Raw genomic sequence first — 144,179 nt, 5'->3', positions numbered from 1 at the left:
TAATTAAGAAGTTAACGAGTTAACTCGCCCAGCCCTAGTTTTTTTTACTGATTTGATAAAAGTCGGAGACTTTGCATGCCACATGGTCCGATTGAATATTGAGCGAAATTTGAATTGGAAAAAAAAGAAAAAGAGTTGAGCAGACAGCAACAAAATTTTACAAAATAAAAGCCTGTGAGCAACAGACTTTTACAATAATAAAATAAATAATAAAACAAAGGTGGTCCGTGGCGTAGTGGGTACAGCAGGCGCCCCATGTACTGAGGCTATAGTCCTCGCTGCAGCTGGCCCCAGTTCAAGTCCCGCATCGGACAGCCCTGTGCTGCGTGTCGTTCCCCCTCTTTCAGCCCCCTGCTTCCTGTCTCTCTGAAGTTTCCTATCCATTAATGACATAAAAGCCCTCAAAAAAATTTAAATTTTAAATTTAAAAAAATAAAATAAATAAAGTATGCGTTAATGCGCAATAAAATATTTATCGGTGTTAAATAATTAATGCGTTAACAAGTTAACTCACCCAGCCCTAGTAATAAGTACGCCTGTCCAAAACATAACAGTGACACAATACATCTTTAGAAAATGTGAGGTGTCCCTATGTTGTGTTTCTGTGTAGGGTAGCACCCACGTATAACTTTTCAGATATCAAACAGTGAATAGTAAAATGTGAAACCTTTAACCATGTAAAACGTCTCGTCCACTGAACATCAACTTCCGAACACAGCATCACATTGACACGTTGCAAGAAATAAGCTGTCTCCGTATTTACTGTACAAATCTTCTTTTTTTGAGACTGCAGTTTTGCACTGTGGACCAAAGTAGATAATACACATTGGGCCTGAGATTAGATGATCCAGTCAGTGTCTCGTTGTGAGTGAGGCATGACTCAAGCCCCTGAACAACACACAATAGCTGTGTGAAATGACACACCTTAAAGCAAAGTTTGAAATTCTGCAAGCACAACCAGAATATTTCGTTTGCTGTCGCTCCGAAGGTGCGGCAATCAAAATTCCTCTTTAATCCCAGACATTTTCTCAAGGGCCTCGATCATCTATGATATCTTGCTGTATCAACATCTAACCTTCTCACATCCTAACACGATACAGTACTTTGATGTTTTGCAGTGACAGATTTTGCTCATTATTCAGACATAAGTATTTCATCACAGTGGAAATGCCTCTTGTTAAAATGACAAACCTTTGGATGGGCTTTTTTTTCGTTGATGTCACTGTCGTAGCTTTCAAAAATGTACACGGGTGCTTGAAAGTTTTAACCGTCTGAGAAGTTTTCATATGTCTGCATAATTGTGACCTTAAATCAAATCTTACCCGGTAAAAGAGGATAAACGGAAGGCAGTCGGACAAATGTGACTAAATTATGACATCACAAATAATCCTTTCTCATTTATTTGTCGAGAAAGGTGGTGAAGTATTACTTCTGGGAGAGGCAAAAAGGTGTGACCTCCGGTTTATCAGTGAAGGTGTTTTCAATGAGCAGGATAACAATCAGGTGTGAGTGGCCGCCCTGTTCCGATCTTTAAAGAAGAGGAATAGTCAAAAGTACCATTACTTCACAGCAGACATTTGTTCAAGTGTATCTTGACAGGCCAAAAAAGCTGATTCCTGAGAGCCTGAGCAAAAGAGTTGTTGATGTCTATCACACTGAAAAAGCTAAAGTCTCTGAAGAGTTTGGACCATAAATCAATGTGTGCAAGAGATGAAAATTGTGAGCAGTATGGCCCTCCCCAGGAGAGCTCAACCTACAAAGATTCCATCAAGAGCAAGACGTGTAATTGTCTGTGAGGTCAAAAAAGGAACCCGAAGGTAACTTCTGAACAGCTAATACGCCTGCCTCACTGGTTAATGTTATGAGTCCACCATCTAGTGAAGACTGAAAAATGTGTGTTTCTGCAAAGACAGCACCATTGATCACCAAAAACAACAGATATACTTGTCTCCACTCCTTTACATTATACAGAAATTGATGCTACTTTTAAAATGTTATGTTTGCTCCATGTTTTTCGCTGCATCAAAATATCATTTTACTCGCAGTGAGGAATGCATTAATGTCATTCTGCCTATCGCAAAACGCCTGTCAGAACAAGAATGTGTCTGTCGTGACAAAGACGCTGACACTGTAGTCACACTTAACACATTAAATGACACTTTAAGGAGCATTTACACATGAAAAATGCAATTCAGTACTCAGGTGCAAGAACAATTTCAACAAGCATGCACCATCCTTTTGCTCAAAAGCAGACAACATCTCCAAAATCCTGTCAAAAACATATTTCAAAGCAGCATCAAGAACAGACAAGGGTTCTAACTCTGCCTCTAAAACACATTTTAATGTGTGGTGTCATTGAAAAGCCATATACTGCATGCATGTTATCTAAATCGTTCAGCAGCGAGGATGTCAAACAGAGAGCGCCTTACTGCATGCATTGTCTACTGTTAGCCCTCATGTTTCTCCTGCGACTGCTGATGGTGTCCGTTATCTAAGCGCACTCGGATTGGAGCGACCACGAGGCTTGTGTTCGGGCACAACTCTGGAAAAGAGATGCGATCTGACCTCACGACTTAGGATTGATCTGCGGTAAAAGGATTTTTACGGTGATCTCAAATTTGACTGACTAAGGCCTCAGTTTTGTCAGTATCGTATTTTCAAAATGACTTTGCTGTACTCCCCATTAATACACGTTCTGTTGCTTTTTTATTTCATTATTTCGACACGGCATCGACTGGCTGATATTTAAAGCATGTGAGTGCTCCGGCACTTGCCAAGGGGAGGACTCAATCACAGATTTCAGGAGGATATCGGGTTTACCTTCAATCTTTTTCCTTCTCTGTGCACCAATAATGCTTTCAATCTGTCCGTCTCCAGGTTTAATTTGATACGCAGGTCATAAAAGTCTGATGGAGAGCTCTTGAACTTGTGGAAATATTGCTCAGTCGATTCACATCTGATTTCCTGTGAACCCAAAGCAAGAGGGAATGTTCACATTGTGACGTCGAACCCGACATGCGGTGAAACAACAAAGTGAAAATGTGAAATGTTGATGCTTCTTTGCATCGCACTCAGACAGCTCTTGGGAGTATTTTATAACCAAGCTGGGGGAATGCAGCTCCACAATAAATCACACGTGTTGGCCAGTAATTATTGCCTCTGTCTCTGTTTGGGATCGAGGGATTTCGCTTCTTCTCGTTGGGCTTTGGAACACTGGCCCTTGTGTGTTTTGAAAGACATGTGAGCAGAAAGCTGAATGTCAGTTTAATTGGGGTGTTTGCGGTTCCCGATGCATGCTTCTCGCCAGCTGCAAATTAGTTCCACGATGCAACTCTAGGACAGAGGGCTTGACACGTTGATATGTGCACGCAGTCATGATCAGTTGTTGTGTGAACAGCGTCTGAAGAGTGTAGCTGTGAAAGGGCATGGCTGGTTGATGAGCCGCTGTTAGGATAATACACTTTTAATGATTCTGAGGTGCATGTTTTTGCATTGCACTGCGGCTGCTGTACAATACGCACACTAATGTTCATTATGGAGCTTCCTCTGGCCTGCGGATTGTTAGTAATAATATGCTAATAATTCTGTTTACATCAAAGGTAAATTATGAGAGCAAGGCCAACGGCGTGATGGAATGCCTTTTATTGGTCCAAAGCAAAACTCTGCTTCAGTGCAGTCCGTGCAGTGAGTCTCATACTGTAGTCTCTTTGTTCACTGCAGTGCGATGCGGTGATGAAGGCGCACAAGCTGGAGAACCTGGATCAAACATTTACACCAGTAGGTTTCCAGGAGTCCCTCCATCTTTGTCTATTCTCTTTCTGTTTCCTGGACAAGAAAAACCCAGAGGGGGTCCGAGGGGGCTGCAGGATAAGGAGAGCCTGAGCACACAAGTCCTGCTCTGAATGTGACAGAATCCGTTGTGAATTTATAGCACAGACTTCTATTTTTTTTTTTTTTTAAATGGAATTCCAAGTACTCCATAATTAATACATTAATTGTTCATTTCTCTATCAGTAGGAAGGGGATAGATAGCAGCTGTTTAAGTGTTGATTGGTCCCCTGGAAATGTGAGATGGCGTGTGTGTGTGAATAAGAACACGGAGAGAAAAACAAACTAATATAAGTGAGTTTACTGCTCGAACAGGTTCCATTTCCAAAAAAGTCATTGGGTATGAAAGGCTTCGTCTTTCCAAGCAGGGATGGATCGTGGCTCACCGTTATGTGCCAAACTCCATTAGAGAATCATTAAACAGTGAGAAAAAAAAAGTCTGTGGAAATTTCAGAGTGGGAAGGAGTTAGGGCCAAAAACCATTGTTGGCTGCTTGTGACCTTGAAGCCGTCAGGTGGCACTGCATGAGAAACTGTCATGTACGCCTGATAGTCTTACTTAACAATGGCCCTCCACCTCCCGCATGCTCAGGATGGGGGGGACTGAATCAAACTGACAGTTCTCTGCAATCTGTAGATTTATTTAGCTAGGCTACTGTTGATAAAATGACATTACAACACTGGAAAAAATTAAAGTCTTACCAAGTATATTTGTCTCATTTCTAGTCAAAATATCTCATTACACTTAATATAAGACACACCTGCCTAACAAGTACCATTTCAGCCAGATATATTGTTTGAAGACAATACATCTTGAATATCTTGTTAAATGAAAAAGTATTGAAAACAAATTGTTTTGAGTCACATATCATATGAAACAAGCTTTTTTTGACATTTGAAGAGGTTTTTAAGCTAATTTCAAGATCACTTTTAACTCAAAAGTCCTAAATATCACATCTTATTTCAGGAAATCTTGACAAGCCGATTTTCACTAGTTCCATTGGCAGATTTTTTTGCTTATTTCAAGCAAAAACGTCTCGTATTTGTTGTTTTTTTTAACTTATTTTTGGAGGGGCATTTTTTCCAGTGAAGAACACCATTATGATGAAGTGGAATGTTTTCATTTGGACTTTTATTCAACTTGTTTACATTCTTTGGAAATTGCCTGAGATGCCTGAGTGGGCATGTTTTCTTAGGTCAAATGAGTCAAAGTGTCAGCTGTTTGTGGAAGAAATGAATGTCAGGTTCTAAAGGGGCATAAATGAGAAACACAACTGAGCCTGTTAGCAGCAAAAATTCCACATGCGCACGTGATGTTATGGGCTTGCATCAGGCATCAGGCACGCAAATGAAAATGTAGAGTGCAACACATTGTTCTGTTGCAGTAATTCCATGGATAGTTTCTTTAAAACTCGACAGGAAGGATGCTAAAATTGTCTTTCCCGTCTTTTAAATGCATTTCTCACGTTAAACACTAGGGGGTGTAGTCCTTGTACCAGATTGAACAACACACTGAATTCGCACATGTGGAATGTGACCAAGCCATGCTGGGTTTATGAAAAAAAAACAACAACACAATTTGTGTCTGTCAGTACAGATGCAGTCTTATTATTTTTATTCATTAGTTTTTTTCACTCATTTTTGTTACCATTTTACAGCTGCTCTGTGAAATGTCCATACACAATCGCTGTATAACTTTGGAGATAATAAGTAGTTTTCCTGTGTTAGCTGCCAGTTACACATAATCACCCATTAACCTGTCTGCTTATCATACTAAGAGCCAGTCCAACTGTTTAGATTAATATAAGGTAATGTCAGTGGCGCTTATATCAGCAGACGATCTCACAGTGTTGTATGTGCAAATCATTCATGACAGTGTTGATGACAGTTTCGTGATGATGTGTTTGTAATGTCTAATTATTGCTGATTCTAAACTGTTGAGTCGGTTACAGTACATACAGGTATGATGACTCCTTTTGAGACCAAACACATCAAATGAAAAGAAAAAAAAAGTTAAAAAGGCTAAAAAGTCAATGAAGCTTGGGGAGCAAGTATGGCTAATTATCCCCTGCAGGCTTGTTACTTTAAACAACTCCTATTTCATCAATTGCTGATGTGAAAATACTAACCGGTGCAGCTTTAAAAATATTTGTACGTTGTGAAAATGTGGTTGTAAAGTCCTTTACGTGACTCTTGTGTTCATATCTGCACACACGGGCGAACTTGATAGATATAGAAGTATCCTTTCACCGCTTTACTGTCCTTAATAGTTATTTTATTAACCTTGTTTACATGTTTTTAAGATGAAGACTAATAAATAATTCATTACATAAGATGCAGTGTGCCACGAGATTTATAGTTATGGTCATGCCGTTATGATACCAGGTGGCATTCTTCACCTCCGCAGCATTGTTGAGGCAGTGGAGAGGAGGCTTTGGAGAGCTCTCTGCAGTAACTGCCGCTCTGCCTCTGCATGGTTCCCCGCTCTGATAATTGCATCTTGCATTGCAATCACTTCAGCTCCGGATCTCATCGGCGTGTGACACAGGTAGTTTTTCAGGCAGCTTCTCGGGGCAGAGCAGGGCAGTAAATGCTGTAATGGTTCGTCATATTCAGCGTCGTCATATTCACTCTTGTGATCTGGGAGCAGCATGACACCATCTTCCCCTTGGATGCCTGGCTTTTGTGGTTTTACAGCAACAGGTGACTCAGCGACGACATGTCCCCTCTAAGAGGAAGCTGTGTTCATCTGTGTTGCTGTATTTAAACTGAGGATATTGAGTTGGCATGGCAGACTCCCACCTATCACGTGGAAGCCTGCGATAAATAAGGACCCAGGTGCCGTTTTCATCGCCCCTCCCCCCATATGCTCCTCTGGATTTAGCCTGCTCCCATCGCAACCGTTAAGGGAGGGTGGAATTGCTATTGCTCTGTCAGTTCTATCTGACATTACCTTAGCTGCAGGATGTCAGGGTTGGTGCAGTTTCAACCCAGTTATGTGACACAGGAGCCAGGCCAGTCTGCAGTACAGCTGTGAACAGCGTCTTTCTTCTTTTCCACAATAGCATAAGCTCCCAATAGCCAGCCGTAAGCTGCAGCCTGTAGGCTGTGAGCGGATAATTAATGTCAAAACAGTGCATTCATACAAACAGATTTTGGCTCTGCTCGCGGCCTGACACGGCTACAGCACAACAGCAGGCTTTGCCGCCACTCCAGTGCTCTGGTGGAAGCACATTGCAGCGGACTGCACCGCAACAAGCCGCCTCTGACTGCTGCAGTCCTCTAATGAGGTTGGGGACTATCAACAGGCTTCCCTGGTGCTTCTTCAGCTGGCCTGGGTGCTTACGCCTTTACCCACTGCCCTGCTCCCTCTGGGCCTGCCACACACTTTACACCGGCTGCACCGATTAATCAAATCAGGCCTTCTGCTGCTCTCTTTTGCCCTTTCTTAGATTGTAGCCCATGATAAGTGGGCCTGACTGTGTAAAAATTGGGAACTTTACCTTGTTAGCAAGTTTAAACTAGGGAGATGATCGTGTTCCCATGTTGTTTTCAATTATTTGCAGCAGCAGCACTCCGGCACAATATGGACACGTCACCAGCACGTCAGTTGGTCTTCGCAAGGCAGACAGAGCTGCCTTCTGCAAAAAGTCCACACTCAGCCTACAGCTGTGCAAAGGCTCAGTACTAAAGACGGCTTTACACTACACCTTTATTGAATTCCAATATGTTTGTTCCATGTTAAAGACAGGGCCCCCAGATCTCTTAATCCATGGTAAATGAATCGATTTGAACAGATACTTGGATAGCTTTAATTGCAACGGACTTGTCCATCGATGATCCATGAAAAGCTTTTACACAGTACTTTGTTTATAAGTATGAATATTACGGCAACATTTCCTTCATTTCAGCCCTTGAGCACCAATCTGTTCATTTTTATCTCTTAATTTCAAGAGTGTGGTTACAGCACGACTGCAGTATTCTAGCTGCCAGTCACCACAGATTTCTGCAGGTAACTTTCAAGCCAAACAAGCTGTTCTCTATTAGTCCAAATGAACATATGCTCTAACTCTTACATTACCTCCCAGAAAGTTAAGCGTTAATTACACCCCCGCCTTGTTTTTTTGTTTGTTTGCAATTTATGGCCGTTTTACCGCAGTTCTTTTTTCTGTCCAGCACACAGGAGGCTCTCTTTTCGCCTTCTTTCAAAAGAAGATTCGTTGGATCCATAAAAAAAAAGGCGGATTTTTCTGCATAAATAGTGTGGTTTCTGTTATAGGCACCATCAATATATTGGTGAAGACACTGCACAGCTTTAAACTGCTTATGCAGAGAGAAAAATTCACCTTTGATCCAAAATATTGGCTGGTTTGCATTCCTCCTCAGGAAAGACCCAGATGATACGTTTTCAAAGCTTCATAAATAATTTGACTTCCCAAAACGTATTCCTGCAATCAGCAGCCATGAGCCCCGCTAATCAGCTGCCCAGCATCCTGAATACAAAAATGCCCGTTGCTCACAAAGCTGGAAATGTCCAGAGGAAGGTAAAGCAAAGTGTTCCCTCAGTTTGTTATAGAAAATGGTTGTTAAAGGGATAGTTTGCCTCTTTTGACATGAAGCTGTATGACATCCCATATTAGCAATATCATTTATGAACATCTTCTTACCCCCTGCTGCGTCCTGTGAGCAGAGTTCCAGCCTCGTTTTGGCGTTGACGAAGGTAGTCCGGCTAGTTGGCTAGGGTCCCGAAAATAAAGCGTCTTGCTTCTCAAAACAATATGCGTTCGAAAGAGAAATACATTTGCATCACAAAATTGTCCCTCCAGAAAAAGTCAGACCTCACAATCGCTTGGCGCTATCTATATCTATAATTTAGATATTTCATTCCTATTCTTGTTTTTGCTGAAAAAACAATTGAACAGTCTGAAAGCACTATGGCTGAGCAAACTAATGAGGAGCACTATGGCAGCATCAGCTGGATGCAATAATGCCAGCTACAAAAAGTACCCTTTTTTATGAAGGGTGCTTTATTTTCCTCATGGTCAGCCTGCATAAATTCATTTCTGCCATCATCGACAGTTTACTTTAGAACATATTAAACACAGAATCTCAAGCGTCTTCAGTGCAAGGCCGTGTCATCTGGCTGTGTTCACTGGAAAGGCACTTATCATACTTCCTCAGACTCATTCATACTTCCTAACAGGGCCGGGGGGGGCAAAAAAAAAAAAAAAAAAAAGGAATATGCGCATTAGTCCGCAAAAATGTCAAAATGTTTCAGGCACGCACGCCAGTCAGGCTGAATTGATTTGAGAATCATCCCCGGTCAGCTGAATGACAGCCAGTGTAACGCGGCTCTGGTTTAACCTTATTTTGTTTAAAATAAGCCAGTGTAGACATGGCAACGTGTGAAATTGTCATTTAGATAGAGTTGAATGAAATGTGCAGTTTATGAGCTCTAAATGAATAAAATAGCGTGAGTTTTATTGTGGTAGGATTTTGAAAGCCATAACTCCACTCAGTCCATATCCATATCCAGGCAAAGTGGTAAATAATCCTTTTGGTTTATCCGCAATAAATGACAGACTGGGAAAGTAGAGGTGGGTGTGGGTGGGTTGCGGGGGGGGGGGCGGTATTCAGATAATTTTTTCCCGGCCCCAGCCAAACCTGTCAGCGGCCCTGCTTCCTAACCTGTGAGAGCACTTCGGAGGGCACGAAAGAGAGTTTCTTTTTAATAGAAAAGACGCATAACGGTGGGCTTCGACTTATTGCTCCTCTATGTAGAGTTTTTTTTTTAACATTTTAGTTTCTTTCTAATCGGGCACTTCAACAGAGAACTCTGTTACAATGACAACTCATGGGGCTATGCACTTCTTTTCTCATTATTTAGAATAACAATCTGTATAAAATAACAGTCTGTATAAAAAAGCCTTGGTGAGCGGCACAGTCTGCAGCTGGTTCTGATGGCTGTGTGTTTCTTGATTTATATGAAGCACAGCAACAAATGTGCACAAACAAAAAGATGCATATAATATACTGCTGCCAACCCACACAGGAAAAATGAACACATTCTGTACAGCCTTAATAAGAATAGCCCTAGGCCACTTAATTCTTGCTTGTTACTGCTTAAAATGCTATAGTTTGGTGCTTTTCTTATAAGGAGTGCCTTGCTGGAAAAGCCTGAATGCTCCAGCCAGCATCTGTAAGAGTGGTCAATATGTGCAGAGGTGTGAATTGCATGTTCGGTGTCTCCCCTCAGAGCCACAGATGCCAAATTGGGGGTCTGGCGGCAGATTGTGTGGGGTGTGAGATTAGGCTGGGCACTGACACATGGCAGGAGGCAGTGCTAGTGTGAAGCTGCTGTGGGTGAGAGTGGAGTTCAGAGATTCTCTCCATGGGACTTGGCACCGGCGTGGAGGAGGAGTGGATTTCCATATTGTGTCTGCATCACCAGCTCGACTTCAGTGCTTCTCCGGCACCTCGGGGGAATATGTTAAATGCAACTTTTTTTTTTTTTTTCACTCCCACTCTCTTAAAATAATCCAAACAGTCAGCAGAGAGTACTGTATGCTTTTTATGCTTCCTTTCTCCCTCTGGACTGAGCCGTGTGCCAGAAGTTATATATAATATAACAGGATGAATAACTAAGTAATCACTGACCAGCCCTGCTTTGCATATGGCTGCACCGGGAAAATAGACTTCTTTATGTTAGTGCTGCCATAAAGTGGGATGATACGGCTGCTGGAGTTCATTAATAACAATCCAAGCCCCATAACTCTTTAGGAAAGATGATGTGTTTTATACACACAGGAGCACATAGGAACAACTATATTTTTACTGGTGCAATTGAGGACAAGATCCTTGCCCAAGGGCATAAATACGAGTGGCTCTTTGGATTCATCTCCCATGTGCTACATCACCAGACTATTGACCCTGTGTAATCCCCGCTGCTGACACAGTAGAAAAAGGACTTTAATTATATATTCAAGAGAAAACGGTCGGGGAGTGGGGAATCTCTGTGGTAAGGGGAGCTCAAAGTCAAGAGGAGCTTGAAAAGAATTTTGAATTATAACAATTTTTTTCTTTCTTTTTTTTTTTTATCAAATGCCTTTCTTTCCTCAGCGGGCAGGTATTAATAAATTATGATGTTTGATCATTCTGAGGAACTTGATCACATTTATACAGTGTGTCATTTGGTATCCTGAGAACTGGATGTTTAAAAGAACAGTAAAAACAGCGATTTAAACACAGTAACTCTGTGGGTATGAATGAATTTAAATTTTCAAAGGTTAGGTTTGAAGATGCTGGGTGAAGGAACAAATATAGCCAGAAGAGGGCGATAGAGGCAGCAAATGTAAAAAAAAAAATAAAAAAAATCTGTTTTTCAGAGAAAATGGTAACTTTTAATTGTACCAACAGAGGGTGGCAGAGGACTGTTTTACAAGGAGACTTAAAGGAGGGGGAACAGAGACTTTCATCTGCAATAGTTTCAGTGGATCATAGCCTAGGAATAATTCTGGATCTCAAACCATAAGAAAGGATATCTGAGAATATCTTTTCAAACACACACACATCATCTGTCATTTGAGGATCCAGATTAACAGAGTGGACACTAAATAACCCCAGAACACATCACTGGTCTTTCCACTGTGGTAAGGCCACATTGGGACACAAGTCATTAGCATAGGCCAAATGCAAATGTGCTTATCAAAGCTGCTCGTTAGAGCAGCCAATGAACCCTTTAACACACCAGAGCACATGTCAAAGTAAAGAACTGTCAACTGATTTCCACCCCAGTGCACAGCAATGGAATCTCAATGTTTTTTATTTATTTATTGTAGAAAAATATATAATATATAAAACAGTATATTCCATTAAATGGATCATTAAATGGATAAACTCTGTTGATATGTAACTGAACAATTTTTCAAATGAATTCAAACCCCTCCCCTCTTTTGTCCACAATATGTGTATGTGTAACAATACAATTTGAGCTATCAGTGCAGGAGCTGGGATTGAATCAGCAGCACCTACAGTCTCCATAAGACGACGAATGTTCTTCGTGGAACATTGGAGGAAGTAATCCTGGCAACTTGCTTTTGGCAACTTTCCATCGGCCAGAGTATTTCTCTTATGTTGCAATGAGCACAGTTTATTTTCAGTTTGTTTTTTTACATGATCTGATAAGGCTGTGTACTTTTTTTTATGAAGCTTAGCATCTTACATTGCTACAACTTACCTTGGATTTTCGTTGCACTTCTCGTGCTAATGCGGCTGCTCACTTAGGCATCTTTACAATCCATTTGTGGTCAGGAACAGTGTAGAGGTCTTGTAATTACAGTAATTGTTACAAGACTTGCAACAAATGAAGTACCAGTCATTGTCCTAGATTGAGCCAGCTGCACCACAGTAACGTCTTTTACTGTATTTTTGGAGAAGGTATAATTACAAATTGTCACAAATATTTTGACTTTTTTTTTGGGGGGGGGCTTTTTATGCCTTTAATGGACAGGACAGTTGAAGAGAGACAGGAAGCAGGGGGCAGAGAGAGGGGGAAGACATGCAGCAAAGGGCCATCTGGCGCGGGACTCGAACCGGGGCCAGCTGCAGCAAGGACTGTAGCCTCTGTACATGGGGTGCCTGCTGTACCCACTACGCCACCAACCACCCCAATATTTTTGACATTTCGAGCCCTGTGATACTAACATTACTTTCACGCTACTCCTATTTCTTTTAAGAATTTAGAAATGTATGATTTGTGGACATGCACACATACAGAAATGCTTGTGAACAATCCAAGGAGCTAGCTTGATTTGTTTGCATGGATTATCACTCAGCAGCATAGCCTGGTTTCCATTGTCATGTTTGATTCACATTTAGAAGAGCTAAATAAGAAAAGATAAATGGGAACGGAAATAATTAACTAATTAATTAAAATCTTTATAAGTTAATACAGTAAGCTCACTTGAGGCAGCCTTGACCGGTTTTGAAGAAGATTTTATCTGCATTGGAAGGAATGGAAAGACTTTTGTGAATGGGGTCTGAGCTGGTAAAGATTAAAACTCACGTGACCGACCAGTTCCTTCCCACATATGATATGATATACCCAATATTCCCAGAGATTAAAGTAGTTCCTGAACAAGAGCTCTGTCCATTTTCCTCTTGTGGATGTCCACCGCAGTTGTTATTAGTTTTGTTTTGTTTGTTTGTTAGTTTTTTTTTTTAGTAACAAAGGCAACATCCCGCAGCTCAGTTTAAAACCAGTCAATGGAAACATGCATGATTCACATTTCTTTTGTGCAGCTTTCCAAAAGATCTCCTCAGATTTGCTTTGCTACAGAATGGAAACCATTGGTAACAGGGTTTCCGGGTTAGAATGAAAACAGACAGACTTGTGTATCATTCTGTAGAGCACATTTTCATGAGTAATTCTAGTTCAGTGTGATATTAGAGTTGCTCAAACTAACTGGAATTAGCCAGCTGAATATGGGAACAATCAGCTGAATGTGGACTGAAAGTTGTACAGAATTTATCCTGAATATTAAAACAACAAGCATGCACATTAATAAAATAATGAATCAAATTAACATAGTCTCTGTTGATTATTTGAAATAACTGTGCTTTAACAGGAACATCACTCCTGCCAGCATCTGAATTCTTTTGCTAATACTGATTATGTTCACTGAAGAGAGAAATAAGAAGGCACGAGTATGGTAAGATGGGCGGTATTCTAAACTGAGACAGGGGAAGAGGTGTTGTGGAAGACTGACTTCAGAGCTTCATCTGAACACAAAGAGGCGAGACAGAAACTCGATGACTGGGAAATGGAAGTCTGCTGCCGTGTGACTGCGACAGTGTGGGGGGGCCACGACTCCAAGATGATACCATCAAAGTCCTCCTTTATTTTGCTTGATGAGGAAGAGATGTCGCATCCCCAGAGCCGCCTGAGGGCATGCTGATGTCATCTGCCTGTCAGACACAATGACGGGAAGCCTTGCAGCTGCCGAGAGCCGCAAGTAGATGAGCGACTGAATGGACTCCGCTGGTGGATTCATCAGGTTTTACAATGAGACCGGTCAAAGCGCCTAGAATGGACGGAGAAAGCATTAGCATTTTCCCAGATAAAGTGACCTGATATGTGCTCTGATATATCTTGTGCTGGTGATAAGCTGCGCTCTGTCTTTGATGAATTCATATTGCGTTACATTAGAGCTCGTGTGATACCGCTTGGAATTCACTGCACCATCACGAGATGCTCTTCGGCGCATCTGGGGGTTGGTTCAGCGCTGGTGTTGTTCACCACCCATGCTCCACCCTCTCTATCCTCAGAGACACAATAGAGCTGAAAGACAGAGAAGCAAGCAACTTCTTCAGAGTATTTTTAGAGGCTCATGCAAATCATTGCAGGCTAACTCTTTGTGTGTGTGTGTGTGTGTGTGTGTGTGTGTGTGTGTGTGTGTGTGTGTGTGTGTGTGTGTGTGTGTGTGTGTGTGTCTTTTGGGAACTTTGTTGCACTGGCAGATTTATCAGCAGCCTCTTTTATGACTGTTCCCGGCCTCTAAGCACCTTTGACTCCAGCACAGGGAGCGGATACAAACACATGTGGCCTATCCAGATTATACCCCATTTGAGATTTACAATAGCCACATTAGAAGCATTTAAATAGAGCCCCCGAGTCATCAACCTTCACCCTGGTGACAGGTCACAGATGTACAGATTGTTAACTGACCGCTGTGGCGGGATAAGACACCCATGAATTCTTATAGGAGTAATGCTCTCTGATAAAAATAAATCCCAAACTTGACGACTCACCGCAGCCAGACAACATTTAATGAGATGCAACCAGATTGCAAATTGCCTTCCTGGATTCCACGTTGCCTATATCTCCATGGCAACTAAACCAGCCATCTCTTTTCATACTCAGAGGAAGGGGAGAAAAGTTTTTGTTAAGCCCCCCCATTCACTCTATTCTCTGTTCATCTCTGAATAATACATTAATGATTACATTTCCATTCTGTACTCATTCCAAACTGTTAGCGGCTAATGTTATTAAAGAAATAACGAGGTTTAATCAATGCAAGACATGATTAAATAGATTATATCTGTTAGAGCAATGAGTATTAACGACTAACATGTTCAAGGCGGAAAAGGAGGCACTGTGGGCTGAGGCCATTAAAGGAGACACTGTGAGTTCAAGAAGGAGGAAGAGAGGCTGGCCTTGTCAGAGTGTCTGGCTTCCCGCTGACACCAACATGGCCCTCTCTGTTCCCTGTCAAAGTGACATAAACCAGCCCTAAACTGCTGCTGATGGCGACTCTGTGAATCTCTGTTTCACTGACAGACTCTGCTTCACCCCCCCGCCCCAAGAGATCAGCTCATGTGTCCTCATCAGACGGGTAACAAGATCCAGGATGTCTTATCCTGGTGGAGGGACGCAGGAAGTAAGCTGCTCAGGAACATGCTGTCAATTGCACAGAAACGTGCTGCAGACACAGGCTCCGACAAACAAAGTCTGACTTTGGTTTTGACTTTGCTAAGGTGGACTGTTCATAACTTGTTCCTCATTTCCTCTTTCCAGGTAGGATGTCGACATCGGTGTAAACTTGGACCTGGACAGAACTGTTTCTATTTCAAACGTTCATCCAATGTAGAGTCAGCAGAGGGTCAACAGATAAGCAGCTGGGGTTGTGGGAGACTCAAAAGTCTCGTAAATTTTCAGTGTTTACGTGGAAAAAGCCCCAGTAATTTAGCACTGTAGTCCTACATTATCTAGACAGATTCAATGTTATCCCTGACTTTTAGTGTTTGATATGAGCCAGAACATTTTCTCATTGTGCATAACAAATTGTTGTTACATTCATTCAGTATTTTGTGCAAGAACCCATGTGGACTGGAGAAGCCAGGGATCAAACTGGAAACCTTCTGGTAGATGAGCCCTCCACGACTTTAAATGGTAATGCAATATTCCATTTAGCCCCAAATAGAGAGTTATTTTCTATTTCTATTCTTTATTCGAAGATCCTTCAAAGCAACAGAGGACTGAACTTGATGAAATCCAACACTCAAAAAATCTACTAGAACTGTCATTGGCAAATAATATTCACAACAATACAGTGAGAGAGGAAAATGAAAAACAAAAAACACATTGACAGGTTGTACTCAGCAGCCTGTATGCGTGTGCAGAACCGCACGCAATGAGCACTGGTTAGCAAAAGCCATCCTGCAACAAAAAGATTGTTTGCGTTGTTAGAAACATTGGAAAATGTTACAAAACTTTGTACGTAAAAGTCTAATGACTAACAACTAATGCATGAAGTTCCTCTTCCAAAGAGCAGAGACTGGTGTGTAAAACCAGGAAATTATCAGGGCCAAATTGGCTACATATGCTAACTGTGAAATTCCATGAACCAGAGCAGGATAAGTGTCTGGACAAGTATGTGAATAACTGACACAAAACTGCCTATCAAAGAGAGAAGGAGAGATTCCCAGCACGCCAGATCAGTCTTAATTTCCATAACCAACTTTGAAAAATTATTTTTGTATAGTAAGGGGAGGGAATGAGAAATATTGATACCTAAATATCGAAAGCTGTTATGAGCTAATCGAAATGGTAGTGCATCTGATGGGATCTATTGAGCTGCTATGTTTACCGGAAAGCACTCGCTTTTACTGAAGTTTAATTTATAACCTGAGAATGATCCGAAAGTTGTCAAGACTTGTGAAATATTATCTACACAGCTAACTGGGTCCGTGACATATAGCAACAGGTCATCAGCATAGAGAGATACTCGATGTTCCAGTCCAGTTCTAAAAAAAACAGTAAAACATGAAGAAGATTTGAGAGCAATGGAAAGAGGCTCTATTGCTATGGCAAAAAGCAGGGGAGACATTGGGCAACCTTGGCGGGTTGCTCTTGATAGAGGGAAATATTCAGACCTTTGAAAGTCAGTTGTCACACAAGCAGAAGGGGCAGCATATAAAAGTTGTATGTAGTGGGTATGTATGTAGTGGGATCGTGTAAATATCACCTGAACCACTATAACATTTTTGAGGTTCGAGTTGCTTTCGATGATGTTCTGAGAAGTTCTTAGTTTGCCCCCCTTTCAGAATTCTTCCCTGATTTTCCAAACTCAGAGCGCTCTGACAGATGTCGACTGCAGGTAAGACAATGATTAGTAATAAGTGCCCACAACCCCAATTAGAAATCCAATTTCTAATCTAATCCAATTAGAAATAGAATCTAAAAAATCTATTGCACGTTACCATATAAAAATAAAAAATGAATGTTCTAACATCAGAAGAGGCAGAGACACACACTGATACAGTGTTACCCAACAGCTAGATTCATTTCACCATGAGCTAAAAATGCTAGTGGCTGTTAATGTGACTGTTTTGAGTCATGCAGAGAAAATATAAGACATGTTGTGCATTAAATATGAATTCATGCCAGTTTCTTTTGTTTTTAATTATATTAGCAGATAATAAGTGATCGTGTGAATTTTCATTCAGGCTAATGCCTCAGTTATTAATGAGAAGGCGAGAAGACAATGAAGGCAATGTGATGGATTATTTCTATTGATTTCCACTGTTTCTTTTAAATTAGCCCCAGGGCTTAAGATTTGATTAGATGGGGTTCTGGATCTAAGCGTATTGATTATTCGGTAGGCCCCTTTCAAGCTACTTTGCTGTTTATTAGCTATCCTCCTCCTCCCCTGTGGGCAGCGTTTGCCCTGCTATCAAACATGTAGTCCCCCTTCTGATGGCTCCCCAAGACATTTAATTGAAACAGACAAAATAACACCCCTGTTGTCCCGTGGGCCCAATTCTATTAGCTTCTTTTGCACCTCCCTTGAGGCGTTTGCAGCCCGTGAACCAAGTATAACATCGGGGCATCATTCACACCTTCAAATCTCATCTGGGAATGATCATACCGCCTGCGGGCCTGGTCAGAAGCAGGCCAAGATGTTTTTCCCATTGTACTGAAGCTGCTGTAACACATCCTCCTTATCAGAGTACCGACGATGTTTATCCAAAGCATCCATTCACACAATAATGAAATGATATACAAATGTTGCTGAGGGTAAATGTGAGCTCCCGCTTGTCTTCGAGGAGATGTCAAACCTATCTGCCCGAGTACAAGCTGACAGGCAATTATTTGCATGATCACACAGTCATTGTGTTGCATCCAACCACGGAGAAATTTAATTATCTAATGGTAAATTCTCTCACCAGAGAAGAGTGGAGACTTGGGCCCGTCCGTGTTTGCTGTAGTGCTTCACGTCTTTCGCTGTGCATGTTCAGCTGCATTTTAAAGTGTCGCATTTAAAGCTCCGCGTTTGAAATTAAGGCTGGAAAGACCCTCTTTGCTTGCTGGTATTGCACTACGCTAATACAGTACTTATTCGTTTTAAGTGGCCACCTTCTTACTTTGCTGATCTGTCTTGATTTTCAGCAACAGAGGATAATAGATTTGGAGTATGGACTCTGATCTACAGTGGAATCAATTATCTCACCTCTGTGGTCACTTCAACACTAGGCTGCAGACGTGCTCATGCATGCTTGTTAAAACCACTACACTCACATCCGATGATAGCACTTCATCTTTATCAAGTGGCCCGCCAGCACTTATGCTGTTGCAGGAAGAGAGAGGGGAAGCTCATTCCCCATTTCCTCCTTTGTTAAATGATTGACGGCCGTTTGGCACCACCTGCCCATCTTAGCTCAAATTTCATAGCAGCAATATTTGGATTGCTATGGAAACCGCTTTAAGACTGTGAGACCCTCTACCCCCACCTCCTGCCTTCACCCAGACACCACAGCATCTCCCAGCCTTTATTGAATGAGAGGATGCTCCCAGTCGCTCTCATAAAGAGGAAATGATTCCACGCAGACATATGATGAAGCTCTACTAGCAGAGCAAAGCACGGTCTCTCGGGAGAGCGCCTACGCAAAGAGCAACCTGCCGCAGGAAAACGCCCTCTCGCAACCTGCTGCTGATATTAATTACGAACCGAAAGCTGTGCCTCCAGCGCTTTCATGAGCAGGGCTGGGGGGGGGGGGGGGCTGCAGATGTTGTTCACACATTCTTATGGTAGAGAGTGGGGTACGCTCTTGTTTTTAGTTTCATCTCTTTGCAGCAACTGTATTGGTAAAAGCTGGGAGAAAGCCCTCATGCAGTAAATCACAGCTGCCCCTCATGGTAAAACACAATATGCTCAGTCGGATATACCTCTGGGTCCACTCCCATAATGCAATATAACCAACAGCATACAGTAAACAACAAATGGAAGGAGTACCTTTCTGTGTGTGTTAGTGCTATTTCATTCCAATACTTATAAGGTTAATATTGATGCATTAAAGGGATAGTTCCCCTCTTTTGACATGAAGCTGTATCACATCCCATATTAGCAATATCATTTATGAACATTGACTTACCCCCTGCTGCGTCCTGTGAGCCGAGTTCCAGCCTCGTTTTGGCGTTGTTGAAGGTAGTCCGGCTAGTTGGCTGGGGCTTAAAAAATAAAGCGTTTTGCTTCTCAAAATAATATGCGTTCAAAAGAGTAATACATTTGCATCACAAAATCGACCATCCAGAAAAAGTCAGACCTCACAATCGCTTGGCGCTATTTTCTCTCTACCTTCGTATCACTGCCTGCTGTGTAAACCGTGCAGACCGAGCAGTAAACACCGTAACAGGTGCAGCTATCGACAGGTAGCTGAACGCATTGATATGAAGGGAAAGAAAATAGCGCCAAGCGATGTGAGGTCTGACTTTTTCCTAGACAATGATTTTGTGATGCAAATGTATTACTCTTTTGAACACATATTGTTTTGAGAAGCAAGACGCTTTATTTTTTTAGCCCCAGCCAACTAGCCGGACTACCTTTGTCAACACCAAAACGAGGCTGGAACTCGGCTCACAGGACGCAGCAGGGGGTAAGAAAATGTTCATAAATGATATTGCTAATATGGGATGTCATACAGCTTCATGTCAAAAGAGGCGAACTATCCCTTTAACTTCCAAGTCCGAGTCGAGTCTCAAGTCTTTTGTTTTTGTCAAGTCAAGTCACAAGTCATCAAAACAGCAACTCGAGTCGACTTGAGTCCCCATCTCTGTTTCATTCCAATACTTATAAGGTTAATATTGATGCATTAATAAAAAATGCAAAAGTTTCAAAAGCACAACAGTTTTTTTAAGGACAGAGTTCAACTCTTTAATAATGGCTGAGGGCAAACATGGGGATACTGCTAACGATTACTGGAGCAACAAGGTATTCAGTCTAGCTTAGTATTAAGGCTGGAGGTAAGGGGAGCTTAGCTTGCAAGCTAAAGATAAACCATCATTAACAATGTTTGTTTGTCATACTGCAGCAGAAATTGAGTCGGTTGTGGAAGGATATGATGATGAACCTCGCACTACAAGACTGAGCAAAATGTGAATGTGTCAGCACACATTTCTAAGGACAGCTCCCTTCCGTTGAAGTTGAAAATCACTGCAAACTCAAAAAAGGCAGACCAAAATCAAATCCTCCCCCACACAATGCGCCCTTTGAAATGTCAAAGTCAAAGTCAAATTTATTTGTAGAGCACATTTCATGTACAAAATGCTTCACATAAAATAAAAGCATTGCAGCGGGGAGTGGAAGAAGCATTAAAAATACATAAAAGAAAATGAAAAGAAAGAAAGAAAATAGCAAAAATGAAATTAAAATGATTTAAAAACAAGCGACAGTCGAGATAAGTTAAAAGATATTGTGCAGATTTCATGCATAGACACATGAGAAAAGAAATGTTTTTAACCTGGATTTAAAAAATGTCTACATTTGGTGAAAGTTTAATCTCCACTGGCAGTTTGTTCCACTTGTTTGCAGCATAACAGCTAAATGCTGCTTCTCCGTGTTCTCCACACAGAAAAGACTTGTGCAGTTTGTCTGTGTGCCTGTTTTTATTATCACACAAATAAATTTGCCACGTGTTTCGATCAGTGGACTTCACAGCTTAGTCTGAACAACAACTTATTTTTGCAGTTGAAGCAACTCGTGGTGTGCAAGTCTGACTGAGTGAATACTTCAAGTGTGGGTGGGGTCTTAAGTTACATTTATTCTATTCTTTTCCTCTTTGCAATGCCTTCTTGGGAGTGACTGCTGACTTAAGTTGCCTGTATTACAAATAATGAAGCCACCGACCGAGCATCGAGAGGCTGGGGGAGGAGCAGCTGAAGGAGTCGGTGGCCCACCGCTGCGAGAGGGGGTACGATACTATTCTTCTCCCCACTGTGATGAAAAGCACGTGTGCTGTTTTCTTTGTGCAAGTGTGAAATGATAGTGCAAACGCAGTTTAACACATCATCGCCATCTTATTCACTAAAAATAGATATTAGCAACGAGGATAAAGCATATCGACAAAAAATCTGCCAAATTGGAATGAATGAAAGCACCAGATCCTTTAAAAAAGGCCTTTGAATTCCACTTTAAATAAATAAAACACTGCACACTATTGTTATGAGCTCTTGGCAACACAATCCATCTTAATTTTTGATGAAAGCCTATAGGCTGTCTGGTATAGAGCGGCAAGGCAGCACACAGCCTGCATATTTACTTCCAGCTCATTTATTCTCATTATGCAGCCCTGCAGACGTCAGCGAGGGGATTTCTGCCCCACGGTGATATTCATAGCGATATTCCATGGTACAGAAAGAGAGAGTGGGAGAAAGATGGGGGAAACACGTCAGGAAGAACACGGCGGAAGAGGAGCGATGGGGGGTGCAATCAGTCACGCTCTGCCCGTGAACTTTGACACCTTTGACAGAGGTACCCTCTGTTTTCAGACCCCGTGTTGACGGCACCAGCTCATTCTTTTGCCCTCGCTCAGTCTCCGTTGGAAATTTCACATTCGTTGTCACATAATGAGGCCCTGCCCTGTCTAGCTCGGGCGGTGTCACGATTTCACGTCTTGGTTTCACTTCTGTGCAGTAATTAGGGGTTTTAATGCCAGCGCCACATGAGAAATCCTCCAGAATACAAACATTTATTATTTCCACTCACATGTGAGACAAAGCTGTCTTTAGTGGTTCTCTTATCGCATGAATGTGCAAAACCTGAAATCTGTCCGGTCTGATTTGGCGATAACTCTTGCAGTAAGTGTACATCTGTTTACTCATCAGTGTGAGCTAACACTAAAACTCACCAACAGTTTCAGTGATAGTCAATAAGTCAGATGTCATGTGGCACGTGACAGTCTCACCACTAAATGTGGAAAACACACACAGAAATACGGGTTTAATTTCTGTTTTGATTTTTGTCCATTGCAACAATTAAAAACAACCTGCTGAACCAGAAATTCCTGTAAGGAAATTTTCAGTCAAATAAATGAGCATTTCCAGTGAGTGCGTCCTCCGGTTTTTTAATGAGATGAGTGGGAGTTTTAATGAGGAAAAGTAACCTAGTATACAAAGAGAATTACAGAATTATTGTTTTACAGAATGCATCGATTGGCTGTTGGTGGAAATGCCAACCATAACTAGTATAAATGAATCAGATTTGTTTGACATCAGAAAAGAACCCCTCAACTCTTTTTCTTTTTTTTCCAATTCAAATTTCGCTCAATATTCAATCGGACCATGTGGCATGCAAAGTCTCCAACTTTTATCAAATCTGCAAAAAAAACTAGGGCTGGGCGAGTTAACCTGTTATTATCGCGTTAACTTCTTAATTATTTAACGCGATAAATATTTTATCGCGCATTAACGCAGGTTTTATTATTGTAAAAGTCTGTTGCTCACAGGCTTTTATTTTGTAAAAGTCTGTTGCTGTCTGCTGCGGAACCGGAAAAGAAAGTAATTGGCAGATCCACCAAACGTGGAGAAGGGTACGGAACTTTTACTCGGACATTTTCATTTTAAAGTTGGACATCACCGCTACAGGTGCTCCTCGGTCTCGGTGTGAAGATCACGGAGCTAACCGGGGCTACTTCCTGTTTTACATGTTTCAACATAAAAGCACGTATTTCAAAATAAATTTTAAAAAAAACTCCTGCATTTACAGCCAAGTTGAATTGTCTTCTCACCGTAGTAGTTCCAGTCTAAAATATCACTTAAAGGCAAAACACACAACTGATAGCAGCAAGTCATTCAAGGAAACAGACAGTGGAGCGAGGCTTCTACATAAAAACTACAGAAAGATGCTGATGTTAAAAGTGTGTTTGCACAACAAATGTTATGGCACTTTCATTCATATGGCAGCACATCTAAAATAAAACTAAATGCTAAAAGCTATACACTACTTTTGGATAAATTTTTGGATTTTGCGTACAAATGCGATTAACATGTGCTGCTAGTTTGGAAAATAGGTTTTCAGCGCTGAAAATGGGAACCTGGTTAATCAACTTACATATAATTACAGCTCTTAACCCAGGGCTCTTAAAGGTTAGCTGAGAGCTAGGCCTGAAGCTGCCGTATCACATTTAACACTTTCAGATGAGCTGGGGAAAAAAAGGAAGCAGATGTTCTACCAAATCTAATTAGATTTTATAAGAGCACTCACTGTAACATGGAGCACCTCGCGAAAGGTATTGTGTTACACTACTTATTGCTCAGTCAAACCATTGTGCAATCCACTCAGCGCAATTATAGTACTCTAAATCAGGTTATTTGGATTTGAGTCAATCTGTCCATTTCCCTTCTTTGTGTTACAGAGAGTTCTCAGGCTTTCTTCTTCGGTGCTAATCGGAAGAAGACGAATCAGAGACAGGAAGAAGACCTGGCTCAGAGCCTTGCCGTCTGTGACTTTTCTCCCTTTGCCCCTGCTGTGACCCTCCCTGTGTCAGGTGCTCTGCACGCATGAAGCGGTTAGCCACAGGAAGAGCTAGCATTAATGTTCTGTTGTGGTGGCGACACAGTGTTTTCCAACAGATCTATGAATGCCTTCCAAGAGAAGAAGAATGAGAATGTGTGCAGTTTTCACCCATATCTAAACATTTGTTGAGTCTACCCCCTTTTAGTGAGACACACGGCTCTTCATTCTACCCCTAACCGGCCCATCCTATCAACCATTCCTTGAATCCTGATGTGGACCTGAGACACACATTAGAACAGCTGAGGAGACCTCAATTTTATTTATTAACAGGACAGTTCATATTAATAACAGTACATCTGTAACGTGCCAGAGTTAACCAAAGGCTTGTTTTCATCTGTTGTCCTGGTGGCCACTTGTACAATGGCACCCTAAAAAAACCACACACAAACACAATAAAGTCATCAACAATTAAGAACGACATATTAAAACAGTGTTAGTTCACAATAGAGAGCGCGACAATGATGGTAGAAAATAGTAAGATACAAGTATGAGTAGTTCTGAGGATCAGCATAGCTATTCTTTAAGCACATGTAGCAGCAGCAAAGTGTTTAATAAAAACATACAATCATCACTGAGTATCAAGCATTGATAAAACCGATTAAAACATTTGGTAGATGCATGATAATTTAACAAACAGTGCTGATAAAATCATAAAAACAAGAGGTGTACACTAGGTCAAAGTAGGCAATCATGTAACCAACTGGAGAGGGGGAAAAAAAACAAGGCTGGGCAGGGTTTAGAGGGTTGGTCCATACTGCAACTCATCACACACCACAGCACAAGTGGCAGGTGTGTCCCCACATGGGCAGCCAGTTATAAAAATGGGAGGAGAGGATGGATGAGCACAGGAGGGAGGCACTCCTTTGAGATCGATAAAAAAAAAAAAAAAATATATATATATATATATATATATATATATATATATATATATATATATATATATATATGTATGTATGTATACTGTATGTGTACCTCTTTGCCCCACAATCACATTTTTTTAATTCTTTTATTTTTATTTTTGAGCCCAAATCCAGATACTTCGAGGGTACGTGTTGTCTAATATCACTGACTGACCCAATGACTTTACGGAAAGTGAGCCTCCAAATATTCCTGGAAATGGCAGGAGGCTCGTCCCACTTCGTCATTTCCAGGTTAGAGAGTCTGAGCTTACTAGAGAAATTGATTTCTCGCTGACCTTTCCTGCTCGCTCCGCTGATGCAAAGAGTTCTTAATGATCTCGTGCTGTCAGAGGCGCTGAAATCACAGATCCCCACAGACACCATTAGTCTGCAGCACACGGACTGAGATGATGATGAAAGCCGTGAACACAGTTGAGGTACGGCAGGTTGACACGACAAGATCACCTGTTAATGTGCTGCTATCCGTTAGGAAAGCCACGCGCTTAAAGGGATAGTTTGCCTCTTTTGACATGAAGCTGTATGACATCCCATATTAGCAATATCATTTATGAACATTTTCTTACCCCCTGCTGCGTCCTGTGAGCCGAGTTCCAGCCTCGTTTTGGTGTTGACGAAGGTAGTCCGGCTAGTTTGCTAGGGTCCTGAAAATAAAGCGTCTTGCTTCTCAAAACAATATGCGTTCAAAAGAGTAATACATTTGCATCACAAAATCGTTCATCCAGAAAAAGTCACACCTCACAATCGCTTGGCGCTATTTCTCTCTACCCTCGTATCACTGCTGCTGTGTAAACCGTGCAGACCGAAGTGCAGACTGAGCAGTAAACACCGTCACAGGTGCGGCTATCGCTAGGTGGCTGAACGCACTGATATGAAGGGAGAGAAAATAGCGCCAAGCAATTGTGTGGTCTGACTTTTTCTGGATGAATGATTTTGTGATGCAAATGTATTACTCTTTTGAATGCATATTGTTTCGAGAAGCAAAACGCTTTATTTTTTAAGCCCCAGCCAACTAGCCGAACTACCTTCGTCAACGCCAAAACGAGGCTGGAACTCGGCTCACAGGACGCAGCAGGGGGTAAGTCAATGTTCATAAATGATATTGCTAATGTGGGATGTCATACAGCTTCATGTCAAAAGAGGCGAACTATCCCTTTAATGTTGCATGTGTGAAACGAGACCCCAGAAGTCTGTTGGTTCAAGTTTTAACATTCAGTGTTTTGCTTGTGCGTTGTTCAGAAAGCTTGTTTTATGACACAAAACGGAGATGTGTGTTTGACATAAATGTTCCACTGCAACTAAACTTCCCTGAATTGAACACTCCCGAGTCCATCATAAGGACATGCAGACATTGTTCATTGGTCAAGATTTCAGATGAACACATGAGAAAACTCCTGCCTTTGGATGCTGACTGAAAAAAAACCCACCTGAGGAAACAAACCCATAAAAAAATCCGTTGTTCCAACATAGTATCCCCCTAAAATAACATTAAAATTGGTATTCTTCAGGCTGCAATTAAAAAAAAAAAAAAAAAAGTTGAATTAACAGCCACCACATTATCAGTCTATGAATTTTTAAATGAAATGATCATTATTACTGCATTATTCGGGTACCCTGAAGCAAAATGAGGAACCTCTAACTGGAAACAGGAAGTTGTCGGATTGCTAAAGGGCGTCTTCCAGCAGCCGCTGGAGAAACAGCAGGTGCCACAACCGCATTACTAAGAAATTATAAAAATGAAATGAAGTAGAATTAAACTAAACGAGGGGCCGGATTTCCTTATCAGGGACACGTCAAACATATGTACAAACACTGAGTTTAAATGTGTTTTTTTTTTTTTACTCTTAATTAATGTTTGACCATCATCATCATCATCATCCTCACCAGCAGAGTTTCGTGCCGCTACCTCCCCTCTGCCCCCTTCCATTCGAACCTGCTCACTCTGAAGCCTGGGAATAATGTCTGTCACTGCTTTTGGGGGTCTGGAGGGGGAGTTTTAACCCGGTCACAACGTAGGGAAGTTGCGCACGGTTTTTCTGCGTTGCCATGGGGTTTTGTGAAACCTATTGACTGCGATAGGGTCCCTTCTTTGAGTCTGTCTTTGTGGAGGAGGAGGAGGAGGAGGAGGAGGAAGAAACCGCAATTACTTTTTTTTTTTTCCCCTTCTTACAGAGGCGCGCGAGGAGGAGGGGGGGGGGGGGGGGGTACCAGCAGCATCCGCGGGAGGAGGAGGCGGAGGAGGAGGAGTGGGAGCGGGGGTGCTCCGGCTCAGACCAACAGCGAGGCGGAGCGCAGCTACGTTCACAGCCAAACCTCCCTCCGCCTTCTTCCACCAGCAGTGGAGAAAATTCAACTTTGACAACGGCCGCAGCGACATGAGTTGCACCTGAGGGTGAGTTTCTAGCAGTTTCTACGTTTACTTTATTTCCAAATGGAAAAAAAAGAAAGAAAGCACGTTTTCTTCCTGTTAGGAGTTGATAATTGCTGCACTTGTTAAAAGAGGTTAGCTAGTACCTTCTTAGCCTCTACCTGCATCAGTGGCAGGTGGTTGGAAATGGAAATAAATAAATAAGTAAAAAAAAAAAAGGGTAAACAGAAAGGGACATTTTTTTTTTATACGAGAAAATGTTGTCATGACTGTTTTTTTTTTTTTTTTTTAATCTTTTAAATGATATTTTCACGAGTGGAATAATAACTAGAGCCAGAGTTTGGTCCCATCCAACTGTGTGTCAGAGGGGAGATAAGCTAGCGGAACACTGTGAGCTACCTTTTATCTTTTCCTCTTTTTTTTTTCTTAAGCAGAAAATATATTAGTGAACCCTTCGTGCCGGTCCCCCCCCTGTGTTGTAGAGGTGAATTGGGGTTGGTGATGCTTGATAAAATGCCCTTCAGAGAGAAAGTTGTTCTCCTCTCATTGACTCGACTGCCGGTAAATCCTGATAATGATCGCTGCCCATAACAGACATGATGTCAGCCTGCTCCTCATGAGCTCTAATGTGAGTCTAATCTGCTGAATACCAAACCGCAGAAGTGAATCCCACTCTGTCCTCCAACGTGGTTAACAACGATGCTGTATCACAGGCACAGTGTCACTGATGTGGAGAAGGAAGAACTGATGTTGAGGAGCCCTGTTGGTGGTTAAACTGCAGTTCTATGTTGGATCGTCTCGTTTCAGCAGCTTTGTGAGAATGGTAAGCTGTGTCACACTGATTGGAAATAGCCTCAAAAGTCTATTAAAGGCTGGAACAATATGTTTAGAGGAAAAAAAAAACCCACGTTTTTAAAGACAAATTACCTAGCTTTCCTTAATCCCTTCCCACACTGAGGGAAATGGCTCCTCATTACGATAAGGTCTAAAAGCATGCGCGTCACAAGATTACAGTGATTAATGAGAGCTGAATATGAGTGATTAAAATCACATTAGGGTGGCACTTAAATCGGAGGACTGGCCGCTGTTTATTTGTGTTCTTTAATTGACGGGGTGGGGATGGAGCAGTTGTTGCTGAGATGCGTTTGTTGCATTCATAAACCAGCCGCGCGCGTCTCAGGTGGTTGACACGGAGATTCCCTCGCTTTGAATATTTACAAGGTATGCAGATTTATCTCAAGTCTGCGCGGAACTGTTGCGAGTTCACTCCTTGTTCTCCCCTCGGATCGCTTTTTCCCGGAGTCTCCGTGCAGACGACGCCTTTGAGGGGAATCCCAGGAAACCGAAATGTTCTGCAGTTCGCCCATAATTTGGTGTTTGTATTCCGTTTGATGCTGTTTTTATTTTTGTTTTGTTCGTAAAACAGTCAACTTGGCCTATTGTCTGAGATGTGGCGCATTTTCCCCAAACGAAGAAGAAAAGAAATCCCTGTTAGGGTGTTGTGGTGCTGTGTGGCTGCTTAATGTTAAACACAAAGTCCTTGTGAAGGTGAGTCTGCCATCAGTGAGTGTAATCAGATCCATCTAGAGGTCCTGTTTACGCTTGGGCCCGTTCATTTTGCCAGGCTGTGCCAAACGCACACAAGTTGATAGCCGGAACGATTACACATCAGGTAAGAAGCCTAAATTTAATTTCTAGGCCAAAGACAAGAGCCTCTAATGGCTCTTGTCGTCACACGTGGTCCCCTGCCTCTCTGTATTCAGGGCAGTGGCGCTTTGTGTCCAGAAGTAGGTCGAATGCTTCTCACCAAACAATTTGAGCCAGAGCCAGTAATTGGACAAGCGAAGTATCGGCCATCTCCCAGCCGGTCCATGTCAGCCCACCCTCCCACCGCTTAATATGCAGCTCCGACCTGGCGCATTTCATGGACCTTTTTCATCCCTTTAATCATTCAGATTTCCAAACAGAACATCCTTTGTGATTCATTCATAAAAGCGGCTCGCATACTCCGCTGACTGAGTTCACAACTAGTGTCCGCTCACATGGTGAGGAGCACAGAGCTTCTGCCATTCCCCCCCCCCCCCCCCCCCCTCTCACGTCGCTGGGACTTTTCGCAGCGTGGTTTCTGTCTCTCTGTGCCGAGCGGAGATTGAACGAATGGCAGGAGAAGCACCTGAGCTTCCAGCTCAGTGTGTCACGCTCATGCTTTGCTCGGGCAACACAAACTGGCAGGAAGGATGTGCACCACACTGTGGAGGCGGATTCAGTCGTTACCTGCCCGCACTGGTGTGTGTTTGCCTTGGAGCAGGAATGTTTACGCTTATGACATGCGTGCACGCTTTTAACGTTGTCTGGTGCACCGCAGGGAATGCACGTTTTGAGAGCGAAAGGGAGAAAGTAACTTGTGCTTTTCCGGTTTTTTTTGCCAGGCGGCATATACCTGGTCTGTAAGGGAACAGACTGAAACACGCATGTGGGGAGAGGCTGCGTGGGCGAGTGCTCTCTGTTAATTTGTGCGTTCGAACCACTGAAATGTTAGCCGTGTACAGTCTGTGATAGATTCATCTCTTATCAGCCACAGAAACATAAAGTCAGGCTATAATCCACCCTGCTGGATGGAATGTGGAGTATCAGATGGTGTTTGAAGATTAGAGGAATCAGTGAGACAACAGTGAGCAGGAGTCCACTGCTGCATCAGACTTATCATCTATTTATGCCGCCGCGTTATCACCAAAAGTCCACATTGCGGTGATTCCTGGTGGTGTCGAGGTGTTCGAGCGTGATCTTCACGCAGTTCGGCAGGCACGCCGTGAAGGTGTGGCGCCGAGCAAGTGCCCGATCCCTAATTGAGGTTCAGCTCAGGCTCTCGTCACTACAAGCAATTACAGCGAGGAGTCGCGCTGCATGTGCTGCAGGCAGAGTGTGGCGTGCTGCAGCGTAGCCGTACCCGAGCCTCCTCTTTCATGTTTGTCACCGGTGACAGCAGGAAGGGCACATTTCCAGACAGCCTGTGCTGCGAATGTGTTTGGCTGACATGAAATATTCATTCCCTTGCCTGCTCTCTGGTAATATGTGTATTAATTCACCCGATTTATTTTTATATGTATGTATGTTACCTGTGACTGGTTCAGAGAGGAGTGGTGGGAAGCGGTTCCCTCCGTGCTGCGTCTGATGAAGGAGGAAGCAGAGTTGGAAAGATAAGAAGCGCTGATCACCAGAATCAAGCTTCATTTCTCGTTTAACAGGCCGCTGCATCATCAGTTGACATGATCGATGGCTTCCGGTAGTCCATGGACAATTAATCTGTAAAGGTAATACAGAAGGACAAACCAGCGGGGAGGTCAGTGTTATCTCGTATGCTCAGCGCCTCTTTTCCCAGCAAGACGAGGATAAGAGGTCAGAAGCCACGCACACGCATCTCTGTCTGAGGGTGTAGCTGATTCCTCACATGTAAAACATTTTTATTCTCAACATATTGTTTTCTGCCAAAGCTTGCAAGCCCTCCGTGCCTTATATGTATTTGTTTGTGTGTACGCGTCATCATTCGTAGAAATAAGAGCGCTTGTTATCGTTTTTGTCCAAGCGACAACACGCCACTTGTTGTGTTGTCCTCCACGCCTCCGGGCTGTTTGTGAATGTGTTTTCCTGCAGCACTTTCCCTCCTCTGTGGCACTCAATGCAAAGACTGTGACGTGTAGTGTTATTCTGCCTCCTCTGTGGCTTTCCGGTTGTAACATTATGTTTGATTCATCAGCTTGAAATTCGGCTCACATGAACACCATGAGCAGTGATGAGAAACCAACGTGGGGAAAGTGTCACCAGGAGAATGTTAATCCCACTGTGCCGAGCTGTCGGCTTCCAACTCATTTTCCAATCGTACCATCCCGGTCTGCTCAGAGCATCTTCTCTAACGTCTGTGTTTATGTGAAAACCTTTGGTGAAAAGGCCAACACAACCGTAAGATTTCTCAGAGGAACAACAAACATGACAGATATGCCTCAATGAGGGAGAAGTTATTGCCCTTAAGTCACTGGGAAACAGGAATGATTTCCATTTCAATTGTGGGCTCAATTTGGGATAACTCATGCATACAGAGGTAGGATGAACAAAGAGCACAGGAATAAAAGTGACAAATGTAGAGAATGGAAGAGAGGAGCCCGGTATCATTGGCTTTGTGTCCCATGAAGGGTATTGTGTGCATCTGCGTGGATAAGGTTACAAGGGGGGACCCTTGGGAGATGAAAGTGAAGGGCGCCAAGGATGAAGGAGGACATATTTGACAGGCAGGGGACACAGAGGACGTAGCGAGAAAGGAGTAAAAACACACCCAGCAGCACGTATCTGTGATATATCCCGGTAAAGGTGTCAGAACCGCTTCTCACAATTTCCCACTCCTCACGTTAGTGTTTTTGGTCAACAAATGCTCCAGAGAAATAAGTTCACGTTGATGTGAAAGCGCTGCAGCAGATGCAATGTTAGAGAGGCTGAAACCAGCCAATCAGGATGCAGGTTGCACAGCTTTGTTTCTCTTTGACTGATCCTCTGACATCATTTGGAAAAGAGCCGTCCCTGAACATCAGTTTACAGCGACGGCAGTGGTTTTGTGCCAAACAATGACGGTGATATCCTGCCGCTTTACTGCGTTTATGTACCACTTTAGTTTATTTCAAGACTGCACTTCATGGATTATAATGCAGGACAATCTTGCACAATGTATGGGTATTGACATTTAAATGCAAGCGAAGGTCAGACAGGTCGCTCCTCTCTGTTTAATCGGGCCTGATCGTAGTTTCAAATCATTAGCATTCAGAAAAGAAGATCCTTATTCAGAATATAATGAGGAGTTGGCACAAATCAGTACCTGCTAGTGTGCATGAGGTAATGTTTCCCTTAAGTGCTGCGGGAGTCTGTCTGGAAATAGGTGAGTAAAATGTGTCTGGGTAACTATGTCTGCTACGAGGGCAGCAGTGCTTTACATCCAGAGGCTTCCCCCTGGGACTTCATTACATCGTCTCGGGCCCCTTTTGGATTCTGGAAATGGACGACTGGGAGCGCCGAGCCATGTGGGCTGATTTGGTGTGAACATGCGAGCCCGGTGTCTGCTCTGCATGTTAAGAAGCTGTTTACTGGCCCATTGAGGCCTGGAGTCAAGCACAGCAGTATCACTCGAATGGAAGATTAGAGAGCAGATCAAGCATGATTAGAAATGGGAAACAAAGAGGGAGAGCCGAGTGGTCAATTTGCTAAGTGGGCCAAAACACATGAGCAGAGAGTTTAATCTCTGTGGTTTCTGTTGCAGAAGCAGCATCGCTTCTCTTTGTTCCGCATTTGCATTTAGGTTTCATCATCAGTGGAAATCATCCTGTAAGGGTGAAAGATTTAATAGACCTTTGCTCTGTTACACCGGTGCTGTAATATATGAAAACGCTCAGAGCAGCTCTTTATATTTGTTCCAACGTAACTACTTCCCTCATAACGAACATCTCCAGCGGTTTTCCAAAGTCGTCAGCTTCTGAAAGTCTTTACAGTCGTCCTTTAGGCTCTTCCACAGAGAGCCAGGTCTCAGCACGCCCGTTTCTTAATGTACTCACCCCCAGACACAGCAAATGTTGAGCGGGAGAATCTTGCCAAGCTGGTACGGATCCAAATGAATTCATCAGCTTGGGGGAGCGCAGCTTTCCATTTTTACAAGTGTGACCCGCAGACCACCAGCCATGAACCACAGACCTCTTTGACCTCGTTATTTTTTTACAGCTCCAGATTGTTCTGTGTAAAGCAGAGCACGTTTTCATGGCTCACACAACCTAAGCGGGCAGCATTTTTGCCGGTTGTAATGAGTGTGGCTGGATCACCATGCTGACAAAATGAGCAACAGTCTAGTAAGAGAGAGCTGTTGGGACGTTGAAGCTTGAAGAAAATAGCTTGGCGCTGAATTACTAAACATTTTAGTCCCTAATTGACTCATTTAGAGACACAGGAGGTTGCAGTGAGTGTTGCTTAATTACATTAGCTTATCAGTGTCATGAAGACTTTCCATTATTGGAGTGCAGCGCTCACTATTAAATCCCAGCCAGATAAGCATCGGCTGTAGTAATGACGTATGCGGGGGTGCAACACAGATTTATATACAGGTTCAAATTCTACTCTTCATGCAGAGTCTTCAGTATTCTCCTTCAGATAGCATCTGTGCTTTATTCCGTTAGAGAAACACAGCCGCAGGGTCGCTCCATCACCCGCAATCCCACGAGGGGGAAAACCTTGTGTTTATTCCTCGACTGCAGCGTGAACTGTATGAATTTCTCCAGCGGCAAGAAAACGAGCAACACAACAAAGAAAAATGTCCACAATAAACCTGCACAGTAAACTGAAATCTATCCACAACCTGAGAGGGAAAACAGTGATGGCATTTTTTTGCAGAACACGATTAAATTGCCCCGCGCTCGTTTGCTGCGAGCTGGGAGGCTGACAGGTGTTTGTTTCAAATGAATCATGTTGATATCAAGAAGAACAGTTTATAGTAAGAACAGTGCCGCACAGCGCAGTGATTACATATTTCTCCTGTCTGCATTCATCACTGAGGAGCCCCCCCCCCCCCACTTAAACTTATATGACTGATGAGATCCGGGTCAGATCAAAGCAAAATCCCTGTCAGTCATTTTTCACTGCTATCAAAATGTTGAATGTCTCTGTCAGAGCAAACCTGGTGCCATGTCTGTGTGGGCTTGGCCAATTTGAAATGGCTTAGCGCCTCCAAGTAGAGGCTTTGAGAAACAAAAGCAGATCAATGGAGGTGATCCCCGAGAAATCCGGCTTTGATATCCTGGGATACAGACCCGTCAGTCTTCACACGATGTGCGACCCATTTGCTTATTTTTATTTATTTTTTCCCTCCCCTGGTTGGCTGCTTGTTTCTGAGTGACGTGAGCCAGAGGTGCCGAGTCAGCCCGCCCCGTTGAAAACTTCCAGCCGCTCTTCAGCTGTGCGATTTGCCTTCATCACCACAACTCCTCGAGACGAGCAGGTTGTTGTCTTACACGCTGAAATTTGCATTTAAATTGACTTCATGCCACCGTGATTCGTTTTCTTGAGAGAGAGGGAGTTTTGGCGACGGCTTTGCCTTTTTTAATTCTGCCACAAGCGTGATAACCAGAGCGGGATTATTATTCAGCGAAATCGCCGTACTCCGTTTATTTCATGGTCCGCTGTAGCCGCACGCAGAACACTAAAACTTATATGTAGATTATATTCTGCTCAGTCATGCGTGGTCGCCTCTCCCGTGAATTAACTGGAGTATGGAAATATTATTTCTGCACACTGCTCATTGGCTAGTTTTGTGAAAAGCAAAGTGAAGCACGTTGCAGGTCTTGCTCACCTCTTCATTAGTCGGTAATGCAGAACAGCTTTCTTTGTAACTGCTGCTGTGCAGGTTCTGTTATTCCTTTAAATGGACTGAAAGCACGCAAACCGCCTGAGGCGTATGTTTTCAGCCAGAACATTGCGTGCACTTAATGTGCTGCTCCTTCTGTTGATGTTAACGTGACCTCTGTGATTTAATCCACCTGACAAAAATAGTCTGAAACAAGAGGCTGCCGGCTCTGCAGGGGTCATGATAATTCCGGGGGGCCCGGGATGACAGTTTGTCACAGAGGCTGTATAATTGACACTGTTAGTTTTGAGGTGTGACAGTTTTCTGACATTTGATGAGTTCACGTGCGTTTTGCCCTCACCGCAGACGGCGCATTCATGCTTCACATTTTCAAAGCTCATCCCTTTCCTAACAGCCAGTTGCCCCAGCTGAGCCACATTTTGGGTTTGTGATGAGGGTGTGATTCAGAGGCCAGCTCCTTCATAAAAGACAGTACGTTATATCCTTATCCGCCCCAGGGTGTATTCTTCTGCTAGTCTTCTTGTTGAACTTGTGCATTATGGGCCCCTTGGCTCTGCTGTGTGCTGTAACTCACCTGCTGTTTAAACATTTGGATCATATCCTTGAGCAGTGAGCAGCCCCCAGTTCTCCATTTAAAGCCAAACCAAAGTCACAGATGGCTTCGCTCCTTCCTGCGGTTCGCCGGTGGAAGAGGTGTAGAGAGCGTGATGGTTACACACAGGTCTTCCTCTCTTGTTCTGTGTTCAGTGCCGTTATTAACACACCGAGCCCTCTTTAATACTTGAGCCGCTCTCTTTTTTTTCACCACCTGGAGTGTGGAGGGGTTTTTAGCCGGTGCCGAAAGTGTGCCAGAAGCACCGCTATTAACCCTGTATTGTGTTTTTCTATGAAGGGCAGTCTGCTGGCAGGCTCTTACAGATTCCTTCCAGTGAGGACTGACATAGTTTGCTGGCTCTCAAAGAACCCTCATGCAGATTTTTTTTTTTTTTTTTTTTGCAAGAGTGGACATTCTTTTCTCCCCATTTACACAAGCCTCATTCTTCAACACTATTTACACCAAAGCTGCTCCTCCTCTGGACTGCTTCAGCTATCTCAGTCATGAAGTAAACAACATCCTCTCTCTCATTCGCTCCACAAACCAGCGTGTAAAGAACTGTTTAAACAGAGTGCTAAACAATAGCTCCGCTCCAGTGTGCGTAGGAGTGTGTCTTAGCGGCACAAAAAGAGACTGACGCTACGCTTGTAAGTAGACAGAGACATGTTAGCATCACAGTGGAGGGAGGAGGATTTTCTAGCAATCCCAGCAGACTTAGTCTGATCTGCTGTATCAGGAGGATGTAAAGCACGAAAGAGACGCCTTTGTACACTCTGTGGGATACCGTAGTATTAATGACATGCCAGTGGGGATAGCAACACAGAGAATTCTGTACAGATGAGTTAGAATATGCTGCTTGTGTCCCTTCACAAGTGCCACAAATAAAATGCCTTAACTTGAGCTCAGTCAGTGATTTATCTATGATATTTGTTAACCGCACTCACTGATTGTAGCATTGGAGCTCTATCTAAATTCTCCATGTGATACTGTAGCACAGATGGCAGAACAGCTGTGATGTTATTAGTAAGTCGGGGAAAAAAGAAGATAGAACAATCTACCAGACCTGTACCCGACTACATAAGTTTGGCCCTGAGAGATGGAATGGATATTCAATTCAATTCATTTTTATTTATATAGCGCCAAATACAACAAATCTCATCTCAAGGCACTTAAATAATAAAGTCCAATTCAAGCCAATTGGAATTCAATTCATTGTAATCATAATTGTTTATATAATAATACAATTCATTCATATCGAGCCAATTCAAAAACTATTTCCTAGCTAAGGAAACCAACAGATTGCACAGAAACTTGTCTTCAGTCCAATCTCCCGTCCTGAGCGTGCCTGAGGCGACTGTGGAAAGGAACGACTCCCTTTTAACAGGAAGAGACCTCTGGCAGAACCAGACTCAGGAAGGGTGGCCATCCGCTTCCAACAGCTGGGGTTTGAGAAGACAGAAAAGATGGGGTGACGGGGGGGGGAGAACCACTGTAACACCATTCAAAGGATATCTGTTGGAACAGGGAAACACGAGTTAACGACCACAATAATGTCACATATACATAATATCATTTGAGAAATTAAACGGGGGAAAAAGAGAGTAAAGTGAGGAAAGGTGTGACAGATGAGGCCCCCCAGCAGGCTGGGCCTATAGCAGCTTAACTATGGGATGTTTCAGGATCACCTGAGCCATCCCTAACTATAAGCTTTATCAAAAAGGAAAGTTTTAAGCCTGATTTTAAAAGTGGAAAGGGTGTCTGCTTCCCGGACATTTACTGGCAGCTTATTCCACAAGAGAGGGGCCTGATAACTGAAGGCTCTGCCTCCCATTCTATGTGTCGTATGTGGCCGAAAGAGCTTTCTGTTACTGGAAGTGTACGCGCTGTATTACCAGTGGAGGAGCCAGCCGTAAGCATAGCTCTGTGCCGGGCATTCCATTACCGTGCTCAGACCCCACTCTGGCTCCAAAAGGAACCAGAGGGTGTGGGGACTTGTTTTGCTCAGTAAATGGTGAAAATGGTTTAAAATACCCTCCCCCTCCCTCACCGCAACCAACGCACACACAGTGCCTGATTTATAAGACTGCATGTCTCCAGTTTCCTGCCGCTGTGTCAAAGCAGAAGGTGGGGTTATTAAACGGATGGTGTAACGTTGCATTTCTGTCACTGTCAGCGAGGAGCCCCCAGTGTTGAGGGGCCAGGTTGGCCACCAGGGCCCGCCTCTTTGATTCGCTTAATGCCTTTTCTTTGTGCAGATTGCTGACTTTTATAACAAGAGCTTTTAGACCGAAGCGTTTCCCCCGAAAGAGAGACAAACAGAAAAATGCTGGTGTGATGGCTCTATGAGATTCATCAAAGGGGGGGGGTTGTTCTGAACCTTTTGATTCCTGTCTCAGCACCTGTTAATATGTCCACAAGAGCATGTTGGGGAATCCTCTCTTGGCTGACCAGAGTCAGGGGCTCTGGGGCCCAGAATGCAGAGCACAGCAAGTCCAACAGCCATCATCATTAGAGCTGCGGCGCCTTGGACTCTAATGGCAATCCCAGCTCTGCTGCCTCGGCACATTCAGAGGCCTCATGTGAGACTCGAGGGTGTGAACACATGAATTAACTCAGACAGATGAATTCACAGTTCCTGCTCCCGCTTTAAAGCAGGGCGCAAGACGTAGAGACCTCTGCAGCAAAGAGCCACCGCGAGTTCATTCACTGCGATGTCCTCTGACTAACACCCTCCAGTCATTAAAGGAGGGCTAATTAGAGAGTTTCTCCCTCGTTTATCTTCGCTTTGAAGGCTGGGAAAAGATGGTGTTGTTTACATGTTTCAATATTGAGAGGAGGGATAGTGGGGAGGAGAGGCAAACAGTGGTGGCAGTGTTAAGCTGGGGGATGGGGCTTCTGAAATAGATGCGCGGATGTTCTGTCCCCGGACGCCTAATTGTGCTCTTAAGATTTCAAATGGCCACATAAGCGTCCTCAAATGAAGTGCCCGAAAAGTCAGCAGCTCGTGTGGCACATATGCACATACGTCTCAGTGGGAAAAAAAAGGTTCATTACATATATGTTTTCAAGAAAGCGTTAAGTTCGATATTTGAAAATCAATTTGATGTCACAACTCGGCCCATTCATCAAGTTTATTTATTTTTTCAGTCACAGTAAAGAGCTTTCCATGGTCGTCCTCTTCCAATTACATGCAAAGGCGGGCATAGTGGAACCCACTGTCTTGTTTTTGCAGGGGGAGTATAGATTTCCAGCCGTCCAAATGAACTCTTCAGAGCCTGCAGTCATTGTTCTCGGCTCTGTCGCTGGTTTTAGGCACAGTTTCCCCCTCCTGAAAATGTGCACTTTCCGAATCAATAAGCTCTCACAGTAATATAACTCCATGGGCCGCTGAGAGCTTGTGGTAAATTCACTGTGTATTATAGGTGAAATTAAATCATTGTGGTTCCCTGTTGCCCTCGCTACTGTAAAGCTTTGTTCATTGATGTCATGGCATCGAGTGTGTTTTGTTAGAGCTTCACATATTTGTTCCAGTTTGCCAAAGCCAAACAGGATGCAGATAGATTGAACAGAAATGTTTACCATGTTCCCCCCAGACAGAACGTCGCTTCTGTTTTGACTTGTGAATCCCGTGTGGGTTTGGCAAGTAGGACATTACAGATTCTCATTAGCTCAGTGGCTGTGCTCTGATACTACATGATGACAATCAATACTCATAGTGCATGAAATCAATTTTCCTGATGGAATGAAGGCTGGGGTCCCCAGCACTGTTTTATGCGTTGGAATGTGCCCAAAAACTTGTCCTCTGAAGCCACTTCTGATCATAATTCGCAGCAGAAAGATATCCTATGGGGTGGTACATTAGCTCATATATCCGCATTAGATGGCCAGAGTAGCGACAGTCGCATTGCAAAAAGCACAACGTTGCTCTGCTATAGCTCTAATGTGCTTATCTGTGATACGCTGCTCTGTCTGTTTTTGTTGAGACAATTTCCTGACCAATAAGGGGGATCTCATTACTCTTCTCCAGATATATGGGTGGTTGGAAATGGCAAATCAAAATCAAAGAATCTGGGTTTCTTGGCTGTTTCACATGCTTGTCCACAGTTAACGAATGGTAAAACGCCTCTGTTATCACAGTTCTATGGATGTTTTTTTTTTCCTTTTTTTTTTCAAAGACATGCTAACATTGGCTCTAATGGCATACAAATAAAGATAAACATGCTTTGCAAGGACATTTGAACTATCTTCTGATGTACTGAGGAGTTAACGTCCTCTCCCCCTGCTATCAAGTGACCATAATTTAAATTTTCTTATGGCAAAATACCAAAATATAACAAATGACCCCCCCTCCAATATAACAATACAACCTGAAAACTAAACGTGTCAGAATGGTGTCACAGTTGCTAGGCAGACTAGTGCACTGTATCTTGGTCAGCTGCATTCCGATCAATTCTGTTTTTCAATAAGCTCGTTCTGCAGCAGCTGGGCACTCGGTTACCACAGACAGTGGTTATAGACAATTAGAGCTGCCTACGTAAAGGTGTGTGTGCACGCCGAGATGCAGCACACGGGCCCATTGTTCATCATCTGGCACAGCTGAGGAATATGCATTATGGATGAGGTCATTCGGCATGTCGCACATAAACTGTTGAAAGCTTGAGGATGAAAGCTCGGATGCCACGCTGACCGCAGGTCCTGCTGTGACCACAGCATGGGGTGGAATCGCAGATCAATCAGAAGGCTGCGTTAATACAAATGTTCCTCGGGCTGCCGACCAGCTTCATAAATATGACACCGTGGAATGCATAAGGCGCTGGTGTCTTACAACTGTCGGCATGTGAATTAAAGGGATAGTTTGCCTCTTTTGACATGAAGCTGTATTACATCCCATATTAGCAATATCATTTACGAACATTTTCTTACCCCCTGCTGCGTCCTGTGAGCCGAGTTCCAGCCTCGTTTTGGCATTGACGAAGGTAGTCCGGCTAGTTGGCTGGGGCCCCAAAAATAAAGCATTTTGCGTCTCAAAACAATATGCGTTCAAAAGAGTAATACATTTGCGTCACAAAATCGTTCACCAAAAAAAGTCAGACCTCACATCGCTTGGCGCTATTTTTGCCTCCCCCAATGCGTTCAGCCACTTAGCGATAGCCGCACCTGTTACGGTGTTTACTGACTTTTTCTGTTGAACAATTTTGTGATGCAAATGTATTACTCTTTTGAACGCATATTGTTTTCAGAAGCAAAACGCTTTATTTTTTAAGCCCCAGCCAACTAGCCGGACTACCTTCGTCAACGCCAAAACGAGGCTGGAACTCGGTTCACAGGACGCAGCAGGGGGTAAGAAGATGTTCATAAGTGATATTGCTAATATGGGATGTCATACAGCTTCATGTCAAAAGTGGCGAACTATTCCTATAAGGTGGGATACCAGCTGAAGTGTGAACATGGAGCCTTAAAGGGCCAATATGACATGCAGTAAGGATCAGGCTTTGAATCTGCACTCAGGTTCTTATTATTGTTGACAAGCTTTTCTAGCCTACATACTAATAATGGATAAAGAACATGTTGCATATTTGCTGAATGAAAAACAAAAAACGTTTTCTCCGAAAACCTACTGTCAAATGTTCTCTCCCAACTTCACTTTGTCCAAAACAGAGCAATTCCTAAACCTCCCTTTAATAGAGTCTTTCAGGGAGGCACAGGAAGAGGAACAAATGGCTCTATTCACTCGCGTCCAAAATGCTAATGCCTCCAGCTCTTAACACGTTTATAAGGGTTCCCATGTCACGACATGGCATAGTCCAGCCCGAATGGTGGCTGTGGCTGAGGACTGCGTGAAAAAGCCAGACTTGACTACAGAACTTGAGAAATATGACAACAAGGCAGCTGGTTTCCCGGGGAACAGGGCATCTCAGTCCCCCCATTTCCCTCATGAAAGATGCATGCAAACATGCTGTGTCACACTGAACTTTGAGGTTTCTTTTTCTTCTTTTTTTTTTTGTGGTTTCTTTAGTGTTTGAAGCTTCTGTTTGGAGCAGTGCACGGGCCCTGACATTTGAGATTGAGAAACCGTTTGTGTGGGGTTTCTTACTGTAACAGCACAGGGCTTCAGCCACCATGGACTTGGTTAAAAGGGGAAAAAAAGACGCAGCAATGTGACTGATAACCCACCGTTCTGTTGAGTTACGCTGGATTCCACTAACAGTGTGCCGTCACCTGTAAATCGTGGCAACTTCAATTTCTAAATTGGAGAAACTTTCTGCAAGCAAAATAAGCAAAGTGCTGGCAGGGTTTAGTGATTGCTTGGGAAAGTAATTACCGGTACACCTTATCTGTATGCGGGCTGGAAGGCAGCTGGCAGAGCCCGGGCCCAACCTGAAGGCTCTTTCTGAATTGATATTACGTCAGCCGCTCAAAAAGCTGTTTTTTTTTGTGTGACATTCCCGTCAAGCTGTGGAACGGGTCCAATGTCGTATTGATCAGCTAAAAATGATTAGGCTAGAACTTCCTTCTTAACTCCTAATTCTATTTTCAATATGTCACCCCGTGGTCCAAAGCACGCCGCTGTTTCACACACGCCCACTGACAGACAATCATTGGATTGACATTATTGAACTGCTGAGATAGGAAGGTGGAAACATGGAAGACTGCATTGCCTGTAGTTCTATTGATGTTTGGATTGGAACTACATGATGAACAGGGGTGTAAAAGCAACAGATTGACAAACTGCCATCAGTGACACTTTTAACAGGACTGAACTACTCCAGGCTCGGGAGCGTTTTTCTTTTACTTTGTCATTTAAAGAGGTTGTAAGACCTAATCAACACGTATCAGTAAAGAAAGACGCGTCTCGGTGCATCCTGTGTCAAATTGGACGCCCCTTTTTCTTTTTTTGTTGTCTTTAGTTCTGGAAAACTAAGGAAAATGGGTCCCTCTGATTGTTTTGTAAGTCTCGGTATGACGAGTTGCAATATGTGGACGGTTTTATTCCCACCACGATGAAAGACGGCTGTTCAGAGAACCATTGTTCGTTCAAATATTTGTGCGTCCTGCTATGAACAAAGAGCAAACAACAAAAAAAAATGAATCACTTTTACTCAACTACTGCTCCGTCAGTGAGTCATCCTTTCTGCTGAATCCCCTCTGTTGACATTGTTCCACAGTTCTTTTCTCGTGCTGTTTGAGCGTACACTGATTCTTCGCCAATTAGTCATTGACCGCTCTCTTCATCCGCTGACATTATTAAAGGCATCAAAAGGAATATTGAGGCCGAGGTCACTTTGACTTCTCAGTCAACGAGCTCTCTTCACTTTTGTTCTGTTGGCCTGTTGTGGAGCTAAAACACTCAGTCACCGGTTAACCTGATTATCCAGCCACCCCACCGCAGCTCCGTGCCTGCTTGTTCATCGCTCAGCCTGTTACCGGGCGTCCTCCAAACCACAACACAAATCCATATTGCGTGAGTTTTTGTTGCAGCATGCATGGTTGTAATACACGGCTATAGTCTAGATATAGATGACATGCCAACACTATTGATTTTTATCTCCATTTCCTTCCCTCACCCTGCCCTTTTGTAGATTCGATTTTATCATTAAGCAAATTGGATTTGATCCCACTCAGTGCAGACCGCAGGACAGCAGCGAAATGACGACGCTCCATCAGCACTTTAACGTACACTCATAACATGAGGAAGCCGGTCTCCCTTTGCTCTAACCACTCGATGCCTCTTGAGACCTGAATGAACTCCCTCTTTGCTCATTTGAAACGTACAGCTCTTTTACTGCCGCTCAGCCTCCTGCAGATGAAACTTTAATGCCGTGTGTCAGAATGAAATCCGAGCACACGCTCTGCGTGGCTTTAATGGGGCCGTGTAGATGCAATGTTTTTGTATGCTTTAAATTCTCTTAGCCACCTGTGACAGAGTACCTGACCAAAATGAGTGTTAGATTGTAAATGGAACATCCACGTTGGTGTTGCGAGTGCAGGCGAGGTCAGCAGACATGTTACACACACGTTATTGATTGGCCTGCAGAGATTACTACAACACAAAGCTCAGCGTCACTGTGCTCAGTTATACAACGAGGACATGACGTGCAGATATGAGTGTAAAAAGCCAGTCGATGATGTTCACGTGTTCACTTTTTACTCTCACTTCATTCCACTTTATCCTGTTCAGGGTCATGTTTCATCTCTTATGAAACTTGCCTACATGTTTTTTTGCACCGTGGGAGAGAAAAATCCCAATGAGGCACACAGAGAATCCCAAGGCGCCAGTAAAATTTGAAGCCTGAGGTGCTGTGAGGGTGACGCACTGCTGTGCCAGTTGTGAACACCGTGTCCCCAGAAACTCTGGCTGTGTTCGAAACAGCATACTTCTCCTACTTCTCCTACTACTCATACAAACTTTTTGAGTTAGTATGTGAGTTTTAGTAAGCGAGAAGTTCCCGGATGCATACTAGATTCGCCGAAATGTTGGGTATGCATCATGAGGTTACTACTCATACTCAAACTACCCAAGATGCAACTTAACGTGACGTCGCCGATCGTCATTTCCTGTCAAAACGGCAGTTTCAAGCTAGCTACGACGAGTGTAGGTTCACTTCCTGTTTTAAAAAAAAAAGCACCAATTGTATCGTAATGGCTTTCCCTGTGATAAAAGGCAACGGGTATTTTATCTTGTGAAAATAACCGGAAGTGCGTTGCTCCCTGCGGCTAGCTTTAGTAGCGCCGAATTCGTGGGAACAAAATTGTAAATAGCCGGTATTTTGTCAGATTTTCAACATGTTGGGGATCTAAATGACTACTTTCTCGCCTGGAAATGTTTCAAATGTTGCTAAAGTTTACAGAGTTTAGAGCTTAAGCGAAATCAGCTTCAGGCCGGCTGATTTCGGCTCGGGCAGGAGTGAAATGCATTGTGGGTAAATGCTCTGCATACTGTCTGATCGATGAGTATGCCGTATGCAGAATGGAAGTATGCAGTTTGCAAGTATGTGGTATGTGGTTTCAAACACAGCCTTGGCCCAGATTATAGTCGTGTTCCCTCTAAGCTGCGCGCCTGCGCAATCGCGCACTGCTCGCACATTCTCAGCGCACAAGAAAATCTATGCAGCGCATAAAATGAAATTCACCATAAACGTATTAATTAATATCTAATACTAGACCTAATCTAATCTAATTAATTAGACCAATAATGTGTTTTTCTGTACCATTTTTCAATGTAACGCAGTGAGTGACAGGTGTTCAGCCAATGATACGATACGGTTTACTTACGCTAAGCAGCCAATCAGAGCATTGATAGTGCTTGCATGTTAGCTAGCTAACAACAGTGAGACGCAACCCCTTATCATGGTGAAACGAACGGGCAGCGCCAGCGACACATCCTCTCACCAAGCCAAAGCAAAAAAGAAATGCGGTTCTTTTAGGATGGAATGGCTGTCTGAGTGCAAATAGAAGAACAAGCGGTGAAACTGGCTGATATTTTTTTCTTTTTCGAGTGAGAAAGGTCTACTCTGCAAAACATGCAGGCTGCAACATGACTCTCACATATACCATACTATACATCTCATGAACAAGATTTTTTTACTTTTTCATTTTAAGTCGGCCAAATCACTTATATTAAAAGTAAACTAATGAAAATTGCTGCTGTGATTTGATTCTTTTAATAAGCCATTTAACTTGCTATGATCCAAGGTTTTGAACAGGTGTGATACAGGTGTGATACAGGTGTGTGGCCACAGCGTGCACATCTGATGTTGCTCACAGTGGTCCTGTTTGCTCAGGGAGTTTGTGTGTATGCCCAGACACATGAAAAATTAGAGGGAACATTGGTCGTGTGTTCCCAAGTTTTTATTTTTTTATGACGTTTTTTCCCTCAGAACACCGGGATATTCGTGTGTGTGTGTGAATTTTGAATGGCCGCTGTTAAACACCATGTACGCTTGTTTAGTCAGGAAATCAAGACGGAACTCGACCTTAAACTAAGCGGAGGCTGGAAGAGTTGGACTCTCCTCACAGTGTCTAAGTGGTGTACTGGCGTAACGTTAAATGCTTGTGTTGGGAGGAAGAAAACAACAGCTTGTTCTCCTCTGTGCGACTTAAGTGCAGCAAACAGCAGACCTCCGCCCGCTCGCAGGAAACTCAAAGCGATCCTCTGTCTGCGGGCAGAGCTTTTGATGTTAGCCTGACAAAGGCACTGACTCCAAAAGTCCCTTTCACTGGATCTTTTTCTAATGCTCCGTGCATGCTTTCAAGTTGTGAAAAGATAACTTTGTGGGTGTGCCTCGTGTTACAGTTTGAAGCGGGCGTTTTTTTCATTTGTTCTTGCACCCTTTCAAGTTGCAGCAGCTATTGGAGGCATCGAGAGCTTTGAGCTCTTTGGTCCGGGGCAGATCCTCCACATCTGTCGTTCGTGGCTTGATGTCGGGGAGATGTCTGCTTACTTTCATTGTCCTGTGGTTACGTTTCCATTTTCCTACCATACCAGTAGTAACACAAGCTCACAAACCTGCTATTTTTTGTTATAAGGGATTATACATTGTAATTATTCTGGAAAGTTTGTCTGTTTTCCCCGGCTCACCAGGTGCTGCTTTATGCACAGCTATAAATTTCTCAGGTACCCTGTAATTTATTAAGCTCCCCGTGTCGTGCATGGGGTTGGAGGAAAATATCAGGTTCCCGCACTTCCTCAACAAGCCCCTCCAGGCACAGTGAATAATTTATATTGATTTTAAGTTTTAGAAGTCATTACTGCCCTGAGTGTCAAGCACCCTGTGCTATATATTATGGAACATATGTAGCATAAATTATATAAGAAGAAAGGGAGAAATCGAATCCATCAGGGAGAAACCAAAGGGGAATGTGTATAAGCACTTTGTGTACTTGGTAGAATCGAGCCTGTGGGCTGCTACACCTGACGCTGGCTAATTGGCATTCGAGAGCAGCTCTGAGAGGAACTGGGATACAGGTTCAAAACAGCTGAAGAACATGCGACACTGCTATGTGGTGCATGGTCCTAAACTGACGTACTTTAAGGTAAATATTGGGAGGATCGAGGATTTTCCTGCTGTTGCTAAGGCCAAGTAACAATATCGTCAGCCCACACACACAGTCGAGTGTTCTTTTCATGTGCTCAGTGAAAGGCCATGAGGACGAGGCTTGAAAAGTTGCGCAGCCAGCCTATTGACGAGCCTGTCTGGGCAAAATCACACACACACACAGAGGAGGCCTCGCCCTCAAAAGCCCCGAGCCTACACACACACACACACACACACACACACACACACACACACACACACACACACACACACACACACACACACACTCTCACACGTCTTTAATTCCTCTCAAATATTGGTCCTGCCCCCTCATCTCTCGCTGTGCGTCCATGTGAGACGGAGCCCACCGACATTTTCCACCGCGGGATTAACTGTGTAGAGTGAGGGGTTGATCTGCTTCAGTGGTCCTAAAGGGCTGACCCTGAGGTGATGCGGCCAGCGGGACACTCCTCATAAGGCTGTAAGATCTTCGGCGGTTATTATGAGTGGGCGTGTGACTAAATGATCTCTCCTGCTTTCCCTTGTCGAAGCAGAGTAGGTGGAAAAAAGCCTGTTTTCTGGAAATAATTCATCTCACTTGTTGGCATAACAGTATTATGGTGTCGCTCTGCCTCGTGTTTCCTGATGAACCTTCTTCCTGCGTGATGTGGGCTGCTGTTGATGGAGGTGATTCCTCTCATTTAGCTTCCCGCCTGCAGGAGCTTCCCGTTAAATTACAGCTGAGCCACCTTCTCTGAAAAGGAGGATTTGATTCAAGCTTGCTTGTGCACTTACGTGAGCAGGTCTCAGCATATATGTTTGTGTGTGTGTGTGTGTGTGTGTGTATATGTTTGAGCACACTGTGTGCATGCTGATCCCTCCAACCATTTGGAAGCTGTGTCCAGAGTGTATCTCAAAGCGGAGCCAAGCCCGGTTACCATGCCAACGCCTTTCGCTGAGAGACACCGCGTTTATCTTAATGAATTCATTTTCAAGCTTATGTTTGCCTCTGTATTCTCTGTCAGCTGTGTACACACTCTGGATAATAGTGGAGTTAGAGGGCTTCTCCAGTGCTAAAATTGACCCGGGGGAACCAGCTTATTGATTTTGAGGGGTAACATGATTAAATTGTGCTCTTAGTTGACACTTGATGTGAACTTGTCTGCAGGAGAAAAGATAAGAAAGTTTAAAAGCCCAGTCTGCTTTTGTCCTGATTCTGGTTTGCCGTTTCCTCTCTGATGGGGGTTAAATTAAATGCTCCTTTTTTAAAATCGGGATCACATATTTCTATCTATGCTTTTGATTTGACTCAGAGCACCACACAGTGTCACGCACAGAGCAACAGAGATAACATTCAGTGTGTGTTAAACGTGTTTCCTGGCTTACTGGAAGTGTCGTGCAGCCAGAGACGGAGTGGACAGACGGTGTTGTGCACATTGTGTTCAGTAGGTGTGCTAATCAGGAGTAGAGATCCCCTGATTGCTGCCATGATCGCTGAGTGCACCATCTGTGAGGCTCTGATGGCCGGCAGCCTGGCTCAGAGAACAAAATAACAGTCTGCTGGAGCCTCACTAACCCTAACCTACTACCAGCATACTGTTTTACTTAAAAGTCCTTAAACCACTTAACACTTTGTAGCAGGCACTAACCTAAACCATTACAGATTGAGCATAGTCAGGACACCCCCCCCCCCCCCCATTTGTTGTTTGATCTGTGTCTTTGTGTTGAATACTTCGACCACGTACACAGATCTGGAAATAATTGAGCAGACTATTAAATGGTCAAAGATAATTCGGAATTGCACATAAACACGGGTAATTGCATTGTTGGAATTTTGTCTGTTTTTCATTTGCAGTCACCGCTCATAAACGGTACCAGACAGAGTTTGTTTGTGGCGGTGTTCCCGAACCTGAGATAGACGCAGAAACACGCTCATGTTAGCCCGATTCTTTCATTGGAAGCCCAAGAACAAGCTGGAAAAATCTCAAGTCAAACAAAGTATTTATTGGTGGTCACAAGTCAAGTATCAGCGCTGGACTCGGAGGGACAGAGTTCTCGCATGAAATCCGTCCGACCGAGCCCCGATATCCGGAAACATTTCATATTTATGTTCACCTTTATCTCACAGAGGTTGTACCTACACTCGACAACGTATCATTGAACATTTGCTAGTGATGTGAGCAGGCCATCCACCGTCTTCGTCATGTTCTTTGGATGTGATAAACAATGTGTGTGTGTGAGTGTTGTTTCAGGCGTGTATCTACTGCACCAGACCTATCTGTCCTAATAGACGCTTTATCTGACCCAGTTATTTTATCCCGCTACGTCATCTTAAAGTCTTGGATATACATTGCGTTTGTATGAGCAGAGTGTACACGTACAAACTAGGAACATAGATTATTTAGTGAACTACAGAATATGAATGCATAAAGTCTAAGAATAAAGCCAATTTATAACACTCAGGTGGCCTGCTGCTGCAAGCTGCTCCTCCTTGCATCAACTCAGAGAAACTTTCAATGCCTACGAGTGATAAGTATGAAGATAGGGGGGCACCTGTTACCATGGCAACTCATAAGAAAAGCGTACAAAGAAATACAGCGGTTGTCATATTGATTCAGAGTGTACAGAGTAAAGCTGTCGGTATCAGCCAAAGGCAGGTCGGTCTGCTTCTATCTGCGAGTGCCAGGTTTGAGGCTTATTGACCGTTTCTGACAGACTGACTAACAGACGACTTTTTCACAAAATGGGCCTTGAGCCCAAAGTTCAATTAAAAGCTTCACTCTGTGAATCCAGCATATTTGCCAAAATGGATGGAAAGCATAAATCAGTCTCGGTGCTTTCTCAGCAGCCCGGTTGTCCTTCAGGAATATTGATGGCTCCGCCTCGACTCCTTTTTTAAAACCCCCATCAAATCTACCACATTTATCCCGTCCTGACAGGTTGACGGAGATTTTTACGCATCGCATGAGCGCTTTGGAAGCACGCGGCTACATTTGGAGGCTTTAGAGGGGCTGTGAACTTCGGGCGCTGCTACCTGTATGTTTCTTTCTCTGCTTTCAGAGCCGCGGGTTTGGTTTCAGCTCTGCGTGGTGTTTCTTTTTTCTTTTCTGCCTCCTCAGACAACCTTGTCTCGCACAACAGAGTCAGCGGGTCAAGAGAGCATTATTTTAATTCCACGCTGACGACACGGATGCAGACCTTCGTCTTGTAGCAGTGAGATAACGTCTACTGATCGCTGCTTGAGGGAGATAAGAGGTTCGTGATGAATTAAGGCTGCTGTAAACATTTTCAGCGAGAACACAGCGGATTATCTCATTTCATGTTTAATTTCTGAATGAGATGTCCTCAGTGCGAGGCCATCTGGTGCCACTAAAGTGTAAAATAAGCCGGCTGAATTTATGAGAGCTACGTACATCGTCTCCTTTACAGCGTTGAACAGTTGGTTTAGAGTGTGAATCAATGTTTGCCTTCTTGCCTGTGTAAGTCATGTCTAAATCAGTGAATCGACTGGGCTGAAAGTATGAATGAGCCGCAGTGGCGGACAGAAAGAGGAAGAGGCTTTCCCCCGGGGCAGTGCCCAGGACAATGTCAGGTTTGTCTGGCCCGAGTGCATGAACACTAAGCTTTTCGGAACTGGCATCTCGCCTCGGTACCTACCCATCTCGCCCGGCTTCCAGAGCTGTCCGGCCCCGGCGCACTAAGCATTTGTGCAAAGTTCATAAGGCTTCCTTCTGTTTGTGTGGCCATAATGGAGGCTCCATCCTGTTGTAGCTCAAAGAGTGCTTCTGGGCTCAGAGAGCCTGGCGCAGGCTTTGCAGAGGCGTGTGAGTGTTCTCAGTTACTGACTTTGGCTGAGAGCATTCATTCTGAAAAGACGCCGCCCCCTCCCACCCCAACCTCCTTATCCCCTCTACAGATCCGAATCTGAGCCTCCAGTATCAGCATTTTCTTTATTATGTCTGTTGTCTGCCTTTTAAACCCAATTTGCTAAATTAAATCCTCAAGCGAGATGAAATGGAGGGTCAGTTTCAGTCCATTCTCTTCCAGATGAATCTACTCATTCCTTTAAAGGACTACACTTTCAGCAGCAGAAATGGCAGCGGCAGAAGTGTGCTGTGATATATGTAAGTCTGTCCAGCCCTGTAGAGCAGAGATACTCATTGCGCGGCTCGCGAGCCACATGCGGCTCCTCAAGCTTTAATTGGTGGCTCGCACTTCCATAGTAGCTCATAACAATATGGTAACAATAACAATATTTTTTTTCAAATAACACACAGCGAATACTGCACACTATTAAGTATTTTTATTAAGTATTAATTAAGGCTTAATGGTGTTTCCTAAAGGGGGCTCTGTTAAACCTGGCTACTCAGCCCGCTTAAACCACCGTCACACTTGACCGCAGAGCACCCTAGCTCCTTTAGCCAGCGCGAGATGCAGGCACAATGGATCGGTTTTTGATTAAAAAATGGCAAAAACCAGCACAAAAACCATGCTCATCCTGAATGTCTCACTGTGATTACAACAACAAACTACAAATACAACATGAATAAAGTCAAGGACATGCATGCCAGCTTCCACTCATCCCAGTATTAAGGTAAATATGGTCTTAATCGAAAATGTATTGGCTGTGTTATTTCTTTTTTTGTGGGATGTTATATATGTAGAAATGCATATTTGCAAAAGAGGACTTAATATGTTGTCGTAAAAGTGGCTCTTCCCTTGATTTTGCTCTGCCAATGTGGCTCTTGTGAAAAAAATAGTGAGTATCACTTGACTAGACTTTCAGCAGCATAAATGGCAGAGGCAGAAGTGTGCTGTGATATATGTAAGTCTGTCCAGCCCTGTAGAGGTATACAGTCTCATTACAGGTGTCAGCATTTGTGAGACCCGCGTGATAACAACCATGTCATTTTGGCCTGTAAGTTGTGTCCAAGCAGCCGTGGCTTTGGTTGGTTTTTCACCGCCGTTACAGCCCACATCAGCATAATTCAAGCATGACCCTCCTCCCCATTTTATTTTCTGCCATTCTCCCCATTAAAACCCAACCCTCTGTTTAAAGTCCACATCATACATCATCCAGAGACTACTTGGAGGGGGTATTTCCTCCCTCCCCCTCTCATGTGTAGTGGGAGACGGTGCTTTTTTTCTTTTTTTCTTCGATGGGGCTGGCGGAAAGCTACCATCAACAGTCTCAGCACTGTCTGCACATGTCACGCAGCCTCCTCTCGTGCCCATCTGTGTGGTCATGCATTGGCAGGGTGGAACAAGCGGGTCCACTCGAGTCTTTGCACAAACGGAAAGGGGGAAAAAAAAGTTGAAAATCAAAGCTTCTTCAGTCTCACAGAGATGAGACAAAAGCTCCAACAATGCTGGGCTTTTTCTGGGCGACAGTCTTAAGCAGTTTGATGTTACACAGTCCTCAGCAGTATTAGCAATTAAGCAGATTGTCACTGGCTGACAGAAAAAGCTTGCAGCGGGAGCAAAACTCAACAGATTTTCACCCAGTGGGGGGGCTCAGCTCCCACCCAGCACACTGCTCAGATTCTTCAGCTGATCATTGCAAATAAACACTTTTCAAAGCGCCTACAGGTGCATCGAACGATATGATGATGCTGAAGGGGAGGGGTGGGGGCACAAGATAGAACTTGCATTCCTCTACTCTGCTTTTGTGCACAGCCAGTGAAAAGCCTTTAGATCGGGCTTTGTGGGAATGATTGTCAGTAGCTTAATGAGCTTCTTTGCCAAGCGAGAGGCTTTGGCAACATATGTGACCACGCTTCCTCTATTCCTCTCAGTGTCCAGCATGTATGACACAACATAGAGCGAGCTGAGCCCTCTTCATCTGTGCCGCAGTCAGGTGTCTCTTCATTTACGGTTTCCTTCTTATTGTGGATTTTATTCCCTGGAAAGGCATTCTTGCTCCTCTCATGGGGACCAGGAATGGGAGCAGAGTAAAGTCTTGTAAGTACCTGGCAGCGTGTGCGGTTCTCTGGAAGGCTTTTGCTGCAGTTTTGAATCAGCGAATTGGCCTTTTCTTTTTTTTGGCTATTAGCTATTTGTAACGAGTCCTGAGCAAGGCCAGATAATTCTGACAGACCAGTGAATTGTCTTAATCGTCTCAGTATTTCTTTCTGTGATATTCTTTTGTCATTTCTGCTACAGCTCTCAGTAGGACGGTATTTATTATGGGTTATAAACACAGATAAGTCACGGGAGAGATAGTATTCAAAAGATGGTCCTCTCAATCAGTTTCTTTATCATGATTTTATTTTAGATTTTGTATTGACTAAACAAATAAACAGGAGTTTTCACACCTGAAGCCTGAAAGGTCACCGAGTTAAACAGCTGCAACAAAGGTGACTTTCACTGGACAAACACACACTGTAGCCACATTCACCAAATGTCCTTCTGAGCCGAGCTTCCTGCCAAAGCAAATTTACATCAAACTGCCAAGAAACTATTTCCTTGACGACTTGTAAACTGACCTCCCGGAGCATCACTGTGGACTTCTTCATTAGTTTCATTTATCGAGCCGTTCAGCCATTCAGAAACTACTGCGCTGCTCTTTAGGAGCATTTAGCTCCAACAGTTTGTGTAAAAGACGAGTCGTAATGAAACTTGACAAAGTATTACATTAGAGGGAAGATAAAAGGGGAAATTTCATGCAAATTCCTGACTTTTCTGTCATGTTGAAGCTTCTTTTTTTTTTTTTTTGGTTACAGTAAGCGAGAAATAGAATTTGAACTGAACAGGAAGTGATGTCTCACCAAACTGTGTTCCAGAAATTGGTTCTAGTGAGTGAAAAATGAGGTCAAATCACATTTATTTAAGACTCGAGATCACTTTAAACGACTTACTCGGTGGAGGTTTTTTTTTTCTGTCGCGCCGTATTTAAAAATCCTAAATGTCGTTCTGTTCTTGAGCTCGCTCTATTTGATTTGTCTCAGCGCAACCTCAGCTCGACCCTGTGAAACGGCGGTGAGGTAAAGGAGCGGGGCCACATGTCGTACAGCTGTGTCAAACAGCTTACCCAGGGTAACGCTGTCCAGATGTTCCGCCGTCGCACAGAGCAGGATGTTCAGAATGTCACTTTTCAGTGAGCGGGGGAGCCTCTCATTTCACAGGCCGAAATGATCATTTTGACTCCATGTTTATGAGACATCTGAGGGGATTACAGCGCAGACGGATATGATTTTTGTGCCTCGGCAGGGGAAATTCGTAGTTGTTGGCAGAAATAAAATTGCCTCTGGGTCTGATGGAGGTAAGGATTTGGGATATAGGAGCCATCGATCATGTGTTGCTGTGGCACAGTTTGGTCCGGGGGAAATTGCCAGCATCAGTCAGAGGAAGTGAACGAATGTGTAGAGGAGCACACTGTGTTAGTTCCCCAAAAAAAAGTAATACTCCTGTCCCCACAGTCCAACTTATGAATTCATCTCTCTGCCGGCGACTCGGTGGGGATCACGCACTAATGTGATTATTGTCCCGAGCAAGAGGCACTCCTGGGGGACTTCAAAGAGAAGCAGATCAGAGGGAGGATGATAAAAAAAGCTGTGATGTGGACAGGTGCAGGGACTGTCTGAAAGCTTTCCTTTGGCCATAGACATGCTGAGAGTGAGGACGGTGGCAGCATCTATGAGTTGTTTTAGCAGACACGGGATTCTGTTTTAACCCGACTGTTTTATCCCGACTGTTTTAACCCGACTGTTTTATCCCGACTGTTTTCATCCCGACTGTTTTAACCCGACTGTTTTATTCCGACTGTTTTATCCCGACTGTTTTAACCCGACTGTTTTAATCCGACTGTTTTATCCCGACTGTTTTATCCCGACTGTTTTATCCCGACTGTTTTAACCCGACTGTTTTATGCTGACTGTTTTATCCCGACTGTTTTATCCCGACTGTTTTCATCCCGACTGTTTTCATCCCGACTGTTTTAACCCGACTGTTTTATCCCGACTGTTTTAACCCGACTGTTTTATCCCGACTGTTTTAACCCGACTGTTTTAACCCGACTGTTTTATGCTGACTGTTTTAACCCGACTGTTTTATCCCGACTGTTTTAACCCGACTGTTTTAACCCGACTGTTTTAACCCGACTGTTTTATCCCGACTGTTTTCATCCCGACTGTTTTAACCCGACTGTTTTATCCCAACTGTTTTATCCCGACTGTTTTCATCCCGACTGTTTTAACCCGACTGTTTTATCCCGACTGTTTTATCCCGACTGTTTTCATCCCGACTGTTTTCATCCCGACTGTTTTAACCCGACTGTTTTAACCCGACTGTTTTATCCCGACTGTTTTCATCCCGACTGTTTTAACCCGACTGTTTTATCCCGACTGTTTTCATCCCGACTGTTTTCATCCCGACTGTTTTCATCCCGACTGTTTTCATCCCGACTGTTTTAACCCGACTGTTTTATCCCGACTGTTTTAACCTGACTGTTTTCATCCCGACTGTTTTATCCCGACTGTTTTAACCTGACTGTTTTATCCCGACTGTTTTAACCTGACTGTTTTCATCCCGACTGTTTTAACCTGACTGTTTTCATCCCGACTGTTTTAACCTGACTGTTTTCATTCCGACTGTTTTAACCTGACTGTTTTATCCCGACTGTTTTAACCCGACTGTTTTATCCCGACTGTTTTAACCCGACTGTTTTATCCCGACTGTTTTACCCGACTGTTTTATCCCGACTGTTTTAACCCGACTGTTTTATCCGGACTGTTTTAACCCGACTGTTTTATCCCGACTGTTTTATGCTGACTGTTTTATGCTGACTGTTTTATCCCGACTGTTTTATCCCGACTGTTTTAACCCAACTGTTTTATGCTGACTGTTTTATGCTGACTGTTTTAACCCGACTGTTTTATGCTGACTGTTTTAACCCGACTGTTTTAACCCGACTGTTTTCATCCCGACTGTTTTATCCCGACTGTTTTAACCCGACTGTTTTATTCCGACTGTTTTAACCCAACTGTTTTATGCTGACTGTTTTAACCCGACTGTTTTATGCTGACTGTTTTAACCCGACTGTTTTAACCCGACTGTTTTATCCCGACTGTTTTAACCCGACTGTTTTCATCCCGACTGTTTTATCCCGACTGTTTTAACCCGACTGTTTTATTCCGACTGTTTTAACCCAACTGTTTTATGCTGACTGTTTTATGCTGACTGTTTTAACCCGACTGTTTTATCCCGACTGTTTTAACCCGACTGTTTTAACCCAACTGTTTTATGCTGACTGTTTTATGCTGACTGTTTTATCCCGACTGTTTTATTCCGACTGTTTTAACCCAACTGTTTTATGCTGACTGTTTTATGCTGACTGTTTTAACCCGACTGTTTTATCCCGACTGTTTTAACCCGACTGTTTTAACCCGACTGTTTTATCCCGACTGTTTTATCCCGACTGTTTTAACCCGACTGTTTTAACCCGACTGTTTTATGCTGACTGTTTTATGCTGACTGTTTTATCCTGACTGTTTTATCCCAACTGTTTTATCCCGACTGTTTTGACCCGACTGTTTTGACCCGACTGTTTTGACCCGACTGTTTTCATCCCGACTGTTTTAACCTGACTGTTTTATGCTGACTGTTTTATCCCGACTGTTTTAACCCGACTGTTTTATGCTGACTGTTTTATCCCGACTGTTTTATCCCGACTGTTTTGACCCGACTGTTTTCATCCCGACTGTTTTAACCTGACTGTTTTAACCCGACTGTTTTAACCCGACTTTTTTATCCTGACTGTTTTATCCCTACTGTTTTATCCCGACTGTTTTAACCCGACTGTTTTAACCTGACTGTTTTAACCCGACTGTTTTAACCCGACTTTTTCATCCTGACTGTTTTATGCTGACTGTTTTAACCTGACTGTTTTAACCCGACTTTTTTATCCCGACTGTTTTATCCCTACTGTTTTATCCCGACTGTTTTAACCCGACTGTTTTAACCCGACTGTTTTCATCCCGACTGTTTTATCCCGACTGTTTTATCCCGACTGTTTTAACCCGACTGTTTTAACCCGACTGTTTTATGCTGACTGTTTTATCCCGACTGTTTTAACCTGACTGTTTTAACCCGACTGTTTTCATCCCGACTGTTTTATCCCGACTGTTTTCATCCCGACTGTTTTAAACCGACTGTTTTATCCCGACTGTTTTAACCCGACTGTTTTATCCCGACTGTTTTAACCCGACTGTTTTATGCTGACTGTTTTAACCCGACTGTTTTCATCCCGACTGTTTTATCCCGACTGTTTTCATCCCGACTGTTTTAACCCGACTGTTTTCATCCCGACTGTTTTATCCCGACTGTTTTATCCCGACTGTTTTCATCCCGACTGTTTTAAACCGACTGTTTTAACCCGACTGTTTTATCCCGACTGTTTTAACCCGACTGTTTTATGCTGACTGTTTTATCCCGACTGTTTTATCCCGACTGTTTTGACCCGACTGTTTTCATCCCGACTGTTTTAACCCGACTGTTTTAACCCGACTGTTTTAACACGACTTTTTTATCCCGACTGTTTTATCCCTACTGTTTTATCCCTACTGTTTTATCCCGACTGTTTTAACCCGACTGTTTTAACCCGACTGTTTTCATCCCGACTGTTTTATCCCGACTGTTTTATGCTGACTGTTTTAACCCGACTGTTTTATGCTGACTGTTTTAACCCGATTGTTTTAACCCGACTGTTTTATCCCGACTGTTTTATCCCGACTGTTTTATCCCGACTGTTTTAACCAGACTGTTTTAACCCGACTGTTTTCATCCCGACTGTTTTAACCCGACTGTTTTATCCCGACTGTTTTATCCCGACTGTTTTATGCTGACTGTTTTAACCCGACTGTTTTAACCCGACTGTTTTATCCCGACTGTTTTAACCCGACTGTTTTATCCCTACTGTTTTATCCCAACTGTTTTCATCCCGACTGTTTTATCCCGACTGTTTTATGCTGACTGTTTTAACCCGACTGTTTTATGCTGACTGTTTTAACCCGATTGTTTTATCCCGACTGTTTTATCCCGACTGTTTTAACCCGACTGTTTTAACCCGACTGTTTTCATCCCGACTGTTTTAACCCGACTGTTTTATCCCGACTGTTTTATGCTGACTGTTTTAACCCGACTGTTTTAACCCGACTGTTTTATCCCGACTGTTTTAACCCGACTGTTTTATCCCTACTGTTTTATCCCGACTGTTTTATCCCGACTGTTTTATCCCGACTGTTTTATGCTGACTGTTTTATGCTGACTGTTTTAACCCGACTGTTTTAACCCGACTGTTTTATCCCGACTGTTTTATCCCGACTGTTTTAACCCGACTGTTTTAACCCGACTGTTTTAACCCGACTGTTTTATCCCGACTGTTTTATGCTGACTGTTTTAACCCGACTGTTTTAACCCGATTGTTTTAACCCAACTGTTTTGTCCCGACTGTTTTATCCCGACTGTTTTAACCCGACTGTTTTAACCCGACTGTTTTCATCCCGACTGTTTTCATCCCGACTGTTTTAACCCGACTGTTTTATCCTGACTGTTTTATGCTGACTGTTTTATCCCGACTGTTTTATCCCGACTGTTTTGACCCGACTGTTTTCATCCCGACTGTTTTATCCCGACTGTTTTAACCCGACTGTTTTAACCCGACTGTTTTCATCCCGACTGTTTTATCCCGACTGTTTTATGCTGACTGTTTTATCCCGACTGTTTTATGCTGACTGTTTTAACCCGACTCTTTTATGCTGACTGTTTTAACCCGATTGTTTTAACCCGACTGTTTTATCCCGACTGTTTTATCCCGACTGTTTTATCCCGACTGTTTTAACCCGACTGTTTTAACCCGACTGTTTTAACCCGACTGTTTTCATCCCGACTGTTCTCATCCCGACTGTTTTAACCTGACTGTTTTAACCCGACTGTTTTATCCCTACTGTTTTATCCCGACTGTTTTATGCTGACTGTTTAGCCTGACTGTTTTAACCCGACTGTTTTCATCCCGACTGTTCTCATCCCGACTGTTTTAACCTGACTGTTTTATCCCGACTGTTTTAACCCGACTGTTTTATCCTGACTGTTTTAACATGATTCTCTACGCTGTCATCATGTGACATGCTCTGACGATCGCTTCAGGTATGTCTCAAGCTTAGAAACAATTCTGGAGTATATAATTAAAAAAAAAATCACAATCCGGAAAAGAGGGGTTGGCGCAGAGCTGCTTTCTTTACACGAAGGAGCTACTTACAGCTCTGTTATGAGCAGAGCTTTGTGTTTTAGAGACAAACCGCTTCCAGGAACAAAAGAGCAGCTAATTAGAGACCCGGAGAAGCCATCATGCTCTTTTGTTCGTGAAATGAAAACACAACGCTCTCTGAAAAATTACCAAAGAGATGAAAACCTCTTGAGCTGTTTTATTGCTAAATGAGCGAGATGATAATAGCTCATATTCCAGCATGTCCAGTTCCACACGGCTCTGCAGGGTCACTGCAGGCTTTATGCAGTAGCCCCCCCCTCACAGCAGACTGCAGTTCTTGTGGGGTCATGAGGGTCCTTCATCATTAGCTCACACGGAACACGAGGTCACAAACCCCTCAGTTCATCAGTTCAGCCACTTTATATCCATCTCCAACTGAGCCTCCCTACGCTCACTCCTCCACCCTGAGCTTCCTCCATCCTCATCCTGCCACTCCTCAGTCCAGCTTCGCTCTCAAATGCTACAGACTCCTAAAATAATTGAATTGTCACGCCTTCTGAAGTGCAGCAATATCGAGCCAGGTCTCAGCGAGGCAAGCAAATGATCTGATACTGGTCCCACTTCCTAAATTCATTTAGCGCCTTGTTTTCCGTGTTCTCCTCTGCCACTAACAGTCTAATAATGGATGAATTGCTGGGCAAAGCTTTCAGTATGCAACAGTTAATAGACGTTGCCAAGGGTCAGGATACAATCTGTTCCGAATTCAGCGGAGTGAGGAGAGAAAAACAAAGATAAAGCTCAGTTCCTCCATTCGCAGCCCTTGTTTTTCTCTGAGACGCAGACAGTGTGTGAAATCTGCAACCCGAATTAGAATCCGTTAGGAGAAATAAAATGACCAAAAGCAACAAAAAAAACCCGCATTTTTTCACACAGAGGAGAAGCAACACGAGTCAACAGCTGCTTAGTGTTAATCAGCTTAACTGTGGTTGCAATTGTTCTTTGATGATGAAATGAGAGTCAGAGAGTATCTGGACTGTGAGAGGGGCGTGTGGAGCCGCCATCTTCCCGTCGCACGCCTTTAGCTGAGAAAATATTTTAATCCAGCCTGACAAGACCAGGATCTTCTTAATCCTATTACAGGCAGGCACATTAAACTACAGTAGGCCCTCACTTCTCCAGCCGTTTTGTCTTTGTGTGAGAAGGGGAGCAGATGGTGCCAAATTAACAGCCTACTGTAGTGAGCCTTGAACGGCCGAGCTCGGACCCCACCCCGTTGCCGGACAACACACCCACAAGTGTGGAGAATTTTCAAAGAAACGGGATTTGGATTTTCTTCCCGTTTTAATTTATTTATTTATTTTTTTTTTTTATAGGTCAGATTTTAAACTGTAGCAGTCAAGAAATGCTCTGAGTGAATAAAAGTCGGGGGAAGCTGCACAGTAATAAAGACTACACCGCTTACTCTAGTGTGAAGAAGAGCTGCAAGACTCTTGGAATTAACTCACCAACAAGAGATTAGAACAGAGGTGAAGCAGAGCGGCGTGTTAGAAACACTATTTGAGCCACTTGCAATTGGGAAGAGTTTTCCGTGAGAAAATGATAAATATGCTGTAAAGGGAACCCAATAAGACTATCACACGACAGAAGGGAAGCTAAATCTAACCGGTTCTCTGGGATCAACACACTTCGGGAGAGATGAACACTTCTGCCAGGAAAGTGGCCCAGTTGACATGCTCAGGGAGTCAGACAGTTGGAGTGGAGCTCTGACAGGAATTAGATTGGGGGTGTGCGCTGTTACGAAAGGTAACACAAATTAAACTCCACCTGAAGCAGCGGCAACTTCCGGTCAAACACACACTCAATTGTATCGTAATGGCTTTCTCTATGATAAAAGGCAATTGGTATTTTATTTTGTGAAAATAACCGGAAGTGCGTTACTCAATGCGGCTAGCTTTAGTAGTGCCGAATTTGTGGGAACAAAGTAGCCGGTATTTTGTCAGGTTTTCAACCTGTTGGGGATCTAAACGACTACTTTCTCGCCTGAAAATGTTTCAAATGTTGCTAAAGTTTACAGAGTTTAGAGCTTAAGCGAAATCAGCTTCAGGCCGGCTGATTTCGGCTCGGGCAGGAGCGAAATGCATTGTGGGTAAACGCTCTGCATACTGTCTGATCGATTAGTATGTAGTATGCGGTTTCGAACACAGCCTTTCTCTCTTTCTACTGAATCAGCTTCACTTCCTTCACCTGTGTTTTCCCCATCAGCTGTACTCAATGACCAATCACCCTCCACAGTATTTAATTTCCCAGTTTGTCCATGCTCATAGCCAGATCCACACTTGTCTCTCGTGTCCCGTCACAACTAAGTTAAGTACCTTTTCTAGGAACGACATTTCGTTGTCAAGACTCACCTGTGTTTTTTGTGCAATGACAATAAAAGAAAGTCTAAGTCTAAGTCTATTCCAAGCCATAGTCATGTTTTGTTTTTGTCACAGTTTAGTTTTTGGGATCCGGCTCAGCTGCGCTTTTTATTGAAACCTCTTTTGAAAATAAACCAAGTTTTGTTTTTTGAAAGAATCCGCATCCTTCCTCGCACCCACCCTACCTGACACTCACACGTGTTTGTGGAGTGGTCGTCTGTAAAAGTGGGCATGGATCACCTTTTTCTGGGAGACACATTTACCGACCGCAACATCTCACATGGCAACGTCTCAGACCAGTCAAAAATAGGAAACCAGCTTAGATACCTCAGGAAGTCTTGTTCAGCAGAAATGATGTTCCATCAGCGTCTGTAGGATACAGTGCAGTGCTGTCCTTAAATGCTGTGATAGCTCTCAGGATCATCCCCTCAGGCGTCTGTAATAGTTACAAAACACACTCCCGCGGGTCATGGGAAGGTGTTTAGTTGCCTTTAAGGATTTCGCAATCAGGATATTTTTGTCCCTTAAGACCGAGAACGAGCTGACACCGAGTCTCACTCTGATATCTGCAGAGACATCACTACTTTTTTTGGTCTTTGCAAAACTTTTTCTACAGCTCGGGTAGACCTGTGTGAGAAACGTAGCGTTGAGAGGAAATTGCTCACAAAGCGCCAACAGGTGATGGGAACCCATATTCTCAGCTGCCATTTAACACCATCTAACCAAGCCTTTAAGCTTTAGCTGTCCAATCAACATGTACATAGTGAACATACGCCGTAACTAAGAAAGCATGGAATTCCCGGCACAGGTACGCTGTGGTATTCTGCTTTTATTATTTCAAGTAGAAGGTTTGTGCAAAAAGAAAGAAAATCTCCTGTTATGATGGGAGATATATTAAAGAATATCCAGGGCCTATAATCTGGTGCTTTATTACTGTGGTTCTGTTTCATTTGGATTGTATTCATGCAAACCCCTGTGGTGCACTTTCTTTACATATGACAGACACAGAAGCTTCTGTAACCAGAAGCGGTGTGAGAGAATGAAAACATTATTTAAAGCTATCAACACGCAGTTCAATTATTTCCAATCCAAGCAAATATGGCAGAAAAATCTCATCTGATAATGGCAACTGTCTGCAATAATAAATCTGACAATTATTTTCCAATGAAACACATAATCTGCGGACAGTATAGAATGTTCTTTTTCCCTTTTACACATTCCTGAACGTGAAGGTTCTAGGTAGTTCCATGACATGTTGATGAGGGAAAAAGTTGCCAAAGTGTTCTACATTTTTCACTCAGAGAGAGCTCCAAAGTATGAAGGCAGATTGCTTTATTTCCCCTCCAGCGTTGGGCTTCTGTCCCCTCTGAGCTTTGGCTAAGCAAGGCTGAGGTTCAGACCGGCCTTCCCACAGCGAGCAGCTTTTAACCTCCTGCCAGCTTCATCAATCTCAGGATGGTGTGATAGCTCCCGAAAGGGGGCGGGGATTAGCAACAGCCCGCGGTCTGTAAATCAGGCGAGCTCTGATGGGGGGGCTCCTCAATGATACGGGTCCAACAGGCACCATACCCTCTGACTTCAATGTAGACATTATCACTCGCAGCAGTTAAGCTGCGAGTGGACCTCCCTCAGCCAGATGGCTGTTGGTCCTCAATAAATATTTTAGTGGGGGAGAACAAATTAAATCACAGGGCAAATGATCGAGCACGGTTTGAACAAACTCTAATCCATCTAAGCTGGTGTTAAGAAGGTAAAAGATTTTGGCCAGCAACACAAGATAATGAGAAACATTCTCTTGTGGGGATTGTAACACCACCCCACCACCACCACCACCACCCCCACCACTCCACTCCACTCCTCTTAACCAGGCCAATTTCACCAACACAAGCACAAACCAATTAGTGCAAAGCCCCCACTTTTTTGATTTGGATTTGTTTCCCCAACATAAATCACTGCGTCTGGGAAAAGCTGAAACAAAGGAAAGCCCAGGGCATTCTTCTAAATGACTTCTAACTTTGACACATAAATCTTATGTTGGAACCAAAGTCAATAGGCGAGAATTGTGATTGAGTGGGATTGATGAGTATTATGTGCAGCGCCCTTAGTGTCCTGTAACCTGGGTGGAGGTGTGGGTGGGTGTTGCGTAGAGGTCACATGTTGGTTTAGAAAAGGCCAACATTGAGTAAGAATTTATATCGTTTGGCATGGAGGAAAAGTTCAGAGTGCATGCTCGGTCACGGACGGGATGGAAAAGGGTGACACCGCCTCTGTTGTCCTGTGGCCAATTATTCAATTAGAACTCTCGAACAGCAGTTTGACCCCAGCGTTTATTGAATTCTTTGAGGCAGGGGGACAATTAGAAAAGAGCAGGAGTTGGAGTGAGGAATTGGCTGTCTTAAAGACACTGCGTAGCTGGTTGGGGGTGCCTGCAGTAGCTGCTGTACGGCTCATATCTTGGTCACTGCATTTCTACATATAAAACATCCCACAAAAAGGCTAAAGGAGCCCGCGTGCACTGCGGTCAAGTGTGGCGGTGGTTTAAGCAGGCTGCGTTGCCAGGTTTAACAGTGTCCCCCTTTAGGAAACACCATTAAGCCTTAATTAATACTTAATAAAAATACTTAATACTGTGCAGTATTCGCTGTGTGTTATTTGAAAAAATGTATTGTTATTTTTACCATATTGTTATAAGCTACTATGCGAGTGCGAGCCACCAATTAAAGCTTGAGGAGCCGCATGTGGCTCGCGAGCCGCGCAATGAGTATCTCTGGTGTAGACCGTCGGCCTCACGAGCTCACGTTCCTCTAAAACTCTTAGCGTTTGCCTATTATCACTCTATTTTGTTATTATTGGCTGTGTTAACTGTTGGGCTAATAGGTCCAGCATGACCTGCTAAGCTGGGTCAGAGCCAATATGAGGAAGACTAATGAACTGACACCCCAGAGGGTTTACAAGGCATCACTTCACACTTTACAATTCCCCTACTCTGCTCTTTTCACCCTCCTTTAGTTCAGCAGCCCAGACCTTTTGCTCATTAGGGTCCAGACTTTGGTCTGTTAGCTGCAAAATGACGCAGCGCTCTGTACTCTACGACCTTTCAGAGTTCGAATGCCGATAGCTCACTCCGTCTGGCTCCTAACTACGCTTGTTTTTCATGTCTTCGGCTGCAATAATAGATTAGATTGTGGCCGTGCGGATCAAACGAGCACAGCCTAACTTTGATGGTAATTTTGGTGTCGAATTCAGTCTTGGCTTGGTTTCAGACTAAATGCCCCTTTTGGGAGTAATGTTGAACATCTGCCATGCATTGATAAATCCACAGGCTCCCCGTATATATTTGTTTATTTATACATTAATTGTCACACAGAAATGTTCTTTCTGCAGCGCCCCTCCATCGACAACACAAGACTCTCAGCCGCAGGGGAAAAGGACGATGGGGGGCTTTAAAGTGAATATTTCCTTTGAAGATTTTATTTTCTGCATTTGAGAATCAAGTCCCTTCCGGTGCAGTGAAAATGTGAAGTGTGAGCTGCCGCCCGGCTGAGCAGAGAGCAGTCAGAGTCTCAGTCACGGGGGATTTGTCATGTTTGAGGTTTGCCTTTCCGTCTGCCAGCAGGTGGGTGGATTCATGGGGCCTTCTCCATCTGTGCTGCTTTCACAGGTACGACATCTTCAGCCCACCAGAGAAATGAACTGAGGACGCAGAGGAGAAGGCTTATTTGTTGAGAACGTCCATCATCCTGCAGTGAAATCATGAGGTTACAGAGGAGTCCGGGACTGCCCGCCACGCTGATCGTGATCGCCTGCTTTTGTGCCTTGCATGCAACTACAGCCATTGATATCCCACTCGAGGGTGAGTCTTTATTGCGTTATTATACATCACCGAGTCACACGTTTCCACCAGATATGCAGGAAGGTTTACAGGTGATTCAGTGACTGTTCCAGTAAATCGGGCAGCTCACATCAGTTTGTCAAATCAAATCAAATTTATTTGTATAGCACATTTCATGTACAAAACAATTCAAGTGCAAGAAGCATTAAAAATACATAAAAGAATATAAAGAGAGACAAATAAAATAATTTAAATGAATTTAAAATGAAGCAACAGTCCAGATAAATTAAAAGATATCGTGCAGATTTCATGCATAGACACATGAGAAAAGAAATGTTTTTAACCTGGATTTAAAAATGTCTATGAGGAATGAGGAATGACAATTCCAAACATACACTTGTTTCTTTCATTGAACTTTGGAAGATGAGTTCAGTGTAATTAAAGCCTTTCTGGTAGATGTTTGTATAATAACAGTTAGTCATTAATGAGTTATCAGCTCAGTCTGCATTCACGTCAACACAACGAAATGTTTTGCTGCTAAGTATCCAGATGTTTCCCTGAAAATCTGCTTGACAAGAACTAAATTGAAACTGGTGAACTATGTGTGTCCTCACTACTAAACACTGAAATCACTGTTTGAATTCATTTTGAGACTTTTCAGATTGAATTTTGGCAACGTTAAAGGGAAATTGGGCCATGTCTCAGCTTAATACAGGTGTGGAATAAAAAAATGCATACATCTAAGTGCACCACTGCATCCACATGCAGTGCAGAATGCAGCGCCCTCCATGGCGTTCCCCCTCTGCCTCTCAGTGTAAAACTCTAAATCAAACCATTCAGATGGGATTAAAGTGCAAATTCCAGACTTTAATTTAAAGACTTTTTCAAACATTTCAGGTGATTAAGAGCTGATATTAAAGAACAGCGACATAACTGCCAAACAGCTGTGATAAAGCAGCACTGAGAAGCCGTGGGTGGAAAAGTCAAAGTGCCTGTGTTTGCATCTATTCTGAGAACATGAGAACCTTTCACTTCTTTTTCCCTTTTTTCACTTTGAGAAAAACTAACTTTTTCACCTCGCAGTTGAAACCAGAAGGAACTTCCCTTTTCGGCCTCTCGGTCAGCTCGGTCACACGCACAGCTGAGTCGGTTACATCTCGACTTGGCCATTTAAGTGGGCCAACGTCTTTGTAACACGATACACGAGTGTGACTGTGACGTCTTGACTCTGTGTGGAAAAAACATTCTGCTCTTTCTAACGTTCTCTGTGGGAGATCATTGTCCATGTAAATGTGGCTGAATTCAAGTTTAGGGTGCAAAAAGATGGAACTTAGGCCCATTTGAGTCCAGTTCAGCGTATATATACGCAGGGATCGGATCCCAAAGTGTATTATCTGGGTGAGTTAGTCGAGTTTGAGTGCGTTAGCTTGATTTAGTACAGTTTAGTTCAGAGTAACATGTTCACAAGCATCTTAAAGTCCAGGTTTGGTCACACTAACACAATAATTTGTTTCATGTGAATGTGCCGACTGCCTGTATTATATACGCAGGAGGACATGTTATATGATGTTTATGTTTGTTTTCAGGCCACTTAGCTTCAGTTAACTGCATCTTAACTCGTAGAGTCATTTCCAGCCTTTGACAGTTTACCCTGTCGTAGGGCTGGGCAATTTTTTTTTTTTTCGGTTTGAATATTAAACCGCAATTTTATTTTCCTACGGTTTTTGAAATGGCTGAACTGAAAAAATTGTGATTTAAAAACATTTCTGGATCCGCAGATTTGTTTTGCTTTAAGGGACTCCGTAGTAGCCTACTCTCTCACTTTCCAGACTCAGAACTCAGCCACTTTGCCTAATACGATCACATTCCCCGCGGCACCGACAGACGTAGCATGCAATAAAAATGTCAACAAACAGAGATGAAGAAGAACTCCTTTCTAAAAAAAAATTCTACTTCAGTTGTATGGAGGTGGTTCGGGTACAAGCGGTCAGACATAGAACAAACAACTGTGCTGTGTAAAGTTTGTAGAAAGTCGATCGCTGCAAAACATGGGAACACAACAAACTTATTCCTCCGACAGAGACATGCGGTGGAATGGCAGGAGTGTGCAGCACTAAGAGATGCAGATGCTAGCTCAAGCCACAAAGTGCCTGCAAAAAAGCAGGTAACCTTGGCAGCAGCATTTTCAAAAGCCATTCCTTATGACAAGAAAGGTGGCAGGCGATCACAGATGCGGTGACAGATTACATAGCAAAAGATGTGGTCCCCATCTATACCGGAGAAAAAAACGGGTTCATTAAGATGCTGCCAACGATAGACCCGAAGTATCAACTGTTGCATTGCCCAATTTATAGAACAAAACAAGAGCTACAGTTGCAGAGCAGCTGCAAAACATGGTTTATTATTCCACCACTACCGACCCATGGTCCAGCCGAACCACACACCCATATTTGAGTCTGACCGTGCGTTTTATTGACGGAGAATGGGCCCTGCGAGGCATTGTCATTTGGTAATTCTCAATTGTGTCAATAAAGAAAATATGTTAGAAAAAAGTTAGAAATTAGTTAGAAAAAAAGTCGAGATTTTATTTTTAGGCCAAATCGCCCAGCCCTACCCCGTCAATATGTTCAGCTTGTTTAGATATTGTGTTTTTTGTGTGACAGTTTCTGTCGATTTTACAAGGAAAAGATGTATGAGAAGTAAAATCTCTTTGTTGAGAAATGTACAATATCTGAAGAAAGTTTAGAGAACCATCTACACCCAGTTCTGCACTTCATTGCCCCACTCTGCTCCACCAAACGGCCTCTTAACCAGTACGTAGTAAAGCTGCTGTTAGAGGTTCGGTCACCGGTTGCTCCAGCAGAAAGAGGAACAGCATGGCGTCTGTCTGGCAGCCCTTTGCTTCGCAAAGCTGAGATTTATTCTTTTTTTTCTGAAGTTGTGTCCGTGCTGTTTGTCTGTAGCCACTTCTGTTAGCCAGCCTGAGAACCTGCACGGTGGTCCTGTGATGTAAAGCATCACGCGTCTCTCGCTGGAAACCCTGCCTGCTCATTTCGTTCCAGGGGATGAAGAGGGTGGGCTGCCTGAGTGTGGAGTTCAGGGACAAGTCATTGTTGTTATTACAAGTCTGAGTGTGTGCTCCGGCTTGTAATGGGGAGTCAGTACGTGTCTGTATGTCCTGAAGACTCAGTATCAGCTGCTCCAAGAAAAGCATTGATGAAGCAGAGAAAGGATGAACGTTTTACAGTCCTTTATTGTCCGTCTTTCATCCACAGAGAACCTGTCCTTGGATTAGTTTTTATCAGAGAGAAAGTGTGTTGAATAATTTACAGGGTAGTGAATCACACCATAGAGAGCTGTTACACTTGTCAGGCGTTCTGTAAGCTGAATATATTCACAGCAATCATCTTGTTTGAATCACGGTGTTGTTTCTTTTTGTGTTGGATCTCCGTGTGTATCCCAGTTTCCTTGGAAACGCATATCAAACCTCTCCCTCTAAATTATTCAGAAATATCTCTCGAGGGCTAGATTAAAAAAAAGCAACAACCAACAAACAATAAGAACAACAACCACTAAACAGTTCAGACAGGTTTTTGGCATTTTGGGGCTTACTGTCAGAAAATCTGAGTTCTGTCCTCTGTTTAAAGGGATGTTGTACAGAGAATACTTGTGACAAGAAGGGGATTATTCCCAAACTGCTGACTGATTTTGTTTTGTTTGTTTCCCTCCCGCTGCCATGGATTATATAGTTTTGGGTCACGTCAACAGTAAGTTCCCTCCGCCGTTCTGTTGCTGGTTTTAGAACTAAGCAGCAGCTTCCATATGTTCTGCACCTCTGTCTCATGTGGCATCAGTCATGACTCCATAATGCTGGTAATTTGCTTCTAGGATCCATCCCATTCATTCAGCACATGCCGTAACCGCACGAGACTCATCAAGATTAGTACGTCACAATAAAACTGGTCTAACAACATGATTGGTTTCACTGTAGGGGTGGGCGATCTGGACATAAAATAAGATCCTCTGAATATTTGTTTTGGGGCAGAATCACCATTGACGGTGTGAATTACCATCTCCCCACAAAGTCAGTTGAAATCATGGTCGCGTTATTAGTTGTGTGCATGGCTCCTTGGATGATTGATGGAGCTCCTACCAGAGCACACAGAGGTGTTCCTCCTTTACTCAGCAAAGAGGAGAGAAAGGTACCAGTGGTTTCGACGAATAAAATCCCCTGAAAATGAAGATGCTGCAGCATTTACAGAAGAGGATACCTATGATGACAGAATGCCAGACCAATGACTTCTATCAAATGCGCATCTCGAATTAAACCCACACACGTTGTATTAAGAGGGGCAGCATTAAGTGTATTCTACACCAAGCCAAATAAATTCTTTTAAGTTATTAACATATGAAAGGAGAACTTAAGCAGAGCGCTATTAACCAAAAAGTAGCTTGAATACGGAGGAGAAAACTTACTCTGACCTCTGCACAGGCAGCTGGCCTGTAAAGAATCAATTAAGGGATTAAAGCGAACGCCGACACGGCACCGGAGACGCAGCTCGTGTAATTAACCTGCGCAACCAGTGTAAACAGTAACATTCATGAACAACGCTTCTTTCATGATGGCGATCCGCTCCTGTGTCCACCTCGCTGTCGTCAAGATGAGTTACGGTGCGCCTCCGAGCCGCACGGTGCATCCAGCGAGCCTGGCCCTAACCAAGCATCCCCACGCTCGGTTTACTTAGAATCGGGAAGTAGAAACAATTATTGATCTGTTTAATGATGCGATGTGAATCATCACCCATGATTTTGTCCGAACGCCCACCCAAAGCTTTCATATTTCCAAACTGAAGCGGTGCCTGTTTCACAGATATTTCATTGTCAATATTAAACGTTTTTCATGAGATTCTGCCTGTAGACTCATACTGTGACAGATAAAATAGTGCAGTGGTTCCCAACCTGTAGATCAGAACCCTCCAGATGGCCACAAGTTGAATGTGAATTGTCAAAAAGGGATTCTTTTCCCCTCATTAATACGAATAAGTTTAAGCGTCAGCATGTTTGGAATGATCAAAATGCAAAATCTGAAGAGGTTTGGAACCGCTGCTGTAGTTCATGTGAGATCATTCTGAAAAAGCTCTCTGTGTGGATGCCCATGTTGTGTCTCTCATTTTCATGCCTGCTTGTCTGTTTGTTGCCCAGTTGAGCAGCTGCCCACCATCACAGCTCAGTCTCCCAGCTCCATCATCGCCTTCCCTTTTGAAGAGAGCTTCTCCATGACGTGTGAAGCCAAAGGGAATCCCGAGCCAGAGTGAGTACTGAGTTCTCCAGCACTTCAGATGAGAGAAGAGAAGAATAGAGAGCTTATTAGCGGCCAAACAAACGCCACATACCAACAACGACACTTTACCATCAACATGTTGCATTCGGGCGCTTTGGTGTTGAACTTTGGGAAGGGAGGAGGCTGCAGTTTCAGCTGAAAGACGGGACATCTCAGTAACTGCTTTCTTTATGTAGATTCAGATGGACCAAGAATGGCCAGGAATTCGACCCCTTTCAAGACCCCCGCCTGATGAAAGAAGAGAATTCTGGGACCTTTGTGATACCTAATAATGGGAACCTAACAGAGTACCAGGGAACGTATCGCTGTTCCGCCTCAAACAAACTGGGGACCGCCATATCCAAGGAGATTGAGTTCATTGTGCCCAGTGAGTAACCTGCATTTGGTGTGTGTGTGTGTGTGTGTGTGTGTGTGGTGCTCTGTTCAGAATTGGCAGCCCCATGCAATGATTCCACTTCTCCATTGTGAGCATCTGATTGTATTAGAAGCTGCTGAACGCTCCGACCCTCACAGCATCTCCTCCACAGCTCTCAAATAGCAAAACAGTTCATTTAATCTCCTTTGCAACACTTTTATTCTTGTTTTTAATCCCCCACGTGCAGTTAACAGAGTAAATACTCCCAAAACATCCAAATAAATGAATAAAATGTACTCCACAGGGGATCTGGACTCTGTTGGCTGGGCAGCAGCCGCCCAGCAGAGGTGACAGGGCCTCGCACAGAACTAGCAGTGATATCTGTTTTCTTTCTGCAGGCCTGGACTGAAAGGAGTGCTGAATGATACTGTACAGTGCTCAGAAAACACATGCTCCACATTTAATTCAGGAAAGATGCTACCGCCATCTGCTGGAGGAGAGGAGAATTGCAACATAGAGTGCATTCATTCATGTTTGACTCCATTTACAAGGTTTTCTTCTTTCTTTTTGTTGTTGTTGTTTTTCCTGCTAGATGTTCCAAAATTCCCTAAAGAGACCCCTGATCCTGTTGTGGTGGAGGAAGGCCAGCCTTTTACCTTGAAGTGTGACCCACCTCAAGGCGTCCCTCCTCTGCAGATTTACTGGATGACTATCAGTAAGTGATGCATTATCTTTATATCTATGTTCCATTGTTTTCATTAATATTCAGAGAGGAAAAGCTTCACCATCTTATCCTCTGAATTAATCCCCTTTAAACGTGAGTGATCTGAATATGTGTCAGCTGTTACAAACCCCTGCTGAGTGGACTAACACTTATCTGTAAATTCGATTTGAGAGCTTCACCTTGCCACAGGCATGAAATACACCAGGCTGACAAAATGTCAGAATGGATATTGAATTATTGATTAGTAAGTGTGTAATTATGATGTCTGACTGCAGCGTTGATTAAGTTCTAAAACAAGCAGGAAATATAACAGATAAAACACTCCTGATGTTTTGGCGTTGAATCAAAAGCTGCTAAAAGAAATAGACCCAGGGGGTCGATAAGTGACTGAAATCTCCACCATCGCCTCCCCGCTCAGACCTCCAGCACATCGAACAGGACGAGAGGGTGTCAACGGGCCTGAACGGGGACCTTTACTTCTCCCACGCGGTGGAGAAGGACAGCAGGAGAGACTACTGCTGCTTCGCCGCCTTCCCAACGATACGAACCATCGTTCAGAAGAACGCCATGTCTGTCATCGTCAAAGCAAGTAGGTGTCGAGTCAGCTTCTTTTGTCTTCACCTGAGTTCCGTTTGCCTTTGGAACCAGCATGATGCCCACTTTGATTGGTTTTCAGAGCGCCGATCACTCTGAGCACGGTCACTTATGCTCACCTTCAAAAGCGACGCTTCGGAAGCCATCTCAGTGTCGTGCCGTCTTATTTATGTGCATCTTTTTTTCGGTTTCTTGTTGATTTTGGTCTTGGTGTTTTTCATCTCGCATCCTCGTTGTCAACGTGTTAATTTTTTTTTTTCCTTTTTTGCCGTGTGTGTCATCCACCATCATGTCAGGAGATAGAGACAGTCCTGAAAGTGGTAAGCGTGCCATTTGAAGAGTGAATTTCACCGGCTGTGTTCGGATCTCTGTTGCTCTCTGTCTAATTCTCTGCAATTCTGTCTCAGCTAATGCAATTCTGGAGAGGAAAGCCTCTCTTATGACGCCCCCTGGTGCCAGATCCGAGATACAGCTGGTCAAAGGAGAGGACTTGAAACTGGAGTGCATTGCACAGGGAATGTGAGTGAATACACATCAGTCCCTTCGTCCACCGACACATTTCATTTCGTGTGATTTGAACACAAATGCAATCTGTTGGTTTCCTTAGCTAGGAAATTGTTTTTGAATTGGCTCTATATGAATGAATTGGATTATTTTATAAATAATTATGATTACAATGAATTGAATTACAATTGGCTTGAATTGGACTTTATTATTTAAGTGCCTTGAGATGACATTTGTTGTATTTGGCTCTATAAAAATAAAAATTAATTGAATTGAATTGAACTGAAATCTGGTTTTGGATGTTTGTATTTAGCTTTAGGACTGAACCTTTGTCCCATATTTTTCAGACCTACTCCCGAGGTGGAGTGGGTGAAGATAGGTCACCAACTTCCCGAAAAAGCAACGAAGGAGAATCACGGGAAGCTGCTCCACATACCGGGCGCAGAACAGGGGGACAGCGGGAAGTACATGTGCAAAGCAAGAAACCCACTCGGAGAAGACGTCCATTACTTCACAGTGACAGTCGAAGGTAACAGTTGGAAAGAGAGGTGTAAAGCCTGCAGGGGTGTTATCATATGAAACTTAATTGAGGTTATTGAATAATTGAAGCATATACTGATCTCTGCTATAAGAACAATAAGTTTGATGACACAGCATTGAGTGTTCCATTAAAAGGTGGTTCAGGGCTCTAAGATCTTTGACTCATAAAGCAATATGAAATGATCCCCACACTGGTAGAAGTTTGGATCAAACCAAGTTACTTTGGGAAAAGTAGAGAAGAATTATGATGGTCACGATGGGCCGTGTGACTGGTGAATTAGTTTATTGTATATTAAACGGAATGAATGCACCTCTTCTCCATTATCTTTAGATGAATCTGACTTTTTGGATGATGATCAGTTTGACAGGAAAGATTAAAAAAAACAAAGCTTTTCTCTCATTTTTGCTTTTTTATGAAATATCGGACAACTTCACGTGATTGAGCTTCACGTGAAACCAGACTCAGAAGTTTCTCTCTCTGACACGTGTCAAAAAGCTGAAGTTACAATATTACCTTCTGGAAAGTAGCGAAGCAGAAATATGAAGTACTTCATTGAATATACTTACTTTAGTACAGTAAAGTGTAGTACAGTGAAGTGTAGCTGAATCTGTGGATAAATGAGAAAGAAGCTGCACATGTAAAGCCGTTTACAAAGCAACACTTGTTGTGGCACACTTCAGAAGTATTTCCTGTATTGTGCTGACAGATACTCTGCTGAGAAGTGTCCCTCTGTGGGTGCATGTCTGCACGTCACGGACAGTAAACGCAGCGTTCGTTTGTACTGAATAATTCCCATTCAATAACTGGGGTTGTATGGTCCCCCTGAAAAGGTTTAATGTCTCCTTTATGCTGACGCCCATCTGATAACACCCTGCTGACTGTGTGTTCCCAGAGCCTCCAGAGTGGGTGTCGCAGCCGGAGAGTCAGCTCAGTATGATCGGCTCCGATGTGCTCGTCAAGTGCTCTGCCAGCGGGACCCCACAGCCGACCACGACGTGGAGGGTAAACGGCGTTCCTCTGCAGGGTCAGTCCCACCTCACTGCCTCATTTTGAATTAAGGAAAAAAAATAGAAAAATCAAAAGTGGAAGGGAAAGTATTTAGTAGAAGATGAAGGTCACATACTCTCTAAACAGACTTCCATCTATTTCGAAACATCTGAGATATAGTGAGTGAACACGGTCAGGGGAGACTATCCAGGTCATCGCATTGCCGATCTCTGCCTCAGAGTTTACACTTTGATCCCTGTCTTTAATGGACAGTGTTAAATCCACTGCACATTATGATACATAGCCAATGAAAATACTGATTTTAAAAGGTTCATAGTGTCTTTGTGTGTTGGATGTGTTGGCATTGAAAAATGTTGTTGAAGATTCTCAGTCATCCAGGTCATGGTAATCATAAGAGCTTGAATAAGGGCAAATGGACTTCTTTTTGGACCTTGAAGACATTTCACCTCTCATCTGAAAGGCTCTTCAGTTCTGAACCAGATGGAGGGGAGGATTAGCTGATATGTAGAGCAGGTGGTTACTGTCACATTCAGGACTCGGCAGACTGCATCGCATGGAAAAAGGACGGTAATGTACACATTCTGGACAGATGGTTCAAGAGAAGAATCAAGGAAGCCATCTATAGCTGCATTTGGACAGAGCCGTTCTAAGAACGGTCCTCCTCGAATTTCGTTCTGATAACTGTCCTTCCCCAGCGGAACTGTTTCAGTCTGCATACGCACATGAGTCGGGACTGATGCGGCGCAGCCGTCTGCGACAGTGACGTGTTACTTTAGCGCCACATTCAACAACAAAACAAAACAAAACCAGCGAAAAGTAAGGAGAGAAGAAAAAAACACCACAAAGAAGCTAATATGGAGAGCGGGGAGGCCACCGTGTTCATGGTCTGCATGATGGTGATATTAATCATGGACGATCACATCGGGTGTCTAACATCGAGGCTGGAAGAGCTCACAGAGAGAGTCAGGATCGAGCGCAGGCCATACTTCTTCGTTTCATGAAGGAAGGAGAGCAGAGCGCCGCAGACAAAGGAGACCACGTGTAAGTTTAACTTATTAAACACGCGCCGGTTGTGTCCGTGTCGTATGAGGAAACATTTCAGCCGTGACAGCATGACAAGGGGCGGAGCTACCAGCCACCAAACACCTCCGTCAGATGTGTTCCTATAGAACCCAGAACAGACCCAGCTGAGGAGAAGGAGCTAAAATGGTTATAGGAACTGAGGGCGATGGTCCCGAGTTCCTGTATGTGCGAATGCGGGAAAAAACGGCCCCGTTCCTTAAAAGGTTACAGGAACTGCCAAAGGTTCCTACAGTGTGAATGCGGATGTTGTTAAGCTGGAAAAAACATCTTTGAACAGAGAGGTGGTCTCGGGTATCACCTTCACAGCACCTGCAGTGCAGCACATGCAGTCTCTCCTCCCCAGGCAGTTTCACAATCATTCACACCTTCGATCCTGTGACCAAAATCCACCCTTTCAGGCAGGTAGCCAATTCAGAGGTGATAATGGCTCTAACGACATGCACATTGGTCAGGGGGGTTCAGTGACACGTGTGACTGTAACCATCTAGTTCACAACGGAAGAAGCCTTTCCGCTGAGAGGTGACACATCTTCAAGATCCAAATAAGTCCAGATGCCCTTATTCAAGGTCTCGTGATGGCCCCTTGAAAATCTTTCTTCGCCATGAAATTATGAAAGGAAAAGTATTCTCTCCAAACTTGAGTGAAGCAGCCTCAAGTGTCTGTTTCTCCAGTGTGCATCCAGGTCCACTAACCTCGTATCTGAAAGGCTCAGTGTGGCTCTGAAAGGATGGCGAGCTAAATCTGATACATTTCTGATCTGAATTCTCCCGTTGATGTTAAAGCAGGTCGGAAACCACACCAACAAAAATCCAGGGGAGTTAGAGGTTGTTTTATTAGCTGTGGCTAAGACAACATATTACACTTTGAAGCAGAACTGAAATTGCTGAAATTGCATTGTGGGTGATACAGATTGCGGGTCTCCACAAGAAAAATGCTTTGTTTTAGGTTTTTTCAACTTTCCTCCAGGTCAGTCAGACGTACGTTATGTTCACTGTGATTTGGAGGATAGAAAGCAGTTTACATATGCAGCAAACTCTGATTTAGACTTTTTAATGCATTAGCCAAATTCAGACCACTTGGAAATGATTGCAAGCCATAAAGTTTATTTATATTTCATTGAATGGTCAGCGGAGTTTCAGAGACACGAATGCACACAAAAAACAGACCAGGAATACCCACTTAAGGAAAGAAAAAAAAAAAGGTGGGGTGCAAAGTGTGTGACAACAATAACGTTATGTACATACAAGGAGCGCAGGGTGAGCCGTCATTAAAGGTCGCCCGGCAGCCGAGGCTTACAAAGGATGTAAAGTGCGGCCGTTTGTCGTACTCCCACTCGTTCTGAGTCTGCTGTTTCCACACACCATAACTTCAGCTTCTAACTTCAGTGTCACTACGCTCAAACTTCAGGATCAGCCTTTAAAGTCCAATCTCTGGTCCATTTTTACTCCTCATAACCAAATGTTAAACATATTTGCCCGCTGCATATTTAAGACCAAATAAAAAAATAAAAAAAAAACATCAACTCAAATTTCATTTCAGTACAATTACTCCTAAAATACACCACATATGAAGTCAACACACCCCTAAATGTGTTTGGAGGTATTATAGTTTGTTAAAGGGATAGTTCGCCTCTTTTGACATGAAGCTGTATGACATCCCATATTAGCAATATTATTTATGAACATTTTCTTACCCCCCACTGTGTACTGTGAGCAGAGTTCCAGCCTCGTTTTAGCGTTGACGAAGGTAGTCCAGCTAGTTGGCTGGGGCTTAAAAAATAAAGCGTCTTGCTTCTCAAAACAATATGCGTTCAAAAGAGTAATACATTTGCATCCCAAAATCGTCCCTCCAGAAAAAGTCAGACCTCACAATCGCTTGGCGCTATTTTCTCTCCCTTCATATCACTGCGTGCAGCCACCTGCTGACAGCCGCACCTGTTACGGTGTTTATTGCTCGGAAGCAGGAGACTGCTCGCTCTGCACTTCGGTCTGCACGGTTTACACAGCCCGTAGTGATACGAAGGTAAAGAGAAAATAGTGCCAAGCGATTGTGAGGTCTGACTTTTACTGGATGAACGATTTTGTGATGCAAATGTATTTCTCTTTTGAACGCATATTGTTTTGAGAAGCAAGATGCTTTATTTTTTAAGCCCCAGCAAACTAGCCGGACTACCTTCATCAACGCCAAAACGAGGCTGGAACTCGGCTCACAGGACGCAGCAGGGGGTAAGTCAATGTTCATAAATGATTTGCTAATATGGGATGTCATACTGCTTCATGTCAAAAGAGGCGAACTATCCCTTTAACTATAATGAATTCGCTAATATCATTTTGGCACAACACAGGCTATATATTTTATTTGGCCATTTTTAGCCAAACTGAACTTCTTCGAAACAAAGATTTAAAGGGAGAGTAGTCCTCACGAGATGCCCCCCTTGTCCCAGCATGCAACCCGGCAACTCTCCAGCATAATTAAAGGGATGGCTCAGAGTCGGCCGTTGTTCATTAAGAGTTTCATGTGTGTGGAGAAGACATTCTAATTTCTCTTCTGGGTTTCAAAGGGAGCCAATAAAGAGAAGCTAAACTTGGAGAAATATCATCTCTCCTGCTAATTCTCCCCCGAACTCTCGCCGCAGCGTTTCGGATCAGCTGGAGGCTTTTTAAATCTAAGTGCATCTAAAGGGAGAACAGTAAGTACCTCTAGTATGGGGCAGAGGGGCTTTAGGCCAGAGGCGGCTCATCCATTTAAGAAGACGAAGCAGTGTTTAATGAACAGAATTCACAAGAGCCAAAGGAAGAGAGACCCATTATGATGTTTGCTTTGTCCAAATGAAAGAGAGTGCAGTATTTCCCTCTTAAAACCAGTGGAGTTGAAAGAAGTATTTCAGAGCAGAAGTTAATCAGTTATCACAGTTGTTAAAATTGGCTTTGTTCTTAGCTCTGTACTTTTCCACAATGCACACAATATATGACCTTAAGTGATCCAAGCATAGTGAGACAAAACAATTAGCCTGGGAAAGCAGGTGCAAGATTCACACACACACATTATTTGGCTGATCCATAGAATATGAGGAAGCATGTCGAACCTACTCATGTCCAATCATACTCGGTCGAGTGTGAGTCCAACCTATGTGAAATAATGAGTCATATAAATACAAAAGATACCCGGAAATCGAGGCTCGGTCTGACGGATTTCCTGCGGGAGTTCTGTTCCACTGAGCCCAGCGCTGATATGCTTCATGTGTGACCACCAATAAACACTTTATTTAACTTGAGATTCCTCCGGCTTGTTCTTGAGCTTCCAATGAAAGAATCGAGCTAACACAGTAAACTGCAGTACTTGCTCAATAGTAATAAATCACATTCTGTTGTTAGAGTTTGTCAGTTTCTTTCTTCAGAAATTTTTTGTCGAAGGGCTTGTTGTTTTAACTGCGTCGTCCACCAGCTGCCGCTGGCTTTGCCATCATCTGAAGGTGAGCGAGCCCCCGGCGGTCAGCGCTGCGTCCGCGAGGAGGGGGCAGACGTCGGACGACACGAGAAAAAATGGAAACTCCCACTTTGAGCCGTTTCTGTTTGAACGGTGATGATCTGAAACATATGTTCTTGTTTTGTCCGTTGCAGAGTCCCCGGCAGCCAACAGGAGGGTGTTTGATGATACCATCATTTTGCAGAATGCCAAAGCGTCTGACAGTGCAGTCTATCAGTGCGAGGCCTCCAACAGACACGGAACCCTTCTGTCCAACGCAAACATCATGATTATGAGTGAGTACGACAAGCTGCTCTTCCTGCGAGCCGCAGCGTCCATCGCTTCCGTCTCCCCGTCCTGTTTTTCATGAACATGCAATCAGACCTTAAAGGGAGTCATTTAGAAACTGCTGAGTGACGTGTGTCAGACCTGGGCTTGAAGGAGGACTCAGATGCAGAGTATCCAATTAGGCAGATTTTATTATATATATATGTCCAACCACCAATACGCAGAGATGAAATAATAAGCTATGAAAATGTTATTCTATATATAATATAAAACTTAATAAATAAGAGGAAAAAACAACCAAACTCACTCTGCTCAGAGGAGGGCAATTAACTATAAACCAAAAATCACTCCCTAAGGAGGAAAAACAACTTAAAAATAGAAACAAAAATAACTAAATGCACTCCTAAAAAACCAGAAGCTCTACAAAATCTTTGAAACGTTATCTATAACAAAAATACCTCCTAAAGGAGGCTATCAAAAATGGCTTTGAAAACTTAAGACTAGTTTACATACAAACAAAAAATCACTCGCAAGGAAGCAAAGATTCGTGGCTTAGTATTCAAACTAGCAGGGCAAGGTTTACTGTGACTGTGGCAGGCTTGTGTGAACGACAAAACGAAGCACTCAGGCACAAGACAAAGGGAGACGCAGACTATAAGACACATGAGGGCAAATGGGAAACAGGTGGACACAATCAGGAATCAGGGAAGACACTCCAACGGGGGACACATGAGGAAGGGCAAGTGACCTGAAACAAGAGGAGAGTTCCTCTTCAAAATAAAACGGGAAATGACAAAACATGGAGACGAGACAAAAACCCAACTTGACCTTACCGTGTGACACGTGTCAAGCCTGAGAGCTGTCGCCGATGCTGGCATGGGCCCATAAAGCAGTGAGGAGCCCGGGGACCGAGAGCTGTACGATTTTATTTAGGTTAGCCGTTTATATGCTAACAAGTTCACCCTACATTCAGTACAGATTTCAGTGCCATAAGACAAACATGTGCTGCCAGGGAAGGGCAGATAAAATTCCAAACAACATAAGGTACCTTTTTGCAGCTCATGTGCAGACGTGGTTCGTTTGCACCCTGTGACACAGGAGTTAATAAAGCTGGACAGTCTCTGAACGCCGGGTCCCTGCTGCTGCCTCAGTAAACAATTAGCAGAGACAGAGCATTTTAAAGCCAGGCTTTGGCGACAACTGATAAGGTGCATGTGCTCGGCTGAATCATTATTCAATCGTTTTCTGCTTTGATTTTATTTTCACATTTCTGAAAACTTGACAGCTTGGTCATTTTTTTAAATGTTTTTTTATTACTGTACACAAAGGAGCCTTCAATTAACACACAGGTAAAGCAGCAATCCTGTCGCTTTAGTCTTAACGCATGATTTCGGTCCTGTTTTATCGGCTTAAAAAGTGTTTTTGACTGGTGGTTCAGCTTCAAGCAGCCTCAGACTGATGAGTGGATTCTGCTGCCCATCTTTGCAGATCTACAACCGATGATTTTGACCAAGGAAGGGGAGGATTACTCTGCAGTGGAGGGGAAAGGAGTGATGATGCACTGCAAGGTCTTCAGCTCTCCTCCTTCAGCAATCACCTGGTAAGTGTACGGTTTCCTCCCGGCTCTGTACACCAGCAGAGAGCAGTAGATCTCAACTGGTCGATGCATATTGTCTCTTTCTGTACAGGGACCTGCCACTTCTTCCAAAGGAGACAAATGAGCACTGTCACTTATCTCCAATCTTCCATTTGGCCCTTTTTTGTTTCATTACTGCCACAGTGTAGTTTTTATTCATTTAAACGGCAGCTGTTTTTATATTTAATGTTGGCAACTCCACTCCGGACCTGAACGGGAGTTTTCCTTTTGTCTGAATGTTTTCCAGGAGCAAAGACGACTCCCCTGAGTCTGTCGAGGGGCCCAGGTTTATGGTCCACGACAACGGCTCGCTGGAGATCTACAGCGTGGAGAAAGGCGACACGGGACAGTACACGTGTTTGGCTAAAAACACAGAGGGATCGTCTGCCATCGACGCCATGCTTTATGTGAAAGGTAAACACTTTTATCATTCATAAATGTTGCAGCAGCTCACAGTGCTTGCAGTGTGATTAACTCGCCCTTCCTGTGGAAGATCCCACTCGAATAGCCGTGGCCCCAGAGGGCCAGCAGATCTTAATAGGTACCACAGCTCAGCTCTCCTGCCTGGCAGAGTACGACAAGTCCTTCAGCAACGACTTTGAGCTCCTGTGGGAAAAAGATGATATGGAGATAGCCCTCAACTTTACAGAGAATTCAAGGTAGGATTCTGAATTTTGGGTGATTTGCTTTTACAGCATTGCGGATTTGTTCCAGCTCGACAGTTGTAGTTCTTCGCAGTTTGGTCAGTCGGTGCGGTTTGTCTGTGTTTCTGTGAACAGATACTTTTTGGATGATGGTGTTCTTCACATTATCAACGTGAGCCACAGAGACCAGGGTGTTTATACATGTGTGGCAAAAACTCCAGTGGACAAAGACACGGCCTCAGCTCTGCTCATGGTCTTGGGTGAGTTCACATTTGAGCACCTTTTTTTTTTTTTTTTTCTCCACGCCAAAGGCTCAGGGATTGGTGGTTCGTGCGCGACACATTCATGAAGGCATCTAAATGTCAGAAAATGCAGACCGGAGCTTTATTTTTGCAGCGGCGTGTCTGACAAGCAGATGTCCCAGATAATGTCGACGCCTCACAATCGAACAGATGCAGCGACGACCAATACGGCGATTCAGCTCGTTCCACATCCTCCGACTCTCGGGATGATTTGATTGAACGTTTTTTCTTGTACTGTTGTGATGATTTTCAGATGTCCCCGATGCACCTCAGAGCTTGGTCCTGTCTGATCGCAAGAGCAAAAGTGTGAAACTGAAATGGATCCCCGGGGACGATCACAACAGCTCCACCACAGGTAAGAAGGAGCGTCCATGTGTGTCAGCACAAGCAGCGCACCCGTGCCGGGAATGGTGTTAAAGTGACGTACACATTTTTGGGCATCATGCTCCATGAATAATAGATTTGTTTGATATCATCTTGTACAATACGAATTCATTATTGATTCATCCAAGCATGAAGTATGATTTGTCTCCCAGAGGAGTGTTCTGCACAGCTTGGGGTTAGATAAGCAGCGAGAGCGCTCTGATCGTCTTTATGCCTGTCAACAGAGTTCATTATCGAGTATGAGGAAAGCAAGTGGGAGCCAGGCAACTGGAAGGAGCTGCTCCGAGTACCCGGGAACCACAACTCGGCCGTCCTCAAGCTCCACGGCCACGTCGACTATCGTTTCCGCGTGTACGGTGTGAACGCCGTAGGGGCAGGGCCTCCCAGCGAGTCCACAGAGAGTTACACAACCCCCTCGAGAGGTCTGAGCTTTACCCCCTTTTCAATGTTTGCTACACTCTTTGATAAGGTCCTCCGGGCCACTTGAGCTGCCAACACCGCTGTTCTGTGAACTTTAAGATACTCAGATCTGCCACATAATTGAATCCACTCTTGTTGAAAATCTCCTCTGGTGTGCGGCTCTTTCACAGGAGATTTCTTTCCACCAACAATGCTGACATAATCTATATTCTTTTTTTTTTTTTTGTGCAGCCCCGGACAAGAACCCTGAAAATATCAAAATCGAAGGTCATTTGCCACATGAAATGAATATCAACTGGGAGGTACGAAGCAGAGTTTGGTGTTTTATTGTAGAATTACTCACTTCCGCGACACTTTTGTCGGTTATGGGATTTCTCTCAGGGAACACAGATGAAGTTTTATCAATGTTTCATTTGCAGTAACCAATAATCTAAGAAATAGAAAGTGGCCCTCTTTTGATATTTCATTCTGCAGCTCAGATCTTTAGAAAAGCCCCTCTCTGGGATCCCACTGAATAGGTTTCTGCTAAAAAGCCGCTCCTTTTCTTTGATTAGAAAGAGAAAGGAAGGCTGTGGAAGGAGAATCTTCTTTTAATGTTCACGGTAATACATTTGCCTTTATTGTAGAAAGATGAATCTCTCCTTCACTTATTATCTGGTCTCCTTGTCATGGTAACGTAGCCTCTGAATCCTGGATTCATGAGCTCTCTTACTGTTAATGATTTGCCTTTGTGGATAATGGTATCTCATTCTTTTTCACACAGTCTGACTTCTGTGAGAAGAAGAATCTTTTCATCTGCTGTGTCTTAGCAAGCCTTGAATCAAATAAAAGCCTTGCTTGGGGACTGGGTCAATTGTTCCATTGTTTTATGTTCCAAGTACAGCTCACTGGGCTTGCTTGTCATTTTAATCCCACAGAGGCAGCTGACACTTAAGTGGTGAAATACAGCAAGCATCTCATGCAACTGTTAAAGTCTCAATGAAACTTTTCACTTTTGCTGTCCCCCTCGTCCCGTTGTTCAGCCCCTGCGGCCCATTGAGCAGAACGGTCCCGGTCTGGAGTATAAGCTGAGTTACAGACGGCAGGATGTGGAGGAGGACTGGAAGGAACACACTGTGAAGAGACACTCGTTTGTGGTCAGGAACACTCCCACCTTTGTGCCCTACGAAATCAAGATCCAAGCCAAGAACCACCAGGGCTGGGGCCCCGAGCCCCCGATAGCGACCGGCTACTCGGGAGAGGACTGTGAGTAGTCATCTGTCTATAACTGGCATTTTATTTTAAAGCTGCATGCTTTTCTGCATGCACTTAATCAAATGGTAGTACTGTAATAAAGTGCTGATCCGCCCCTGCGTTCTCCATATTTTGCTTCAGAGTTTCTTCTACTCTTTTAAAGTGCTTAAAAGCAGCGCTTCTCCAGCCTTCCTGAAGGACTCTCTTATGGACATTGGCTGCTTTTTCTCTCATTTTCATTCCAGTCTTTGTACCTGAGTCACATAACGCTGACCTCTGAATCATACAGGCATAAGCAAGCCACCAAACACGGGGCTTGAACCAGCGTTATGTTAACACATGAGAGATAACTTAGCAGAGAACCAATTAGTATCTTTAGGCACTTTTGTTGCAAGGGCTATGTTAAAATTGGCTTTGTTCTTAGACATTATAAATGCATATTAAATAGTCTCTGTACTTTTCCACGATTCACACGATATATGACCTTAAATGATCCAAGCATTGTGAGACAAAACAATTAGCCTGGGAAAGCAGGTGCAAGAGTCACACACGCACATTGTGTGATCCAGAGAATATGACGGTGACGGTGTTGAACCTACTCATGTCCAATCATACTCGGTCGAGTGTGAGTCCAACCTATGTGAAATAATGAGTCATATAAATACGAAAAGTACCCGGAAATCGAGGCTCGGTCTGACGGATTTTATGCGGGAGCTCTGTTCCACTGAGCCCAGCGCTGATATACTTCACATGTGACTACCAATAAACACTTTATTTAACTTGAGATTCCTCCGGCTTGTTCTTGAGCTTCCAATGAAAGAATCGAGCTGACAGGCTACTTCTTTAGTTGTATCTGTGTACAATACCAAACTAAACAGTGGTTCAGTTCTCCTTTTATTTAAATAGATTTTAAAGTTCTGCTACTCGTCTACAAATCACAGAATGGTTTAGGTCCAGAATACATGAATGACATGCTGGTAGAGTATAAACCCAGTAGAGCTCTGAGATCTGCGGACTCAGGTCAGATAGTGGAGCCCAGAGTTCAAACTAGACACGGTGAAGCAGCTTTTAGCTTTTATGCTGCTCACAACTGGAACAAACTACCAGCAGAACTGAAATCAGCCCCAACTGTAAGCACTTTTAAATCCAGGTTAAAAACATTTCTCTTTCGGTGTGCTTATGGTTGAGTTTATATTTTTCTTTTGCCCCTCTTCTTTGATTGCTTTTGACTGTGTTTTAATTTTTATTCTATTTTTTTTCTCTTTAAATTGCTTGTTTTCATGCTGTTCTTTTAAATGCCTTGTCTTTATGTAAAGCACATTGAGTTGCCTGTGGGATGAAATGCGCTACATAAATAAAGATGCCTTGCCTTGCCTTTTGTTGCAGCTGTATGAACCAGGCTGTTGTCTAAAGTGGGGGGGTTTCACACCCATGTCTGTCTGAAAAGTCAGAAAAGCCCAGACCGGAGGAGTTTAGAGCTGCACTGTAGCATCTGTAGCTTCTCAAGACGTTTTCTGGCTTTGCTTTGTTCAGCTTTCTTTTGGACTTGTCCCCAGGAAGTCACCTCAGGTTATGACACTTCATAAATGTTGTGTGCTTACTCCAGCGTGGTGAAGTCTTTACCCCTTTGCTCCACTGTTGAGTCCTTCTACATCACTTGTGGTTGTTTGGTCCTCGGTAGAGTTCTTTCCGCATAGATGTTAGATGTGTAAACAGATGAACACTAAATGTAGTTAGTTTTAGTTTGTCCCGTTTTGGCCGATCATTTCTGTCGTGACTGAGTGAATCAAAGTTGTTTTCAGAATAATGACAGCAGTAAGGTAAGAACACTTTGCTTGACTTACTTGCGGCTTGTTGTTGATTCTAATGTGTGTTTGCCTTTCCAGTTCCCTCCGCTGCGCCTGATGATGTAGCCGTGGCGGTGATGAACAGTTCAGTGGTCAGGGTTAACTGGACACGAGTACACAGAGACAAGTTGCACGGACATCTGGGAGGCTACAGGGTAATACCTCAAAAACACAGCTTTGCTTTTAGACAGTTTAAAAGGAATGGCCCTGACCTTGCTCTGAGCGTTTGCTTCTCTCGCTCCGCCGGCTCGTTGTTTTCCCGCTCACATCACCAGAAAAACAACCCACGACTCATTCAGCATTCCCTCGCACATATGCATATGTATGACGTTCAAAAAGTTTTTGTCCGTGCGTCTCCTTACTTATTTAGGTAAACTGGTGGCGTCTGCGCAGTCTGGTGGACTCGAAGAAAAGCCACGGAGACAAACACACGCTGACGATCCCGGGGGATCGGAGCCACAGCACAGTACCGGGACTGACGCCCTTCTCCGAGTACAGCCTCATTGTCATGACCTTCAACGGGCGGGGCAACGGTCCAGGCAGCCATCCTGTCAACTTCAAAACCCCCGAGGGAGGTAGGATTGTGGAAAAACAGCATGGAGTGTATTGATTCACAACTACTGAAAAGAAAACCTAATAATAGTCAAGGAAACTGGGTTGCTGCTTATTGTGTGTATGTCTTTCTTTGCCCCTGCAGTCCCAGAGAAAAATCCAGTCTTCAGGGTCACAGAAGTACAGAGGCACTCTGTCTCTGTGGTCTGGGCCCCGCCGCTGGAGCCTAATGGGATTCTCACAGGGTACCTCCTGGAGTACCAGCTTAGTATGTATATATTGATTCTTAATCAATTCTTTAAATCCAGGTTAAAAACATTTCTTTTCTCATGTGTCTATGCATGAAATCTTCACGATATCTTTGAACTTATCTGGACTGTTGCTTGTTTTTAAATTCATTTAAATGATTTTATTTGTTTCTCTTTATATTCTTTTATGTATTTTTAATGCTTCTTACTCTCCCTGCTGCAATGCTTTTATTTTATGTGAAGCACTTTGAATTGTTTTGTACATGAAATGTGCTATACAACTAAATTTGATTTGATTTGAATTTCGACGCACTAACGATGCCACAAAGAGATCTTTTTTCCCCCTCTTTTTCTTTTCCGCTTGCGACAGTAATCACATATCAGAGTTCTTTGTCGTTTTTAACACACAGCATCTGTGTCCGCACAGCTTCGAGAGCATCTTGGGATAGAAAAGCTGTTACACTGGCCTGCTGGAGACGGATAGAAACTCTAATAAGGCTGAGGTCAGACTGTGAAGAAGGGAAAACCTGTCAGAGTGAACATGTCAGCCTGTGTGTCACGATCATGCGCTGTGCTGAGCAAGGCCGCCGTGTCACAGTCTGCTGGGGTGCAGTTTTACTGACCCCATCATGTCTGCCTCCCCACAGCTCGCAGTCCCCGTGGGATGTCATCACTGGACACCTCCCGTTCGTGCGCATGCTTTGCCGTGCCGCCCTTAAACAAAAGTCATAATAAAGATAATGAGTCACTTCAACTAACTTCTTAGTGCAGCATTTCCCGGCTAATTGAGTTTGATTCGGTGGCTGCACAAGAGGGATGAGTGTCACGCAGGATTTCAGGAGAGGACGTTTCCGGTGCGCCACAGCAATTAGGCTGATGGGCTCTTTGAAGTGCGACTCTTTTTCTTTTTTTTTTTCCCCCAAAGTCTCCTTGATGGAAGTCACATGCAAAATGTTGAAGATATTGCGGCCAGCTGTTCGTTTATCATTAACGACACCAACTACAGTGCAGCTGTTTAAGAGCTGCGCCCGTCCTCACAGCCCCGCATCTCTCAGCTTTCTGTGGACGTTCGCCTGGAACATGTTGTTTAACACGCTGAGCATGAAAGATTCACCACAGGCTAAAAACTGTTAAAGTAACCTGCTTTGATGTAAGACATTCTTTGTGTGTGTATCAAGTTGTTTCTGAAAACGATCAGCTTTCTTAGGTGCCCTACATGTCAGGGATACAGAACAGCAGATGTTACCATTGTAAGACTTTGTAGTAGTGATCAAAGTGGTGTACGATACTCATACAGATGCTCATATATGTTTTTCTCAGCTCCCTTTTTTAAATTAGCATCCTGGATGGTTATGCAGATTGATCGAGGCCCATTTCGAACACTCAAAGAACATTGTAGTTGTAGATCGTGCTGCACTGAATTGAAATGTTGGCCCAAGTAGGAGGTGAAAATGACCTTGGCTTCCATTCGTTCTGTTTCTTCTGTCGAGTTTTACTCAGATTTCAGTGTTGCTGAGTCTTGGTATGTTTCACGCTTCACATTGCCAACCGTATTTGGCCCACTAGGCCGAAGAATACTTGGAAATGCTGTTGTTTGTAGCGAGTATAAGAGCCAAAGTCTGCAGCCCTCAGCCAGTTCACTCTATAAGATGGTGTGCACAAGCTGTTTTTGGAAAAGGGAGAAAATAATACATCAGCATGGTGGAAACATAATGTTTGTGGTCTCTTCTCTGTAGTAATCTGGTTGGCATAATTTACCAAAAACTGTGTTCTTATCTCTTAAAACAAAACAAAACTAAAAACATAATTTCTACTTCGATGGGGAGGCGCCCAGGCTGAAGGAGAAGCACACCGATACATTCTTGTCATTGTTTCTGTCACCTCCTACCAGAGAGACGTAGCACCTCTCTCGCAGCAAAGGTCACCTCGGCCCCTGCTGTGTTTGTTTTTGTTCCACAGAACAGAAATGCCACCTCCTCTCCTACTGGGCTGAGTTATATAGTGAAAGATGAGATCTTATCGCAGCAAAGACGATAAGAAGACAGCAAGAACACGATGAATGTGCAGGACGTAACCTGCTTTTTAGTTTCATGCAAATGCATTTTTAAAGGGGCATTGCATCATAACAGGAAGTAATGTGCTGTCTTTTATAGAGCCTAAAAAGGGAAACGAGAAGAACGACATTATGAAATTGTTAAAATTGGCTTTGTTCTTAGACATTATGAATGAAATAGTCTCTGTACTTTTCCACGATGACCTAAAATGATCCAGGCATAGTGAGACAAAACAACAACAAGCAGGTGCAAGATTCACACACACACATTGTTTGGCTGATCCAGAGAATATGACATAGCATGTTGAACCTACTCATGTCCAATCATACTCGGTTGAGTGTGAGTCCAACCTATGTGAAATAATGAGGCTATAAATACAAAAGATACCCGGAAATCGAGGCTCAGTCTGACGGATTTGGTGACAGAAATGAAATGAACCTGACACGAAAGTCCAGCTGAGTTTTCTTTGCTGTGGGCTGAAAAGTGTTAATGTTTCCTTTCCTTTTTTTTGTTTTGTTTTCTAAAAAAAAAACAAGTCAACGACACGGAGGAAGTGGGGCCCGTGCAGACCGTAGACATCAGCAACCCGGACACCACCAAGTGGGTCCTGCGCGGCCTGGATCCTATGAGCAAATACAAGTTCTACCTGCGCTCTTGCACCTCAGTGGGCTGCGGGCCTGTCGTCAGCGAGGAGAGCACAACCATCCTGGAAACAAGTGAGTTACGGGAGGTCGAGAAAGCCAGCTAACCGTATAGCGTGCCCCTGGTTAGCTTGGCGGGTGTGTAGGTGGCCGAGTGTGCCGTTCGACGATGGACATTAAACCAGTGCAGTGTGAGAAAATCCTCGGCAGCAACGCTTTTCATATCTCTATGCAAGTCATTTTTGTGGCTAAACAATGTGATGTGGCTGCTGCAGAGGTTTTCATTTGTCACTGTCATGAAAGAACAAGCGCTTATTGATTGGACAGAGAGTGGGAACCAACGGAACAACCAGCAAAGGGAGAACAATGCTTCGAGCACGAAAGGAAGCTGGAGGTTTTGAGACTGAAAAGGAAACAAAGAGTTGGTGTGTCAGTAATTGTAATGAGCCGGCTTGTAGCATGTAATCTTTTCTTTTCAAACGCACAATGTACCTCAGCTGACTCAATTCAGTTTTATTTATATGGCGCCAAATCACAAGAAACGTCATCTGAAGACACTTCAATAATACAGTCCAGTCTCACCTCACTTTTTTTGACAGCGGTGTTCTGAGCAATTCGGCTACAAAGGAAAAACAGGAAGCTGGTTTCACTTAAGTGTCAGTAAATGGAGTGCGGTGACAGATACTAAGAGTATAAATAGGCGCATGGTATTTTTATTCAAATGTGCCCCCAAGAAATTTAGTATGCAGCAGCTGATGATGCAGCAATTACTGTGTTTACTAGAAGACTCCTCACAATCACTGAAAGATACTTAATTGGCTCTCTGGGCTGTTTATTTGTATGCTGAACAGCCAGTCTAAGTGATTACAGGGAGAATGACTGTTTCATCCCCCCCCCCCCCCCCCCCCATGTAGTGTTTTCATGTAGATTTTAGTAGAACCGTTAACATGTGTGCCGGAGAGAGATGTTTTTCTGAAAGCTGTTTGTGGTAACTCTAGTTTCACAGCTTGTTCTGTACACTTGCTTCTCTCTATGGTCCACTCATACGCCACTTAACCCTGCGTTGCTTTCAGATTCGGCTTTGATCATGCGGTGTGGGTTGTTACATTTTGTGTTTTGACTGTTTACGTCTGCTTGGTCATGCAATGCTTGTTCCCTTTGTCTTTTCTTTTCTTTCGTTTGTCCTGCAGCATCCATTCTGGCTTCCACTGTTGGTCCCAGTATGTCATATATGTTCATGCTGAAAGCAGCATGTCATACCAACGCGCTCCAACAAGCTGCTCTGATATACTTTTACTCATAGCACTACTTTTTTTGTGTACATGTGGTCCACGTTGGTATGACATGTTCCGTTACTGTTGATGATTTTTAGATAGTGGTTGCATGCCTTAGATTTAGTGCTGTGAACAGGTGTGTGTGTGTGTGTGTGTGTGTGTGTGTTAAAGGCCTGATTCTCAGACAGTTGGATGCATTTATTGAACATCTCTGAACACACAGCTCCTGCAGATAATTGAGCGTGTCTGCTGTTGGCTCTCGCCATCAGTAGAGAGCACTCGATGCCTCCTTTCATTAAAGAATGTCATCTTCCTCACAGAGAAAGTTTGTGGCTTCCTCTCTAATAGTGATGGTAATGAGTTACCTAATTATAAATTCATATTAATCTTGGCTCATTAGCAGCCGTAAACGAATGTTGACTTTCATCCCTTAAAACGACAGACTCTGAGCTACACGTTTAGCTCGAGCTGAGGTCATAAATGATGCTTTCAGAGCCAACATCCAACAGAAGCCTTTGTGCATGATTTGTTTAAAAGAGAGTTTATATCCTCTTAAATCCAATTAAAAACCGCTGCATCTCACCTGAAGTGCAAACGTGAAACGCAGTTTTTAGGCTGTAGTTGTGTAGTCACTAATTTTAGCTGAGAATAGCATGTGTGCTAACAATAGAGACGTAGCACCTGAGCTCTCACTCCAGTTGATAACCGCAAGACATGTCTTTGTTTTCCTTTTTTTTTTTTCCTTCAGGCAAATCAGCTTCCCCTTCTCCTCCAAGCACTCCAAAGTCTCAAGTGACCAAACCCACTCGTTCCACCATAGGTAGAGCCCCACAGAGCCCCGCTCTGACACAACTAGCACGAAACCACACAGGAAAAAACAAGAAAGAAAGAATAAAAGCAGAATGATGTGAATTCAAACACAAGCCACAGGAGTCGAAATCAAACGAATAACACCAAAAAAAAAGTTTGTTTTATTCTTTCCGGTAGCAAAGAGGTGAGCTGAACGTTAACAGCTGTATTTTACAGTTAGCTGGCTTTAATATCTTTGCTGTACCACGGGGAAATCTAGGATGCACGATCTATACCCCGATGCGGCAGTGTGGCTGCAGAGTGCAGTCACTTGAACAGGACAAATATGTCTAATTGTACGTGATTGATTTGCTGGGCCCCGGTCCCGCCTATACACAGCAGCGTATTGACCCAAGAGTCACCTGAGATTTCCATGTAATCTTCAATTGGGTAAACAGCAACACGGCTTGGGGACAAGATGTTGTCTGGGGGAGGGGGAGGGAGCAGCATCTTAACGGAGGGAAAGCGGTGAGGAGAAGCGTCCTTTCCGGGCCGTGTCGGGGCGGTGTGAGCTCATAGCGAGAGGGTGATATTTACGGGACACTGAGATAAGTGGAGGCCATTGAAAGCTCCTATCAGAATATTTCATGGCCTGCTTTTCCACAAAAAAACCCCCCTCGCTTTGAAGGGCCGTCTTCCAGGGCATCAGCGACCTCCCCCCCATCGCTCGAGCAGCTGCTTTGTGCAGGATTTAATAGCAGGCTGAGGAAAGAGGTGACAATACGCAGCAGCCGAGCTCTGGGATATTTTTAGTCTGGGAGCGTGTGCCAGTCGAAGTCATCACACAGTTTCGATGGGTGGAATTACGATGGTTGCAGACTAATCCATCAACATTAGCGAGGGAGTGTCAAAGGCAGTGGTTGGGATGGACAGCTCAGACGCAGGTGTCCTTGTGAACTAAATGATCACCTGAGCAAATAACGCTCCTGAGCTGGAGACGAAGGGGGAGATTTGCATGTTTGCCGCGCTGGAATGAAGTGGATCGTGCTTTGTTGACCAGCTTAGAATGCCGCTGTCCCACCACACGTTTCCCATTCTAATGATGCACATCACTCACAACACACGCTCTTATCATACTCCTATATTTCTATGTATAGAGATACAGGTATATCTACATACATATGAGGAACATTGTCTTAGGGAGGTCAAGCTCAAAACAAATCAAATTTAAGATTATTTTCAAAGGAAGTCATCCTAAAGTAAGATTCACAAAGCTCACTAATGATTTGAAAACATACTAGAAAAAGACGGTTATTGCTATTTTCAGGACCTGAGCTGAAACAGTGATTCAGCTGACCAAGTTTAAATGGGTAGAAAACAAATTGCATCTAATTACTTTTGGTTTGCCAAACATCGGCAGAGTCCACATTTTCAACTGTGAAAACACGGCGTGTTCATCACATTGGTTCGTGTTTGGGTTTAAAGCGAATGATCGGACGGAATGTGGCGACTTTTATCAAACTGTAGAGATAATAACCTCCAGAAGAAAAGGAAACATGGATGAAATGGGATTAAGAATATTACAATCAGGATGTTTTTACAGGTAATTGGAGTCATCATTGTAATTTAGGAGTATAGAAATAGTTTATCGTGCTGTTTTGTAACCAGGTTTAGTTGCATGAAATGTCCATCATTGTGTCCCCTAAGGTCTCAGACGAAAGATGTTTGGTTTTACATCCTCCACCTTTGGCTCCAGGGTCAATCTGCCGTCCCTTTCTGTCAATCCTAACAAAGAACACGCTGGCATACATCTTTGATCTCATAATGACACCCTTCAACGCCCCACATCTGCTTTTATCCACCTTGTCCTTTACTAACGGGACTAATGGTCTTCTTTGCCTTTCTCTGTTTGTCCTCACCCCGTCTCACTGCTCTCTGCCCCAGCGCTGTTGAACGTTAGCTTAGCTGTTAGCGACAGCTTTGCGAACATCAGCTGGATGTCTGACGGAGAGCCCGCGGAGTTTTTTTACGTTGCACTTAAGAAGAAACGTAAGCCCCTTTTTCTCAGTTTCTGGTTGTGGTAGAGCAGAACAGAGTGGAGTAGAGGAGCCGGTCAGGCATCTGTAGCCTTGTGTGTCGTGTCTTTTCTATCATTTCTGCATTAGACAACTAGTTATGTGTTTTCATGGGCACGAACACCCCCCCCCCCCCCCTGATCATCCACCCCCCCTCTGCACAGGTGAGGGTCACTGGAAGATATCAGAGGCCTTAAACACCTCTCAGACTTTCCACGTCATTGATGGGCTCGAACCTGCGACTGAGTACACTGTGCGCCTGATTCCTAACAGCTGGGTTGATCATTCTAGTTTATTTGAAGATCTTATCACGACTAGGTCGACAGGTGAGGAGGCAACCAACGAAAACAAGGTATCGAAAAGTAGAACTTAATAGCTGCCCTTGAAAAGAAAAGAAAAAGGTGTGTCTGGGAGTGTCCTTGAGCTGTGACTCAAGCCCCGCCGTGCGGTCCTTCACGGTGTCCCTAGGATTTGATTTAGCCCACCAAGAGGAATTACATTTGTTCAGCGTTCCTTGCTTGATTAATTAGACAAGCAGGATTAGCTGTTTAATATTAATATTGGACCGTTTCCATCCTCAGCTCGCCCTGCCACCTTCTGCCTGTGCGTCAGATAGACTTTGTCGATGTAAACATTCAATCAAGAGTTCCGAGGAAAAGGCCAAGGCGAGTCTCAAAGTCACGGGGTGTTGTTCTCCTCAGGTCAGGCCAGCATCCACGGAGGAATATCCACCCAGGGCTGGTTCATCGGCTTGATGTGTGCCATCGCTCTTCTCACACTCATCGTGCTGGTCGCTTGCTTTGTCAACAGAAATAAAGGAGGAAAATATTCCGGTAGGTGCTCACTTAAAAGCACACACACACACACACACACACACACACACACACCAGCCTGCATAAATACTAATTGCTGCTTGGAGCTTCATTTTATTTCCATTTTGTTGTTTGTTCTTTTGAAAGAAATGATCAATCACCCCAGAAGCCATTACAGGAGCGTGTAAGACTATGTTTATTTTCCGGGCCGCAAAATCATTTTAATGCAAATTTCGACATAAACGAGGCAGCTGTTTTGTTGGGAAAATGAGCGTTTCTGTTGTATGTCCAGCATTTGAATTTGGAATTATTTAAATTAGTATTTTCCTTCCAGCAAACAATCTAAACAAAGTGCAGCCCGCAGCGAGACAAAATGCAAATTGGGCGCACGAGGTGGCTGCGTGGGGAATGATGACATAACTTCTGTGGTATTACTCCTCTTATCGGGGAGGTGAGAGTCCTCATCGGCTGTATTAGTCACAGCTAATGGTTATTAGGCTGTCATCTAAGCTTTCATCATCATTTCCAACAACTTTCTCTTCTATTCTGTTGGGAATCTGTGTGTGAGACTCTCATTTATACACTTATTTATCTTAAAATTAACATTAATACTGTATAAAACATAAGGCAAGGCAAGTTTATTTGTATAGCACAATTCAACAACAAGTGCTTTACAGATACATTAAAACAGTAGAAATAAACAAAAAAGAAAGAAATAAGAACAATAGATAAAATCAGAAGTTAAAATGTGATTCAGTTTTGAAACTCAAGCTTCAGATTTGTAGCTTTATTCAAATGCAGCTGAAAATAGGTGTGTCTTCAACCTGGACTTAAATACACTGAGTGTTAAAGACAATAAAACAGGCCAAAGCTTCACGTTTACTCGGAAATCTGAAAATAAAAAAAAAACTGTGTTTCCAAAGGCCAACCTGCCAATCTGTCTTTTATTAATTGTGAGAAATGAGTTCCAGTCCTTCAGAGAGTTAACAGTGAAGCATCCTCACTGGCAGTTGTCTCTTGAGGAAATCACTGATCTCTTCTCTTTAATTTGTGAGCAGTAAAAGAAAAAGAAGACCTTCACCCAGACGTAGAGTCCCAGGGCATGAATGACGACACATTCTGTGAATACAGGTAAGCCTGAACACTTCTCCCCCTCAGCCCCTCACCCTTGGAGCGTTGTCGCTCCACCTCCCCTCAAGTGAGCATGTGAATTTCTCCTCCTGTTTTCTGTCTTCTCCTGACAGTAATTCTCTCTGCATTTCTCCTCTCACTGAAAAAGTCTTCCCAGAATCCACGAGGTTCGTGCGGAGTCTCGCACCTCTTCTGCTGAAGACATTTGATGGACTGAGTAACTGCATAGTATGTGATAAACAGCAGTAGCATCGGCAAGCTGTTTACACATCAACTTTGTCAGAGTGGTAGCTCTTAGCTGTCGGTGTTGTGTTGGTGTGTTGTGAAAACGTAGCCGCTCTGATGTTTCCTTTTCTGTGTGGATGGAGCTGAACTCGGGCTGCCCCGCAGGAAGCTAAAACCAATCACTGTAATTGAATGCACCTCATCTCCAGGGCAGTAACATCAGGGCACGTTTCATTAATGCTTTAGGGGTCCTATTCATAACAGGCTACCACAGGACGAGTCCCAGTGTAATTCTCCAATCAGTGGGATCTGCACAGCGCAGCAAACACCGTTGTGATGAAGCTCAAAGTGGCTCAGTGTGACAGCGTTTATATTTCGTCACTTTAGGAGCCAACTTTTTGTAAACATGTCCTTAAGTTTTTACTAACTACCAAGTTTTAAACTGGCAGTTTACTATGTTTGGAATCAGCTTTAAAAACCGCCGCTAACTCTTCAGGTTCAGTTAGATGAGAAGAGTTACGTTGCTCTCCTTCCTGTTGGGAAAAATTTGAGGCAGCTACCAACATTCTGTTAGCTTAGCTTAGCTTAGCACACCGTCTAGAGATGGGAAACCTGTGGGAAAGTCTGCTTCCTCACCACAACACCACATTTTGAATGTGGATTTTTGGTTTGGAATTAATATGATTGATTGAAAGATAATTAGTCTGTTTAGAAATGCTAACAGGTGCATTTTGTTTGCTAGAGACAAGAAAAGCTAGCTTTCCACTCAGACAAATGGTGTTTGAAAGAAAGCATGTGACCACTACAAGTTAAAAACAAAAACTATGGCTGTGTTCGAAACCACATACTACATACTTGCATATGGCATACTGATCGATCAGAAAGTATGCAGAGCGTTTACCCACAATGCATTTCACTCCTGCCCGAGCCAAAATCAGCCGGCCTGAAGCTGATTTCGCTTAAGCTCTAAACTCTGTAAATTTGAGCAACATTTGAAACATTTTCAGGCGAGAAAGTAGTCATTTAGATCCCCAACGTGTTGAAAACCTGACAAAATACCGGCTATTTACAATTTTGTTCCCACGAATTCGGCGCTACTAAAGTTAGCCGCAGTGAGCAACGCACTTCCGGTTATTTTCACAAAATAAAATACCCGTTGCCTTTTATCATAGGGAAAGCCATCACGATACAATTGATGCTTTTGTTTTGAAAATAGGAAGTGAACCTACCCTCGTAGCTAGCTTGAAACTGCCGCTTTGACAGGAAATGACGATCGGCGACGTCACGTTACGTTGCATCTTGGGTAGTTTGCGTATGAGTAGTAACCTCATGATGCATACCCAACATTTCGGCGAATCTAGTATGCATCCGGGAACTTAAAAAAAGTTAAAGTTAGTATGAGTAGTAGGAGAAGTATACGGTTTCGAACACAGCCCTGTCAAATTCACTTCAAATGTTTGTGCATTTGGCAGACACTTTTATTCAAAGTGACTTACAACTGAGGATATATCCTTGCAGCTAAAATCAAAGTTAACAATAAGCTACCTGAGGAAAAACACCAGTCAGGCTCTGTCAGAGGTGAAAGTGTAGAAATAGAGTGCAGGCATAGAGGGAAGTACAGAAAGAGAAAGGGAAGGACAGGGTAAGTGTTAGGGTAGGAGATGCTCTCTGATGACCTGGGTCTTCAAGAGTTTCTTGAAGATATTCAGGGACGCCCCTGTTCTCGTAGCGCTCGGTGGGTCATTCCACCATCGTGGAACGACACATGAAAAAAGTCTGGACCGTCTTGAGCGTGGTGTAGGCACTGCTCGACGGCAATCCTTTGACGACCGGAGTGACCGAGTCTTGACGTTACTTGTTTGTAGTGTTTTAGTTCAAGAAAAACTTTCATTATCCTATCAAATAAAATAAAAAAAATGGCTATAAATCACAGAAACACTGAGAGACTGTGGGACTGTTTGTGAATGTATTCAGATTCGCCTCAAAACGCTTTCACACCGCTTCCAAAAAAGTTGGGACGCTGCGTATAGTGCAGTGGCCCTTCATCTGAAAAGCTTCTCCTGGAATCCAATGACTTTAGTCCCTCAGTTACGATGCATTAGAGGACCACATGTGTAGGCTCACACTTAATGCGCCCCTCAGTATCTCATTTGTCTTCCAGTAGTCACTTTGTCAAACACATTGATGTGTGTATGCCGCAGCTATTCATTTTGTCTCAACAAGTGCGATCCGTGTGATTATTTCCCTTAAGTCAGCCAGAGGTAGAAGCTGATGTCAGTCAATGAAGCTCGCCGTACAGACAGCGATGGCTCGTGGCCGCACTCCCGTTCTCTTCACTAAGCGGCGGAGTGAAGCCATGGGTGAAATGAGACGATTCTAAATCCACTGTGCCTCTCTCACAGCGACAACGACGAGAAGCCTCTGAAAGGCAGCCAGCGCTCCCTGAGCAGGGAGATCAAAGCGGGGGACAGCGGCGACAGCCTGGTGGACTACGGCGACGAGGAAGGCCAGTTTAACGAAGACGGCTCGTTTATCGGCGAGTACGCAGGGCGAAAGGAGAAGAGGGCGTCCGCTGAGATCAAAGGCTCCGTTCAGACCCCGGCGTGAGGAGCAGAGCAGCCATCCGTCCTCCCGCGGACACCGATTCATTACACCCGCTGGAAGGAACACAAACAGGAGGAAACGGACGTTATCCGCACCCAGCACACGTTTGGTGTCAAACGTAGTGCGTCATTGCCAACCGCACACTGCCATACTCATTTTATAAAGCTCTGTTTTCCTCTGTTGCAACACAATGAGCATTACTAAATCCAGTGTATATATAGTGTATATTGTACGTGCTGAGTGTCTTTTGTTCTTTTTGTTTTTTTTTATAATAATTACACAAAATTTAGAGGACTTGTGTTGTTTTTTTTTTTTATCATTTTCTTTTCGCTTCGGCTGCACTACTGTTTGTATAAATGTTAGGAGAATGTCACATCCCGTGGTGCGCCATTGCCTCCGCAGCTCTGATGTCAGCGTGCGGCGGGTCACACACACGTTGGGCTACGTTGATGTTGTTCAACTGGAGCAAATATTACTGACCTTTTTATATTTGAAATCGACTCATTAAATGTGATGTAAGATGTGTATAAAAAGTTTGCTTATTAACTTTTTTTTTTTTTTTTACCTGACAAAATAACAAGGAACATCACACATCGTTCCGTGATCATAAGTATTGATCCTTGAGTCAAGCGTCTCCCTGTGATGTAGGAGGGAAACTGTAACACTTTGTTCATGAGCGTTTGGATCCAGCAGACAGCCCGAGCCACAAGGTTCAGACCTGGAACAAAGTTCGAAACATTTCACCCCTCGCAGGTTTACGATCAGTCAACGAAGGATCCTGTTTTTCCACAAAAGCTGTTCAGCTGAATCGGGCGAATCTGGGTTTTTGAGAAAAGATATTTGACAGCACGACGTGCTGCTGGTAGCTTCTGCTCCAGGTTTACAAGCAACCACCAGTTTAAAATATGGTTTCATGTTCAAAAAAATAAATGCAAGTGCAAAAAACTACAACCAGCAGCTCAGACACAATGCAGGGGTCAGCCAATTAAAACCGTCTAAACAAGGAAGAGATAGCAGAGAAGGACCTTAAACGCCTCACTAAGGTGCTGTGTCACGTGTTCCGTTTATCTGAACGGATGCGAGTCGGTCCAGCTGCATTGAGACGCATTCCATGAAGGTATGGAGTGTCATGTTGGAGTGTCACATTTCCAGCACTTTTAGTTTGAACTAAAAGTTTGAACGTGATCCTCAGAGATGCCAGTCAGGGCAGAGAGCCAGGTTAGCTGCTGGAGAATCCTGTCTAATATATAATATATTCTCTTTTTTATCTCATGCCTGACACAGAAGGGGACGTGTTTATTTCCTCCTTTCACGTGAAACAATATGTGACGCTCAGAATGTTAAAGGATACGCATGGAGACGCACCTAAAAAAAAAGAAAGAAAAGAACAATAAACATTAAAGCAGCGGAGGACGAGATGTTCCAATTTGTAAAGAAAAAGAAAATTCTGCTCCAAAAATATCCTACATTTCCCACAATGCAAGTGCATTTCCCGGTCAGATTTGACCTCCGCCCTCCCTGCTGAATGAACGCGCCGCCCTTACCCGTCACTGCGCTGCCATCCAACAAACGTTCATCCTGTTTTCAGCGTTAGCATCAGCAACACCATGAGAGAAACTGCAATGTTTTGTGAAGATTCAGCCATTGCATGTTATAAATGTTTTTTTTTTTTTTTTTGGATGTCATTAAATTGCTTTACTTTCCTACATCCTGGCCCTGCTCTGTCTTGTCTTACTCCACCATTGAAGTTCCCATCAGCACGGCAGATGATTTTGCTTATTTGCTTATATCTCCACTCGACGTTTAGATTTGAGCGGGAACGAAGCACCCAGGGAGATGAACAAAATGGAAGATTGTTCGACAAGCTAAACAAATGTCGCACCGAGGGGGGGCGAACCTCAGTCTTCGGTGGGCGTCTTGTTTAAAGCCCCCCCTCGCTGTTGGAGGGAAACGCGTAAAATGGAAGCAGCGGGGCGCAGACAGGCGCTGGATCAGGGAGCGCGAGCCGTAATCGTGTGTGACGGTTGGTGGTCAGGGAACGGAGAGATTTGGCGCTGAGGGGTCACACCTGGCTCATCACTGAGGCGGCTGTGCCGGCAGCACCCGGAAGCCTCAGACTTTTAGATGCTGGTAATGGACCCTCTGGCAGTCACACTGAGCTCAGCTCTGTGGCAGCAATGTCAACATCTGGATGTGGTTGTACGCACTCTTTCAATGCAGGGGAGGCCGCTCACAGAGCTTAAATGTGCTCCATAACAGTTACTGTTCTCTGGAGAGAAAAAGCTATAAAAAAAACACTGTGCAAGCAAAAAACTCCCAACTTTGGACAAGACTGAAGGAAATGTTGGGATGCGGGTCCATGCCAGTGAATCGATTAATATGTGGACTGCACTGAATATTCAGAATTCAGAACTGAATGATTTATTGTGCGGAGAGATGTTGCGAGACTAAATTCAGTTTTGGGAATGAGCGTGTTATCGTTATCATCATCAGAAGAAAAAGTACCACAGCAAGCTGTAGAAGTATGGGATGATCGCAGTGTCAGACAGCAATATGTAACAGAAAGGAAAGGAATTACTGAAATCAAACGGATAATGAGAAGTCACGAAGACGAATAAGAACAAGGTCAATAAATTCAGTATAATTCCTTCCAGGAAGTAAAAGATGGTAAAAGAGGGGGTTGTGCTGGATGGGCAGACAGAGTTTAGTTTGAACATACCAGTCCTGACTGATACACAATGCAAAAGGCACTTTTTAGAACTCTGATTTTCCATCTATTTCCACCCAAAGAGCATTCCACGTGTACACCCTGTGTACCCTGTTTTTTGCTCGCTATAACCATAACCACTCTTTGAATGAATAGAGAGTTCTCATCCAAACAGATATCAATTTTCAAGCCTTTTTAATAAAGTTGGCAGATGCATAATCCTCAAAGAAGTCAGTCTTGAATGTACTGATGACTCTTCTAAATAAAGTTCTGCATACATTTTTAGTTTTGGCATTCGGCTGGTTCGGTCACACGGCCTCTGCAACCCTAATTTTTACCTTTTCGCAACATTTCCAACCCTGAACTCTTCAAACAAACTCAAGTGACGCCTTAAATGCAGCAACCCTTATTTTCAAAAGCCGTTCCATAGAACTCACTTGGTAATGCGAGTCGGACCAGCATTCAGGTTCCTACAAGACTCTGTCTGCTCATTGTTGTTCTATTTACAGCCTTGTGGAATCAATAGAACCCTGGGTATGACGGAGGAGGAATGACGACGAGTCCCATTGTGCTGTTTGCACTGGTTGCACAGTTGGAATAAAGATGATGTATTTGGGTGAACACCAGTGTGGTGCCCCTGCAGCAGTTACAATAAAAGGTGAAAGGGTTGGCCTAAAACCTGAAAGCCATAAAGTAGATGTAGGAGCTATTTCTCTATTTCTAGTTAAGTTAGAAGTTAGATTTATTTTATATTATTTGCTTAGTTTTTTGTTGATAATTCGCACTTTTGTTTAATTTGAGATGTCTAGGATAAATTGGTTTGTAATGCATTTAATTAATTTTTTGTTTGGGAAATAGGCGTTTCACATCAATACTTGGGTTTTAGGGAGCTCTGGGCGCACTTGGGTGGTCACATGTTTTGTTTTTTTTACCAGTTACCAGTTGTCAGTTCGTCAATCAGTGGGTGAACAGGTGAGGCAAGCAGAAGCAAGTGCGGGAAGCAGAGCAGGAGAGGCAAGAAGGGATCCTGTAAAGCTTGTCATGTCCTGTTTTGCCTGCAAACTTGGAATAAACCCACGATGAACTACATTTTTGAACGTTTTTGAACCTCTCTGACTGCGTAAACCAGGAACCCACAGTGTGTCAAGTGACTATTTGAGTTACGTTTCATTTTAGTTTGGTAACCTTTAAGACAAAAGGTTTTTTTTGTTTTTTTATTATTATTTTCATAGACAAATAGTCACTACAGTAGAGTAGCATTTACCAGTCTATTACTGTTGGTCCTATAGCTTACATATACAGCCATGACCATCGTCTTTTACAATTGCAAAACATAAGAGCAAAGAGGAAAAAAAAAAAGCTGTATTGCATGTTCGCACTGCTAATGGAATTCACAGCAGGGAGTGGAGGCGAACCTCTCTATGGGCATCGCCATTTGTCGAGCGCTGAATAGACGAAAAAGAGAGGCACCGGCCTAAAGCACAAGGTGGACTTTTAAGAGCCTTTTTCCTCAAACAAAGCACTCCGACAGTGTTTCACCTAAATCGCAGTTATAAATAATACAAAACTCAAATGAACACCAGAATTGCCTGGAGGGTCTTGCAAAAAACAAGAAATTACTAGTTAGATTGAGAAAAGTCCACCTGCCATGTAAGTTTCCTCCCACGTCGCCAAAAGAAAAAAGAATCACTGTAAGGCAGAATCCCAAAAACAAAGAAAACATCGGATCAAATGATGATTTCACAGTGTGGGAGCGATAAAGCGGTTGCCTCCTGCCAAATGAGCTCATGTTCCTTGAGAAAAGTGTGGCACAAACGCTGTTTAATGCCCAACATCCTCAGATTGCGTGTATAACTGTCTCTGGGCAAGATACAGAAACCCACATTACGCCCCACACAGTCACTTTAGATAAAAGCTTTTATTAGATTGATAAACTATCCAAAGTAAATCAAGAGCATTCGCCTGTTGTGGTGAAATAAAAAAAAAAAAACTTAGCTCAGCTGTGAGTATCTATTCCATGATAGTCTGACATAGTCTGCAAAACTATTACTCAGCCAATAGTTTAGTTATCGTGCTGACATATTTAAAAACCACACATACACAACATGTCCCTGTTCCTTCATGGGCTTCTATAATAGACAGAAAAAAGAAAAACATTTTTATTGGTCTACTGCAGTCTGTGTTAGAAATTGTGGAAATGAAGCCAGTGCATGTCAGATTCCCGCGGACAGGTAATGAGAAACTCTGCATTAGTGGCAGCTGAAGTTCTGCTCTGCAAAGCGCAGATTCACTCGGAGTGGAGCAGGATTTCCAGTGGCAGCACAATTCTGGGACTCTCAAAATGTTCAGGCGTCTGGGACATCTGAGGGACTGATCTGAACATATCGCACTTGCACTGCAAATGAATTGCTTCCCCCGGTCCCAGAGGCTGTCAGCAACTCACTTTGTATGAGAGCTTCATTCATCAACTCATATTTCCCTGTGAGCAGCGGCTTTTGTTGGAGGAGGCGGACGTGTGGGCCGGGGGAGAAAAATGGAGCAGAACTTCTCTCTTTTTAAAACTTCACTGCTTTGTGGCGACTGAACCAGGTGAGATATAACACCAACGCAATTCTAAAGATTTTAGGGTTCTTTCCCTTAGTTTTTTAATGAACAAAAATCAGAGTGTATTAGCTTTCTGTCTTTTGGTTTATTCTTTTGGTTTATTCTGGTAAGTGCCTTGGTTCCTTGACATCACCCCTAGATGTCCTCAGTTGTCTTGGCTTTGACCCCTGGTCTCACGCACACCTGTGTCCTGATAACCACTCACCTGTTGTCACTCCACTCATGAACACTCATGAATATCTTGTTAAATGAAAAAGTCTTGAAAACAAATTGTTTTGAGTCACATATCATATGAAACAAGCTTTTTTCTTTAAGCTAATTTCAAGATCACTTTTATCTCAAAAGTCCCAAATATCACATCTTATTTCGAGAAATCTTGACAAGCCGATTTTCACCAGTTCCATTGGCGGATTTTTTTTTTGCTTATTTCAAGCAAAAACGCCTTGTATTTGTTGTTTTTTTTTACTTATTTTTGGAGGAGCATTTTTTCCAGTGTGTTGCGGTCGCTGTAGTCGTCCTCGTGATTTCCCTGTTGGTCAGAGAGCTCGCCTCTCCTTTGTTCTGTTTGAGTTTTTGTTTGTTGTTTATTCCTGCCTTGGCAGCGCCTTTGGTTTCTTTTTTAAGAAACCCTCTGAGACCACCTGCCAACAGACCACCTCCTGCTCCACCATGAATCTGGACACCTGGTCTGTATGGTCTGGATATTTAAAAATAAGCATGGTAATACTCACTTTTTTTTTTTTTTTTTTTACTTCGAACCGATATACATTTCAGTAACTCATCATTCAGTTCAGCTAAACATTGCTGCAGATGAAGCAGGGCGTCCATGGCAGCGGTGCACTCCAGTAGGACGCAATACCTTGAATACTGTTTAAGAACAACAACAATAAGCCTTCCCAGTCCAATTCAGATCTGCACAAACCAATTTGTTGTTTTTAGAAGAACTCAAACCAAAGATATAACCAGGCTTTACACAAATCCACTTTTGTCAGTGTTGCAGCTGTTTTTATCACCTCTACCTCGCAGCATCTAAACAGCAATTTGAATATGCACTTCAGATGATGAGGTCTGAACATTTTCAGCATTTACAGGCATTTATTGTATGGTACTTGAGCACTGACTACCATATGACCCTACTTGAGAAACAGAAGTGAGGGTAATGATGATTGCACAGCAATGTCAACTGTCTGGGCCCGGCACTTGATGATGTGTTATCTCAGGCAGCACGACGCTTTATTTCTGGGGAGGTGATAATTTACTGGAGAGGTGTGGGAAGCCTGGAGTGCAAGAATATTCTCAGTGTTTTTGCGGTTCTGGCTGTGGACAGGGGCCAGCGCGCAGACTGACGTATCTAGCACAGACAGATGCTGAATGTGGGTCCGGCTGGCTCCATTTTGGAAATGTAGGCTACAGGGGAGTGCGTGGCAGGGCAAAGGTAGCAGAGGACCTAGGGGACGAAGGCAGATGGGCCCACATTAGACATCTCTGATTGCTCTGCTTCTCCCTGGACGCCTCTAAATGCTGCCAGGTCAGACCAGAGGAGCGTCGGCTTCTTTCGATCCAGGTGCATCTCATGCTTGACCTCACTTCTCCTTTCCTCCACAGCCACGTGTTCATCTCTGGTGCTGTGCTGCTTTGATTAGCTAAAAGGGGAGAAACTCACTTTTTTCATCAAAAGGATGAGCTGCTATTTTAAGATGAACTTGGTTTTCTTTTTTGCATGGAGTTGAAATGGAATGAAATCGTCTACACCCAAAAAAAAAAGAAAAATGTATACATATACAGTATATCCATCCATCCATCCATTTTCGGTCGGGTCGCGGGGGGGGGGTGGGTGCTGGAGCTTATCCCAGCGGTCAATGGGCGAGAAGCGGGGTACAACCTGGACAGGCCGCCAGTTATACAGTATATATATATTTATTTATTTTTAATAGGGCTGGGCGAGTTAACTCGTTATTATCGCGTTAACTTGTTAATTATTTAACGCCGATAAATATTTTATTGCACATTAACGCAGGTTTTATCATTGTAAAAGTCTGTTGCTGTCTGCTGTGGAACCGGAAAAGAAAGTAATCGGCGGATCCACCAAACATGGAGAAGGGTACGGAACTTTGACTCGGCCATTTTCATTTTAAAGTCGGACATCCATGTGAAACTCACGGAGCTAACCGGTGCTACTTCCTGTTTTACTTGTTTCAACATAAAAGCACGTATTTCTAAATAAATTTAAAAAAAACTCCTGCATTTACAGCCAAGTTGAATTGTCTTCTCAGCGTAGTAGTTCCAGTCTAAAATATCACTTAAAGGCAAAACACACAACTGATAGCAGCAAGTCATTCAAGGAAACAGACAGTGGAGCGAGGCTTCTACATAAAAACTACAGAAAGATGCTGATGTTAAAAGTGTGTTTGCACAACAAATGTTATGGCACTTTCATTCATATGGCAGCACATTTAAAATAAAACTAAATGCTAAAAGCTATACACTACTTTTGAATTAATTTTTGGATTTTGCGTACAAATGCGATTAATCGTGATTAATCAGGGAAATCATGCGATTAATTAGATTAAACATTTTAATCGTTAACCAGCCCTACTTTTTAACAATGGATTATTTCGAGGTTGAACATCAACCCAAGAACCAACAAAAGAAAAACAAGATCAATCAGGGCCCACTTGTTTTTGCCCCGATGCAGCAGAGCAAAGTTACAAGTAGATGTGCATTTGTGAGGGCTTTGCAATCATCGCTGCAGAGTCGATGCGGAACTGCGTTCAGGCCTTAAACAGAGAGACCTGTGATCTTATTATCTCTCATCAAGGAACCAGCATTCATCAATAGCTGATATAACCACACGGGCAAGAGATTACTTTGGAATACCTCTGTCAAGCACAACAATACAGGGTTACTTTCAGAAATGCAAAACAAAAAGAAACCTCGTGTTAACGTCCAGAGGCAGTGCGACTTCTCTGGGCTGGGAAGCGTCTGCTATGGACCATCACACGTTGGAAACGTGTAACCACACCCACTATTCTTTCTCGTTCAGTTTAGCTTTTTTACTAAGTGAAAGACAAGCTACGTAGTTCACTGTCTCAGCACTTATTAAACGTAATGGGTAGATTGGTTGGTATCAGCAGAAAGTGAAATGCAAGCGAAAAGGAAAAGGGTTGTTTTCATAAGCATGCAATGTCAGAACTGTTTGGACCATTAAGAGTTCAGGACCATTCTGTTTCTACCGTCCAATTTGCTTCGTGAAAATCCCGACTCACTCGCTCTGGGTTGGGCAGTTGGGTTGGAATACTGTTATTCATCTGTTATGAGCTTTTTAGGACATTAGCAGTTTAATCTGCCGGCCATGTGTGGCAGTGTAATACCGACGGGCAGATTACACAGTTTGTGTAACAAGCAACTTTCCATCAAATAATCAAAGTTTTAGTGGGATGCTTCAAGGAAAGCAGATATAATTGTCACGCCCATGGGATTTTCCCCATGTTTTTAGTTTTATGTTTTAGGTTGTTTATGTTTTGGTTTTTGAGTCCATGTTTTAGTCATGTCTTGTATTTAGTTTACCATTGTCTTACCCACAGTTTCTGTTAGCTCATTAGTTGTCACTCATGTCACCTGTTTGTCATTGTCCCCAGCTGCACTCAGTCACCTATCACTCCCAGTTCCCTATTTCAGAGGTCTTCAACAGGGGGTCCGCGGAGGTACTGCAGGGGGGTCGCAAAATCTTTGGTTGATTAGACAATTTTTAACATTTAAAAAAAAAAAAGAGTTTTTTTTTTTGTTTTTTTTTTTCAAACAGTTTTTTCTCACAAATTTTGTGCAAACGTGTGCCATCCACAGATGGTTTGAGGATTCATTGTCCCATCTACATGCATGTTTAAAGTTCAAATCTGTGGATTATTCGAATAGCTCAGTGTTGTATGCAAGATGTTTGTTTATAAATGGCAGTGGCACGGCCACCCTGTACCTTGCACACGTTAAAATAAAAACATGAATATATTAACCTGTGTATTATTTGAATAGCTTAGTATTGAATGTACAATAACAGAGTAGCTATGTTTATACACGGCACTAGGCCCCGTTAAATATAAAACACAATTGTATGCCATATAAATAGTATGCTGCTCCAACTCTCCATCAGTTTGGGGGTCCCTGGCCTGAAAAACGTTGAAGACCCCTGCCCTATTTATGTGACGTCACATTAAAGTTAAGTGTTTTTCCTTGCCCTGCCATGCCGTGCTTTGCCGTGCTTTGCCGTGCTTAGTTGTTTGTTTTATTTTTGTCATAGTCATGTTCATGTTTTGATTTCACAGTTTAAGTTTTTGTCATCCGGCTCAGCCGCGCCTTTTGTTTTGTCTAAGTTAATATTAAACCCAGTTTGCTTTTTACATCTCTGAGTCCGCATCCGTCCCCTGCCAACCCACCGCCTGACAATAATGTGTGGCCTGATGCTTTAACTTTAAAAAACAAAACTAAACTGATGTTTAATAAGAGGTGATAATAAATACTGCATCCTCACTGATGAAGACCAACTGTCCAGCTTTTTCATCGCTGTCACATGAATACGAAATATAAAATGGTCCTTTTTCATTTAAGTATGTTATCCTGCTCTAGTGTAATCGATCAGACAAAGCCTCTGGCTGATGCTGGGCTCGGTATGAGGCGAGGCGTTTCCCCTGAGCCCTAACCTCAGCTCAGAGTAAGACTAATGACTCTCTTTTTGCAGTGAACTGAGCCTCACTGTGGCCCCTTCCTCGGGCCCCCACCTGCTACGGCTCCATCAGGAAGGCTCCTTTGCTCCGAACCAATCGGAGAAGGAACTGTGTCGCTGCTGCAAGTTCATCTGCGATGAGGAGTACCTGTGCAGGCTCTAGGGAGGCGGGAGGGTAGAGAGACATATCTTTCAGCGATTCAGCCCACATTTTTCACAGCAGTTACTGCAGGGTAAGCTAGGGGCCGAACTCCGAACATTGCACTTTGAAGCGCCCTCCTTCTTTGAGTGGATCAGCTTGGGCACGCTACAGTCACAGCAATCTCGCCTCTCATATCTTTGACCTTCAGGAGAGAAAAAAAAAATAAAGGCTGGGTAAAATAGTGGGTGAAGAAGTAATAAACAAGATTTTTTATTTTTTTTCTTCCCTTGCTGACACACGCCACAAACTGGCTGTAATAAATCTGCAGAGAACTGAACTCAGGTTTGATCAATAGTCTCCAGATTGACTTCCTGAAGGGAGATTGTTGGTCGAAACTCCCAGTCTTTCATCAGGCTGCGGCACCGCTCCACCCGACATTAGCATGCCACACCGGCTTTATAGTTCAGCCCTGGCAAACACATTAAAATCCTATTTCTCACCTGCTCACCAAAAATTAGTCATGCCTTGCATCCACTGCTTCCGTATCTCATTCTCTCCTGCCCGACCAGGCAGCATGTGGATTATTGCAAAAGCTTGTTGAGCATATAAGCATTGTTCAAACCAACAGGAGCTCATTTTCAATTCAAGAAGTCTTTTTTTCTCTCTCTTTTCTTCAAATGAATAAATAAATGTTGCATATTTCTCCTGAATAAACTTTTTGTGTTGCTTTGCCTTCTGGAAAGACCTTCCCAGGTTGGTATGGAAAACTTGGCCCATTGTTCTGTGTTGTGATGGAAACAAAGGAGGAACTTATTTAACATAAAGTGATAGAATCTTTCTAATGGGAAACTGGCCACGAGTGCAGTCATTTCACAGTTGTGATATTCCACTGCTAGTACAAAAGGATATAATAGTAGAGAAAGGCCTAAATATTGGGAAGTGATAGAGCGAATGAGAATTCCATGTGGGGCAGTCCAACAAAAACGGACTAACGTTTCCATTTCCAAGTCAATGACGTCATTAACAAGAGCTGTGAATCTTGGCCGGCCTTACGAATTCCGTTCGATTATTATGAATCTGTTATTGGTTATTGTTAATAATTGAGATATTATGGTTATTGAGACTGTTATTGAATTCTTCAAATTAATATATCATTATTTTTTTTCCAGAAATGTTTTATTGAAGTTTTCCACAGTGAAAAATGCAAACTGAACAAGCTTTTCACTGTTTAATTCCCTTTCCTCTGCCACCCTCCTCCCCTTCCCTTTCTACTCGTCCGGGGGACAAGAACAAGGTGAAAGTGAGTTAACCAACAGAAAAATAAATAAATAAAATAAATAAATAAATGCCCACAAACATCGCTTCTCTAACTAAGGTTATCTGGGCATTACCGGTAGACTCGACATTGCAATACATGTCTAATTAAGTTAGTGAACCACAGGTACTGTGGTAATCCTACCGTCAAGTCTGGTTGCTTGATAAAATTAATGAAAGGACCCCACGCCCTCTCAAAGAGGTATTGTTTGGATTTCCTGATGTATGCTATTCTTTAAAGTGGTAAGTTGGACAACAGCTGGCTTAACCATTGGGAGGCACTAGGTCTATTAACATTTTTCCAGGCTAGAGCTATACATTTCTTTGCAGATAATAATAATTTGTCCGCATTCCCACATGCAGTGTATGAAAGTCCCCTTAGAATGGCACTTTCCACAAACGTCTGGGATGTTGTTGTATTTATTCAAGTGACATAAACTCGCATCAGCCATTTAAATTGTAACTATATCATTATCACTATGTGGGAAATTTCTCATGAATAAATACAGTCAAATCAGCCTGAGCTCCCTTTTCATGCCTGCACCAATCATGAATAGCTTTGGAGTTTTGCTCTGACTTGGAGCAGTTTGATCATTTAACACTAATGATAAACATATTAACTTTTAAGCCTTTTTACTTGAGCCAATTCTGGACTTGAAACGATAGGTATGACATTTTCAACGCTTTTTAAAAAAAAAAAAAAAAAGGTATGCATGAGTTCTTTGCCATCCTCCCCTAAAAGCACACAGAATGCTTTGGAATTCAGTAATGCTGTTTTCTTTTTTTGTCTGACAGCCAAAACTCAACATGACTTCAAAAGAAGTCATAATGTAACAGCAGAGAGATTATTTCCAGGAATGATGACCACGTTGACATTGATCTTCTCTACGCGAGAGGAGATGAAAAAAAGCTAACAGGTGATGCCTCTCTGATGTAGGAACAGATTATCTGATTTCATTGCCTAACTGACCGGAATCCTGCTGCAGGGCTCACATATCTTAACTTGATCTCTGTCTATAAATCAATTTGAAGCTCCTGTTTATTTTTGTGTCTTGAGAATGTTGATGAAATTATACAGTATATATCAGTTGAAAGCATCACAAGAATCATGACTGCCGCTTTCTTGGTCCAATAGTAATGAGAAGGTGAGTTGGGCTTGCATTTGAAACTGTGAAAGGAGTGAGGAAAAAGTCAAACCAGGAGACACAGTATTCCAATGATCGCTTTGTTTTTGGAAATCAAACAAAACGCTTTCCCTCCAAGAAAGATGAAGTTCCATCTCATTGGTAAGGTAATGATGTATCCTATGGGTCATGCAGCGAGTGGCGGTAATGATGGTAGTCATTTAACGTATTTACTGGATTACCATCTGCAATTTTATGGCTGATTTACAGCCGCTTTATTCTCTCTGTTATAGCAAATATTTCCCTATCAAATGTGCATCAGCCATCCTTTCATCATGTCGTGTTTGCTGAGCCAGCAAGAGCAGTTTATTCCAGTGGAAAAAAAAGGATTTCATGACATCCCAGTACAAATGCTACAAAACTTACAAATGGAAGTCTGTCTTTGGACGGATGCCTCTGTGTGCTGCTGGCCTCTAAACTACGTTCACTTTTCTTTTTCTTTTTCTTTTAATGAATAACTTTTCCAGATTGAGGGATGATCGAAGAAAGAATATTCGCCTCCATTACCTCTCTAATTAAATTCTCTTTGTCTTTGTCTGCTCCAACCGCAGCAGTTATTAAATCCCTGAAACTAATTTGTTTTCTTCGGAATTGAACATTTTAAAGCTTAAAAACAAATATTGATGTGATTTAGAAATGTGCTTATCAGGCTACGCCAGGAGATGACACTGCCCACCCTGTCTCCACCAGACAATGGCCACTTGTAATAGTTAGGGAATTCAAATACATGTTTGAACCAGAGAGCAATTCCCAAGAAGAAGAAGCTAAAATATGCTATGTTGAATGCAAATGAAAATATCAGAAAGCTCCTGTATTATCTTCACATCGCATTTAATACCATTTCAAACTTAATGGTAATTGGTATATGAGCCATTTGCTTTAAACCCTTATAATTTGGTAATATGATGCTAATGTTAGCTAAACCTTTGCCTCTTCCCTCTGTCTGATTGCTTCCCAGAGCCAGCCAGAGCCTGGTACCCCATTCGACTCACTGCAGGAATTGTAACTGAGAGCGAGGCATGCTTACAGTATTTGATTTTGTGCTCACTGCCTTAAACAGAGCGTGTCAGGTCTGCCACATTCATAACAGGAGCAAAAACTATTCTGATGATATGGCATGTGTGCTTGGGTGGACTGGAGAAGGAGTACAGGGACCTTGTGGAGGCCTTAACTGACTGGTCCAAAAAGAACTGTTTGCTCCTGAACACCACCAGGACCAAGGAACTGGTGGTGGACTTCAGGAGATCTAAAACTCCATACCAGTCAGTCTGCATTAATGGAGGGGAGATAGAGACTGATCACACCTGCAAATACCTGGGGGTGGTGCTGGATAATAAACTGGAGTGGTCTGCCAACATAGACGCAGTGTACAGGAGGGGCCAGAGCTCAGGTCCTTCAATGTCTGCGGTGATATGATGTGCATGTTTTATCACACTATCATTGAGAGTGCACTGTTCTATGCTGCCGTCTGCTGGGGGAGTTGCACTACAGACAGAAACTGTAGGCACCTGGACAAACTGGTGAAAAAGGCTGGTTCTGTTGTAGGCGAAGGCTGGACCCCCTCAGTGCTGTGGTGGAGTAACGGATGAGGAGGAAGTTAGATTCTGTTTTGGAGAACAATAAACATCCTCTCCACAGCATCCTGGCAGGACAGAGGAGCAGCTGCAGTGAGAGGCTCATCTCTCTGCGCTGCAGGACTGAGAGGTTCAGGAGGTCCTTTGTCCCCACAGCCATAAGGCTTTTTAACAGTGACTGCTGAGTTCTTCTCAAATTGATTGATTGATTTTTTTTAAATGTATTTATTCAATATTTAGTCATTTATTATTATTATTAGTTAGTAGTAGTATTTTTATCAGAATTGGTATTATTATTGATGTTATGCTAATATACAATCATTGTAAATATTTATAATTTATTTGAGCTTCTTGACTAATTTGAATTTCTGCCATTGGGGGATGAATAAAGTATTTTTCTATTCTATTTCTATTCTATTCTAAAACACGAGTAGCATTACCACCTAGCTTGCGCTAACTTCTCCACGTAATTTGTGTTCATTTCATCAGCTTCTCACAGCACATGGAAATTTTCTGAAGACCAAGTAGTTAGAATTGGTTCTTCAAGTATTTTCCATGGAACATACAGGCTGACTGACCTCCCTTTTCAGAGGTTGTACGTGGTGCTCTGCATATTCAAAGCAGAAATGCTCTGCACTGATGGCTGGTTTTGCTCATGATTTGTCTTGTAGCACATTAAAAAGGTTTTAAAATTCATTTTTGATGGAGGAAGTGTATGTGACATGACTAGAATTATTTAAGTTTAAGTTTAGGTTTGGTTTTTGCCTCATTCCGGAGATACACGGACAAATTTGAGATTTGCAAACCGTTATGAAAATGGCAGTGGAAGCATTTATCATTTTAAAGATGTATTTGCCCATTGTAACTATTTGTAAAAAAAAAAAAAAAAAAAAAAAAGATAATAAAGCCATGGTATAAATAATAATAAAGGAAGGAAAAAATGGCATTCAAGTCTGTTCCTATACAGAACTACAGAGTTTTATGTCATCCGAGTTGTTTTCATTATCAAATTGTTCACATGTGGTCACGTATGATGTTCTCCATGACTGAAACTTTGATGTTAAAGTGTGCTCTTTTGACTTAATCTTCCCCTCAAGTGTTTATTTTTCCCCACTTCAACCTGCAGAGCCTTCTTGTGAAATGTGTGCTGCTTCAGAGAAACAAAAATTCAACAGCACAAACAAACTGAGGTGTGAATCACCTGCCAAAAAGCTTTGAACTGCTGATTTGTCAGATGATGAGGAGTTCAAAAAGTAAAATGCAAATTGAAAATCCTTCAATAGTCGTGAGCAAAATGATTCAATCCCCACTGCAATGGATTATGATATACATTTTTACTATCGACTGTAAAATGATTCACCTGCACTTGACTGACAGAATTTAGGATTTTAAAGGATATGCATGCAGCTCCATTACTTGCATCTTGCCATCACTTGAACTGGATTTGGAAATATTACAGGATTGCCACTTAAATTTTAAGAAGAAACACTCTGAAGCTAATCCTGGCAATATAACATCTATGTTTTCGTGTTGCATATAACTGTACAAAAACACACATCAACAGAGTCATACATTGTAAATTTTTAAAATACACAAAATGATGAGCTTACGCTTGTTCAACACGTTAGATTTTGTCCAAAAACTAAAGAAGACATATCATATCACAGTATATTCTATCTTAATTTCACTTACTCTCCCATACTGCACACCATTTTGCTGATGTAAAATAATGACAAATGCTTTGAGTATGTAGTTCCCATCAAATAAACTTTTTACATATATATTTTTAAAGGAATCAGTATTTTCAGTAGAAACTTTTGTCCTCGTTTCATAATGATTTCACACGGTTCGATATTTGGATGACATTTCCTACATCTGCACCTTCCTGTTGTAGTAACAGACCGTAAAGTATCACACAAAGCAGCACTCGCTGGGACTTTTGTGGCTCGCAGCCAACTTCACACCTTTCCCACCTGTCATATTATCAGCAGTATGGACCGCGGTTGCTTTGAAAATGAACAAAAATGAAATGGCAGGAAAACAGATGGCAGCAGGAGCTGGGTTGATCCAGATGGTACTTAATTGTCAAACGAGCAAAAGTCTAATGACTGTTACTGTTTTCTGAGTGATAAGGAATTTTTACTGAAAGATGGCTGTTTGTCTTTTGGTTTACAAAGGAACATAATGTAATGGCTAAAAACGGGAGTCACAATTGTGATGCCAGATTGTATTAAAGGCTTAATAACATCTAAAAAAGTGATACCAACCCAGTCATGGCAACATGACAACAATTTAAATTTAAATCACAGTAGCGAACAATGCAGCACTTTCCACTGAATTTAGACTCTTACTCTCTCTTTGCAGTGAATTACTTTAGACTTTGCCAGATAGTTAGAAGTACTGTAGATGTGGGAGTTTGGAATGTTTCACAAAAATATAAGTGCAGACAGCAAGAGTCAGAGCCTGATTTATGAGGATAACCAGCATTGATTTTTCTAAAGTTAACATTTAACGAACCTACAGAATGTAGATTGTAAAGAGCGTTTCCATTAAAATACTATACTATTACATTATTATTTGCTTTGTTAGAACAATTCAAATAAATTGAATTTCTTTTATTTAGTTAGTCAGTTCATAAAAAGTATCATCTCAAGGCAATAGAGAAAAACAAATCCAATACATTTTTAATTCAATCTAAATCAGCCAAATGTGTGATAGTTGTATTGATAGGATGCCAATTCTTAAAAGATTTTAAAAAAGTGTTTTTGTGACAACAAACAGCAAAATACAAGGCCAGGGGTCCCTGATCTTCTATCTGATTGAGTTAAAAAGAAAAACAAAGTGAGTGACAACAAAAAAAACAGCATAGACAGACATAGAGAGTGAAAAGTAAAGCGAGCAGGAAGGTTGCATCATGGAAAGTCCACCAGCAATCTTGGTCTATAGCAGCGTAACTAAAGAGATGTTTCACAACAACTGTCACTTTATCAGCTATTTCAAAATGAAGCAGCACAGCACGCAATGTTTGCTTTGCATCAGCACTAACTTAATTCAGAGGTGAAATTTATGGCAGCCTGTAGCAGGCTTTGGCTTCTATCGTCACAACGGTGCTGAAAGTCTCCAACAGGTACGTATAGCTGATTGGGAGAATTACCTGGGACTGAGTCTTTGGCCAGTCTGGGTGCAACAAGCATATCCTTAGACAAACCAAAGGTTTTTGTGTCTGTACCACTAAATATTTCTGAGACAGTGAATCAGCATTAATGTGTGTGAGCTCAACATCACAGCTGAGTTATCCCTCATCCTTGAGGCTGGAGATGTAGCAGGAAAATCACTCATGATACATTTAATAAGCACATGTCAACATCAGCAAAACGGGAGCTACTTTAACTCCCAAAATATGATGTGTGACCAGACTGTTTCATGTGCAGTGAAAACTGTTAGAGCGTTTTCTTGCACCATTTTTCCAGCTCCGTGCCTCAGTTTGCACACAAGGTGTGGAGAGCATCTTTGCACTGCATGATGTTTGATTCAGGACTCAGCGTCCACTTCTTACTGATCTCACTGATTGAAATGAATATGTCCACAAAGTATCCAGTTTTAATTGAAAACACATCAGTCAGCTGTTACACGGGTGTTTATTGTTTTCTCTCGAGAATTCTTCCATTTTGTCCAATTCCAATGAATACACAAAGACTTTGCTGTACACGCAACTCCATGAAACCGAGACATGTTATGAATTATTATGACAGGAACACAGGTAGAAACCCCATAGATGGTGCAGAAGATGTAGGATATGTTGCATCTTTTTGTCCAAGTCTAAGATTATCATGGCTACTGATTCTTTTCTGTCCTGGCATGACGTTCTCCTGTGGAGATCTCAGTGGGTATTGTTCTGGCAGTTCTACAATATTTACCCCCTAATCTTGTCCTGGCCACTTTCGAGGAACGTGCGCCTAAAAGACTAATACTGCATCTGCACAGCAGAATCCATAATTCAACATGGAGACATCACCTGAAAGAATTTAACAATGTTTATTCATGTGCATGAGTTAAATTTGAAGCAATTTAGTTTGGTGCTCAGACTGATGCATCATCTCCGTCGAGAAGTGGAATAAACAAAGGAAACAGTACGGGATCTCCTGGAAACTTGGCACAGGTGGCGGATAAGGAGCAAAATAAGATGGATAAGGAGGTTGAAGACACTTCAGAGGAGGCTCTTCTGGTATCAGAAAGAGGTGGAGATGAAGAGGAGGCAGATGGCACCAAAGACAGCCTCAAGGGGTCATGACAGATCAGAACAGTTTTAAATAACAAGGATCAGACTGATTGGCTTGAAAAGTAGCAGGCAAGAAGACGACTGGATGAGAGTAGTAATGAAAGAATGAAAAACAACGTGAGTGAATGAGTAGTGAAACTACTAAACAGATCTTACTGAATAATTCTCATTTAGGGGTGGGCGGTATGCACGGAATCATAGCTTATGCGGTATTTTTCACCAACGGTAGAGATTTTTTTGCCATACCTAATGCCGCAATAGCTCATGAGTCCTGTAGACATCGGCGTCGCGAGACCCTTTTCACGGGGGCACGTGCCCCCCTGTAGATCTGAGGTGCCCTGGTATCAGTGACGTGCACAGGAGAAAAAAATAATATAGGCAAATATGATTTCATATTTCAACATGATTTTCTGTATAATTCGTCATTTTGATTGAAGTTTCCAAAAATAAAGTCTTCAGAGTCAATCATTCAGATTCACCAGACACCTGGAGATTTAGGCAAAAGGGAGGGGCGCGGGCGTTGCGGGGGGGCAAGCAGCACGCTTCACTAGAAAAAAAAAAAAAACAAGCGCGCACGCGACCGGGCGACAGAGACACTGTGGGAGTAGAGCGACTGCCCTGACTGCCTGGAAAGGTGAGCTTGAAATGTGTACACAGTGCCTAGGCTACAAGACATGATCACAATCAACTTCTCTCGAATCCAATGTCGAGTTTAGGACGTTTAGTGACCATAAATAATCTGACAGCCAGCTACTGTTTAGGTAGCAAAAAAAACACCGACAGCCAGCTAGCTTGCAGTCAACGTTTTACATGGCTCAGGTTGTTTTGTGGTAGGCTACCAAACTAAGTTACATGCAGCTGATGACATTTCGTTTTATCAAGCAAGATGAATGATGGAAATAAAGCACAATTCGAATTATTCACCTGCATGTTGTGTTAAAATGCAGACAATTCGAAATGCCCACGGAAAAGAGGGAGAGACAACTTAAGGAGGCAGGTAATTTAGCTGCCTCCTTAAGTTGTAGTCCACTGTTGCTCCACAGCAACAGTGGAGAGGTCCTTCTCAAAGCTCAAGATTGTGAAAACCAGGCTTAGAAACCAGTGTGGGCAAGAACGGCTGTCCGACCTCCTCCAAAGAAATAACTGCAAAAAAATTTTTGCTCGCGCGCTTTGCGTCATATTTCTGTGCCCCTGTTGTGCCCCTGTATAGTATTGGGTCAGCTGACGCCCCTGCCTGTAGATGGCAGTAATGCAAAGTTTTGAACATCCGCTTGGCTGCCTCGAAGAGGAAGAACAACAACAACGACTATGGCGGCGGACACTGAAGACATGGCAGCATGAGTGGAGTTAGTTAAAAAAGTTGGCGCAACATCAGTAGTCTGGGAATGTCTGACATTAAACAAGAAAACGTCATCTGCAAGATATGCCGGGCGGCAGTAATCGCAAGACAAGGTAACACGAGTGATTTGTTTTACCACCTGCGGGCTAACCATGCTCCGGAATATGAAACGAGTCAAAGCCGGCAACGTGATATTGGCGAAAGAGGGCAGCCCCCGGGCAGAATAAGTAGGGATAGAACTACACATAATAAACAACAGTCTATCGCTCAGGCATTTGCCAGAGGCACGCCTCATGATAAGAGGAGCCAACGATTATTCAGTTGATTGTTTATTTTTGCACTTGAAGAAGTCCATTTCACTTTTATGTTTAAATGAGGAATTTGAAGAGTTTATTCGAGGAAATGTACCTTTTCTTATTTTTTAGATATAAATATAACGTATATATTTTTTATATTTCCTGTGTTTTCTGTTTTGCACAATACATTTCATTTAATATTGCTGCAAACATCCTGATTGAAAGTGTTTATTTGGTGCTATGGTATCCACTGAGAAACTGTTCTGTTGTAATTTATATACAAAAGTACCATACCGCGATATACCGTATACCGTCAGTGGCTCAAATTTTACCGGGGTATACATTTTAGGCCATACCGCCCAGCCCTATTCTCATTAAAAGGTTCCTTAAAGATCTTGCAGGAAGTCTGACTGTATGCTGTGGAGCAAAATGCAGAATACCAAGATATGTCTCTGGATCCAACCTTCCCCGGGGCCTCTCCAAGTAGGGCATGGCTGAAAAACCTCCAAAAGGAAGGTGGCTTTACGCTGAGCTTGCTTTGGATGGTTGAGCTCCTCACCTTATCTCAAAGCCCAGCCACCCTCCAAAGAAAAGCCATTTCAGCCACGTGTATCTTAATCTCATTCTGTCGGCCACTACCCAGATCTCCTGACCACGAATGAGGGTTTGATTGAAGATAGACCAGTGAATCGAAACCTTTGTCCTTCAGCTCAGCTCGCTCTTCACAATTACAAACCGGTGCAGCACCTTTATTACTGTTCACAAAGCCCCAATCCATCTGTCCATCTCTTGCACAACTTGCCATCACTTATGATGAACCCGAGACATTTAAACTCCCCCACTTAAGGCAGAAACCCATCCCTCGCACCTTTTTTCTGGCTGAGAACTATTGCCTCAGATTTGGAGGGGCTGACTGTTATGTGAACCACTCCAATGCACAGTGAAAGGTCATGGCTTGAATAATCTAACAGAACTACATCATCTGTAAAAAGCAGAGACATAACTGTGAGGTTCCCGAACGAGACTACCCCTCCTTCTGACTACGCCTCCAGATCCTTCATAAAAACCACAAACCCTAACCCTGACCCAGAATCCTTAGGGGGGCATTGGTTATTAGCCTTCTCCAAGTCACAAAACACTTGTAGTTTGGATAGTCTTTAATCTCCTGACCCCCTCGGTAGTGTAATGTAGTGTCAACCCCCTATAATTGGAATACACTCGTCTTGAAAATGGAAACCACCTCCACGGTCTGCTACCCCACAGGTGTTGTCTTAGACATTAAAGAGTCATGTCAGCCAAGCCAATTACCTTAATTAGTTGCAACATGTTCCTCCGGCTGTTTCTCCTCAGGACTACTTACTTTTCCAGCCTTTTGTTGCATCCCTCTGGACTTTTTTGGGAAGCGATGCTGCTATGAAATTCAAAATGAACTAATATTTTTCGTGAAATGGTACAATGTCTCACTATCAACATTTGTAATACTTTCTGAGTTCTGCTGTGAAAGAAACATTAGTTGCTTGGTTTAGGAGATTTGCAAATCCGAGAATTCTGTTTTTATATTTACATTTTATGCAGTGCCCCAACTGTGAATACTTATCCACTACAGATCTAAATCAATTCCTTACAGTGTGGTTGGTGTGAACCATATATTAATTACAAAGCTTGTACAGGATGTTGGAGAAAGAACTACAGGGTTTTTTTGTTTCAATCTGTGAGGTGACAACTTGTATGAAAAAAGACATTTAGAGTAAAACATTTACAAAAATAGACGCAATGTGCTAAAATCTATGTACATGTGTACACCATGAGAAAAACCCATTGAATATGAATGATGTTAATGGATGGGCTCTATCAAATAAAGAAGTACTCTTAGAAATTATGTTTTGTGAACAGAAAAAAAAGTTTGTTTGAAGTTAGTTAAAGTTAAATGTTTGGGGGGGGGGTAAAGAAAATGACATGTGCTGCACACAAGCACCAAAACCTCATGCCAGCTGTAAAGCATGGTGGAAGGAGAAGCATTATTTGGGGCTGCTTTGCCTCTTCTGGGCCTGAACAGTTGTTTACAAAATCTTGACAGCATTCGAGTCGTTGAAGTAATAATGAATTCAAAATCTGATCGAGTCGTTTTACTGTAGAATATCAAGTAAGCAGTTGTTAGCCGATTCTTTCAGCTGGAAAACTCTTAAGTTAAACAAATAATTTATTAGTGGTCACATGTAAAGTATGGCAGTCCTGGACTGGATGTTCACCTTTATCTCACAGAGGGATGTGATAAACAACATGTGTGTGAGTGTTGTTTTAGGCGTGTATCCAATGTACCAGACCTATCTGACCTAATAGAGACGCTTCATCTGACCCAGTTATTTCGTCTAGTTATGCTATTTATTGTGTAGTATAAGCAGAGTGGAAAAGTACGAAATAGGAACATGGCTTATTTAGTAAAATACAGAATATGAATACATAATGTCTAAGAACAAAGCCAATTGTAAAAAAAGGTAGGAATGTTATTTTCTGTATTGTGTCACACGTGTTAGCGGCAGCCAATTTAGCAGGCCCCCAAACTGCAAGTGGCCACTTACCTTGAGGTGCAGCACAACAAGATTTTTGTTATCACAACTTCATTATGTGAGCTTTTATGTGTAAGCTGTTCTTCTTTGAGTAAACAGAGCTGGAGCTGCCTCCACTTCGCACAGCCCAGGATGTTTGCTCACACTCGTTCATCTTCTTCATGGATAGATGATACTGTAAAGAACTCACAATGAGGATGACATAATAGTTCATATCTTACACTGGAAGACACAACAGTGCCCCCCCCCCTTTTTTTTTTTTACTTCTCTCTTGAAAGATGACCGTCATGAACAGCAATTTCCTGTTTTCCATCAATATAATCATATCTCCCATCCTTTAAAAATATTTTTCTGAGCCCTTTGTGTGTGTGGCTAGTCCTCACTCTGATGTAACTGTTGTGAGTGTTGTGTGGATGGATAAAAAGTTAAGGTTTCAGGAGACACGTGTGAGATACGTGAGAGTCTGCTGTCCTGGGCAAAGTCCATTTTTCCTTACATAAAAGTCTGAAAAATGCCAAATTAGAGTCCAAACAATATCACATAAAATTAGTCTAATATCATTCTGATATTTCCCTTGTGTCTGTGCTCATGTTTGCTTTTGTCTCCTAATGGGGTGCGTCGGTTTTAAGCTTAAATTAGAGTAAATGAGATATTGGCTTGCAAAATAATATTCACAAATAAAAATCAAGTTTTGTAATAAATCACTTTGCTCACATGTAGAAAACAATTGGTGTGCGTAGGAGAAGATTTGTATTTGTAATAAAAAAAAATGTTTAAAAAAAAAGAAGACAGAAGTGTGGTTTTATTGAGTATCTGTTTAAAGCAGAAAACTATGTTAGGATGGTAGCAGGTGTAATGTACTGTGGTTATGCCACGATTTTTATTTTGTTGGTTTTGTCATCAATAAGACAAACTAATGTCAGATGCTCCAAGTTTTAAAAATGGAAACTGACTAAATATCTATGATAACATTAAAATGCTGTCTGTGATAAAGTATGTAGTCAGTTTATATGATGGAATAGTGGCATTAGAACAGCAATGCTGGCTGTACACCCAACATCTTTCTCTTTACTGCCTCCCTCAATCTTCGTGTAAAGCTGTGTATATGTTCCATTAAATCAAAGATTTAACTGTAGATTGTGTGTGTCTGTGTTTTTCTTTTCCTTAATCTTGTACTACTGAGCCACCAGGGGAACAATTTAATGATGGACACTGCTGTACTTTTCGGGATTTAAATTATTATTATTTATTTTGACAAATTTTCAGGCCTTGGGGAGGTGGGGGGGTGGTCAGCATTTCAGAACTTTAACGAATTTGGAATTGGCCTCGAAAATTGCAATGGTTGCATTTCTAGGATTCTTTCTCTCTCTTACCACAAACTTATACTTCAAGGAAAACGGCAGGAACGGATGGAGAAGAAGGCCTGAAAGGAACAAGAAGAGACGCAGTGAAGCGGGAGGAAAAACAGGGACAAAAAGTGAAGCAGACTGAAAGAATGGGAGACATGTGTGGGAAGACGATGACAAGGTAAGTGACGATAAAGAAATTGAAAGAGAAGGCAGAAAACAAGAAGAGAGAAAGAAGAACGTGGGCTAGCTCCACTAAAGCATCCTTACTACAAAACCTCTGTCTACCTTGCCTACTCTCTTCCCTCTACTTTTTACGCTCATAAACCCTAACACCACTCTCCACCCTTCTTATCCCTAAAGCCCTATTTCCTCTCACTCACACCTTATAAACATACTGTAAAGCACATTCTTAAGTTCTATTAAAGTGAATTCCACCTTTCTAAGTGATAATATTCAAATAACGGAGGTCCTGCAGTATTATAGTCCTCGTCAGACATAAAAAGGTTCTCTTTCAGTCTTTAAATCTATCGCTTGCTTTGGACTTCAGCTAGACTGTATGAGTTTACGACAGTCTTTCAGGTTTGGCTTGTAGTGTGTTTCAGCACCTAAAGGCGTTGAGTTTGGGTTTTTTATGGGGCAGAAGTGTAGGTTATAGATTTCTGTACTTCTGAATTGCACAAAAGGCTCCTTTGCCTTTACTGCATTATTTCTAGATGAACTGTATACTTGAATGAATATTTGTTTTTGCTATTGGGTCCTTGTATTAATTTGTAGCCCTTGCTAAAACAATCGATTTATTGTGAGAACAAATATTCATAGTTCATAAAAGTTCACTCTGTATTGGAGTGGGTAAAAATGCATAAATATGGTTAAAATGCAAAAGAATTGATCTGTTAAAATATGCCATTTCATTTCATAGTGTTTGTGAGATATGAGTCATTGTGTGTTATTTAGGCTCACTGTATTATTACTAGTTTTGTGAGTTGTCAATCATTCAATTCTTTGACAGTTTTGGCATGTGTAGAGCTCAGGTAACTCCGGCCAATAGCACTGCAGTCTATAGGTGAGGGGGTGGGACATAGCCTATGTCGTGATTGAGGTGTGCAGAGCAAGGAGAGGAGGGAGACAAGTGATCTTGACCGAGTCCGTGTTGTAGTGATTTGGTGGACTAGTGTTCTTATTTTTATGGGAAACGGCCAGTTTACCTGATGTGAAGAACTTTGTGACCAACCAAGATATAATTATGAGTATATGAGTGTTTTTGAAAACTGTGACTAAGCTGTAGAGGAGAAAACGAACCGTTAATTAGGGGTGTAAGAAAATATCGATACACTTAAATATCGCAATATTTTATTTGACACCGTATCGATATTCAACGGCACTGTATCGATTTTTTTTTATTAACAATTAACATGCAAATATTCACAGTGTTTGTTCATTTTTGTGTTGCAACTAAACCTACGGCCACTAATTGGCAGCAGTCATTATGTTCTCCGCGCCAAAGGAACAATGAAATCCCGCGAGATCAGTTCTCACAAAAACATATAATAGTTCACCGGCAATGGCTGGGGAAGAGAGGCTACAGCCAGCTCCAGCAGCTTTTAAAGCTGATGTTTGGGCATATTTTGGTTTCAAAACAAAGGAAGGCAGTTACGACTACGACAACAGCCATGCGGTGTGCAAACTCTGCAACGCCAGTGTCAAGTACTCGGGCAATACTACAAATTTGCGAGCACATGTGGCGAGACACCATGACAATGTAGCATTGCAGGCTAACGTGAAACGAGTGGATCCTGCTCAACGAACTATTCAAGATGTTAACTTTTCGAAACTACCAGCGACCTCAACTCGCGCAACCAAGATAACACAGTCAGTACTGTCTTTTATTTGTAAAGACATGCGCCCTCTGAGTGTTGTGGAGAATGTGGGATTCCGTAATATGATGACAACACTGGAGCCCCGTTACACCATCCCTTCCCGACAACACATCACGGACATCGCTCTCCCGAAGTTGTACAGAGAAGTCAAAGCGACGGTGCTGGACTCGCTTATCTCAGCGGAGAGAGTCGCTTTGACGCTTGGACTTTGAGGGCCACTGAATCGTATGTAACTCTTACAGCACATGACCATAAATTCTTTCAAAGAAACTCAATATATCGTTGTTCCTACAGTATTGCAATATATCGCAATATATCGCATCGTTGCCCCTGGATTCATGATACGTATCGTGTCGCCAGATTCTTGCCAATAGACAGCCCTACTGTTAATGCTAACCGTGCTTAGTCGTTAGCTTTAGCTTAGCGTTGTATGTGATTAGCTTGCTCTCTGCTCTGTATAAACCTGTTCAGTTAATTCGAGCTAAGGTTAAATCGGCCTGAAGCAGCCTGTGGACTTGGAATTTATCTGGTGTATTTAATTGAGGAGAAGGAGACGGACGTTTTGACGGCATTAAAGAGGGAAGCGAAACTCCTGTGAACTACATTGGATCTGCGTCCTTCCTGCTATGTGTGTGTGAGCTGTGGATCGTGTCGGCCATATTGGATGGTTGGCTGCTGCTGCGCCCTGTCGGTGACCTATTCAGTCCCCTTTATCCCACCAACTGTCTGGATCTGTGAGTACTGGATTTGCACGTGCCTTTTATTTTTTTTTATGCTCTTTAAAAGTGAAGCGGCCAGTTTGTTTTAAGCACCAACGCACCCAAGCTACGACACAGGCCTGCAACAGGGGTTTTAGATGACTTATACAGACTGTTGTGGACCAGGTGTGTGTGTGTGTGTGTGAGAGTGCGTGTGGGTTCATCATATTTTTTATTTGATGTTTTGAAAATAAGAGACTTAATAATTGTAAAATTATTTACTACTATTTCTGTTAAATATTAACACTTTCACTATACCCAAGTGATTTGTTTAATTTTCTTTTGTATATTTTGAGCGTAAAGATTACAACTAAAGAGTCTTTACATTTCAAGTTTGGCTGTGTGGTGTTTTATTTACATAAAAGCATAAACAAAGGAACTATCATAAGAGTAACCCAGGCCCTCCCCCATAGGTACATGAGGCGGGTGTTACATACTATTGCGGTACATGTGGACAGTTATAAAGACCCATTTTTCCATTTTTATCATTGGCTTTGTGTATACGTGTGCACTGCCACATGCAAGGATAGTATTTCCATTATAGTTGACCCATTTGAGAGGGAAAGCAAGTTATTTATATCATTAAACACAGCTAGAGACAGCAGACAAAGCCACCAAATAGGAAAGTGGCTCAGAAAGAGAGTAGTGCATGCCAACATTTTTGCCCTCTAATTCTGATCTCTTGTAAAGCTTTCTTTCGTGCTTGCTACAGAAACCAGTCTGACAAACTTTCCAAGTAAAACTGTCCGCAGCCATTGTTGCTAGGCAACAGGTTTCGAAATACCTCCATCATTGTCTTACTCAAAAGAAACAAAGGGACTGACAGGAATTTGACTGAAACACACCATCAAATTCAAAAACAAACACAGGGATGTGGAGAAGTGCTTTGTTCCCTCAAGCAGTCCCTCTCCGAATAAAATTCATGCCAGGAACCTTAAGTCAACTCAGCTGGAAGCACAGATGCTGTCCGTTTCCTTCAATACATTCACCATCGTGGACAGCACCTAACCATCTGTGAAGCCAGTTTGAAAATGGAGAGCTGGGACTCCAGCTCAGGGTCCTGCTTGATGGGGAAGATGCCCGTTACAAATTAGGAACAAAGGTGTTATCATTTAAGTTCTCCAACCTCTATTTCAGGCCAATCCTGTTTAAAGTGGGGCGTAGCTGCACTGCCTCATTCAAAGCAAAATTCAACAAGTCTAACGAGGTGGAATATCTCCACGAGAATAACACATAATTATGAGCATAATTGCATCAGTACCTCAAGACGGGGCATACAAAAATTATTTTCATATAAAATGCTATTAAACGGGTGTGCTCACCAGATAATCACTGCCTGCAGGATGAATTAAATCAGGTTAATTAGCAGGCCATTTGAGGGTGGAATAGAATACAATGCTGAACTTTTGAGAAGCCATGATGTGCCAGTTTGTGATAATAGAAAATTGTGCAACGTTGGACTCAACTCAGAAAGCTGGCTGTTGTTGTCAATGCATGGACATTATTAATATAGACAATGAAAAGGAAGGACGCAAACATGTGGTGAATGGTTTAATTGTGCAGGCAGCTAACCTTATGTTAGCTCATAATCTCTTTCTGCTGCCAGTGACTGAGTAGCCATTCTTTCTTTATCAACAAGTCTAACCCAAGGGACAAAATCAGTTGTTTGTGCTTTTTAAAAGAACTGAACTTGCATTTACTTGTATGGAACATGCCCATTTAATGTATAAAGGTTTGTGAATTTTCCTAAATTAGAAATTAGGTACATATGACTATCAGGACACCTGATTTATTCTCACACAGATCTCTGTGAAGACCAGCAGTCTTTTCGTAGATATTGGCTTGTAAAACTGTGAATCCAACGAGTGTCGGCAGCAGCCGTGGTTTCACGACTCGGTGGGGTGTGTCGGCACTGTATAGAACTGTGGAACAGTGACATAGGAGCATACACTCTTATAGAAAGAGGAACACTGTATGATTGTGTAACGGTTGTGTGCTGAGGAGTGTTCTGAGTGACAAACAAGACTACAAAGGTGGCAGACTAGAATTCAGAGTTCAATTAAGTTTCGCGTATCACCGCAGCGTATCAAGCCCAGAGGCGGCGCTAATGGGTTGCTTGTGGTTGCTATTGCAACCCCAAGAATGTGCTCAGCAACCCCATAGCTACCCCAACTTTGGGGCGAGAGGCAGGTTTACTGCTCACAAAGAACAGAAGTGCAGTGCAACAACGACAACAATATTAAGAAGTAAAGAATCACGTATGTTGCTGCGTGGTAGCCTATCCCCGTTTTTCGTTCTTTAGCTGATAAATATACATATGGAAAGGTATAAAACACTAGCTTTACTGGTGAAACGGCTATCCACATTGTTCCTAGATCTACAGTAGCTGTGGTGAAAATAATATTTCCATAAAGCAGATTTACGAGATAAATAGAATAGAAACCCTATTTAATTGTATTCTCAGTTTAATTTGTTTTTGAATAGTCATATGTTACAGTTTTCCTCTCATTTTAGCACCCATTCACTCATAACATAGCTAAACTGCAATTCTAAATGGATATTTGGCGATTCTAACTGGAATATGGCGATTTTGAGAATGTCCTTCTTCAAGTAACACAAATAAGGTAGGAAATCCCAGTTGTTTTTCATATGCTCGCCGAAACACTATTATCAAATAGTCTTCTTGTGACTTAGTTTGTTAGTCGACTCTAGGTGCTTGCCGTCTATCTAGAGCTACTTGCTAAGTAGCCTAGTGTCAGTGCAGTTAGCACCATCTTTTGAAAATAACGGACACACTTTTTACTTTATGTTAGGTTGCCAGCGTGCTTCCTCTGCCATAATGTGATGCGAGTAGATTGGCTTGAGTAGGCAATGTGTCCGCTGTGGCAGTGGACAGACTGGTGTGAGCAACAAGTTTGAACGTAATGTTGTGCCTGTGTGATTTAGCACTGTACGAGGCTACTGTTGGAAGCCCGCCGGGTAGAACTATCTCTTGAAAGTTGTCGCCTACAACTGTTGTGCGTCAGATGAGATGAAATAGAAAGTCCGCACTGTAGCTATTTCCAGCATGCATCTCTGGCAGAGCTTGACACTGCAAAGTGCAAATGTGAAAAACGTCCGGCAAAATTGGGTGCATATTCTCCAGAAAATATCTGATGATCAAGTGTGAAAATGCCCCGTGAAGAGCTCGGGCTGACAATGGATTTCTAAAGCCCCATACACACACGTCGCTGCTATTTACTCGCTCAGCGAGTGAAGTCAATAGAATGTCTATGTGTTCACGCGAGGCGAGTAGGCGAGGAGAGTACAAGGGAGTACAAGCGATGCGATGTGGGCGGATTCCGAGATGAACATATTTCAACTTCGAGCGACGCGAGTAAAAGTGAGTAGCCAATTAAAATGCAGAATACAGATTATTGACAGGTGACGTTCCCCCAGTGTTCTCCAAACAGTGGCCACCCAACTTCTACACACCAAGTCAGCGACGTGTGTGTATGGGGCTTTGAACATAAAATGACCTGCTATGATTACATTGCATTTTCCAGTCTCCTTGTGTCCAAAAGAAAAACTTTTGAGTTTTCTATTATCTGACATCATACGCTATGACAAAGATTTTCCCTGAAGTCGCTCCACTATCATAAGATGGTTCATAGCAAAAAGTTGTAAGTGTTAATTCTTAAAGTAACACCAGAGATTTTGGCAAATTACTCTTTAGTTTCTCCCAAAGTTATGGTATGTAACACTACCGTCATAAAAACAAATCTCAGTGTGAGCGCTGAGAATGTAATAATAACTTTAATTTATATAGCAGCTTTCAAAGGACCCGAGGTCGCTTCACAAAAAACGTAAACAAAGAACACAAGATACCACAGATAGTATAACATACAGAGGGAAGGCGATTACTGGTTGAAAGCCATGTTAAACAAATTTGTTTTGAGGTTGGTTTTGTAAGTGTCCAGAGACGGGGCATTGCATATATCAGGGGGGGAAGAGTTCCAGATGGTGGATGCGGCAAAACTGAGGGCCCGATCCCCAAAGGTGCTGAGTTGGGAGCAAGGAATGGAGAGTAGGTCGGAGTCAGTGAAGCGCAGAGTCTGGGATGTGGTGTGGAGATGGAGGAGGTCAGACAGCTACTGGGGGGCCAGGCCATGGAGGGACTTGTAAGTGAGGAATATGATTTTGTATTTTATACAGAACTTGACTGGGAGTCAGTGGAGGTGAATTAGGGTGGGGGTGAAGTGCTGGCCTGATGCGAGTGAGGACCCTGGCAGCTGAGTTCTGGATGTACTGGAGCCTGTCCATGGTTTTGTTGGGAACCCCTGCAGTATTCAAAACGGGAGGTGGTGAAGGAATGAATGAGTTTTTCTGCCAAAGAATCAGAGTGATGGTCGGAGTCTGGCAATGTTTTTCAGATGAAAGGAGGCAGATTTGGTGACGGATTTGACGTAGGACTGGAATGAGAGGGTGGAACCAAGGAGCACTCCCAGGTTGTGGACCTCTGGGGAATGGAGAGATGGTGGAACTGTCAATGGTCAGGAAAAAAATCTCCAACCTTCCTGAGTAGGGTCTAGGGGGCCACCACCATGGGCTCTCTTTTATTGCTGTTTAGTTTGAGTAGATTTGATGATGTCCAGGTTTTTAGATCAAGGAGGCAGTTGACCAGAGATTGGGGGGTAGGTGGGCAGACGGTTTTATGCTAATGTCAAGCTGGGTGTCGTCAGCATATAAATGAAAGTTGAGATAATGGCGGCGGATGAGTTGAACAGAAGCAGGCCAAGCACTGAGCCTTGGGGGACACCGTGGTTAACAAGGGTAGAGGAAGAGGGACAGCCAGCGTGGGTGACAAATTGTTCCCAGCCGGAGAGGTATGATTGGAAAAACAAGAGGGCAGAGTCAGTGAAGCCAAGGTAATCGGACAAGCGGGTGAGGAGAATGGGATGGGAGAAGGTATCAAAAGCTGCAGAAAGGTCAATAAGGATGAGGATGCTGATGCAACCAGAGTTGGCGGTGATGAGGAGGTCATTTGTGATTTTGATGAGGGCAGTTTCACTGCTATGGTGTACTTGGTAGCCAGACTGAAGGGGTTCATAGAGCTCATGAATGGACATGTGTTGGTGAAGTTGGTTGGCAACAGCCCACTCAAAGATTTTGCTGAGGAAGGGAAGGTTGGAGATTGGCCGGTAGTTATTTAGTTCCTCTGGGTCCAAACTCTGCTTTTTGAGAATTTGAGTGACTGAGGCAGTTTTGAAGCTGGTTGGGTAGATGCCGGATGTAATGGAGGAGTTCAGTATGTCTACCATTATGGGGGAAACGTTGGGCAGGGCTCTCTTGACAAGTGCTGTGGGCATGGGGTCCAATGAGCAGGTGTAGGTCTTGACCTTGGCAACTAGCGTGGCGATCTGGATAGTGTCAACAGGGGAGAAGGCGGTGAGGTGGGGTGCAGTCAAGCAGTTATCCAGCCTTAAATATCGCAGACTGTAACCACTGTTTCATGACAACAATGTTCCCCCGATTTGATGATGTGTTTTAACATAAGCTCAACAACACTGGGACTCATGCGGTATTTTATTTATATGCATTGATATGCTTTATACTGGTTGTGACATATTGAAACTGCAATCAATCGAATTCCACTCAAACTAAAAGATGTAGGCCCAACATTCAGCGGTTACATATAATGATGACCCGCAGGATGTACGTGTGTGTGTGTGTGTGTGTGTGTGTGTGTATATATATATATATATATATATATATATATATATATATATATATATATATGTATGTATATATAAAAAACCCAGAGAGAAATGCTTTCAAAGTATAAAAGATACCATTCATGGCTCCAAAAACGTCTAAATAAACAATGCTCTGGAGAAAAGACATTGACTTTTTTGTAACCAGAGTGCGCTGCTACCCCTCAGTGTCATTTTTCATTTTTCTTATCTTCTGCACCTTGAGCCCTGACACATAGGAGAAGTCTGCAGCGCTGTGCTCTAAGAATGCTTTAGCAGTCTCTGGAGAAAAAGGTCCTCGTTTAGTATTGAACAGTCCAGTAACCATGTCTTTGAGCTGTGTCTGACACCATTGCCTTCTCTCTGAAATTTCCAACTGCAAAGTTTTCAACTGTGTAGAAAAGTTCTCAGTATCTCTGTGGATATCAATGCTTTTTTTCTAGACTCTGCCTGGGCTTTGAATTGCTTGCCTGCAAGTGTCATAAAATTGGAATTCTCCAGGATGTGTTGACAGTCGCTTTGAGGCAATAGGAAAAGAAATTAAGAAGAAAAAGATTTGTCAGGGGTGTTTGCTGCATTTATGCAGCTGACTCTGAGGGAAATGGGAGATGCCTTATTTGCTGCAGGGTGGAATTTAGGCTTTGCTGACAATTTTCACAGTTTTGATTTCTGTGCATCTAAGTAAGCCACTTGATAAAAGCAGAGAAAGCAATTGCTACTGTCATCCACAAAATAGGACTCGAGATATGTGGGCAGCTATTTCTTATCCACTGTCTCTTAACTTAGAGTATGTCTAACAACACATCCACTTTCACAGCAGTATGTACTCCGTATATCCATGCAGTTTTGTTCGATAAAAGCTGTTAGTTTTTCAAGATCCACTCTGACAGTTTCTTTAAAGAATGGATGCATAATGCAGCCTTCACATTTCAGCTGTGTCTGGTGAACAGCCCCAGTGACTTTCAGCATGTAAACGTATCATCTTTGACCCCCTTTCAGATGGTTGAGGCTAAAGGACAGTAGAGAGGATCAAAGACATTTACCCTGCAATCACAGAGTCCATTCTCTGTTCACTCTCTACAGCTGGTGGAAGAAATGTATTTTTACTTTTCTTATTTTTACACGAGTACAACACATTGCAGATCCTCTGAAAGAGTCCATTTCTTTCTGAGGGAGAGTGTGGAACTCGCTACCTCGTTGAAAATGTAATATCTAATAATTTATGTTTCATATGGGTATGATTTACAAATCTTGTTTGCACCCGCAGATTTTTTTCTTTTTTCACAAGGCAGATGTATAGAGTGCAAATAGGAGAACACCAATGCCGAATACCACCTAGGTCGTATCATCCAGAAAAAGAGCAAGAGGAGGAATAAGACTAATAAAGCATGACACCGCCCCTGCTCATTTGCCACACAATCCACTAAATTCCACACAAGTATTCTGAAAAATTGTATTTAAGGCTCGTGTCAGAGAGAATTAGGGGTGAATATCACTACATTAGATGACTATTAGATGCATCTACATATATGGGGTACGATTCCAAACAAATTGAAGAGATTTGGTGCAGTCTGATGCAGTTCTTGACATCTTTTTGACTTAGATTTGAATTTCCCTTTGTAAATGGGAACAAACCTTTTCTATTGGTTAGCTGCCTTCAAAAAGATGTATTTACTAAATGACCAGCATGCTAGAGGTCACAAGCATTTATGGTCCTTTGAAGTACAGAAACAAAATTGCATTTGATAGTTTTCATTTGACTTCTTTTCTTTACTTTGATATACAAGTCTGGAATACATTTGTTAGTGGAATACTGCCTACTTGGGATTGTTTACCACAGCTGTAATCCATGTATTATGTCACCATAGCAGTTGCTCTCAACCAGACTAACATTGGAAATCAGTAGATGCTGTAATTACCTTTAATCCCCCGAGTTTAAACTAAGTTATGGTTGGAAAGAGTCTTTCATCTTGTGTGTTGTTCTTCTTCTTTGTGTTGGCTGTATTAGCATCAAGGGATTCAACGTGACGTCTAACCAGACAATGTTCAGATTAGTTGTGCTAGTGCTGTATGTAGCTGAAGATCTGCCGACTTTTGTTCAATGATTTTTCCTTTCTATCCAAATCCAAATGTTATCCACATTTTATACTTCATGGTGAATTGTAAAACCATGTCAACCTCTCAGCCTACCACCGTGAGCATATACTCACTTATACAGCTAGATGTGAGTGGGCCTTGGCCGGCTGATCTGTTGTGTAAATGGTGTGCAGACTCTGTTAGCCACTGGGTCAACATTGTAATAGTGCAGACCCACTCTGGCATTTCCTCTGATTTGTATGTGGGAATCAACTGGATTTCAGATGTAAAACTTGGCCATCATCTGGTTTATTATACCTTTTTTTTTGGGGGGGGGGGGTAATTGATGCAATAACATCTTTTGACATTCATTTTGGGTTCATTTCCCTATCCTCACATCACTAGCAAGAAATGTCTATTGATTAACTCCGGGGTATCCACCATAATTTGAATGAATTCAAATCCATGTTCAAATGAAATTTGGGCTTATATTATCAGTTTAAAGAAAACACTGAGGATATACACATCTAAACTGAAGGAAGGATTTAAATTAGGGCTGGGCGAGTTAACTCGTTAATTATTTATCGCCGAAAAAATATTTTATCGCGCATTAACGCAGGTTTTATTTATTTAAAATGATTTTGTTTTTTTGGGGGGTTTTTTATTTAAAAAAATTGGGGGGGGGGCTTTTGTGCCTTTAATGGATAGGAAAGTTCAGAGAGGCAGGAGGCAGAGAGGGGGCAGAGAGGGGGATGACACGCAGCAGAGGGCCTCAAACCGGGGCCAGCTGCAGCGAGGACTATAGCCTCTTGTACATGGGGTGCCTGCTCAACCCACTACGACACAGACCCCCCCTGTTTTATTATATATTTTATTTTTGTAAAAGTTGCTCACTTTTACTCGGCCATTTTCATTTTAAAGTTCTTCCAGACGGCGGAGTCGACAGAAACAAAGTCATCTGTAAACACTGCCAAGTTGAACTTGTGGTAGTTCCAATCTAAAATATCACTTAAAGGCAAAACACACAACTGATAGCAGCAAGTCATTCAAGGAAACAGACAGTGGAGCGAGGCTTCTACATAAAAACTACAGAAAGATGCTGATGTTAAAAGTGTGTTTGCACAACAAATGTTATGGCACTTTCATTCATATGGAAGTACATTTAAAATAATACTAAATGCTAAAAGCTATACACTACTTACTACTACAGTATTTTTGGATTGTGCATACAAATGCAATTAATCAGGGAAATAGTGTGATTAATTCGATTAAAAATTTTAATTGTTGCCCAGCCCTAATTTAAATCTTTATTTTCTAGGACCCTCTTTCTGTTGGGAACTAAACTTTAAAAGTTGATTAAGGGCTGTTTCGTGCACAGACTTCGGCTATTCTTCTATTATTTCCTCATTAATCAAGCAGGTAAAAGGTCAGCTGTTTATTCCAAATGTGACATTTGCATTTGGAAGCTGCAACTGTGAACCCACAAGCAGTGAGCATGCGGTCAAAGGGGCTCCCAAAGCAACCTAAACAGGCCGTCTTTAGACGGAACAAATGTGAGAACAAATGTGAGCATTAACAGTGGCCAAATCAATAGCAAAAGAAAAGGTTTGGGCATCCACAAAGGCAAGAGTACATGACGACTGCAGCATCTTTTTGGTGGTAAAGCAAAATCCCTTTACAACACTCTCCAGGAGGTAGACATACAAAAACCCAAGTCTATCATAAAGACGAGATTTCACAAAGCAAGTACAGACAGTTCACACAAACCTCAAGAACAGAAGAGCCAGCGAAGACCTTTGTTAAAACAGTATTTGAAAAAGTATGGCAGAGTCCTGGAATGACACTGATCTGAAGCATTAAAGATCCTCTGTAAAACAGCTGGACACAGTGTTATGGCTTCCAGCGCTCATCAATGATGTGACAGAAGATAAAAGCAGTTGACTGAATTCTCAAATGTATGAGATTATGCCAACTTCTCCAATTCACCCAAATCCAGCAAAACTAATTGGACGATTCATGACAGAGATGAAGAGTTACCTGAAACGTATCGTAAGCAACTCAAGCGTTTATGAAGGTAAAGAAGTAGAATAATCTGCACAGCCCATGATCTGACCTCAGCCCATTCGAGCAAGTATGTTATTTACCTAAAACAAAACTAAAGGCAGAAGGAGCCTCAAACAAACAGCAACTGAAGACACCCTCAAAGGCCTTGCCTATTCTGAAATCTGTAAACCATAGTGTCGTAAGATCTAAGCATTCCAGACTTCCGGCAGTCATTGCCAGCAAACGATTCTCCACAATGTATTAGGAATTTGTGTCTTTATTTATTTATTTTATGGTTATAATTTCTCCAATTACATTAGAGCCCCTAACAAGGGCTTAAGTACTGAAACCTTTCCTGCCCTCAAACTAAATTGATTAATTGTCTTACTGTGACTTAGATTTGTTTTGTACACAATTAAAAAAAATAAGCTTGAGAGTAAACTGCAGAGGAACAATATCAGAGATGTGTGGTCAGGAATGAAGAAGATCACAGGCCTCAAGCGGAGGGAGGATCGGATGGATGGAAGTCTGGACAGAGCAAATGAGCTGAACACATTCTTCAACAGGTTCAGTTCAGGAACAAGCTCACCATCCTCCCCTCCTGTTCCCAGCCAAAGAGACATCCCACCCTCCTCTGACCCACAGCTTTCCTGTAACATCTCCACCTCCACCTCTGTCATGGATTCTTCTGCTTCCACTAGTTTGTCATCAACCCAATCAGGAGATGCTGCTGTCCCCTTTGCCTCCCCCTCCCACTTTTCTGTTTCTTGAAGTCAGGTGAAGAGGCAGTTGGAGAGACTGAACCGGAACAAGGCTGCAGGTCCAGATGGTGTCAGCCCCCGAGTCCTGAAGGCCTGTGCAGAGCAGCTCTGTGGGATTCTGCAACACCTTTTCAACCTTAGCTTGACCCAAGAGAAGGTACCACTGTTGTGGAAGACATCCTGTCTGGTTCCAGTACCAAAGAAAACCCACCCTTCAGTCATCAATGACTACAGACCTGTTGCCCTGACATCCCACATCATGAAGGTCCTGGAGAGACTCCTGTTGACCCACCTGTGTAAGCAAACCAGCACATATCAGGACCCCCTGCAGTTTGCTTATCACCATGGAGTTGGAGTTGAAGACGCTATCATACACCTGCTTCAACAAACCCACTGTCATCTGGATAAAGCAGGCAGCACTGTGAGGATCATGTTCTTTGATTTCTCCAGTGCATTTAACACAATCCAGCCTGATCTGCTTCGTCTGAAACTCCAGAAGACTCAGGTGGAGGCCTCAACAATCACCTGGATTAATGACTACCTGACAAACAGACCACAGTTTGTCAGACTGAAGAATTGTGTGTCTAACCAGGTGATCAGCAGCACAGGAGCACCACAGGGGACTGTACTCTCACCATTCCTTTTCACTCTGTACACTTCAGACTTCCAGTACAAGTCAGACTCCTGTCATCTACAGAAATATTCAGATGACTCTGCAGTTGTCGGGTGTATCAGAGATGGACAAGAAGCTGAGTACAGAGAGCTGGTGGACCGCTTTGTGGCATGGTGTGGGAACAATCATCTCATCTTGAATGTTAACAAAACAAAGGAGATGATTGTAGATTTCAGGAGAAACAGGGTCAGATCAAACCCTGTTTCCATCATGGGAGAAGAAGTGGAGGTGGTTGAGGAATATAAATACCTTGGTGTTCATGTGGACAACAGACTGGACTGGAGATACAGCAGTGAAGCAATCTACAAGAAAGGACAGAGCAGACTGTACTTCTTGAGGAAGCTAAGGTCCTTCAAGGTTTGCAACAAGATGTTGCAGATCTTCTACAAGTCTGTTGTTGAGAGCGTCATTTCCTCTTGCGTCATCTGTTGGGGCAGCAGCATCAGAACCAGGGACCTAAAAAGACTCAACAACCTGATAAAGAAGGCTGGTTCTGTTCTGGGGACGACTGTGGAACCTCTGGAGACAATAATGCAAAGAAGGATTTTGCATAAAATCAAGAGAATTATGGACAACCCTGAACATCCTCTCCATGAGACTGTTATCAGAAAACAGAGTCTCTTCAGTCAAAGGCTTCTTCAGTTTGGATGCAAAACGGACCGCTACAGGAAATCTTTCCTGCCCACAGCCATCAGCATCTATAATAACTCTTTGATTTAATTGAGCTACATCAACATTTAATTTCCCTCTGGGATAAATAAAGTATTTTTGAATTGAATTTGAATTTGAAAAAGGAAACAAACTATTTTAACAGTTGTTGAGAACGTGTATTCTGAAACTCTACAGCTTTCTGGTAGCCACCTCCTGTAACTTCACAGGAAATCACTGGGGCTCCACCTTCCAACATGTCCAGGGACCCCTTCTTTTTCTTCTATGGTCCACACTGAATGCCCAAAAAGAGGGATCAGTTTAGCTCAGCTCTATCTCTGGGACCTTTGCACAGGCATCTTGTTCTGATCAATGAATGGAATATTTTGCTGAGCATCCATACTTACTCAAAAAACGAGTTGCCAAAAAAAAACTTTTTTTAATTTCCTGTTTGCTGAAACACTAGCACTGACAGTAATACACAAGACAGACAAAAAAGAACAGTTCCTTTGTCTCTTCGTGTTGTGTCTATTGCAATTTCCAATGATCATCTTTGCCTTAGTAAAATCAATCAGCCATAGCCAGTACCAGTCTTATGTTTATGTTTATGCATTTGGCGGACGCTTTTATCCAAAGCGACTTAAACTGGTAGGCGGGTAGCGTAAAGGGGGTCTTGCCTAAGGACCCCTACTGGAGGTAGTACCTTTCATGCAGGGGTGTCAGTATTTGAACCCAGGTCACCCACATGAAAGGTGGCAATCCAGAGCAACTACTGTTGTGCTGCAGGTGTCAGCCAGCATTTTATAGGTCAGTACTTCCCTTTTCAGTCGTGATGGGGCTGCTTCAGACAAATGCACAGTCTATATGTAATTTAAGAGTCCAGAAAACTGTGATAATTACAAAACTGAGAGAACTTTTTGTTAACATGTTGTGGGGTTTATATCCGGCAGAAAAGTAACAGGTAACTGAATGTACTGTACATGCAGAGAAAAAAAATTATAGGGAAAAACACTAGAAAGGATTTGGGAATGTCTGAGATTGATTCTTTGTGCACTATTTGTAGAGCTCCTTTGTTCTTTTTGAATAAAGTAATCAAGGTAAAATGTATATCCAACAAAACCCCAAAACAACCATCAATTTAAAAAAAAAAACCAACAGAAACAGCATTGAAAGGATCCTCAGATAAAAAAAAACAAAGCTCTCTCTTTCCATTGTTGTTTGTTTGATACTCATTTTTACCAAAATTAAATGACAGATCTTTGATACCTCTGGGTTTAGAAAGCACGATGGTGGATTTTACACCACATGACAATCTGCTGATTCCTCAGAACAAATGTTTTGAGGATATCATTTTCATCCTTCAATCCATAGGCAAGGATTCGCAGGAGTGGAACATTTTTACTTTGGTGCAAGCTGTCAAAAAACAAACTGTTAGTCCTGGTGTCACAGCAGCTCCAGTACACAGCCAGCTTTAACCGTACTAATTGAATTCACAAATGATAGAACTAAAGCAGGGCTTTGTAATACAAAAATATATGATATGAAATTCACTTGTTTTATAATACACATTTTTATACGAAACCAAAGCATCATGTATAGCATTAAATGGAGGATGGTGACAGCCAGGCACATCTATTGTGTGGATAATGAGAATGCTCAGGAGTTTGTAGGGCTCGAAGTAAAAACAAGTAATCACTTTTGTCATTCAGTAGCAAAGTGACACAAAAGAGAGCAGTTAAAGTTCAAAATATTCCTATTGTGGTTCAGTGCATGACAACTCTCAAAAACAGCTTTACAATTCTTACATGTGTCACCAATTTCACAGATTTACTAATCTTTAGTTCTACCAGAGTGCTTATTAGACCATTTTTTTTCTTTTCTTTGTGGCCGAGAAACCCGTTTCACTTCCCAGTGAAAGACAAAACTCTTACCTCAGTTGAGCAGATGGATTCAAAGTTCTTATTAATCATTTCCAAGATACTGAAGAAACACAAATTGTCAGACGCTTGTAAAAGCTGAGGCAGTGGTTCTGAGGAAACCTTACATGCTACTGAGACTCCAATAGAATCCAGGATGCTATGTCATGTACTGGAAACACCTTGTCCAAGTTTATACACTGCTGGTGTGGATAACAGACAATGTCTGAGACGGTCAGAGATCCGACACAACTTAACTCACACAATCAGAAGGGATACAAATGACCATTTTCAATGTTCCATGCAAACACAACAGACACCTTTAACACACGATTATGACACCATGCCAGACACTACAGAGTACACATTACTGAAGACACTGCCCCAACCCACCTGTCAATCTTCAGCTTCCTTCAACCCGTGTTTGTGAGGAACCTTGCAACCAGCTGCCTGTAAAAGGGAGTCCAGGACCTCACCCCAGAGCCAGGCCTGGGAGAGAGGCTGGTGGTGCACCTGGTGGTCTTACCTTTTCCCAAGGTGTCAAACAAGCTACGTGGGATCACCCTCCGGTGGACCTACTACTTTACTACTATTCAAAGTTTGGTGTCGGTCAAAGTCGGAGACCTTGGCGGTCTGATCCCCAATGAGTGAAACTGAAACCATAAGAACATGGATCACATGATCCATTCTTCAGAAATCTTTGCATATTTGTTTGAAAAAGAAAGCAGTTTCCTGTCCTCCACACATGCTGACTCAGTAACCGTCTGTTGGCTAAATTCTTAGCAGTCTGAATGACAAATAATTTAACTTCGGGATGTCAAAGTTAGTCATGTAGCTATGTGATAAAATAGTAAATCAAGCAATAAGTAGCAACGATTTCATGAAACACTAAAAGCATCATTAGGACCCTCATTATACAAGTCTTATCATGGCCAAACCATCCACTTTAATTAGAATAACCTTGTTATGTGTATTCCGTGCTGCTACAAGTGATAACTACAAAATCATTGAATGTGGCACTCATTTTTTCTTTAAAATAACCCTAATTGTGGCCAAAGAAGGCCACAGTCAAATTCCATTTAATTACAGTTCATCCATCAGTGAGCGAATCGGTCTTCATTTGTAGGGCTGCAAGGAAGCAAGCCAAGCTGAGTAATTTAAGTTTGAGACACTCTGACCGTCATCAATGATTTGTGGCTGTTACACAGACCACCATTTCCCCCTTCTCCGCCCCCTGCTTTGTTTAGAGGCCTTGAGTTGGCCAGAGGATCTTTTGAGGTTGCGACAGCAAGAGTGGTGAGCCACTTGGCCATGACGGAAATTAATGAGACATGCACCTGTAATGAGATCACAAAGGTGCAGGAGGCCGAGCCAGAAAGAAAGAATACCTGGTACACACTGTCCCATCCTGACATCCGCAGAGCAGAGCGGAGGACAGACCCATAAATGTAACCTGATTGACATTCACAACAACTCTGGTGCAGATGAAGATGAGACAGCTGTGCAATTTTGTGGCAGATGGGACCCTAGTACTCCCAGTAGTGTCAGGTTCACGGCAAGAAAAGACTTCATCCCCTGTTGGTTTCACTGAAAAGGCATGCGTGACTCAGGAAAAAAAGGGGAAAAAAACATGTTTCAGACCAGCTATCAACAGAACAGAGTATTTAGACTAGCTTTCTGCCCATCTGCCAAATATCTAATGAGTACATATATCGGATGTTCGGATCATGTATCATTGGGCATGGAGACATGCTATATTATGAATGACTGTGTGCAAAGACAATGGCCATGACCTTTACGTCTTGCATCATCGGTGCATTAATAATGCACCGTGCAGCACTTTGCTCGGTGCCATTACTGTGTTTCATATTGGGAGTTGAAAAACAACAACAGTACATTTTCCTGCTTTGCTTGCCAGCTTTGTCTGTCAACCAGAGCTTAAGGGCCTGTTTAAAAATTAATGAGCAGTGCTTACACTGTAAATAACTGCTGGTAAAGCACCGTGGGTTATTTGAAATGTAAAACCTACTGTCATGCTTTGATTATCTATGTATCTGCCCTGAGCTTGGAAACGGTGTTGCATGCAGTCTGGTTGGCAGCTGACTTATTTAGGCTCAACGTCACTTGTAAGCATGTTGAATGCTTCGCTTGAGCTAAGGAGCAAGAGGGTGACTGCAGCAGCATTTTGCGGGCACTTTATAATGCGGTGTCGGTCGGAGGAGCTAATTACTTTTCAGACTCCAAGGATTTACTCGCTACTGTGCTGAAAATATGCCCCCGTGAAATTTCTTCCAAGGAGTCTCGTTCTTTAATTTCACAGGAAAACATAACTGCAGGTACTTTTATTCAGTCAACTTGTATTACTAACACTAAAACACCCTCATCCAGACACATTCTCAGCAAACAACTTCATGCTGCAGGCAGACAAATAGCCCCTGGACTCTGCCATCAATCATTGTATCAGCCCTCATTAGTTTTCCTCTGGATGTACTCTTAAACAAGCCCAACCTTGTGTCTTTGTAATTGTGTGTCTAGTTGCTGATAGCAGGCTCCTTCCCAGTGAATAATTAATTTGGGTAAATCGTGCTGCTATAATTTGAATTCCTCTCTTTTCTAGTCTCATGGTCACCCTAACTCTACATTGGACTGGAAGTCTATTTTCTGCCCCATATCAATTTTTCATATGCAGCCATTTGTCCTCAGGGGATGAATATCATCTCAACACCGGATACCGAGTTTTCACCTATCCCCGCGGCATTCCGCTGACATTTCCTGAACACCGAACGGCGTGAGGGAAAAGACTTGCTTGTACTTACTCTTGCTTCAAATGTTGCCCTACTTCTATCTTCCAAGGCCCTGTTGCTTTGAACAACTGAACTGCTTCAAGTTCACAAAACTATTTCACCCAATGCTGAAGTTTCCCGAGAACACCCACCCAGCATGACAATTATTGTAACATTTTCTTCCACTTGCTTCATTTTCACCAGCGGCCACAATTGACCCCATCAAGAGCATCATGAATGAATTTCGGTGGCCCCTGATTATCTTCCTGTTTGATGAGTCTGGGCTCTGCCTCCCACCCATACGCTGTTGAGAGAAAAGGAGTGAGGCTTGCTCCAGATGGTCATGCCCTTTAGAAGTCTCTCTCTTTCCTGTAATGGAGCAAGTTGGCTCTTACTCCCTAGACTGAGTGCTGGGATCAGTCCAGGCAGCTGCTGTTAATGAGCCTAGGTGTTCCCTCCTCTGTCATGCTGGGGTTTTCTGGCTCGCCATATATGTTGCCTCCACCCGTGTGCCGGCACGGAATCAGATGGGGAGTTAGGTAGCATGTTGGCCGCATGACACCAACAACTTAAATCTGTCCATACAAGCTATATTAAAGGCTGACATTGCCTGCCCCAATTGTGACTACTTTTAATATTCAAAATGAAAAAGCATGCAGATCATAACAATGATATTTAAGAATAAGAAATCTATCCCGCTGACTTCCTTTTCTTCAAATAATAATTCAAGTAGTTTCAAAATTTTGACGATATGATATCTTTAAATAAAAAAGCAGGGATTCTTTAATCTATTTGATTGAAGACCCAAAATATTTCCTATGTTGTTTTGTCAACTTGTCAACAATTTCTCTCGTAAATGTCCATTTTTGCATTTTAGACTCGCATTCAGACACATTCCAAAAAAGTCGTTGCTGTTCTTTCTTACAACGCCTTGAAGACATTCTGGCATTGAGATTTCCAAGTGATGAATCATTGGAGATGTTATTTTGTCCCATTCCTCCCGCAAACATGTCTTCAGTTCCAAGGCATGGCCTTGGTTGTCGCATTTTTTTTAAATTTAAAACGCTCCACACATTCTCCTCTGGAAAGAGATAAGAAATGCAGGTTTGCCTGTCCAGTACCCAAACCTTTTTCTTCCTCAGCAATGCCTTTGTAATGTGTGTTTTCTTGCGCTCTTTGTTGCAGTATTTGTGGCTTTAATTCTCATTGCACTTCCCTGTTCACACTTCACAAGAATTAGTTTAAGGTTCAGTTCACATAGATTCAATTGAACTAGTTTATGGTCATTGTCCCTGGTTTTAAATGGTGAAATAAGTTGCCTTACCCAAAATGAACCAGTTCATGTTCATTTCTCACTTTTTTTTTTTTTATGACCCCTTTCGAATAATCTTCCCTATATGGTTCACAGTGTGATGGAGTGCTATGACGCACTGAAACATGGGCCCCACAGCCATATGAGTAGCTACATGGACATGTCTGTATACCTGTATTTTATCAATAACCATCAAGATACTCAAAATCAAACTGGGATTTAAAAACAGAACATGTCTTTCGTACATAGCCTGCTTTATTTAACCATTTTCACACATTAATGAAAGCCTATTATCCAGAGGGGGGCTAGTAACAAAAGCTTTAGTCTCACAATTAACATCGTACTAACATAAGGTAACCTCATTAGCAGGTGAAAAAATGCTACTTCAAAACATCCAGCAACTAAGAAAACAGACCAGCAGCTGTGAGACCAAATCTGGTGTGAGAGCACGACAGCAGATAAAATCCTACTTCTTGACAGTGCATGGCATGGGTGAGGACAGTCAGTGAACGCCCAGCTGTCTGCGTCAAGGCCAAAACAAAATTGCTGTCATTCTGTCGATGACACATAGTCTAAATGGGCTGATTTTCAGTCACAATTTCCAACACATTTCGCCATCTTGCAAAAGAAACAGAAAAGAAGTGAACGAGAGCAGCTTCAGGGGAAAGTCGGCTGTGTTGTATGCACTTTTTTTCCTGCTGTTTTTACAAAAAGATCCATAAAGATAGAACTTTGGAGCACACACATGGCGTGTTTCCACTATGCAGTCCGGTACGGGTCGGGTTGGAACGTTTCGCTTATTTCAGTGTTTCCACTCCACAAAAGCGTACCGATCCGTACCATAACATTACCATGTCTGTAACCCTTCTGCTTGGGGTACCGAGCACACAGGACCGGTTCCAGGCTCTGCTCTCCGTTGTTGGTGAGGAGGCTGTGCAGCGGGAGCTCGATGGCGCTGTGCCAAACCAAAAAGTTTTCCAGCTGATTGCCGCAAAAATGGCAGAGAGTGGTTTCAACCGGACCGCGAGCCAGTGTCGCATTAAGCTGAAGAAGCTTGGAGGTGGTTCCAAATTATGGATGTTATTTGTTATTTGCTGTTTTTTGCTTTTTACGCTTCGGTACGCACTCCGCCCACCCCTGAGGGTTCTCTTTGTACAGTGGGAACGCAAGCTGACCCCAAAGCGACCCGACCTGCACCGTACTGCATAGTGGAAACGAGGCTACAGAGTGCCCAGACCCATTTAGATCAAGTTGAGCATATACGTGCAGAGTGATTCAAGCTCTATCTGTATTATCTGGGTTTATTAAGCTCAATTTTGTATGATTTCCGAATCATGAATACATTTGCTCACACACGTTAACATACATATAATCTTACATAAATATAAACATACACATACACACACACACACACACACACATACACACATACATATATATATATGTATGTATATTTATCCATCTACAGAACCTACTAGATTAGAACTTTAAAATTGCATCATTGCTTCTTGTGTGATGTGGTTTCCATGGTTGCTTTGGCTGAGCAGTCGAGGTGCCAAGAGGACCCCTTGCCCAAGACTTCTGTGGTGATAAATGATCTCAGGCCAGTGTTCGCTTTTAGAGTTGTTGTCCATGTATTAATTACAGCAGTGTTTGTGTGCAGTATGTGGGTCATCACAACACAAACTCCTGATTCTTAGTGTCTGTGATCACGGGCAGCGTTTTTTTGTTTTTTTTGTTTTTTTTCTTGCACTGGCTGCAATTATTTTCCACACAAGGCCTATAAAGTTAAGTGTTGACAGCACACACTGTCTTCGGTGCAAAAATGCTCTAAGTGCACAGCTTGTTTTATGCTCGCTGCAAAATAGTAACTAGCAACTGCTGTCCATGTGACTTCTTTGACACTGACCACTCAAAATGAAGAAAGGGACATGGCTTCTTCTAATGCAAAAACACCTGCCTGTGGACTCCTAAAGTAATGTACTCCTAATGTTATGTACAAGTAATGTTAACCTTAAGCAAAAGAAGAGGAAAAAGAGACATAAGTGCTTATGCTTTTAAAAAGGTAGCCAACAGCTTATTTTAATTATGCAAATTCATTCTGAACACATTTCATTTCAATTTACTTCACTCAACTTGATAAAGTCAAACTAATTCATTTACTTATTACAGGGTTATCTTTTTGCTATTTTTTATGTTAACTTAAAGGGATTTGTTTTCTTTTTTTTAACTTGTGAGTTGTCAGTGTCTTACCTGCAGTAGACAGCGATGAGAGCACTCTCAGTCTGGAGAATCAGAAGTTTCCTGATGGGCGAGCTCAAGCTAT

At 42.8% G+C, this 144,179-nt stretch overlaps 1 protein-coding gene across 10 annotated transcripts; it reads left to right on the top strand.

Annotated features, from left to right (window-relative positions):
- Nucleotides 1-26,867: 26,867 nt before the first annotated feature.
- Nucleotides 26,868-97,738, top strand: chl1b (cell adhesion molecule L1-like b). 10 transcript variants are annotated; one of them, XM_075460239.1, is made up of 28 exons: nucleotides 26,870-26,986; nucleotides 30,208-30,358; nucleotides 64,261-64,452; nucleotides 68,181-68,198; nucleotides 69,634-69,742; nucleotides 69,949-70,139; nucleotides 70,720-70,842; nucleotides 71,270-71,440; nucleotides 71,742-71,765; nucleotides 71,853-71,964; nucleotides 72,297-72,478; nucleotides 73,383-73,514; nucleotides 78,202-78,342; nucleotides 79,823-79,934; nucleotides 80,218-80,384; nucleotides 80,464-80,629; nucleotides 80,750-80,874; nucleotides 81,170-81,271; nucleotides 81,525-81,722; nucleotides 81,952-82,022; nucleotides 82,743-82,965; nucleotides 84,840-84,955; nucleotides 85,171-85,375; nucleotides 85,498-85,620; nucleotides 88,191-88,370; nucleotides 93,135-93,266; nucleotides 94,304-94,376; nucleotides 97,004-97,738. In XM_075460239.1, the coding sequence occupies exons 3-28, from the start codon at nucleotides 64,353-64,355 to the stop codon at nucleotides 97,206-97,208; spliced, it is 3,501 nt and encodes a 1,166-aa protein (XP_075316354.1). In that variant the 5' UTR covers nucleotides 26,870-26,986; nucleotides 30,208-30,358; nucleotides 64,261-64,352; the 3' UTR covers nucleotides 97,209-97,738. The 10 variants fall into 10 exon arrangements, with proteins under 10 accessions (XP_075316362.1, XP_075316354.1, XP_075316355.1 ...); XM_075460240.1 differs by having other exon boundaries at nucleotides 30,208-30,412; XM_075460247.1 differs by lacking the exons at nucleotides 30,208-30,358; nucleotides 97,004-97,738 and adding an exon at nucleotides 94,525-96,996 and having other exon boundaries at nucleotides 26,868-26,986.
- The last annotated feature ends 46,441 nt before the right edge of the window (nucleotides 97,739-144,179 follow it).

The sequence above is a fragment of the Odontesthes bonariensis genome, chromosome 3 (genome assembly GCF_027942865.1).
Source record: "Odontesthes bonariensis isolate fOdoBon6 chromosome 3, fOdoBon6.hap1, whole genome shotgun sequence".
NCBI lineage: Eukaryota > Metazoa > Chordata > Actinopteri > Atheriniformes > Atherinopsidae > Odontesthes > Odontesthes bonariensis.
This window is presented reverse-complemented; position numbering and strand designations above follow the sequence as displayed.

Bases quoted from the DNA above. Each gene is read 5' to 3' on its own strand.
- chl1b (XM_075460238.1), top strand. From the start codon at position 64,353: ATGAGGTTACAGAGGAGTCCGGGACTGCCCGCCACGCTGATCGTGATC. The intron at 82,966-84,839 runs GTGAGTAGTCAT...TTGCCTTTCCAG, and splicing joins CGGCTACTCGGGAGAGGACT to TTCCCTCCGCTGCGCCTGAT. The intron at 88,371-93,134 runs GTGAGTTACGGG...TGTTCTCCTCAG, and splicing joins CACAACCATCCTGGAAACAA to GTCAGGCCAGCATCCACGGA.